This window comes from Homo sapiens, chromosome 9 (genome assembly GCF_000001405.40).
Source record: "Homo sapiens chromosome 9, GRCh38.p14 Primary Assembly".
NCBI classification, from domain to species: domain Eukaryota; kingdom Metazoa; phylum Chordata; class Mammalia; order Primates; family Hominidae; genus Homo; species Homo sapiens.
The window spans coordinates 80,340,020-80,484,198 of record NC_000009.12 but is presented as its reverse complement, the minus strand read 5'-3'; the positions used below and the strand labels follow the sequence as shown (position 1 = coordinate 80,484,198).

The 144,179-nt window shown below is 37.4% G+C and overlaps 1 long non-coding RNA gene and 1 pseudogene across 1 annotated transcript, besides 1 other annotated feature; one reads left to right on the top strand and one right to left on the bottom strand.

Moving 5' to 3' along the window:
• Nucleotides 1–32,726: 32,726 nt before the first annotated feature.
• Nucleotides 32,727–128,887, bottom strand: LOC105376103 (uncharacterized). The gene is made up of 3 exons (XR_929989.3): nucleotides 123,710–128,887; nucleotides 36,095–36,152; nucleotides 32,727–33,023 (listed from the first exon to the last, which is right to left on the bottom strand). It is a non-coding gene; the product is annotated as an uncharacterized LOC105376103 (long non-coding RNA).
• Nucleotides 82,765–83,371: an enhancer, noted in NCBI's record as "OCT4-NANOG hESC enhancer chr9:83015743-83016349 (GRCh37/hg19 assembly coordinates)". NCBI's record gives its function as "activates a minimal SCP1, AML or CMV promoter by ChIP-STARR-seq in primed H9 embryonic stem cells {active_cell/tissue: H9 hESC(primed)}" and the evidence as "EXISTENCE:reporter gene assay evidence [ECO:0000049][PMID:30033119]".
• On the top strand, nucleotides 123,981–127,093 carry NPAP1P4 (nuclear pore associated protein 1 pseudogene 4; annotated as a pseudogene).
• Nucleotides 128,888–144,179: the final 15,292 nt, after the last annotated feature.

The window sequence follows — 144,179 nt, the reverse complement described above, 5'->3', positions numbered from 1 at the left end:
TTTATCATAAGGGAAGAAGGTTTTATTATAGGCACAGTCCCCTAGAAGCAGGAGGCATGGCATGCCATATAGGGCTACTGAAGGAAGCACCAAGGTGAGATGAGTGGGCAGAGGTAGGTGCTGTGAGCAAGAACATTTATTGTGGTTTTTGAGGGAAGGAATGGATGAGGCGAGGTAAACAGGCTAAGCAGACTTAAGTTTGCATTGTTGGAATAATTTTGGTGGAATATGGACTATAGGAGCTGTTCCTAGTTGTCTAGTACCTGGTCCCGATGTGATTGGGCAGGAGGATAGTGTGAAGACTCAATAAAAAGAGCAGTTAAAGTCTTAGGCTCCAGATTTGTTGGTTTGCATATCAAAAGTGTGCTTGCAGGCAAGTTGTTTACTATTTCTAGGAATTAAGCTAACCCTGGAAGGGGCTGCCCTTTCAGGTCAGCAAGGTACAAGATATCAGAGTACCAAGAATACAGAAGTTAAGAAAATGTAGGTAACACACACAGGTACTGAATTCTGCTGTTGTAGCATGAAAACAGCTATAGACAATATGTATACCAATGAGCATGGCTGTGTTAAAATAAAATATAGCATGCTGACTTGTGTTTAATGCCTGCCAATAGCCACTTGACTTGAGTAAGTTTGGAGGTAGGTCTTCTCCAATTGAACCATCAGATGAGAACACAGTTCTGGCCCCAGCTTTCTTGCATTCTTGTAAGAGGCCTTGAGCCAGAACCCAGCAAAGCCATACCCAGATTCCCAACCCATAGAAACTATGAGATAATAAATATTTGTTATTTGTAGACAATATGTTTTGAGGCATTTGTTATGCAGCAATAGATGACTAATCTACATGAGTTGAGTAGAATTATTACAGAGGGTAAAGAAAATGACATCAGCAATACGGTGCAATAGGAGGTCTCCAACTCATAAGCCCCCACATTAACAATAATTTTGCAGCCATCCATGGACAAAAGTGACTTAGTGAAAGCTTTGGGATTCAGGTAGAAGGCTGTAAAATTCTGGTGGAGTCCAAGAGCTAGTGGGGCCGTTTTGAGAGGATAGACCCATGTTCAGGTGGCAGGCTTGCCAATGTGGTCCAGACTCTGGACCTGGAAATGGCCCCGTACCTCTGTGAACTTGTGTACAGCCCCATTTCACCTTGGTCTTGCTACCAGAACCATCCATCAAGGGACCTTGGAGGAGTCATGCCCACTTGTGCCTTAGAGGACAGGCTTACCAACGTTGGTCATAACAGTGGACCCTAAAATGGCCCTATCACTAAGATCTAGCCCCTCTCAGCACTGGTATGAGAACAATTGTGGCTGACTGCCATGGTTTCCACTTGAGACCATCATTACAACAGTTACTACTGTCACTACTTGAGACCGTCATTATGAGACTGAATGAAGGGGGACAAACGTAGAAATGAAAACTTAATACAAAAGAAACTGTTTTAAAGGAAGGGGTCAGGGGAAGAAGAAGAGAGCTCCCTGCTTCTAGTGAGCAAAGGCAGCCACGCTGAGCTTCTACAGCCCTTTAAATTTATTGGGTAGAAAGAACAGGAAGGAGGTAACAAATGGTCAGCCACTTGATTGATCACAGGTTCATGTTATTGCTAACAGGCTTCAGATTTGCCTAATCATAAGAATTACTTGTGTCTGGGTCGTGACAGCCCTCAGCATTCCTTCTGGGTGGCAGACACAGTTTGTCAGTTTGCCAACATCCTGCTTTCATGAGAACAGTTTGCTGTTTACTCATATAGCCTCCAGTGGTATACTGAGTTGATCATGACCCTCATTCTTTTGGCCTTCAACAAACAATCTTGCCTACACAGATACCCAGAGGAAGACATGTCTATCTTAGTCCCTGGAGCAGGTCTGCCTATGTCAGTTCCACAGCAGATCCTGAAGTGGCCCTATTCCTCAGCTGCAGTCCCTCACAGCTGTACTCTGAGACAGTTCTGCTTGCCTGGAGACACAGAGGGAAACAAAAATGTCCATGCAGGCCTCCTTATATCAGTTTCACTAAGGATCTTGAAATAGCTTTGTAACTTGGCTCTAGCCTCCCTCAGCTGCAGTCTCAGAGCAGTCTTGCCCACCCAAGGTCCTAGAGAGAGATACACCTGTCTGTATCTACAGAGGCAAGACTAGACCTGAAGCAACCCTGTGACTTGGTCCCAACTCTCTCAGCTGCAGTCCAGGGCCAGTACTGACTGCCCAGGGATGCACCCAGTGACCCAGTAAGAGTACTCCAAGAAACCTGGAGGAAACCACACCATTTGTGTACCTGGTAACAAGCCTACTATCTGTGGACTCTGAAGTGGCTACTCATTCCAGCACCAGCCCTACTGACCAAGGTCCTGGAGGCAATACAGTCCAGCTAGGGACCAGGCAGGATTCACATCTGCCTGAGCCCCTGGTAACAGACCTACTAACCACAGACCTTATTGTAAACTCAGCAAAACTCACATGACCTGGCTCCAACCACTCTTGACTACAATCTTGGAGGCAATCCTGTCAGCCTGGGAGCTCAACTTGAGAAGACTTTTATCTGCCAAAAACAGTCTGTAAAGACTGGAAGTAGTATTTGCTCCTTCGAATGCATAGATACCAATGCAAAGCTACATAGATAAAAAAGAATCAAGCAAATATGACATCACTCAAAGAAACTGATATAGCTAATAAAGTTACTAATAAGCTGTAGTAACCAACCCCAAGGAAATAGAGATCTATGGATTGTCTAAAAGAGAATTCAAAATAATTATCTTAAAGAAGCTCAATGAGATACAAGTGAACCCAGATAGTCAATGAAAGAAAATTAGAAAAACCATGGATTAACAAAATGAGAAATGTAATATAGAATAAGAAATAACAATGAACCAGAAATCCTAGAGCTGAAGAATACCATAATAGAACTGGAAGACTCAACTGAGATCATTAAGAGCAGAATCAATTATGCACGAGAAAGAATTAATGAACCTAAAGACAGGCCGTTTGAAATTAACCAATTAGATGAACAAAAAGAAAAAAATAATTAAAGCATAAAGAACTTATGGGACATCAAGCGTAAGAATTTTATAATTATAGGAGTTTCAGAAGGAAAAACAAGAGAGAAAGGGCAGAAAGTTTATTTAAAGAAGTGCTGGCTGAAAACCCCAAATCGTGTAGGGAATATGGATATCTATATTCATTTCCAAAGGAAATAAGATCAACATTTCAGAGATATCTGCACTACCATGCTCACTGTGGCATTACTCACAATATCCAAGATACAGAAACAATCTAAATGTTCATCTAAGGATGGATAGATAAGGAAAATGCGATGTATAATGGAACATTACTCAGCATGAAAAAAGATGGAAATCCTGCCATTTGCAACAACATGGATACACTTACCGGACATTATACTAAGTGAAGTAAGCTAGACTCCAAAGGACAAATATCATTTGATCTCACTTGCATGTAGAATCTAAAAAAGTTAAACTGATGGAAGCAGATAATAGAATGGTGGTTTTCAGGGGCTGGGGTAGAGGAAAAGAAGATATGTTGTTCAAAAGTTACAAGCTTTCAGTTACAAGATGAATAAGCTCTAATGTACAGTGTGGTGACTATAGTTAAAAATACTATATTGTTTACTTGAAATATGGTATGAGAGCAGATTTTAAGTGTCCTCACCACACACATGTACACACACGCACACACACACACGTAACTCTGAGTAGTGATATATTAATTTGACTGTGGTAATTATTACATTATGTGTGTGTGCATGTGTGTGTGTAGAACAATAATCATGTTGTACATCTTGAACGTATACAATTGTTGTTTCTTGATTAAATATTTTAAAATTTTAAAAAATCAGAGTCTTGGAAATAATCCTGAGTTTTTAATCATCCCTCTTTTTTGTTTTGTGTTTCATACTGGAGCCTCTTCCACAAAATTTGTAATAAGTAATTAGTGAGACTGCTTCACCATTTCCTCTGGAAAATTTTTAGCTGTCTGGCAGCCCATTTCATTTTTGGATAATTCCAATTGCTTAGAAAAGCATTTCTTTCAGTTGAAGTAGAGAAGCAAAGCTCTCCCTCTTAAAACTGTGTATCACTGCCCTCCCTGCAGTTCTGAGGCTTGGCCCACTAATCCAGTGACTTCAAAACTTGATTTGTGGACTAGTATACCTATCATATTTGACATCTTGTGAAGACTGTTTTTTTAATAAACAATCCCCTCCTCTATACAATCACATTATTTTCAGTAATAATAATGTGATAATCACTCACCATTACTTTCTAATTATTGTTTGTTTTTAAACAAATAATCTTAAAAGAATAAATTTTCATTTTAGATATATTATTGAAATTAATAATTTGTCCTATGAACTAAAATTTGCACTCACCAAACAGAAATAGTATACTTCATGGTTTGTAATTTGTATCAATCACTAGTTTATATTTTAAGCACAAACAAATCTCTAAGTGGTCACATAGAATAACAAAACTTCTCTAACTCAAGTTGTGTTTCTTCATTTTTGCAATCATTCTATTAATTTTTTTTATTTAAAATTTGTCTAACCACAAAAATATGTAATACCACAGAGACTGGGGACAAGGACTGTAGCCAAAGTAAGATTGAATGCTTCAGAACCATTAGAAACTTACTCCAGAAACTCGTTCCTATAACTAAGTCTAGTGTATTGGAAGCTGGGAGTTTTCCAAATTAACTTCCATGAAGAATATAGTATAAGTTATAATGGGCTATTATGAATCTTACATATATATTATTAAAACACCAGAGGAAAAGGCGAAAGAGTTATTTGATCTGAAGAGAAACCAGTGAATACTCAGGAAACCCATCTCATGTGCAGAGACACACATAGGCTCAAAATAAAGGGATGGAGGAAGATCTACCAAGCAAATGGAAAACAAAAAAAGGCAGGGGTTGCAATCCTAGTCTCTGATAAAACAGACTTTAAACCAACAAAGATCAAAAGAGACAAAGAAGGCCATTACATAATGGTAAAGGGATCAATTCAACAAGAAGAGCTAACTATCCTAAATCTATATGAACCCAATACAGGAGCACCCAGATTCATAAAGCAAGTCGTTAGAGACCTACAAAGAGACTTAGACTCCCACACAATAATAATGGGAGATTTTAACACCCCACTGCCAACATTAGACAGATCAACGAGACACAAAGTTAACAAGGATATCCAGGAATTGAACTTAGCTCTGCACCAAGCGGATCTAATAGACATCTACAGAACTCTCCACCCCAAATCAACAGAATATACATTCTTTTCAGCACCACACCACACCTACTCCAAAATTGACCACATAGTTGGAAGTGAAGCACTCCTCAGCATACGTAAAAGAACAGAAATTATAACAAACTGTCTCTCAGACCACAGTGCAATCAAACTAGAACTCAAGATTCAGAAACTCACTCAAAACCGCTCAACTACATGGAAACTGAACAACCTGCTCCTGAATGACTACTGGGTACATAATGAAATGAAGGCAGAAATAGAGATGTTCTTTGAAACCAATGAGAACAAAGACACAACATACCAGAATCTCTGGGACACATTCAAAGCAGTGTGTAGAGGGAAATTTATAGCACTAAATGCCCACAAGAGAAAGCAGGTAAGATCTAAAATTGACACCCCAACATCACAATTAAAAGAACTAGAGAAGCAAGAGCAAACACATTCAAAAGCTAGCAGAAGGCAAGAAATAACTAAGATCAGAGCAGAACTGAAGGAAATAGAGACACAAAAAACCCTTCAAAAATTAATGAATCCAGGAGCTGGTTTTTTGAAAAGATCAACAACATTGATGGACCGCTAGCAAGACTAATAAAGAAGAAAAGAGAAGAATCAAATAGATGCAATAAAAAAATGATAAAGGGGATATCAGTACCAATCCCACAGAAATACAAACTACCATCAGAGAATAATATAAACACCTCTATGCAAATAAACTAGAAAATCTAGAAGAAATGGATAAATTCCTCGACACATACACCCTCCCAAGACTAAACCAGGAGGAAGTTGAATCTCTGAATAGACCAATAACAGGATCTGAAATTGTGGCAATAATCAATAGCTTACCAACCAAAAAAAGTCCAGGACCAGATGGAGTCACAACCGAATTCTACCAGAGGTACAAGGAGGAGCTGGTACCATTCCTTCTGAAACCATTCCAATCAATAGAAAAAGAGGGAATCCTCCCTAACTCATTTTATGAGGCCAGCATCATCCTGATACCAAAGCCTGGCAGAGACACAACAAAAAAAGAGAATTTTAGACCAATATCCCTGATGAACATTGATGCAAAAATCCTCAATAAAATATTGGCAAACCGAATCCAGCAGCACATCAAAAAGCTTATCCACCATGATCAAGTGGGCTTCATCCCTGGCATGCAAGGCTGGTTCAACATACGCAAATAAATAAGCATAATCCAGTATATAAACAGAACCAATGACAAAAACCACATGATTATCTCAATAGATGCAGAAAAGGCCTTTGACAAAATTCAACAACGCTTCATGCTAAAAACTCTCAATAAATTAGGTATTGATGGGAGGTATCTCAAAATAACAAGAGCTATCTATGACAAACCCACAGCCAATATCATACTGAATGGGCAAAAACTGGAAGCATTCCCTTTGAAAACTGGCACAAGACAGGGATGCCCTCTCTCACCACTCCTATTCAACATAGTGTTGGAAGTTCTGGCCAGGGCAATCAGGCAGGAGAAGGAAATAAAGGGTATTCAATTAGGAAAAGAGGAAGTCAAATTGTCCCTGTTTGCAGATGACATGATTGTATATCTAGAAAACCCCATCGTCTCAGCCCAAAATCTCCTCAAGCTGATAGGCAACTTCAGCAAAGTCTCAAGATACAAAATCAATGTGCAACAATCACAAGCATTCTTATACACCAATAACAGACAAACAGAGAGTCAAATCATGAATGAACTCCCATTCACAATTGCTTCAAAGAGAATAAAATACCTAGGAATCCAACTTACAAGGGACATGAAGGACCTCTTCAAGGAGAACTACAAACCACTGCTCAATGAAATAAAAGAGGATACAAACAAATGGAAGAACATTCCATGCTCATGGGTAGGAAGAATCAATATCGTGAAAATGGCCATACTGCCCAAGGTAATTTATAGATTCAATGCCATCCCCATCAAGCTACCAATGACTTTCTTCACAGAATTGGAAAAAACTACTTTAAAGTTCATATGGAACCAAAAAAGAGCCCACATTGCCAAGAAAATCCTAAGCAAAAAGAACAAAGCTGGAGGAATCACGCTACCTGACTTCAAACTATACTACAAGGCTACAGTAACCAAAACAGCATGGTACTGGTACCAAAACAGAGATATAGACTAATGGAACAGAACAGAGCCTGCAGAAATAATGCCGCATGTCTACAACTATCTGATCTTTGAAAACCTGACAAAAACAAGCAATGGGGAAAGGATTCCCTATTCAATAAATGGTGCTGGGAAAACTGGCTAGCCATATGCAGAAAGATGAAACTGGATCCCTTCCTTACACCTTATATAAAAATTAATTCAAGATGGATTAAAGACTTAAATGTCAGACCTAAAACCATAAAAACCCTAGAAGAAAACCTAGGCAATACCATTCAGGACATAGGCATGGGCAAGGACTTCATGTCTAAAACACCAAAAGCAATGGCAACAAAAGCCAAAATTGACAAATGGGATCTAATTAAACTAAAGAGCTTCTGCACAGCAAAAGAAACTAACATCAGAGTGAACAGGCAACCTACAGAATGGGAGAAAATTTTTGCAATCTACTCATCTGACAAAGGGCTAATATCCAGAATCTATAATGAACTCCAACAAATTTACAAGAAAAAAACAAAAAAACCCCATCAAAAAGTGGGCAAAGGATATGAACAGACACTTCTCAAAAGAAGACACTTATGCATCCAAAAGACACAAGAAAAAGTGCTCATCACCACTGGCCATCAGAGAAATGCAAATCAAAACCACAATGAGACACCATCTCACACCAGTTAGAATGGCAGTCATTAAAAAGTCAGGAAACAACATGTGCTGGAGAGGATGTGGAGAAATAGGAACACTTATGTACTGTTGGTGGGACGGTAAACTAGTTCAACCCTTGTGGAAGTCAGTGTGGCGATTCCTCAGGGATCTAGAACTAGAAATACCATTTGACCCAGCCATCCCATTACTGGGTATATACCCAAAGGATTATAAATCATGCTGCTATAAAGAAATATGCACACGTATGTTTATTGCGGCACCATTCACAATAGCAAACACTTGGAACCAACCCAAATGTCCAACAATGATAGATTGGATTAAGAAAATGTGGCACATATACACCATGGAATACTATGCAGCCATAAAAAATGATGAGTTCATGTCCTTTGTAGGGACATGGATGAAGCTGGAAACCATCATTCTCAGCAAACTATCGCAAGGACAAAAAACCAAACACCGCATGTTCTCACTCATAGGTGGGAATTGAACAATGAGAACACATGGACACAGGAAGGGGAACATCACACACCAGGGCCTGTTTTGGGGTGGGGGGAGGGGGGAGGGATAGCATTAGGAAATATACCTAATGTTAAATGACGAGTTAATGGGTGCAGCACACCAACATGGCACATGTATACATATGTAACAAACCTGCACGTTGTGCACATGTACCCTAAAACTTAAAGTATAATTAAAAAAAGAGAAAACGAAAATGGAAAAATAATAACAAAAAATAAAAAAAATAAAACACCAGAGGAGCTACAACAGTTATTTTCAATGGAGTCTAACAAAAGTTTTCTGGTGAAGGAGTATTTTTTCACTGACATTGTTTAGAATTGCTGGTACATGGTGATAATAAAAAGCAGATCAGTTTTTAACTGTATTAATTATTATTTCTAAATCATCTTCAGACAATGCACCCCCTATTGCCTGCACCTAGGGCAGGTTTCCTTGGCTGCTCACCTTTGTCATCTCCTTGGATTTTGGAAGTCCACTCTATATGGCTGGAAAAAGCAGAGCTTCTCTAGTTAAAATTTGGACAGAGAACTCTACATCAGTTGTTCCATGCATGGAGGTAGAAGGTGGAGTAATCAAGATCTACCTGAGGCATTTCTGGAGAAATACTAGGGCTCCACAGAAGAAACTTACAAATCAAAGAGAAATCTACCCAGAAGCTCCACAGTGCATATGTGATCATGATAGGAGAAGGAGGCTTGAAATGTTCAGCACCAAAAGCTATTCTGTGGAAAAATTTCTAAACTATCAATAGTTAAAAACACCTTTCTATCAACTATGCTACAAGAAAGACTGAAGTGTCTCTCCATTTGCTCTATCTCTTATTCTCTTCTATATACAAACATAGAAATTAATATTACAACATTGTTGCTATAGGAAAAGTTGTTCGAGGAGTTCGCAGTCCAAAATGTAGGCTAAAATGTACCATAAAGTTGTGAGTTAGGCAATTAACTAACAAAAACATGGTTCTTTTTTTCTGGACTTCGGGATGTTTCTAGTATTTGTCAACACTTTAAAACTCTGAAATTCTAAATGAATATTAATTTACATATATAATGTTCTTTTCTTAAAAAGGGTCCCCAAATTACATAAGCTTTAGGTCTCACAAAATCTGGGCCGCCCCTGGTGAAAAGCATCAGTTTGGTCAAACTGTGTCTCTCCTCCTCCCTCTTCTTTCTCTCTTTTTCCTTCTCACCCTCCTCATTTTTTTTTTCTTAACAAATAATGAAATGAAACAAAAAGAGGTCAAGTCTATCCTCTGTCTGCATAAATGTCCTTAAAATAAATGATGGCCACTTTCACATCTCCCTAAATGCTTCTCTTTTTCGTTGACTAAACTTTGTTAGAATTGCTTTTGCTGTGTCTTCAGACTTTAGTCCAGTGCTAGCAATGTAATAGGGGCTCTTACTACCCTCCTGAATAAGTAAGTTCTTACTTCCTTTAATATCTTCTCATATTATTTGTTTCCAGATCTATAACATGTAAACCATCTTTTTCCTTTTCTGAGCACATCCTGGTTTGCTGATATCCCTCTCAAATTGCAGCACCCAAAACTATTCACATGACTTGACATGTTCTGTTTAATATTCACTAATTAAAATACTCAACCCTTCCCCATGCCACTGCTAGGAGAGATCTTGGACTCTTGCTTAACCTACAGTTAGAGGGGCTTCTATCTTTTCATTCTTGCCTTAAGATATGGCTTTGGGCCGGGCGCGGTGGCTCACGCCTGTAATCCCAGCACTTTGGGAGGCCGAGGCGGGCGGATCACGAGGTCAGGAGATCGAGACCATCCTGGCTAACACGGTGAAACCCCGTCTCTACTAAAAATACAAAAAATTAGCCGGGCGTGGTAGCGGGCGCCTGTAGTCCCAGCTACTCGGGAGGCTGAGGCAGGAGAATGGCGTGAACCCGGGAGGCGGAGCTTGCAGTGAGCCGAGATCGCGCCACTGCACTCCAGCCTGGGCGACAGAGCGAGACTCCGTCTCAAAAAAAAAAAAAAAAAAAAAAAGATATGGCTTTGTTCTGACCATTCAACAATCTCAGCATTCAACTATGAGTGAGATGAAGAAATTGGGTACAGACATTGCCTATAGCTCACATCTAATACATGGGTTTTGACCTGGGGAACGGGGATACAGAACGACAGAGTATGCAGTGACATTCCTAAATTCTTCAATTCACTAGGAAAAGGCAGCATTTATGGCGCCTGTCTAGAAATTCCTTAGATATAAATTATGAGTCTCCAGTTGACAATATCGCATTTCTAAAAGTGGACATAGGCAAAACTGTGCAACGCAAAGTTTGCCTATGAGACCCCGCCAGTCTTCTTTTTGCCAACTCTTCCCTGAAGGCTAAATCTCTCTGACTACTGGCCTGGCACTCTGCTGTTTTCATGTGGTTTTCTGGAAAACTTCTCTGCCCACCCCCTCTCATTTCTCCAGTTTCTTAGCCGGTTTTATGTTCCTCAGCTCTTTTTCAGTAATCACCACCTAGCAAATAATTGATCTTCAACGTCTGGTCAACTCATTCATATCTAGCTGTCATAAATATATAATGTTTATGCCATTAAGGAAATAAGCCTATTCCAAGTCATTTGGATAGTTACACCAAAGCCAGAAACTAGGGATTTCCCAGTAAGAATGTACCTGAGACACACTGCAATGCTTTCTATTTTATTCTACTTCATTCCCAATGCTGATCAACTCTCACTGATTTTACATTATTATCCACCATAGGGTCACATCCATCATTTTAAAATCACTGCTGTAGAGGAAGCCTCACAGCATCCTTTGTCATGGGCCACAGTATTGAATGCACCCTATAAGAAATTGTGTTGCAGCTGTGCATAGAACACAGTACAGGAGAGTTGAGGATTTGAGGGAACACAGAGTGCATTTGCCTCCCGCCTTAGTAGAGCAGGCTGCTCTTGGTACAGTTTTTTCTCTTGTATTCTCAGTAACAATGTGATAACACCATATGTATTATTTTGCACTTCTCTGGCCTGATTCCTCAAATATGCATAATAAGGAAAATGAATAGCACTAATGTCATTTTGTTAAATATGCCTATTATAGAGATGCTATGGTTCAGTGCTAATAGAGTTTTTTGGTCTTTTTGAGTTCCTAATGTTGCATGCTACAGTGATTTATGGAAGGCCAAAATGTTTTACCTCAATGAAGGTCTGTCATGTTAAACACCCACTGCTCCTTGCCTATTTTGTACCACAGCCCACATTAATTTCCCTGTGACTTAATCCATGCATTCAATCCACCATAAGTCCTATCTCCAAAATATATCACATATATAGATATATAGATATATATATATAGACACGACACCATCTCCCCAGCCCCCATCCTATTTCAAGCCACTACCATATCTTGCCTACCATAAGACAAAGGCTTCCTCACTGGTTTCTCTGCCTCTAGTGTTGCCGTCCTATAGTCCATTGTTCACCCTATAGTTGAGTTGTTAATTTCAGATGGAAACTAGGCACAGTCATGTCTCTGCTTCAAAAAATGTAAAGAAAGGTGGTATATGTGTATGTGTGTGTGTGTGTGTGTGTGTGTGTTTGCATGAAAACAGCTTCTCTCTCTCTCAACTAGCACGTTTTCTGCCTGAAATGTGCAGAAACTCTACCTGAAATGTGCAGCTTTCCCAGCAGTTACAATCTTTAATTGTAATATTAAAAGTATTGACAAAAACTGCAATTACTTTTGCAGTAACCTAATATTAATAGTTCTGCATGAATGCAAAAACAAAGGTGGTACAAAATGAAAAGCAATAATTCAGTTGTCCAGCTAAACTAACTCTCTTTCTTTCTCTCTCTCTCTCTCTCTCTCACACACACACACACACACACACACACACACACACAATAACAAGCAGCTTTTGAATCTTAAACCTGGCCATGGCTTCCAGTGCCTAGCTCATCTGGCCCTGCCTCCTTCTGTTATTAGGTGTCAGGTACTCTCCCTCTCCTCATTATGCATCAGCACCTTCTCATCCTCCAAACATGTTGAGCTTCTGTCCAGCTCATGGTATCCTTTACATAATGAGCACCTTTTCATTCTTCATGTCTCTGCTCAAAGGCACCTCAAAGAAGCCTTTCCTAAAGCAGCACTTCAATGCCAATGTTGGATATTTTCTTTGTCACATTCATCATAATTGTTTGTTCCTTTATTGCTTATTTTTTGTCTCCTTCTATCAGACTATAATACCTTAAGAGACATGTTCTCCATTGAATTGCAGTACTTAGAATAGTGCTTGTTACATAGTAGGCCCTCAACAGATATATGAAAATTAAGGCTTGCTTTAATATGATGTGTGTTATGTTAAAATGAAGGAAAGTGGTATTTAGGCATTTTTTTATATTAACAAGATAATGAAATCCTATTGTGCTCTGTACTTTTCACAACTGAAAGTTATTTTCAGAATATATGAAAATGCAATTTACCACTTAGTTGGATCATTAAAAAATGTTTATTCCTGAAATGATTGTGCTAATGAATGCTGATTAGAGAAAATGTACATTATATTTTCCCTATTTAAAAAAAGCTAGTGCTGGTTTAAGATTTCCAGTCTGCCCACACTAATATTCACAGATAGTTACTATTTCAGGGCAAATAGTAACAGATAAAAGCACTCCATTTAAGCTGACAATGTTCTTTATAGTTTTTCTTAGTGAGCAATCTCCATAACAGTTAAATAAAGAAGATTGTCCAACAAGAGTCTATTCAAATTTTTGTCTCCTATTTTTTGTTACAGGAATATTTGTTGAGGAGTTTTTCAGGATACTTTACAGCAGTGCTAGGTTAACAGATAGCCAAGATCTAAATTTCTTAAGCTCATTTTAGAACCATGAAACTCCTAAAAATTCTGTACATATTTAAGAAAAACTAGTTTGTTGTCTGGATATTTGTAACTCTTCAAAAGCATTATTTTTAATTTATTTAGGAATTTACATACTGTTTTCCATAATGCTGTACAAATCTATATGCCCACTAACAGTATACTAGGATTCCATTTTCTCCACACCCTCACCAACATTTGTAGCTTATCTTTTTGATAATAGCAGTTACACCAAGTATGAGGGTATATCTCACTGTGGTTTAATTTTGCATTTCCCTGATGACTAGTGTTGTAGAGCACCTTTTCATATACCTGTTGGTCTTTTTTATATCTTCTTTAGGAAGAACTCTGTTCAGGTCCTTTTCCCCTTTTTAAGTCAGGTGATTTATTTTCCTGAAATTGAGTTAAAAGAGCTCTTTGAAATTTTTAGATATTAACCTTTTATCAGATACATGGTTTGCAAATATTTTTTTCTAACCCAGAAGTTGCTTTTTTCATTTTGTTGATTGTATCCTTTGCTGTGCAGAAACTTTTTAGTTTCATGCAATCCCCTTTATTCATTTTTGCTTCTGTCACATGAGCTTTTGGTAAGGTAGCCAAAAATCATTGCCAAGGCCAATATCAAGGGGATTTTCTCTTACGTTCTCTTCTAGGTGTTTTATGGGATCAAGTCTTATATTTGAATCTTTTATCCACTTTGAGCTGATTTTTTTTGTATGATTTAAGATAAGGCTCCAATATAAATTTTATATATTCTTTCGCATGTGAAAACCCAGCTTTCCTATCATCATTTATTGAAGAGACTATCCTTTTCTGATTGTGTCCTCTTGGTGCCTGTGTCAAAATTATTTGAACATACATATTTGAATTTATTTCTGGGCTTTCTATGCTATTTCATTGGTCTATATTTCCACTTTTATGCTGGTTACATACTGTTTTGATTGTTATATCTTGGTAATATAAGTTTAAATTGGGAAGTATGATGTTTCCAACTTTGTTTTGCTTTCTTAGTATTATTGCTTTGGATATCCAGGGTATTTTGTGGTTCCAAACCAATTTTAGGAATGTTTCTTTTATTTCTATGAAGAATGTTATTGAAATTTTCATAGGAATTGTGTTTAATCTGTATGCAGTAGATACTTGAACAATGCAGGTTTTAGGAGTGCTGACCCCCCAAGCAGTAGAAAATCCACATATAACTTTTGACTTCCCAAAATTTAACTAAGAGCCTACTGTTGATAAGAAGCCTTGCAAATAACATATACAGTTGATTTGCTCATATTTTGTACGTTATATGTATTTATGCATTATAGTTTTAGAGTAAGAGAAAAAATGCCAATAAGAAAATAATAAAGAGAAAACATATTTACTATTTATTTACTGGAAGTGGATCATCATAAAAGTCTTCATCACCTTTGTCTTCACATTGAGTAGGCTGAAGAGGAGGAGTAAAAGGGGGTGTTAGTCTTGCTATCTAGAGGGGGCAGAGGCAGAATAGGTGGAGGAGGTGGAACAGGAGGCAGGAGAGGCAGGCACACTTTGTGCAACTTTTACTAAAAAAAAAAAAAATCATATATAAGTAGACCTATGCAGTTTACACCAATGTCATTCAAGGGTCAACTGTATTGCTTTGGGCAGTAAAAACATTTTAATTATGCAACACAATAATGCTTGTATATACACTCAATGGAGCTGAAATTACCATCTCATAAAGCTATAAGTACTCCCATGTTTATTGTAATGTTATTCATAATAGCCAAGATATGGAGCCAACATAAGCGATTATCAACAAGCAATTTGATAAAAAAAACCTCTCTCTATATATAGATAAATAGATGGATGGATGGATAAATAGATAGACATAATAAAATCCTATTCAGCCTTGAAAAAGAAGCCAATTTTGCCATTTGCCACAACATAGATGGGCCTAGGGGGCATTATGCTAAGTAAAATAAGCCAGAACAGAAAGAAATACATTGCATGATCTTACTTATATGTGGAATCTTGAAAAAAAAAAGAATAAAATACACAGAGATAGAAAATGAAGCAACAGTTACCAGGAGTGGGGTTACCAGGAGGAGGAAATGAGGAGATTTAGGTCAAAGAATGCAAAGTAGCAGGTATGTAGGATGAACAAGTCTAGAGATCTAATGAGCAATGACTATAGTAAATAAAATTATATTGTATTGGATATTTTTGTTAAATAAGTAGACATGAGCTGCTCTTTTCACAAAAAAAGCAACTGTATGAGATGATAGATATGTTAATTTGCTTCATTATAGTAACCATTTTACTATCTATGTGTATCTTATAACATTATGTTGTAAATTTCAAATGTACACAATAAGATTTAGTTTTTAAAAAATGGAGGTACTGGAACACTCTCTGCCTGCAAACAAAATAAAACAAACAAAAAACATTCTTTTCAGCTCAAGATAAGCTTTCCATTAGAAGCCAGTCCTCACTTGGTTAGGACTCTATGCAATCCACATTGAAAACCCTTCTTCATCAGTCAATTATTTCCCAGTAGGTATATTCCTAAATGTATTGAAACACTTGACCCATTCAAGCCAATTAGCCCAAACACTTGTGTTTCTTGGCAAATACTTTAAGTTATACTTCCTTATCACCATCAGAGTTGATTAGGACAGAAAACATTTTTCTCAGCTTTAGAATTTTGTTCCTTCTCAACGTTAACACTATCAGCAGCTGACTTCTCATGAGCACTTACTACTCTTTGTGCCTGTCATTCTTTATTATTTCATTTCATTATCCCTCAAAACCATTGAAATAGATACAATTACTATTCCCATGTTGCAGATGAGAAAAATGAGGGCCAGAGAACTTAGCTAGTTTTCCCTCGGTCATATCTCTGGGATTCAAGCCCAGCTAAGTGATTCATGCCATGTGCTCCTAGCTAGTCCATTCCTGTATTTCCACTGTGTGGAACCAGTGTGGGTGGTTTCTGTTTCCCCAGAGCAGATCCTTCTCATCGCTGGCCTCCCTACTTCCTAGTTTCTGTGCTCTAATTGTCTCTCACAGACAGAAGAGCCGTGCTGTTACTCATTGGGACATACTGAGAATTACAAAGAGACAGACATTCATCCCCCCAATGTCTCTGCTTGCTGTGTACTTTCTCCCAGCTTTCCCATGAACACAAGTCTAGAAACTACTCTGATTTCCTTCCTCTCTTATTCTTCTTCAGGAAGTGCGAAAACATAGGGACAACAGCGACTTTTATAAATACTGATAAGGAAAAACCACTCATATAGTGAAAAACAAAATGCCACCTTGCCACTTACACCATTTTCTTTCCATCACTTTTGTAAGACTGTTTTCTCCCAGGGAGTAGAGAAGTGGAATAATGTTTAAATGAGAAGCCTTCACACCTTTTCTCAATCTCACAGCTCAAGACAACTCCAAGGCCAATTTTCTTCCGGGCTTAACTTAATAACTACTTGGAATAAGGAGGGAAGAAAGGAACAATCTATTTTCTTCCACTCAGAGAAGCAAGTGTGCACGTTCATGACTGATTTAACATTTTGTATTTGGGTGCTGCTCTCAGCATAAAGGTGATATAGAAATGACTACAAATTTATGGGAGGACATAAATAGAGATGGCATTTTAAGGTGTGATGAGTAAAAAACCTTCAGCTTTTGACCAAAGTCATTTTTAATGAAATATTGACTAATATTTCCTTACTAAAATAAGTAAAAATGCACTGAATAGACAAGAAACTAGGCTTTGTCCAGCTTAAGCCATCCGGCTCCACAAGTATATTCTTCCCACAAAGAAATGTTTATCACAGTTTTGCAGTTACACACTTTGGCAGCTTATTAAGAATTCTGTTTGTTTTTCCTTTTTTTCCTATTATCCTATTTCTTTTATAAACACTTTTTTTAGTCATACACCTTTAGACTCCAATTTGTGAATTGTTTCTCACAAATAGATACAGAACCATTGCCACGAAAACTTAATTTATTAGTTTGAAAGTCTCCAAAATATAAAACAAATCAACAACATAAAGTAAATATGCTATAGGAAAGATTGCCTAACAAATGCTTTAGGTAAACCAGGTTATTCTGAGTTTAGGCAGGCAGTGCATCTTCCATTAAAACACACACACACACACACACACACACACACGCACATTTGTAATATATATGTAACTATATTGAAATATATGTACTTAATGTCTCATAGTTTTTTTCGCTTTGTTATCAGATGGCAATAAATTCAAGTTGGATTAAAAAGTTTTCCATGTCAACCCCTGAGGACAGCTGATTATAGATCCGACCTTTTGAGATTCTGTGTATTTCCCACTTAATCAGCGCTGGAATGAGCTTCTGCTAAGTGGGATATATAGGATTCCTACGGGAAAAGTGAAGCCATTTAAAAAATAATGAGTCTCCCTTCTGCCCCCTCTTCCTTTCCATTTTGAGCTCTATTAGGCCATGAAAACAGTCTTCATGAAGGCTCCACAAAAGCATAGCATAAGCTTATAATATTTACACTATACAGGGAAAGAGTGGGCTAGGAGATGTTTTGGGGAGCTCTGAATGTAAGACACCCTTTACAATGGGATCAAAAATCCTTTACTTGCCCTTTTACTGATGGAGAAAAATGTGTTTGGTTGCAAAGAGGTCCTGTGGGGCTTTTAAGTTCCAGCACCTCAGATTTTGACAGTGTAATTGGATCCCTGTGGCCTGGGCAATCACACGGAATTGGAACCGTCTCCATTTTGTCTTGTTACAGTAACATAACGTGATAGTTTAGAAATAATCTCACAAATACTCTAGTTTGGTCACCATTGCATTTCTTAAAACCTACAATATGAATGTGTGTGTGTATTTTTTTGTATGTGTGTTACACGCCCCCAATCTCATACCCTAATACCTCTAATTTTCTTCCCCAACCTTCTGTGAAACTGAACAGCATAATAGATGTAATTAGACCTTCAGTAATAGGACCGAACGGAGCAAGCAATGAGACTCCTTCTAGGGAAGCAATCAGTGCATTAGGTCCCCAGGACTGAAACCACTTTTAACAAGGTTTGGGGCCTAGGGAATGTCAGTCTAGGCTTCTATTGCTTCCCCAAGAGGAAGTTCTACCCAGAATGCAAATCTTCATTTACCATTTCTACAAAAGGGAGAAAAAGAACATTAGCAGTTTTATTACACACATAATGAAACAAACTTTGCTGTTAATATTTTTTCTCAGCAGTAAATCAGCTGCTCCCAAATGTTCTGAAGAATAAATGTATATTTTATCAGAATTTAAGAATCATTCCCTATGTTTTCATCATCAGCTTTTTGAAAAAGATAATACTGAACTGTGTCAAACAAAGGCAGCCTTTATGCTTTCAAGAGCATGCTGAACTGTCTCTATAAGGGAGCAAGCTTTAGTCAAATAATATTTCCGAGACATACATTTAAATAGTCAGTTTCAATAACTGTAGATATATTTGCAGACTGAATACAACCTATTGGTGCTATTCTATTCCATGATGTACTGAAGTAAACTCTTCTGAGGAAAAGTGTTATACTCCTATTTATGGAGTATAACAAACTCCCATTCTTTATGGTATACCTTGTATTTTGCAGTTCCTACTCCTTGGCATTAATATTCTACTAAGATGACTAGTTTGAGGCAATTTAAGGACAAAAATACTTCAGCTTTCTAAATGTACTTATGTAGAGACAAGTTGAAAGATAAAAGACAAATATGGCACCCAAAGCACATTATTTGTCTCTAATGATCCAATGTAATCTTTTCATACATTTAATCCTTATAATAAATATTCTTCCAACAAGAGGTAAAGGAATCACTTACAGGTAATGGAAGATTCATGAAATATGCATCATCAAGTCCTTTTGGTAAAATAATCAAAGATTAGGAGAGGGCAATCCCAAGATAATTTGTTTGTGAGCAGAAGAATTTTATTGGGAAGACAGCCATACATTTGTGTAAGGTGTGTTTGTGTGTGAAAAAACATACTCATGTCTGTGAAAGGCATGTGTGTGTGTTTGTGTGAAAGGCCCCAAATACCAGCCTAATCTAAAGAATAAAAGTTTTCATAACCAGTGATGAACCTTCAGCTTTGTTATATAAAATATATTTGGTATAATGTACATTGGTCAATAGAATGAATGTCAATTATGGTATTTTTAATTGTTTTGACTAATAAATTAGGTTAAATTTGGCTATGTTTTGACAAACTCTGCTGTTGAAAACTTCCAAAACATGTAGCTAAATCTATCAAAGTTACTTGAACAACATAGATGAAACTTACAAACCAGAAAAAAAGCTTTTAAAAGCCTGGCATTAAAGACCACATATTATATGGTTCTATTTACATGGAATATCCAGAATAAGAAAATCAATAGGAATTGAAAGTTGATTAGTAGTCACCTAGGGGTTGGGGACATGAAAGGATTGGGGGGTGATTGTGAAAGGGGGCAGAATTTCCTTTTGTGGTAATGAATATGTTCTATAACTGATTGCAGTGATAATCATGTAACTCTGACTATACTGAAAAATGAATTGTACATATTAAATGGGTAAATTTTAACATATATGAATTATAATTCAATAAAACTGTTACCAAAAATGTTTCTTGAGTTACTAGGAGGGTCCTGGCAAATCAGAATTCAATATTCTAATTCTTAATTCAGTTTTTTAATTCCATATTTCGATTCTTCCATTTAGCCCATTGCAAATTTGTTTAAAGGGGGGGTATCTTTTCATTAATGACATGAAATTAGGTGTGAGACATTATTAGGGCTGATTCTAAGTGTTTTGGTTTTTTTTTTGAGAAGTATGTAATGGAGAGCTTATTACTCTGCAGATTCTGTGATGACCTCGATGCATAAGGTAGACACAACTTTGCCTTTTCAAAGGTTATAATCAAATGCGGATATTGAGAAGGAAATTAGAAGCCTGTATACCATGTTAAGGAAAATTCAAGGTGACTTAGAAGGGATATTTAGCTTCAGTTTGTAGTGAGTAGAAATCTTCCTGGATGGTGTAATATCTAAGCTGAATTTCCAAGGAAAAAGCATAAACCAAGTGAAGAAAGAATGGCAAGGGAAGTATTGAAGCAATAGGAATATCAGATATTAAGATTGAAGACAATGCAAAGCATGGCTCTAGTGAAACTATGCAAAGTTTAGTATAACATGAGCCCAAAGGGCAAGAAAAACTGTGGTAAAATGAAATAACCCAAAAGATAAACAACAGCTAAATTATAAAGGCTCTTGGTAAGATAAAGAACTTAGAAATAGAAAACCAGTGAAAGGTTTTAAGCAGCAGAGTGACGTGATACATTTTGTATTAAAGAGAGATCATTTTGCCGATATTTTGAATAGTGGATTGGAAGATAGAAAGGTAGAAGGCAACAGTTAGGAAGTTAATGCAAAATCCAGGTAGAGGTAATGATGATCTCTGCTAGAAAATGGCAACAGAATGAAAAAGAAAAGCCAATAAATAGGAAAGTAATTAAGGACACCAAATCCTTGGGCTGGACTTGATTAAGAGGAGAGTGGTTTATTATAAAGAGAAAATGAGGTTTCACAGACAACTCCCACATTTTTGACTTATGATCTAACATTTTTAAATTAATAGATTGGAGTATTTAGGACAGTTTTAGATTTATAGAAAAATCAAACAGATGGCCCAGAGAGTTCCTATAGTCCCCCCGCCTCCTGGTTTCCTCAATTATTAACATATTAGCATGGTGCATTTGTAGTTCATGAAACAATATTGATTCATTATCATTAATTAAAGTGTATAATTTACATTAATATTCACTCTTCTTGTATTCTATGGAGATTGAAAAACACAGAATGTAATCTATACACAATTATGATTTAATATAGAATAGTTTCACTGCCCTAAAAACCCCTCTGACCACTATTCTGTTCCATTGAGCTGCCCATTCTTTGCCACACTATATTACTTATTGTAGCTGCATAGGAAGCCCTGAAGTTGGGGAGAGTCAGTCATCTAACTTTGTTCTTCCTCATTAGTACTGTGTTGGTGATTTTGAATCTTTTATCTTTCCACATAAGCTTTAAAATCAGTTTGTTGACATCCACATTGTAACTTTCTGAGCTTTTGATTGTGATTATGTTGAAACTATAGATCAAGTGAGAAAGAACTAATACCCTAACTATATTGGGTCTTTCTATTCATAATCATGGACTCTCTCTCCAATTATTTAAATTTTATTTGATTTCTTGCATCAGAGATTTGTAATTTCCCTTGTATAGATCACAGGCACATTTTATTAGCTTTTTATCAAATTATTTTATTATTTCTGGTGCTAATGTAAATGAGATTGTGCTTTGTAGTTTCAAATTCTAATTGTTCATTGTTGGTATGAGCAATTGACTATTGTACACTAACCATGTATTCTGCAACCTTGCTATAAATGTTTATTAGTTCCAAGAGGTTTTTCTTATTGTTGTTGATTCTTTGGGATCACTACATAGAAAATCTAACCATTTTTGAGCAAAGACTTCTAATTCATTTATTTTTTTTTTATTTTTATTTTTTGAGATGGAGTCTTGCTCTCTCACCCAGGCTGGAGCACAGTGGCGTGATCTCGGTTCACTGCGGCCTCCACCTCCTAGGTTCACACCATTCTCCTGCCTCAGCCTCCTGAGTAGCTGGGACTACAGGCGCCCGCCACCACGCCTGGCTAATTTTTTGTATTTTTAGTAGAGATGGGGTTTCACCATGTTAGCCAGGATGGTCTCAATCTCCTGACCTTGTGATCCATCCGCCTTGGCCTCACAAAGTGCTGGGATTACAGGCGTGAGCCACTATGCCCAGCCAAAGACTTCTAACTTATTTCTTCTAAATTTATATACCTTTATTTTCTCTTCTTGACTTATTGCATTAGCAACTATTTCTAATAAAATTTGAATAGGAATGTTGAGACAGGACTTCCTTGCCTCATTTCAGATTTTAGAAAGAAAGCACATAGTTTTCACCATAAAATATATGCTTTAACTTTAGGCTTTTTGTGGCTCTTATTTGTTAAGTTGTTGAAGTTCTCCTCTATTCCAAATTTGTCTTGTCTTTTTAACATAAATGAATTTCAAAGTTTGTCAAATGCCTTTTTTGGATCTATTGATATGACTGTATAATGGGATTTATTCCAGATATGTCAGGCTGGATCATATTTTGAAAATTGAGTAATTTAATCTATCATATAAACCCAAGGTTTAAATCACAAAAATCCAAGGTACAGGTATCAATTTTGACACGATAGATTAAATTGCTCAATTTTCAAATGATAATCCAGCCTGGCATATCTGGAATAAATCCCATTTGGCTATGTCATATAATTAGTTTTATAGATTTTTGGATTCATATTGTTAATATTTTATTGATAATTTTTGTATTTATGTTCATGAGAACTATTGGTTTTCCTCTCTTGTAATGTCTTTTTCTGATCTTGGTGCCCTCACTTTTTAATCTAGAAATGTAGAGTGCAGCTAGAAACATATGGAAAAAAAGTAGTGTATGTATGATTGCATGTGACTTCTCACTGATTTTCTGTATACTCTTTCCTCTTGGTATGAGATGTCTGCAGTTGGGTCCCACTTGCTAATTTTTCATCTTCTCTTTCTGAGTTAAAAAGATGGGACTTTGGAAGATTTGTTTTTCTAAAATGGATATGAAAATAAACAGAGATAGCTTTCTTACTTCAATTCTGTCCATGGATATTCATTATCACACACACACACACACACACACACATACACACACACACAGACACCACACCTTGCACAGACACATGTATGGCTGTCTTCCCAATAAAATTGCTTCTGCTCACAAAAAAATTATCTTTGGATTGCCCTCTCCTAATCTTTGATTATTTCACCAAAAGGACTTGATGCTGTATATTTCATGAATCTTCCATTACCTATAAGTAATTCCTTTACCTCTTGTTGGAAGAATATTTATTATAAGGGTTAAATATGTGAAAAGATGACATTGGATCATTAGAGACAAATAATGTGCTTTGGGTGCCATATTTGTCTTTTATCCCTTCAACTTATCTCTACATAAGTAAATTCAGAAAACTGAAGTATTTTTGTCCTTAAATTGCCTCAAACTAGTCATCTTAGTAGAATATTAATGCCAAGTAATAGAAACTGCACAATACAAGGTATAAAGAATGATAATTGTTCTGCTTCTGAGAATGAAATATTGTGTTACCAAATTACATGTGAAAGCAAGATTTAAGTGAATACCATTAGACTTCCCTTTGGTCAAGTTCATCAAAGATTTGTGGGGGGAGCCAACATTACAGAGCACACATTTCATATCCTCAACCCCATTTTTAATCAGATTTTAAAAACTGTAGAGTATCACAGAAATAAATCAAATCCAACACATACAAATAAATCGCAACTCATAAAACATGCACGGTAATAAAAAGAAAGCAACATTCACTGGGGAGAAGAAAAAGCAAATAAAGAGATCCAAATAAATCCCTTATTAAAGAAGATGATTAGTATTAACATCTCAATTCAAATCACATGAAAAGTTAACAATGATGCTTCTTTTATGCCCATTATGTATATTGTCTTTGTATTTGGTTATTGTTCACGTAGCCCGGAAAGATTTCAATCATGGCCAATTGTTAGAGCTTCTACAATGTGAAGAGGTGACTGGAGTAAGAAGAGACTTAAATAATCTCAATGCTTTTCCCAGAGAGCTTTAAGAATAGAAGTGCCCATCAAGAGGGTTAGGAGGCCTAGACAAAAAAGTGGGACAATAATAGCTCTGTGTCTTATCTATTACATTTTCTTTTAAGGGATTTTTTTTCCCTTTCCACTTTTCTCTGTCTTATTTTTAATAACCTCTTAGGATTTCAATAGAAATAGTTAAAATCTATTTCTTTTTTTCACACACAAAGGCTCATAGTTCATTGTTGAAGCATTGATTTATAATCCTAGTCTGCTATAACTAAGGACATTAGTGCATAGATAAAATATCATTTCTGGTTTTTAAAAGTATATGAAGATTTTCTTTCAAATGAACTTAAGAAAAACAGTACTGTCTGTTAATGAGCCATACTGCCCATATCTTCTATGGAAAGATAATATATATGCTCCTAGATTCAGAGACTATTATCAACTGAGGAAAATCCCAGCATTCCAATTCCAAATTTCAGGGACTGAGGTAATGATTGGTTGTTATGGCAGGTGCCAGCTCTAGCTTGGACTAGAGAAATGCTATTGTCCAGTAGGAAGATAGGTTCAAGGATCCTCCTTTGTGTACATGTCGTTGGGGTTATATGTATATGGATTGGATATTGAAGAAGTTGGTATGGAAAGACAAGGTTTTGGGTCTCCAAGAAGTTGCTGAAGGCTAAGGAGGTCCCAAAGTGTATCTACTCAAAAATATCAGTCATCTCACTAAAGTCCATCCCATCATATAATTTAAATGATAACATGAATCCTCTAGTAAACCACTTATTCTCCTCTGATTTTATGTACAAAGAGAGGGAAATAATACCATAGTTACAATTTGAGTTTTTATCATCCTTAGAAAATAATCAAATATAAACTATTTACCCAAACTGCCAACCAGCATAGATTCACTCACAAAGTACAATCTTGCCATAAGGTAAATTGAAATGAAATTTCTGGGAGAATACTGATTGTCTTCTCTCAGTATGGTACCAAAGAAATGTTGACAAGAGAGTCATTAAGGAAGCTTTCTTGTGAAGGTAAGCAGTATTTGCAGTCCTAGTATAAATTCATGACTCAGGGCATACTATCTAAGGGTTTTTGCTACTTATTCTAATTGTGTGCTAAAAATAGAGCAAGGTTTCATTAGGAATTTAGGAAACACATTCAATTTTTGAAAACATGTTTGGCTTCTGGATTCCTGTTAAAATGTGGAAAAAGAATCATTCCCACCCTTAGAATATAAACTGTTTGATAATCTGCAAAATTATAACCCTTATTGAAACCATTAGAAAGTGGAGTTTTAAGGCAAACAACTCACTTCCAATTCAAAAGAAGATAAGAATCTTCAGGAAAAAATAGGAAGCAAGCCTTGTTTAGATGGGGTAGTTGTCAGACACTTGACACCAAGCTAGTGAGCAGAATTCAGCTAAAAAAAAATAAAAACTAAGGATTTGCTAAAGGATGAATGTGGGCTAGTGTAAAAGTACAAAACGCAGGAGAACTTATACCAACACACAGGCTCATGTTCATGGACCTTACTAAGTGGCTCACAAGAAAGTTTGGCAGAAGGTGAGAGATATTCCTGAGGAAATGCTCCTCTTGTTGCAGACCTAGAGAAATAAACAGCAGCCATCGTGGTAAAGGCACAAATCTCACCCTGAATCCTCTTCCTTTATGTCCCCTACAGAACAAAAATCATAGAAAGCAAACCCTACCATCCTCAAGAAACAGGTGAAAAGCCACGGTAGCTGAGGAAAGGGATCAAGATGAAAAACCTTCTATGTTGATAAAGGGGCACAAAATGTACCAGGCCTGGACAGTAAAACCCTGTCCAGTTGTGAGAGTTGCAGGATTACTGAAAAGACCCCATTAATGAGACCCAAGGGCACAGTGCCTGTCTAAGCCTGAACAAGAACTACAAAGAACATGCTCTTCTAGCCCCAACCCCATCATCAGGCTGACAAGCACCCCTAATATATAACAGCATGATACTGCTGAGAGAAGTTCAAGAGCAGGGAGAAAAACCCAAGGTACAGGTACAAAGAAAACACCTAAAGCTGAGGGAGGAAGTAGGAAAAAACAAACAAACAAACAAACAAACAGTCTAGTAAACCAATTCACATCACACATACAGAACTATACTAGGGGAATTTGAGGAATGGGGTGCACTAAGGTACAGCAATAAGAAAATCCAAAAGTAACTCAACTCCTAACTAGATTGGTCTAACTCCTTGCAATAAAAATCAGCTGTGTAAAAAAAAAAAAAAAATTCCTGTGTCATTTATCAGGCATAAATATTAATTACCTCAGTGTTTACTCTCTTACAGTACATGTCTAGGTACCCACTAAATATTCCAAGACATATAAAGAATTTTAAAAATCACAATGTCAAGAGACAAAGCAATACATACAACTAGACTCAACTCTGACCCCTACGTTTGAACTATCAAACAAGGAATTTTAAAAACCTATGATTAACATGTTAAAGGATCTAGCTAAAAAGGGGAGGACAGCAAGCATGAATAGATGGGGAATTTCATATTAGAAGTAAAAACTATAAGATAGAAAGTAATGGAAATAATTGTGCTGAATCACATAGTAACAAAGCTAACAAATGTTATCATTAGATGCCATCAGTAGATTTGATAAAGCCAAGGAAATAGTTGAACTTGAAGATATGTCAATAGAAATTATCCACAATGAAACACAAAAAATAAAATGATGAAAGCAAAAATAAAATAAAATAAAAAACAGAATGGTGTATCTGAGAACCATGGGACAGGATTAAATGGGTACATCCATATTCTACCTTATGCCCACACTTGTCAGCAACACTTTGCTTCCTCAAGAGATAACATCCACACTGCACAAACGACTGGTCTCCTGACTTTTCATAGCCTGGCTGTGAATACCATAGGTCAAATGACCTGGGTCTGGGATACAACAGTCCATTGTGCAGATTCCACCTGTCAATGCAAGAGCTGCTGGACTATATTCAGACCATGATGCCACCTACACTTACTCAGGCTTTTCAATACTACAGGCATAACCAGCCTAGGTGGTACCATAGTTCCATTTCCACCATGACAGCAAAGTTTCTTATAAAAACTAAAGAAGCTCCCATTGGCTATTCTAAATTCACAGAAGATTTGCAAGATATAGAAGGTGGCACATATGCTAGCTGTATGCCCTGCTCTTCAGACATTTGAAGTAATGTTCCTAACTTCAGATTTTGCCTTTTAAAGTACATGTCAGACCATTACATAAGAGATAACTTAGAGCCTCATTTGGGGTTGAATGCATCAGGATCCTTTGAGGTATTATGTCTCCAATAGGATAGCAAGATAGCTAACTCTTTTCTCCTTGCTATTCAACCACATCAGTACATTTCTATGACTTCCTGATCAATAAGCCTTTATGCCTTAGGGTACCAAATTTGGTGCAAGATCATTGCAAACCTAGTGAAGTCCACAACCTCATCATGAGCCAACCTTGTGAGCCAACTCTATGACAGCCTAGTGGACCACCAGATGACCTCAGCCCATCTGACTAATAAAAACCAGACTTTGGCTCTGTTGCTGACCTCATTACTGCCAACGGCCAATGCTGCTCCTCCTTTGTTCTTGCTTTGCTTCAGATCCTGTTAACCTCACTGTCCTCTGCCAGCTGTCCTTCTATAGTCCTGCCCCACTATTCCACCCCTTCAGGCTATGGTACTCACACCAAATTGAAGCTTATCTCTAATTTTTTCCTGAAGCCATTGGAGAAACCATCACCTTGGCTTTCTCTTGACAGTATTCCCTTATCCACCCCTAATATGTAAGGCTCTGCTGCAACATATTCACCACACCACACAAATGCAATGACACCAGAGCTACACTCAATAATATTGAAAAGGAGATTGTCAATACTTACAAAACATTATTTATGCTATGGAAAACGCCAAGCTCAGACTCAATGGTGATTCATTATTTAGCTATATGTTTTCAGCAGCTGCCAATGGAGTATCTAAAGTTCTGTTTTGGGTCTAGGAGTACCCTCTGTCTATTTTGTTCTACTACCCCAGGCTACAACCTGACACATTCAACTTCTGCACTGTCCTAAATTTTCTCCCTAGATTTTATCATCTGGCACCGAGACTTAATTAATCATTGCCTAGAAGGTCACCACCATCCCATCACTCATGAACAATTCCATACCTTCCCTACCAGGCCCCACTTTCACACCCTTCATAGGCACCATTCATACTTCTAGCTAATTTCCCCTAGCCAGCCTCACTGAGTTTTCAGTACAGGGTTCACTGCCCTATCCCCATCTCTGCTTATGTTTTTTTGTTTTTCCTTCTCTGAGGCTCAGTTCATTCCATCACAGCAAGCCACCCCTAGTCTTGAAGAGTCTCTCCTATATGTATTTACAACTCATGGAGCATACAGTCCAGGTCCTTTGTTGCACTAATTTCTGGGCTTGCCACCAGTCCTTAGATGAGTCACCAGCTCTCATTACCCATATCCAGTTAACCTCATAGAAGGATTTACCTTGGCCAGCCCTCCTTTTCCTGTGTACCACTCCAAAAACCTAACGGGGTACCAAAATATTTATTCAAATTGCTCACTTGGCCTCTTCCTCTGATCTGATATGCTTTACAATTTCTAAGAAACACCCCTGCTTTGCTCATACCAACAAGCCTACTGACACTTCATGAACAGAATTTTCTCCTTATGTCAGCCAATATTCTTGTTGCTGAAGGGCTCTGATGTTATTTTAATAACACTTGTCTGTCCCTCCATTCTTACACTATCAAAACGTTCTTCTACTATCATATGCACTGTATGTACTCTGGGGGTTTGGAGGTCACATATTTTCTGGGCCTGCTGCTTCATGTTTTTCAGCCTTATTCACCACAAAAGGGCTACTATGCTATATATTGTGCTTGCCCTACTTACAGGCTTGAAGGTCACTGACACCACTCTAGGCACGCATAACCCAGTAAGCAAACACATCATTAATACTGGTCAGGAAATGGTATAGACTGATTGTATCCTTTCTCTAAATTCATATTCAAATCTGATTCTCAATGTGATGGTATTGGGAGGTAGGGCCTTTGGGAGATGAATAAATCATAAGGGCACCTCCCTTATAAATTGGATTAGTGACCCTATAAAAGAGGCCCCAGAGAGTTCTTTTTCCCCTTGTGCTATGTGAGGACACTGCCAAAACGCAGCAGTCTATGATTTAGGAGGCAGGTCCTCACCAGACACCAAATCTTCCAGCACCTTGATCCTGAACTACTCTGCCTCCAGAACTGTGAGAAATAAATTTCTGTTGTTTATAATCCATCATGCCAACCTGTGGTATTTTTGTGATAGTAGCCTAACCATGCTAAGACAGAAAATATCCAGAGTCCCTGTATTGGTTCATCATCACATTGCTATAAAGAACTACCTGAGACTGGGTAATTTATAAAGTAAAGAGGTTTAATTGGCTCACAGTTCTGCAGATGGCTGTACAGGAAGCCTGGCTGAGGAGGCCTCAGGAAACTTACAATCATGATGGAAAGCGAAGAGAAAGCAAGCATGTCTTACACGGCTGAATCAGGAGGAAGAGAGTGAAGGAAGAAGTGCTACAAACTTTTAAGCAACCAGATCTCAGGAGAACTCACGAAATTAAACTAGAAATCAATTACAGAGAATATCAAGAAAGATATTTAAATACTTGAAAAATAAACACCATATGTCTCAGTAAGCCATGTTTCAAAAGTCATAGGGAAGTTATAAAATGTTTTGAATTGAATGAAAATGAAAAGACAACATATCAAAAAAATTTTTCTTATTCTAAAAAAAGCAGGATACATGTGCAGAACGTGCATGTTTGACACATGGGTATATGTGTGCCATGGTGGTTTGCTGCACCTACTGACTCATCCTCTTTAAGTTCCCTCCCCTCACCACTCACCCCCAACAGGCCCTGGTATATGTTGTTCCCCTCTCTGTGTCCATGTTTTCTCATTGCTCAACTCCCATATATGAGTGAAAACTTGTTTGGTCATCTGTTCTTGTGTTAGTTTGCTGAGGATGATGGCTTTCAGTTTCATCCATGTCCCTCCAAAGGACACGATTGCATTCCTTTTTATGGCAGCATAGTATTCCATGGTGTGTATGTACTATATTTTCTTTATCCATTCTATCATTGATGGGCATTTGGGTTGGTTCCATGTCTTTGCTATTGTAAATGGTACTTCAGTAAACATATGTGTGCATGCATCTTTATAATAAAATAATTTATATTCCTTTGGGTATAAACCCAGTAATGGAATTGCTGGGTCAAATGGTATTTCTGGTTCTAGGTCCTTGAGGAATAGGCATACTGTCTTCCACAATGGTTGAACTGATTTACATTCCCACCAACAGTGTAAAAGAGTTCCTATTTCTCCACAGCCTCGCCAGCATCTATTGTTTCCTCACTTTTTAATAATTGCCATTCTGACTGGCGTGAGATGGTATCTTATTGTGGTTTTGATTTGCATTTCTCTGATGATCAGTCATGTCGAGCTTCTTTTCATATGTTTGTTGCCTGTGAAAATGTCTTATTTTTAGAAGTGTCTGTTCATATCCTTTGCCCACTTTTTGATGGATTTGTTTGTTTTTCTCTTGTAAATTTGTTTGAGTTGCTGACAGACTCTGGATATTAGACCTTTGTAAGATGGTTAGATTGCAAAAATTTTCCTCATTCTTTAGGCTGCCTGGTCACTCCGATGATAGTTTCCTTTGCTGTGCAGAAGCTCTTTAGTTTAGACTCCGTTTGTCAATTTGGGCTTTTGTTGCAATTGCTTTCTGCATTTTTGTGATGAAGTCTACCCATGCCTGTGTCCTGAATGGTAGTGCCTAGGGTTTTGATGGTTTTCTTCTAGGGTTTTTATGGTTTTTGGTTTTACACTTAAGTCTTTAATCCATCTTGAGTTAATTTTTGTGTAAGGTGTAAGGAAGGTGTAAGGAAGGGGTCCAGTTTCAGTTTTCTGCATATGGCTAGCCAGCTTTCCCAGCACCATTTATCCGATAGGAGATCCTTTCCCCATTGCTTCTTTTTGACAGGTTTGTCAAAGATCAGATGGTTGTAGATGTGCGGTGTTATTTCTCTGTTCTGTTCCATTGGCCTATATGTCTGTTTTGGTACCAGCACCATGCTGTTTTGGTTACTATAGCCTTGTAGTATAGTTTGAAGTCAGGTAGCGTGATGCCTCTAGCTTTGTTCTTTTTGCTTAGGATTGTCTTGGCTATACAGGGTGTTCCTTGATTCCACATAAAATTTAAAATAGATTTTTCTAATTCTGTGAAAACTGTCAGTGGCAGTTTGATGGGAATAGCATTGAATCTACAAATTACTTTGGGCAGTATGGCCATTTTTACAATACTGATTCTTCCTATCCATGAGAATGGAATGTTTTTCCATTTGTTTGTGTCCTCTCTTATTTCCTTGAGCAGTGGTTTGTAGTTCTCCTTGAAGAGGTCCTTTGCATCCCTTGTTAGCTCTATTCCTGGTTATTTTATTCTCTTTGTAGTGATTGTGAATGGGAGTTCATTCATGATTTGGCTCTCTGCTTATCTATTGTTGGTGTTAAGGAATGCTTGTGATTTTTGCACATTGATTTTGTATCCTGAGACTTTGCTGAAATTGCTTATCAGTTTCAGGAATTTTTGGGCTGAGATGATGTGGTTTTCTAAATATAGGATAATGTCATCTACAAACCGAGACAATTTGACTTCCTCTCTTCCTATTTAATATCCTTTATTTTTTTCTCTTGCTGATTGCCTTGGCCAGAATTTCCAATACTGTGTTGAATAGGAGAGGTGAGAGAGGGCATCCTTGTCTTGTACCAATTTTCAAAGGGAATGCTTACAACTTTTGCCCATTCAACATGATATTGACTGTGGGTTTGTCATAAATAGCTCTTATTATTTTCAAAATTTGACAATGTAGCTAAAGTGGTGCGTAGAGGGAGACTGATAGCTTTAAATGCTTATATTAGAAAAGAAAACAGAATTCACATGAATTATCTAACCTCCTTCTGAGAGAAAAATAGAAGAACAAATTAAACCAAAAGCAAATAGAAGAAAGGATAATGAAAATGAGAGCAGAAATCAATGAAATTTAGAACAGAAGAAAAAGAAAACTAATTTACCCAAAGGCTGATTGTTTAGAAATTTCAATAAAATTAATAAATTTCTAGTTAGAATGACCAAAAAAAAGAGAAAATGCAAATTACAAACAATAAGAACTAATAAAGAAACATCACTACAGACTGTACTGACATTTAAAGAACAAAGGGATGCTGTGAACAACTCTAAGCCCATAAATTAAACAACCTATATGAAATGGACATATTTTTAAAGACAAAACTACCGAAACTTACTCAAGGTAATATTCATATGATACTCAACGATCTATGCTATATAGAGGAAATTTCAGTAAAAGGAGAGTATTATATAACACAGGAGAGAGAAATCTCTTATTCAAAGCATATTTTAGTTTTTGCTATTATACTTTAGTAGCTAAATACATATTTCTTATAAATACAATTGTTGTTAAGTCAGAATGGTAATATTAAGAAGCTCACATTGACTTTTATTTAATAAAACTTGTATACCTTTTTAAAAAGTCATTTCTCTGTACTCCAGTAAAGTAAGGAAAACTGGGATATAATTATTATTATAAGCTACACATAATTTTTCCTCTTAAACATTCTGTTTTCATGTTGTTTGTAAAGTTGATTTTTTAAAAAGTAATTTAGTACTTTTTAAAATCTAGAAACTCATCGGACTTTTTTTTGTCATAGAAGTTTGAAAAATTCCACCAGGATTTCTCTAGATATGGACTTCTTTTGCATTCTGTTTGCCTGAAACATGAAAAAAAATTATTAAATTTCTCAGTGAAATTTTCATTAGATGAATTTTTAGACAATTCAGATAATTTTATTTTGTGATTTCAATATGGCTAGAACTTTGTGCAGTTTTATTTTCACCTATAAAAATTTTTATTAGCCATTGAATAGTGTTCTTGCGTGGTCTTTCAAGTTAATATTTTTCACTTACCCTCAGTCGAAAATGAGAAGGTAAAGTTGAGTTAGAAATTTTCTGTAGCATATATTCTCTACCCAATGATTGCATTGTATTTTAAATTCTTCATATTATACATCTGAATAATTTATAGAAAGCTCTCACAATGATTCTTCCTTCAGTGGGGACTGTTTGACATCCTGTGTATACAGTGTGAATAAAATGTTCATGTAATATACTCACACTGAATCAAAGGAAATAACACTTTGGCTGGCCTTGACTGAATCTTATTTTGCTTTCCTCTTTTAAGTTTTTGTTTTCAGTATTTCTTTCAGTTTTACATATCTTCAGGAGGTGTTAGAATCATTTACTATTTAAATGACAGACTATTAAATTGTTATCTTATAAATTAATTCTGGATTTTGGTATTTTGCATTGAAAGTTAAATGGTATTGAGACCCAAGACATATTCCAAACAGGTCATGAAGTCTAATTAACCTTTTATTACATTCAACTACTTTAAGTTACATGAACTTGGCTCTGTCCTCTAAATATAACAATACAGTTTTGGCATCTCATTAATAAACAGGACAGCATTTATTAACACTGCTATGTAACTAAAGTAAAACTTCATCAATTCAAATCTCAGGGAACCAGAAGTAATCAAGCTAGACCTAAACAGGAACAAATTATCTGACATCATATTTTAGCGGCAGGAGAGCTGAGAAGCTAAACAACTTGCTGTTTCTGTCAAACAATCTTGATTACTTGTCAGTGGAGAAGAAGTTGGTAGGGTATGGAATGAAAGGTTAATTTACTTGCACTCACATAACCTCTCCCTCTCTTCTTACAGAAAAATAATCAAGGTCATTAATTGAAGTTCTGCAAGTCAATTTCTATAAATTCATGACTCACAGGATCATATATTTTAAATTACAAATATAATAGTATTTGAGGTCATCCATGACAAAACATTCTATATAATACTGTTTATTATTATTTTTATCTGACCATATTTTCATTAAACGTTTCTAGACTAAAAACATATACACTTTTGTTAGTCTTGCACCAGAATTCTAATATGAAATATTTATTTGCTCTTCATGTATTCATTCATAAAATATCCTTCCTTTCCTTCTTATATTAACCGTGTCTATCTATATTTTGATGTTTTGACATCTGAGGCCCTGCTGACCCTAGAGGAAGTCAGCTCACTCCAGGATTAGCCAGTTACTAGAGAGAGTAAACAACTCACCTGCGAGCACAACTTTCATATGCAAATCAACCAATGCACAGCTTACACTCTGTACTCTAAGCCACTATCCATCTTCCCTTAGCATTCCAGGGCTAGGTCCTAGACAACTAGAGACAGCACCTATGACCCTGATCCTGCTGTAATTTCTCCCGAGGAAACCACAATAAAGGCTCTTGGCTCAAGATTTTCCCTCTCCCTTTGCCTCCTGACTGCACCTCCCCCACCGCATGCTGGCCTATGTGAGCCCCTGTGTCTCCATCTGTAAGTATAACACATTATCTTTTTGTTGTTTTTTAGAGATAGATTCTCACTCTGTCACCCAGGGTGGGGTGCAGTAGGGTGATTATAGCTCATGTCAACCTCAAACTCCTGAACTTAAATAATCCTCCTGCCTCAGCCTCCCAAGGAGCTTGAACTATAGGCATATGGCATCATACCCAGTTAATTCATTTATTTATTTGTAGAGAAAGGGATCTTGCTACGATTCCCTGGCTGGTTTTGAACTCCTGGCCTCAAGTAATCTTCCCACCTTGGCCTCCAAAGGATTATAGGTGTGAGCCACCATGCCTAGCCCACAAACTATCTTTTCAATGGCAATCATCTCCTGATCTGTTGGCCTTAACATAACTCAATAATAAAACCTATTAAAACTCTCTCTCTCTTTTTCCTTCCTTCCTTCCTTCCTTCCTTCCTTCCTTTCTTCCTTCCTTCCTTCCTTCCTTCCTTCCTTCCTTCCTTCCTTCCTTCTTTTCGTGTGTGGAAATATGTAGAAACCAGTGGCTATTTAAATGAGCCATTACTAATTAGCAAAATGTTGTACTGTCTTGGCTAGGCTATATAAAATAAATTTTAGCAAAATGAGTACTACGAATTTTGGATGGACATACGTCCTTTCATACTTAATAATCCTGAGTGTGAAGAAATACTTCTAAAATCTGCCTTGAGTTATCTAAACTTTAGATGAGTGGGTCAGTCTTCAAATATCAGTTATAGCTTTAGAAATAAGGGGAAATTATTCACCAGAGCACTTAAATAACAGCATATGTTCTTTTCTTTTTATTAACTATAAACAAATACCAAGTTTAAATGTAAACTTTGACTACTAAAACAAAATATGGGTACAGAGTTTTAAAATGGTGCCAACCTCACTTTACCCTTTACATTTTGGTTTTTGTAAGTACACTTACGCCATGGCAGAGAAGTTTAATCATGGATTTAGAAAATGTAATCATCAAAATTTGCTGAAATCAAAGAATAAAAGGGTGAATTAACATTAAAATTATTTTCTCAGCACCTTAAGAAAAGTCATCTCTAAATTAGATTTTTTTGTTACCAATTACAGAAAATATTTGTGAACTCCATTTTATTTGGATTGCATACCTTTTAAAATGTGTTCAGCTTTTTGGTTTTTCATTTCGTTTTGTTGACTTTATCTTTCCACTTAAGTTTTAGCCTAATTCCATTTTATTTTTGACTTTAAGCCTTCTATATTGTTCTCACTGATAACATCATTTATTTCTTAATTCCTCAATCTCCTACTTTCCTTGTTTGCTTGTGATCGATTTGCCCACTCTTTCCTTTTCTCTTGGGGAAGATACTCTCATACTCATTCATTCTCCCTTTTATTCACTTGTGAATTTTTTTCTGGGCACTTACCATCTGCCAGTAATAATAGGAGTCCCAAGGGACACAGAATGACAAGACAATTTCTGTTCTGGAAGAGATGAGAAAAAGAATGAAAAGCCACTAATCAATTAAGATGAAATGTGAAAATTGTTGTAATGAAAGTAAATAGTAAGTGCTATGTGCAAACAGTAGGCAAATTACCAAACTCAGAGGAATGAGATAAAGAAGATTTTCACAGAGGCGCGGATGTTAGTGAGGAGCACTGTAGGATAAATGAAAATTTTCAGGGAAAAAGGGGGAATAGAACATTTGTGACAAAGTTACCAGAATCGTCTAATTGAGTATTATAAAACACCAAGATAGAAGGTAAGCACAGAAAGGCTAGAATTCTGGTAATACTCAATTTATTCTCTTCTCATGTCTATTAGTCAACCTTATCTGACCTGTCCTGTTCCCCAGAAAGCTACCTCTTTGGCCTGCTTCTTCTTACCTCCTTACTATTTTGGCTTCTATTTGGGTTCAACCAAGGGTTGGCACTGGCAGGACACGAGGGTGGGAGGAGAGAATAAAGGTGCATTACTTCCTCACTCCCTTCCTAATTCCATGGAGATGTTCTGGTAGAAGCTCTGTCCCTCCATGACTGTAGCGTCCCCCTAGATGGCCCCTCCATCTAGGGCAAAGGAGCTATGGATTCCTTCCCCCTAGAATTGGCTCCTCCACGTTTCCAATTCTCACTGAGCTCCAGTAATGTCTTTCCTCCCTTGTCTCTTTGACCATTGAATTGGCAATGGCTTTCTACTGTTTCTACTTCTGGGGATCCTACCAATACTTTATTTGTTCAAATCCCAGCTGCAACTTTTCAATACCTCCAATCAACAATTTTCATTTTAGCCATCCGAGTTACATGTTGTACTTTGTAAGTATTCTTACTGCCATGACAGGAAGAAGTTTAATCGTGAATGACCTTTAAAATATCAACTATTTTAAAAATCTTGTTATAACCTGATTTAATATAATCTTGGGTTTCAGTATCTATTTGTATAAACAAAGAAATAAATGACAAACCAGAAAAAATAATGATGGAAAGCATGCAAACATTAAAGCCCCCAAAATCTTAAAAATCTCTGAATATCAAATAAGATTTCTGAGTCAAATTTGGTTATGAAACAAAAGGTAAAAGGGAGTCTTAATTTTTTTTCAGAACTAAATACAAAGTCTAGTAGAAACATTCACAAAGACACAAGATGATTGGGTCTCTAGGTAGATGGTATTATCAGCCCAGAAACAAAAATAGCAAGACATCATAAGCAGGGACTTTGTGGGAGAAGTTATTCTAGCTGTGCCCTTTTCTTTTCCTTTATTGACCTTGGGATAATAATCGTCTATCCTGTTGATGTAGAAGGTCAAGAAACAACAAAGCCATCCAGAATCAGCTGATAACAAAATAGTAAGATTAGGAGATGTCTAAAGAGTAGCTCAGATTAAAAATAATAATAATACATATATAAAAAGCAGGCTTTTGGTGCCCTGGATATGCAAATCCCATTTCATAAACTCCATTTCCTGGAGGAAAATATCTCCAGGTTAGGTTACAGAGTAGGAATAGTGGGTAAATGGAGCAGGATAAAGTGACCAGCCAGGATTGCAATACCATAAACTACACCTACTGTACTGCGCCTCCAATCTGCTCCCTAAAGTTACCTGCAAGAGTATGTGAGAATCCTGGGTTTTTGCCTGGCCCCAAATAAACAGCAGAGGCCAGGATAATTATAACTGATAATTGATAATGAATAAAAAATAAAAATATATGATAAGTGAAATTCCCAATGGTATATGAGCCTCTGTGTGTGTGATATATTTGTATAACGAACCATCAATGAAATTCAATCATTATGAAAGAAAAATAAGCTAAAGCATCTATACCAGAAAAAAAACAGAACTAATGAATGAGGTAGACTAATAATGTAACTTAAACATAATAATTACTGCGATGGTTAATATTAGGTGTCAACTTGATTGAATGGAAGGACGTCTAGATAGCTGGTAAAGTATTGGGTTTTTGCCTGGCCCCAAATAAATAGCAGAGGCCACGGTAATTATAACTGATGATAACTGATAATGAAAACAAAATAAAAATACCTGATAACTAAAATTCCCAATGGCATATGAGCCTCTGTGTGTGTGATATATTTGTATAATGAAACATCAAAGAAATTCAATCATTATGAAAGAAAAATAAGCTGAAGAGTCTACACCAGAAAAAAAAAAAAACAGAACTAGTGAATGAGGTAGACTCATAATGTAATTTAAACGTAATTACTGTGATGGTTAATATTAGGTGTCAGCTTGATTAGATGGAAGGATGTCTAGATAGCTGGTAAAGTATGAGGCTTGGGTGTGTCTGTGAGGGTGTTGCCAGAGGAGACTGACATTTGAGTCAGTGGACTGAGAGAGGAAGACCTACACTCAATCTGGGTGGGCTGCTAGAACAAAGCAGGTGGAAGAGTGTGGGCTAAGCTGGCTTGCTGAATCTTCTGGCTTTAATCATTCTCTGATGCTGGATGCTTCCTTCCATTCTTCATGCCCTTGGATATCAGACTCCAGGTTCTTTGGCCTTTGGACTCTTGGACTTACATCAGTGTTTTGACAGGGCTGTTGGGCCTTCAGCCACAGACTGAAGGCTACACTGTTGGCTTCCCTGCTTTCGAGGCTTTTGGGCTTGGACTGACCCACTATTGGCTTCTTTCTTCCCCAGCTTGCAGAAGGCCTATCATGGGACTTTGCCTTGAGATTGTGTGAGCCAATTCTGCCTAATAAACTCTCTTTCATATATACACATATCCTATTAGTTCTGTCCCTCTGGAGAACCCTGACTAATACATAGGCTGTAGGAGAAATAGATAGAAACCAGGAGTCCAGATGGAAACAAGCCAGATGAGAGGTGACAATCACCAATAACTTTTACAGAGATGAGAGAAGTTATTGAAAATATAAACCAAAAAAAAAAGAAGTTATATGTTTTAAAGAAAAGAATCAACTGGAACTGCTGAATATGAAAAATATATGTAATTGTTGAAATAACAAAGTCAGTTGAGGTACAGAATAGAAGAATGTTTCCAATTAGAAAATGCACTATTTAGTAACAAATCGTAGGAAAAAAAAATTATTCCAAACACATGGGAAAGAGATAGAAGAAATGAATGAGAAAGAAAAAGATAAATAGAGATGAAATAGCTATTGTTATACCGATTTAAATGACCTCCCAGAAGAAGTGGAAGAAGGGAATAAGATTTCAAAACTTCCTTATAAAAACATCTTAAAATGTAAAATAATGGCAGAGAATTTTTCAGAATTAAAGAAAGTTGTAAGATCTCGATTAAAAAGAGTTTATAAGTGCCAATAGGACAAGTTAAAACACATACACAAACACACAGGTAAACATAGTTCAGTAAAATTTTAAAAATATCAAATACAAGTAGAAAACTCTATATCCAGGAAGGATAAACATTTTACATACAAAAAGCACATCGTAGATGGAAAAAGGCATGAAATAATATTTGCAAACATCTGGCAATTTAAAAAAAAAAGAACTTTAAGCCCACAATTACATTCCCAATTACACTATTAGTTAAAGGAAAAGTGAAATAAATATATCATCAAATATATATTTGTATGATTATGAATAATAAAATTATTTTGAAATAACAACTTTCCTCTTTAAAGCACTTTCGGAAGAACTGCACCCACAAAAGGTGGCATAAATCTTTGAGGTTACTTCTTTATAGAATGTTTCATTGGGAAAAAAATAGTAAATATATGATTATATAAATAAGCAATGACTAAAAGTTATGTAAAATAGCACATCCACAAAAGTTCAAAACTAAAACTCCACATGAGAGGGAAAGACTAGAGTGAGACCAAAACAGACCAAGGCAGTCTCTAATTTTAAAGAAAGGCATATATTTTAATAAGTTTTAAAAACTGAGAGAAGGAAGTAAACATAACATGAGTCCTATTATTAGAGGCATAATTAATGACAGAATATAAATGTAACACAGTTGTTAGACCAGCAAAATAGCATTCAGTGCAAGCAAATAGAAAATGAGTAGAAATAAAAATTGATATTAAAAAAGATACATAAGATAGGAGAAATAAGCTCTAATATAAAAGTAGTGACAATAAATCTATATTAATTTAACTCATCAATAAAGAAGGCCCATACATTAGATAAAAATATTGAGGAATAATTTGCCTACAGGAGAAAAATTTAAATCAAGGAAATGCAGAAAGATTGAAAATAGAGGATGAAAAATATGTACTGGAAATAACAAGCTCATGTAAAACAAGAGTGGAATTTTACATTGGCAAAATAGAGATGAAAGCAGAAAAATTAACAAAAAATTTATAAGACATCAACAGAAAAGTTTTATAATGAAATTTATATTTAATAGTTACCCAAATATACAATCTCAGTGAGAGATAATTTCCTTACACCTCAGAGAAAATACACATTATTTTCTAGCACCTACCTTCACAAAGTCATTAACAGAATAATTCTCAGAGAAAGTATGAAAGAAAACACTCCAAAGATTCAGCATTGTAGAGACTCTGTTTTTTTCTACACTACTATGTAATTGTAAATTGACAACAAAAATACAACTATAAAAAAATCTATGTATATAGAAACTAAAATGTATATTAAATAGCTCTTGCCTTAAAAGAGAAATCATCTTTCGTATGGGGGTAGTCAAAGCATTTCTTGAAAGGAAGCTTATAACATTGAATACATTTATGAAAATTCTATAAACTGCATATTACCCAGAAACCCCACTAAAGGGCATAGAAAGAAAATCAAATTGATTACCAGCTCTAGTTCACAGACAAGAAACTTAACATTGGAAAACTGTCAATTATCTCCAAACTAATCTATAAATTCAATGAAATTCCAATAAATTACTAGAATAATGGGGAGGCTCTCATATAGGTCCATAAAGGAATCTGGTTTCAATAACTTGGAAATGACCAGATTGTTCATCTCTAGGGAAGATGTCTAGGAAAGAATACTGCGTGAGGATTAAAGGTTATGGTATGATATAGAGCAAAAAGTGGTTGAGTATGAAAAATAATACAATTATACCTAACATAAAATGTGATCAATTGATACACACAAAAAACACTATGTATTTTTTCAAAGCTATATGTATATGCAGCTGCTCTAGTAAATACATTTGAGTTATATATAGGAAGGGCAGAGTAGATGCAAAACAAAAAGAACACGAAAAGTTTGAGAAATGAATTGGAATAATAAAATTTTTTATGAAGATAGGTTTATGTAGATCGATGGTGGTGGCTTCATATAATTGAGGGGTAATGTCAATCTATGCACCAGAATTACAATAATAATAAAAAATTATTAATAAACATTTCACCCCTTGACAGTAAACTAAACGTTCACATATGTTGACAAATCCCTAGTTTCACTGCAGAGACCTCTGAGAGTTCCTGACAGCAAAGTATTCAGTATTCACAGAGACTATGCAGCCCTACCTCTACGACTGTTGCTTCTTCAGTGGGTCCCACTGCAGAGTTGGGGAGCACTGAACGGCCACTCTAGTCAATGCTGCTACCAGGACTGGAGCAAGAGGGGCTCACCTAGGTCCCAACCCTCTTTACATTAGCCCGATCCCACCAGACGTCTCCCTGTTCCAACTCTGTTTCACATTTGGCCATTAGGATTAAAAGCTTGTCTTTTGTTTGTTTTTCTGAAATGCTTTGTTATTTTCCTACATTGATTTTTTATCATTTTTACTTAAATGTGGACCTAAGGTTGAGTGTCGTGGCTTAGAGGAGGTCAAATATTGCCCAAAAGAATTTATTAAATTTTTTAAAAGTCTTGCCAAAATGAATTGCTGAGAAACACAAGTTTTGTTTAGGAGATCTACTTTGAAAATAAACTTTTCAGTAAGGTTTTCATTTAGTTTCTAATGAAAATCAAAAAGAAAAAAATCTTTACATTCTCTTATATTAAAAAAAAAGTCTTCGAGGAAATATTTTTTGTGAAACAGAGACTTACTCTGTCACCCAGGATGGAGTGCAGTGGCAAGATCTCAGCTTACTGCAAACTCCTCCTCCCAGGTTCAAGTAAGTGATCCTCCTGCCTCAGCCCCTACAGATGCATGCTACCATGCCCAGTTAACTTTTTGTATTTTTAGTAGAGACGGGGTTTCACCATGTTGACCAAGCTGATCTCAAACTCCTGACCTTTGAGGAAATATTTTGAGGCTACATCATGTAGAAAAGTAGTTACTCAGGGAAGCCTACAAACATACAAAGATATAAATATATGTATTAGATTTCATTTAGTATAAAAATAGAGAACTAAGAAGGGTTTATTCTGTTTTAGCACTGACTTTTGGGGTTATGGGACAATACTAAGTGAAAGATATATTAAATTTGGCACTATTAAAATTCGGTATGAAGATTAAAAATGGTTAAGAACTTTTAAAAGTTGAAATACATCTTATGATCATGGTTCTAAAACCTGAGTTTATGTGTGATTCGATGGGGGCTTAAAAAAAAATACTGTTTTCTAGACCCTAGCTAGACCAAGCTACTGGGATACCATGTGCAAATATTTAAAGGTAACTCAGTTGCAACATTTTATGAAAATTATCAAAAAGAGAAAAGTTGAAATAACAATTTTATGGGTAATATGCCCATCATCTAGATCCTACAATTAACATTTTAGCATACTTGCTTTATATACACATCTATCTAACCATCCACCTTATTTTCTATGCATTTCAAAGTTTCAGACATTGGTATACCTCCTCCTGCTCCCAAATACTTCAGCAGGTTCAATACTTCTTTACTTATCTTTTCAGTTAAAATTAATATTCAATGCAATATGCAAATCTTAGATGTACGACTCAATGAGTTTTGACACGGGTAATAGAAGGGTCATAATTCCAGAGATGCCAGTAGTTTATAACTCAATTTTCTGTTGAAATAGTCTGTTCATACAGCTCTATTTCAGGCACAAAAACAAAATCACCCATATCTTAATGAGTGGTAGAAAATGACTCCCCAAAATGTGTGTTTATTATCACCTAGAAATGGCTGTTAAAATTCAACTGTCTTTTTAAGCAGTTCGTGAATACAACTTCCTTCTTACAACTTTTCCTGAGCTTTTCTATCAGGAACTTTCCATTCTGCGCAACCGCAAACAAACATATGCAGAGATCATGCTATAGATGGATACGTAGGTGCATTGTATATCACACTATGCAATCTAATTTGGATTTTTGGTTAGTTGTGTTAATCCATTGCTCTCTGAATGCAGGAAGATTATGTCACGAAGTACAGTCCACGGTCTACATGAGGCCCTTAATACGTGAGAGCTGACTGGTTTGCATGTTAAAGTTAGGAATGGGGACCTGCTTTGTTTGTTCAGATGGTCTTTCAATACCTTTAGTAGATACTGAATCTAACAGATATTACTGCACTTGCCTCATGAATAACTCAACTGGAATCCACGTTTACAACAAATAAGTGATTTCTTGCTCATCCAACTTTAAAAAATACATGGAAATTGCATTTAGGAAAGGAGATTAATTCTTAATTTCAGTAATTTTTCTGGAAAACTTACTCTGTCAATAATACGATAGATTGGCCATGTTTAAAATGTTGCTTGTTGTAGTGCTTGAATTTCAGCCCTAGATGAATATTGTCAAGAAACCCAAAACAGTGATATGAGTAATTTAGCTGCCACGTAGAAAGTACAAAACAACTGGCCGGGCGCGGTGGCTCACGCCTGTAATCCCAGCACTTTGGGAGTCCGAGGAGGGCGGATCACGAGGTCAGGAGATCGAGACCATCCTGGCTAACACAGTGAAACCCCGTCTCTACTAAAAATACAAAAATTTAGCCGGGCATGGCTGCGGGCGCCTGTAGTCCCAGCTACTCGGGAGGCTGAGGCAGGAGAATGGTGTGAACCCAGGAGGCGGAGCTTGCAGTGACCCGAGATTGCGCCACTGCACTCCAGCCTGGGTAACAGAGCGAGACTCTGTCTCAAAAAACAAAAAAAGAAAAAGAAAGTACAAAACAACTACTTAGGGTTCCTGTTTCCATTGTCCTGCCCTTGGATCCTAACCTGGGTAACCAATAGTGACCGGTGTGTGCAATATTTTAATAAGTCAGTTTTCTCCTTACAGCTGTGTAATTTTCAGTGGTTATAATTGGATATGCCCACATCACATGTGTAGAGAAGCAAATATGCCTCCTCCAGTACAGAAATTTGATGATTATGCATTGCTGCGTCCCATATCGTAGCTCATCTGTGGTTAAATAGAGGCTTTCATTCAACAGAGCTATCAGTCTGGCAGCTTTCAAAAATACTACATTCATGGTAAGAAGAAAAATGTCCTAAAAAGAAATTGAGTAAAATATATTGGTTAAAATTTAAGAGTAGATAAATAGGCTTGACCATAATCAACTGTGAATTATTTGTGGTTATCCTCATATAAATGATAAAAATAAATTGTCTTATACTGTAAGTAAAAAATGCATTTGTTAAAACTATATAGATAAGAAATCTGTATATCTGTTATATTCCATTTTTGAATATGGCTCAAATTTTCCATCAAATTATATAACATTTCATATTCTGACATATTTTAATATTCATTTCTGGCAAAAAAAGAAGAGAAAATCATGGTAAACATTCTTTTTAGAAGGTTGCACTGAGTAAAATGTTCCAAAATAAGCTATAAATGAATTAACTCAAGGGTGGAAAATTCAATTTAAATAATAAATTAGAAACATATCAGAAATTAGATTCTTATGTTTTAGGGTAGCTTTAAAAACTTACTTCTGCCCAAGCCTGTTAATTCTAGCAATGTTATTATTAAATCATACTTAAGTTAAACTGCAAATTACTTACAAAGTATATATTTGATTTACATGCCTCCCATATTTGTCAATTCTCTGATAAAATTAATTGCTAAAATGTTTTATTGATAACCATGCTGGTAGATGAATCGGTTTAACCACTTTAATAGCTTAACCTCTGATTAAAACTCCCATAATCAATCCTTGACATAGAAATATTCCTTAATTAAATATTTCAAATAATGAGATGATAGGACCATGTAATTGATAAAGCTTTAGTTACATGGCATTTGCAACATAATAAAAGTTTATAAGAAAAGTCTTAAATAAGCTATGGATATAGCCTATGTTCTGTGTTTTATTGAAATTCTTTGAAATATTTTGAGGAGTGTTTATTATGTAAAGCTAACTATATGCTAGTAACTGTGATTTCTCACTTGCAAATGGGGATAACTAAATGTCAAAAATATAATGACCTTGAGTCTGCTTAAATAACTGTAGCCTAACAGTTCAAATCACTCCAAAGTTGGTCATTATATATATATATATACACACACATATATATACACCATGGGTATTCTTAAAACATATCATCCCTTGGTAATTTTAGCACAAATTTCCTTCAAAGAGTTTACAGTATTGTTTGTTGTACTTATATTTTAGTGGCTTTTATAATGAAGTTTTCAAGGATTTCCTTTTCTGTTTGCTTTTGAGAAAGAAAGATAATGAATGGAGATTGTAGCAGAAAGATAACTCTGCATTTCTGAAAATGTACCAAATTGGATATATTTTTAGGAAATTGCTACTAGGAAATTTACAAGAGAAAGATCATTGTTTCATATAATGAAAGTTGAATATCAACTTTATCATCTAAGCAAAGAGTTGCACCATTGGCAGGAAAACCCTACCCTTTATAACAAGATAGAAATGAGCATAGGCATGTAATGAGACATTTAATAGATTCTGAAATTGTGAATATAAAAGTTAAGAGTTCAAAAGCAATTGTGGAAAATACAAATAAGTAAAGAGAAGTAGCTAGATGCCCATACCTGATAATCCCAAAAGATTATTGCTCTAGTAGGACTGAGGAGTAGTTTAAGATGGCCTTTCCTATATGGGAAGATTAAAGTACAGCCCAGCTGAAGTCAATGTTCAAAGGTGGATTATGCCTCTGTGTGAATACCAGTGTTGTAGTAGGGGCCATGGTGGCTGTTGGTAAAGCTTGTACCAGGTGACCTTGCAGAGCTGGGTGATGTGGTGGGGGAAAAGGGCAGAAGCAGAGGCCATATGCCCAGGATATACCATATGGAAAGAAACGACAACAGAATGCAAAGTAGTTGTCTTTAACCAATTAGTGATGTTTTAATGATTTGTTATAGGGGATTAGCCTTTAATCCTTCCTCACAAAACAACTGGGAAAAATGAATGTGGTCTGTAACTCATGCATAATCCTCTGCTTTACTGGAATTTTTAATAAATTTCTTACATCTCCAGTAGTATCTCTTAAAAGGCACTGTTTTGACTTACGGTTTTGACTGTAGCACCAGAAACTTAAAATTAGAAAGTTGTGGCTTATGAGATACATATTTATAATCCAGGGCTACCAAATGTATTGCTGTGGTATCACTTTCATATTTCTGAATTTGAACCAAATATACTCCATGACCTATACTGGAAGCCTTTTATCATTTGTTGATTTTTCCTCTGAGTTCCACATCAGCAATGGTTTGAGCAGATGTGTATTTAAGCTTATCTTTGAGCTTCAGAAAAAAGCAGAGATTCTGCATTAAGTTGAAATTCTTTGAGACTGTTTGTGAGTTAGGACATATGTTTGTGGGCAGCTGTTTTTTTGTGGCCAAATTTGAAGCACTTACTTCAAACTGGTGTATTCCACCATATGGAGATATGATTTCCAGCCAAAACATTTAATTAACAATGAATTGAGATGACCCTGTCTTCGCTTATGCCACATGCAAGTGCTGAACACAGTGACAAAGCGAAGACAAGTGTACTTGCAAACTAGACCAGGTCCCTGCCCCTTCCCATCTGGTCATGATAACACCCAATCTTATTTTTACTATCCTCTCTCTGCTCCATTTTATTGTACTCCATATGGAGCCAAGCAACAGATAGAGGGAAAAATACATATATTTGGGAGCAAATAACACAATTTGGTTGGCAATACTTGCCTCTTCTAGAACTAACCTGAGGCAACTTATCAGAAAGCAGAAAACAGGAAAATATGAAAACCATAACCTCACTTTTAGAAGTATTTCAAGGCTATTAATATAAATGCTTTTTAAAGGTTGCATCTATTAGCTCTGAAAATTTCATTGACTTGTGAGGTAATAAAAGAGGAAGAGAATAAAGAGTATGTCCAAAAACCTATGACACAATTCCCCATTTCTTGACATTGTTCAAGTTTCTGAGCATAATCAAAAACATGATAAACAAAAATGCAGAAGTTATGGGGCATCAAAAAGAACAAACCATTATGATAAGAAGATCATATCATGGGGGGAAATTCCTAAAGTAATATGTATATTTTAAAAAAGACTATTACCACAGGTTACATATTCTCACAGAAAAGATCAGCTGTAACAGCTAATACCAAAGGCAGAACATGCCTCAGTAATGAATCCCATGATATTTCCACGAACAAAAAGGACCAGAAAGAACAAATTTTGCCAATGCTAATAAAGAAAAAAATTAGTTCAAACGTCTCTTTAAATTAGCAGTATCACCTTTTTTAGCACTCAAGGGCAACAAAAATTATTAATAAGATCTATATTAATATACTTCACATTTTGTTAACCTCTTTCTTCCCTTACTCCAAGTTTTGAAAATAATAATTTTGGTTATTATTATGATCAACGAATATTTATTGGGCCACAAAAGTTCTTCCTTTACAGCTTATTGTAAACTTTACCTAAATTTGTCATGACCCAGGAGAGGATAACAAGTGTGCAGTCTTTGAAACAAAGCATCAGGTCTTACATCAATTTCATCTGTTTAATATTTAAAAACAGTAGAAACATAATTTCTTCGATGCCATAATAAGCCCAGTTAAAAGGTATCTAAAACCATCAGTTGTTTTTGATTATAAAATGCCAAATAATGTTTGCTTGTCTTGCTTTTCTATTTTCACTAAAATGAGCTGTGCAATGGTGTTGAGTAGGTATACCTTGAGAAAACAATGACAATGTTTAAGTTATTTTTGGTACTCGCAAGCAAATAATCATTAAAGATGACTTTCGTAAGAAAATCATTGTGGTTAAACAAATATTAATTACATGAAAATACACTCATGGATTTTGTAAAAGGAACATTTTTAAAAGCACTGTTCTGAAACGTCTGTCTGCTTCAATCACCCCATTCACTGAGTGGGACTGGTGTTCCTCTCAGTGGGAGCTGCCATCATAATGACACTTCGCAGCAGGAACTCAGTTGGATGATGCAAACTAGAATAAAAAAGAATGTCTTTATGTTCACAAAGCATCCCAAATCAGAAAGATTCCAAGCTGCAGTGAGAGAGTCCCATGATTTATCTTCAGAGGGAAGCATTTTGTTAACTGAACAAGTTCTAACCAGATGTTAATTGAGCATAAAATTACAAAACTTGGCTGACACCATGGCAGATTGTAAATCCTCTGGGTAGAGGATAGGCTGACCTCTGTGTCCTACATTGGACCTAGCATGATTTGGGGTAACCTATAAATACTAAGTAAATGCATCTGGAAAATATTTGGAGCTCAAAAATTACTTCTGAAAAGAAAATGCCATGTCTAGGCATATTTTCTTACTAGTATTTTATTAGTAGTAATTGTTACAGTATTCTGCCGCTTGCAAAGCACTTTGAAGATGTATGAATACATTTAATCCTTGCTTTGACACCACAACTTGGGTACTATTTTTCCTAGGAATCTGAGATTCAGCATGCTTTTCCTAAAAAAACTGTGCTACAAATAGCAGGATGATTACGTGAACCATCTTTTTGCTTAGAAACTTAAGGAAAATCTCCCTAGGTTACCCCAATACACTTTAACCTAATTTGATCAATAAATTCATACATACTCAATTTTAATTAGACTAATATTAATGTCAATTAGCATGTTAATATCTTTATTTGATACTTGGGACAGTAGTACATGCTTCTAAAGGAAACAGGTCATTTTCATATCCATATCCACACATAAGGCCAGGAGAGTGAAAAAGTTTCTCTTAATACCCTTACTAAACCCTGTTCATCCTACTTGCCTCTTACCTCTTACTACACACATCAAGTGAGTATTCAGCATCATCCGCCTCCATTTTTATATTATCCACTCTCTTTCCAACTCTCTCCCTATTGACATTTCTACCATCATAATTCTGTTGAAATTCAGGAATCATCAGTGACCTTCAAATTAACACAATCAAACATGTTGTCTTGGTCCTTGTCTCTCTTGACCTTCCCATATCTTTTAACATTTTTGTTGATTCTTTCTCTTCGTTAATATTCTCTTTGACAAATCCTCTGTCTTTCTTCCATATGATTCTGCCCTCTAACTCATGCTCTTGTATTTTCACACTCAAAATTATAAACTTTCTACTGATGGTGGTGGAATGTTACTTTTGAACTAAGTAGCCAGCCTTAAACTCAGTGGTCTAGAAGCAAACTTGACCTCTACTGTACAGACCAGCTTTCCACTGACTTGCCCATTTCTGACAATGGGTTTATCATCATCCCATTCACCTGTAATTGAAGACTTTTTACCTTTTTACCCTTCTGGTTGCCAAGACCCACCAATTCTTCTGTAACAATCACTGTCTTTTCTTACACCATATTTCAGGAACATATCTTTCAGATTACTATGCCTGGAACACAACTTAGTGGTACACTCTTACTTAAAAGTGTTCAGTGTTCTCCTCTCCACCTCTCATTTCACCTACTATATGGAGTCCAGCCTGCTAACTTCTTCAGACAAATTCAAAGTTATTTCTCTTTATTCAAGGCAACATGATGTCAACAAGTAACTCATATATTTGATATTCTATACCTTTTGCATTTAGGGCTGAACTCATATCTTCCTCTCTCTGGAATGTGTTATTCCCACAGACTGTATTAATGAATTATCCTAAGAGGACCAGAAGAGATGCTAATTTTCCATTGTAGTCTTACTTGATTTTGTGAGTCAGAAGTACTTTCCTTCGCAATAAAGTCTTACATATTATTAGCTTTCTTCTTTTCTTTTTTTGAATTCTGTGTTGATATAATTACACATTTGCATATCTATCTCTTGGGGTATTTCTGTCTAGGTCAGTCTGTCTATCTTTATCTATCTATCTATCTATCATTTTATCAGTCTCTTTTTTATTAAAATATTGATTCTTGAATATTATACATTTCTTAATGTTAGAAGTACTTCCATTTGTCTTTATTTTGACACAGTGGCAATTGCATATAATAAATTCCTTATTTGATGAATAAATAATTGAATGAAAGATGACCAAATTGCATCAAGAGCAGGAGAAAAAATATTCGTAAAGAACATCAAGAGATGTAGAATTAAAGGATGCAGAAACATAAAAGGCTCATTAAGGAGATATGGAAATTGAGGACAGAAAATCTACAATAATTCACCTCTTAAACGTAAAGATGAATAACAAGTCTGGAGTTCAATGAGCCTAAAGGTGAGCAGAGAAGGATAGCCAGAAATATGTCACTGGAGGGATCCAACGACCAGATAGGAACCATGGCTTGGGACATATCCAAGAACTAGAAATGAGGAAGAAGCATGTCGAGATATTAAAGTCAGTCAAGGATCCAGTTCTCTGGACCACTACCATCTAGATTAAAACCTTTCTCTATGATTCTTCTTTCTACCTTGTGCTCTTGTATCTTGACAGCATCACAATCCAGAGTTTCAGAAAGCAAGGTTTTCCTTCTGGCATCTGTTTTCATATTTATTTTATTGGTAGGAACTGAGCTGATGTCAGGGTATATGCTGGGCTGGGCTGTAATGTGAATCTGTGAAGTGATAGCTACACATAAAGGACAAAAGGGACGGAAGACACTGTGACTATAGCCCAGAGCTGAGTATAGAATAACTTAAACAACACACATTATATAAAAATTTAAATCAATTGATCCACTGAATTATTTTTGAAAATAGATGAGCATCTATATATACCAAGCACTGAGCTGGACTCTATAGACAGTGCAAAACAAGTTAAGCATGGACCCCGTTCTCATGGAACATGCAGTGTATTGGGGGTACTCACCATAAACAGGCACACATAAAAATATATGTCTATAAATGCTGATGAGTGCAGTAGAAGAAAAAAATTGGGGTGCTGAAACGTCATATAGTTGGGTGAGGTATGCTATTGATTAATTAGAGAAGACTGCTTTGAGAAGGTGATATTTGAGTTGAGATAAAATATGAAAGGCTAATTATTTGACACAGAGGAAAAAGTGTTCTAGTTAGAGGAAATTATGTACAAAGGTAGGAGAACTGGTTTATTTAAGTCGTCTATTCAAAGCAACTCATCTGCAGAATGGTGAGCCAGAGGTGTAGTGGTTAAGATAAAGTTGGATAGATAAGAACACCCAGGTATCTGTAGCAATGAGACTGACAATCACAGAAACAATTAGACTGTGCAATAAAAGCCAAAATATAATTTACAATAATATACCAAATCGATGTGAGGCTAACCTTTTGGGAACTTAACTTGACAGAGTTGTAGGAGTTCAGACAAAGCATTCAATGGAATCCGTGACATAATGTATAAGCTCTAACTATATAATAGTCTATGCAAATATTGTATTTTTTATTTGGATAATGGCTTACGCTCTCCAAAACAAAACTTACGCACCCCTCATTCACCTACAAAACTTTCAAATTGGTCTAATTTGGTAGCCTTACTCAGTCACTTTTTGTATTCCAAATTTCACTCTCTGAGAATGACATCCAGTTGGCATCTTTGCTTCTGAAACAAATTCAGAATTCAGGGTCACAGAGATGTCATTTTTAACAACACACTGTACCTCAGCTGGAAATTCTGAATGTCTGTTGGGTTAATTGCTTTCAAAAGAGAGACAGACAAATGAGATGCTCCAATAATACCGAGTGGCTGTATATTCATTTTTGTGTTCAGCTTTTCCTGTTGGAGTTGCTTCTCTCAAAGAACAAGAAACGCATTCTCTCTTTGAGACCACAAGAATGACAGCCAGGCACAGAGGCCAAATGCACAGACTGACATCCCACTGACCTGCAAACTCTTCGGTCCTCCTCTTGTGGGGACATCATGCTAGTAATTAGCACAATGTCTTTCTTTTCCCCCTTTGCACTCCTGGAACCTGCCTGGAAGAAAGTCTAGAGCACTGTAGATCTCTCTGAGGGCTTGTTGAGCAATTGGCAAGCCTAGTTTTCTGGCCAAAGGTTCTCTTCTACTGAGGAATTAGTTTTCATACTGCATTGAGAGCTAGTGTCAAATACAGTAGGTGTTGAGGAAAAATTATACTCAAATTTCCATAAAGCTATTCATATTGCATCCTTCAGTAAGAGTAGAAACTCAAAAATTTCACCAAAGATTATAAATTATATAAGGTTCTCAACTCAAATTATTATGCAGCAGCCAACTATTAAGGGTCTCACTTTAAAACTCTTCTCAGTGTCAAAAATTCTCCCAAGAAAGAAATTGTTTACAGTGCAGTAACTTTGGCGAGATGACATCTGTTCTGGATTACAGTCTTGTGTTTTCAGTCTTTAGTGATAAGATTAAATAGGATTTTACTCACCTCATATATATACATTTTGCATCTCGCACAGGATGTACACTCGCATACACACACACATACATTCACATTCACACACATTAGGGTCACATTTCAATCCTAAACTTGCATGTAGGTTCGTTGTGTGGATATATTCATCCAACACAACAGTGGAACCACAGGAAGTATAATTAACTGAAGATTTTTGTTTGTTTGTTTGTTTAGCTGAAAAATATTTAGTTTCTTTATTTTTGGGATGCAAAGAAATTGTGAGGGGGAAAAATGCATGATACCAGTCCCTATGTGCAACCCAGGGGTGTCCTCTCTGGACCCTAAGGAGAGATCATAAGGAGAGAGAACCTTGTTTTCACCTGAGGCTGTCTGGGCCACAAGTACCAAGCTACATTGCTGTGGCATGCAAGAGACAATGGAGGACCCACAGGATTGGAAAGAGGGTATCCCCTGCTTCAATATGGTCACAGGGCAATGAGGCTTGCAGATAAGGCTCTGCCACTGCCTTGGCTCACCCCAAATGTCTTCTGTCAACATGATGGCTCCCTGCAAGAAGACCGGATCTCCCTCCCTGACGTCAAGATCTTTCTCCTGGAGGATGCTTCCTTGCCCTTATTTGGGCAATTCTGTGGTGTTTCAGATTTCAGAGGGCCCTCAGGGGGAGTGCACGCCATTTGCCCACTCATCACAGCATCCAGCTGTGTGACATACTCATGCACACTTCCTACACTAATGCCCCCTTAGTGGTGCATTTTGCCTCCCTTGCCTGTCTCACTTCTTCACTTTCCCATTGTACTTTCTGAGATTGGTTCCAAAATAAATTCTTTGCATTCATTTTTGTTTTCATGGATCTTTCAAAGGAATCCAATATAAAAGAGTTTGTTACCTTAGGATAACTCTTTAAAGCCTCAGAAGGCAGCTCCTGGCACATGGACAGGGCATGGTGGCAATGACAATGGTGGGCTGTGAGTATCTATGGGAGATGTACTGTTGGGGAACTTTTCAACTCAAGAGCACCTATGAACCCCTTTTTAGTTAGTTTCAGGAAACTAGGAAGGAAAATTAAAAGAAGACAAGGCCTACCTATGTTATGCAGTCAGAGTACCTCTCAGTGGAAATAATTCATTATTGTCAGAATAAAAGGACAATGAGAGCAGGGCTTGTTTTTTTGTTTTTTTTTGTTGTTGTTGTTGTTGTTGTTGATGTTCTACATATTCAGGCATCCAAAACAGTGTCTGGCATGTAAAAATTTTCCAATAAATATACATTGAATTAGTGAGTAAGTATGATTGCCTTAGGAGTAGAAGATAGATGAAGACTGCGAAAAGAGAAATATTGTATTCACACATTTGTACATTTACATATGCACAAACTCTATACATTATCTACACATATATGTACAAACACACACAGAGACATTATGGAATGCAGAAATTCAACTTTCATTAGTGAGTGGTATTTAAATGTAATATATTTTAAGCCTGTGGTCTCTCTTCACTTTTCCGGCTGATTCAATCTCAAATCTAGGCATACTTAACTACAATAATACAGTTCCTAATAAATGCACATATTATGTGCATTTCTCTCATGTAATTTGCAAGCCTTTCCTTAATGATTTTTAAATTTTATGTAATGTATAGTATGAGAAAGGCCCACAACAGAAGACTTTTTAATAATCTCCCACTTTTTTTCTAGCATATTCAGCTTTTACTTTTTACCTTTGCAGTTTTTAACTAGCTAGAATGTTTTGTGCTATAAGGGATAAGGCATGGATCCTCCTCTCCTAAGAAGTGTTCAGTGAGTTCCAACAATGTTTTGTGAATAATTCATACTTCATTACTGATTTCAAAGACTACCTTTTTATTGATTTGACTAAGCCCTCATTTGTATTTGGGTCTATTCCTGAGCTCTCTGTTCTGTTCCATTGGTTTTTCAATTAGTGTTAAAATAATTTGTATCACTTTTTTTTATTTTTCTTTTTGAGATAGGATTTCACTCTGTCATCCAGGCTGGAGGGCAGTGACACAATCACCACTCACTGCAGCCTCGATCTCCCAGGTCCAAGCAATCCTCTCACCTCAGCCTCCAGAGTAGCTGCACCACAGGTGCACGTCATCACACCCCACTAATTTATTTTCTTTTTATTTTTTGTTAGATACACAGTCTTCCTATGTTTCCCAGGCTGGTCTCAAACTCCTGGGCTCAAGAGATCCTTCCATCTTGGCCTCCCAAAGTGCTGGGATTATAGATGTCAGCCACTGTGCCCAGATGTCTTGCTTTCTTAGATCCCATAATATAGGAAAGCACTACATGTTGCTTCATATTTTTCAAATTAATTCTCAAGCTCTTAAGAGACTAAAGACAAAATGTTCTAGATTACAGCTGACTGAGAAGGAAGGCAGAACAATGGTTATTGGCATCTGTCCTGAAGCGTCAGTCTGAGCATGACAGCAACTCACAAATCTCATTGCCACTTATTCATAGGAAATAATTCCACCCAACCCGTAAGGTCCCTGAGAATTTTAAGGTGTTCCATGGAACTGAACTATCTAATTAAACCTCTCTCTGTAGTCGACAACTTTGATTTTTATGCTCCTTGCCACCAAAGCATCTGCAACTGCAAGACCTGTTCAGCTTCTGCCTAAAATCTTCATTGTGTATTAGCTGTGAAGTGTAAAATCAGACTTCTTTTACGACATCAGCTAGTTCTTCTTTTTTTCTGGTAAATTACTCAAATAAAACAAACATGCAAAAACTATATTTCCCTATCTTTTCAGCAAATACACAACGGCTTATTTATAATCATTCTGATAATATCATTTTACAGTAATTGTGCTGCAAATTGAACACATGACATATTTCTGTATTCAAATATTTTTTGAAATGTATATGAGCTCTGCTGCTAGTGACAAGAAACAAATATCACTTACAAATGAGAGATGTATTCAGCTACCTATGGCATATGAAGTCTGTACATTTTCTATATTGCTGTACAGTGATATGTTTATACACACGCACAATGTTAACATAAATGCACACATAACGTAATTTGTCTTGTCTTTTTAAAATCTCTTATTGAATAAGAACTAAGCTCTTAAATGACCTTGAAACCTATACATATTGGCATCAGAACTCCAAAATTTGCTAACAAGATTATTCTCTGCTACTTTTCCTCTTTTTACCCCCCTTCCTCATCTCCTTGACTCTCTCTACACAAGGTTCTCTTTCACCTGCTTTTCGAAATTCCAGTGCTGGAGAAAAAATGTGAAAGCCTCTATATGTTTGTCAAAATTATGGTGCAAAAATGTAAAGATGTAAACAAGATGGTAGGTGTTTCTGAGACTTAATATTTCCAGTGAATTCTGGAGCTCGGGCATTCTTGATTCCTCCTTTCCTGGCGTACCTTCATGAAGCAACTGCCAACTACTATGTAGAATGAAGACAGGAGTCTAACACTAGCGGCTCCTCACAGCTGCTTAGTGTATCACTGGGTCAAAGGCATATGGATTAACAAACAAAGAAATGTATAACTCTGTCTGATCACGAGAAGTCCCACTCAGAAAAATAAGCAGTAGCTTCAATTTAGAAAACAGTGAAAGCATTAGGATCAGCAGACCTTGTAACCTCTACTATCCCTATTGCCATCAGTTCCGTTTTGTTAGTCAGATGCTGTCTTCCAAAGAGAGTCATATTTCCTCTGAGTTAGAAAGATCATTTCATTATCATGCTTGTTCAGTCCTTCCTAGAGCAGGAAATGGTATAATATGTGTGCCCAAGCTTTAATATATTATTTTACTTTTTTTCCTTTTATGATTTCAACCTTGACCTCTGACTTCAGAGTCCACTGTTTTAACCATTAGTGCTTCTCTAGATCTTAAACCAGAAGCTAGCTACACGTCTAACACTTACAGAGAATGACCGTGGTAAAATACATATGCTGCCATATTAGCAATTATTTTTATTTGACATAGTATAACCACAACCAGCATCAAATCAGAACCCATAAGCCAATAAGTGGTTTTGCTACTTGGCTGTCAGCAGAATGCTAAGGATGCTAAGGCACATATCTAGTAAAACCAACCTGAAGCTGAAGTTGCATTTAAAGCAAGTTCTCTCAGTTAGAAAAAAAAATAAAAATAAAAGACACCAGATATATTAATGCCCTTCTTGGAAGATGAGTTCATCCTATCTAATATGCATTAGAAATAATCTACTCATTTGACAAAAGGTTTGCGAGGCATGAATAAAGGGCCAGGCTGCTTGTCTACAGCAGCAATTAACAGAATCACACAAAGCCCATTTCAGTGGCCTATTTTCTCAGGCCAGCCATCATTGTAATTATCCACATTAGAGGAATTTTCTGATCTGGAGGAGAGGTTCACAAGTCAAAGGGATCTGAAGTTCACTCTGAAGAATTTAACTAACTGTTTGGTTTTAATAATTCCTCATCAAATAATCTCTGAGGTATCAGAAGAAATCATTCCCTCTGCTCTTGATAAGGAATCGTCATTTTTGTGCTGCATTGGCATTGACACAAAGGTGATATCACAAAGTCGCTTCTGCGTTTTGAGGCAGCTTCTCTGAAGGGAATACATAAATCATATTCTCTTCTTTTTTTTTCATGAGATAAGAACTGTGTTGTCAAGTGAGTAAAAAAAATAGCAATAAGAAAATGCTGAATGATTTTCTTAAAGAATAAAACTATATAGATCCCATTCATGATAGTAACAGACATGTGATTTGTCTACAGCTTCCCATAATCACCTTCAAGAGATTCTTGACCTGGAATTATTCATTTGGATCAATAGAGAATTAAGAAATAATAGACTGAAAAATATTTACATATTTAGGTTTAAAAAGTGTAGAAAGAATAAAAAATTAGCTTTTACTTGAGCTCTGAAAGGAAATGGAGAGAAGCTTGGACTGAAGGGCCCAGAACGCTGTTCCAGCTGGTGGAAGTCTGTTTAGCAGACTGTGGTGATGGTGGTGGGACTTTTAAAACAAATATTGCCTAAGACAATTCCAGAAGACATGCAAATCATGATCTTGATAACGGAGGAATGATATTGTTCAAGTTACGAGTATGAGCAAGTGCCAAACAGTGAAGCTCTTTGCACATATTTTTCATCAAGAAGATATCTACTGACAAGGTATACACACTGATTCACAGGTGTGCAAGGGCAATGTTGCTAAAGTGGCCTTCTCTTTTTCTCTGACTTAAGGCCACTCTCTCACTATGAATCTCATTGCTGCCTCATAATATACTATACATACCTAAGGGTGGGAAAGTCTATTTCATGCAAAAATAATAAATATAGATGCATATAGGCCTACACACACACATTGTATGGCCTGACACACAGTAATTATAAAAAGATATATCAGCCATGATATCTATTTTTCTATCTAGCTGATTTGCTGAGATGCATATGCATTCGTACATGTGTGTGCCAGTGTATGCATTATGTGCAGCTTTCCTGTTGATATTGCCCCCCTCCTTTAGCATAATTATAGTGGCTCAGCACCAGTGAACACTGAAACTGCCCTTATTAAACTAGCAAAATGGACCAATCTTTTCTTAGATTAGATGGTTAGATTTAGATGGGTTTTTTCTCAGGTATTTTAGATCAGCCATAGAAAAGCCTAACAGGGAGAAAGATTTTTTCATTGTTCCTATTATATGTATAATGGAATGAAATATACTTGTGGACAATTTCAACAGGGCTTGATTGGTATTTATGTAGGAGACGCTGGCATGAAACTTTTCTGCTAACAATACACTAAGTGAGGTCTCAGCCCAACAGTTTAAAGTCCTTGAAGTCCTGTGAAAATCTGATTCCCCAGAGTAACTACATTTATGTTTATTATGGAGAAAGGACACCCCTGACTCTCAACCACACCCCCACCCCCAGCAGCATTTCAAGCACGATTGAGTTTCACAGTTTGAGAATTAACCAAAAATTGAGAAAGAGTTGCTCAAATCTTTTTCTCCTCTTCATATTAGCCCAAATGTGCCCTTTTTAAATGAAATGAGGATGAGTAAATGGTGATGAGGGAAAGAAAGATAATAATGGATATCCATACATTGCTGAAATTACGCTGCTTAACATATCTAAGAGATATGGAGCAAAATGTAAGCTTTTGTACACAACAAGTGGTTTATTTTGAGATAAAAATTGGTCTTCTCTTTGATTATCAATGATAATTTATGGTGAAAGATAATACAATTCAGTCACAGGCAAGGCAGTAAAAATTGTGTAGGTCTAGAGAGTTGATGTTTTTTCAAAATGCCCTTCCTAACATTGTTGTGTGTATCTGACAACAAACCAATATTACTGTCATGTTGACAAGGAAAAAGAATTCATGGAGAAACATGGAACTCACATCTACAGGCCACATGAGTGAAGAGAACCTAGATGGGCAGATAGACATATTCTTGACTTCCAAAACCCTCTATTTTACTAAACCCTCAAATAAATTTTTTTGTTGTTATAGTTCCTACAGTCAGATTTGCCCAGTTATATGAAAGCTAATGCAATCTTTCACCAACAGACTCTGCTTACTTGGCCATTAACATCTCTCCAATACACATCCACCCACCCACACACCTGAACACACAGAAGTTATTGGAATACCCTCTGATAATCTCAGATTCCCTGATGCCCAAGGCAGAGGACTTCAGGACTGATTCAATTATTATTATTATTCTTATTACTGGAAAGAGAGGAGCAATGAGCACATCAGCCTGCTGGAGTTCAACCAGGCATCACAGTTTCAATGAACATGTTTCAATCTTACAGTGCTTTTCAGATCTATGAAAATAAGGTTGCTTTGGGAAAATGTACTATGAATAATCATCTATTTTGGGATGTTGTGACTGTTTTTTGTCAATTTATTATTAAACAGTAATTCCTAGTAGGGTCATGTGATTTACAAAAACCAAAGGACCAAGCAATAATTATATATTTATTTATAACTGCATCATGTGACACCTCTTGAGAGATACATTACATGTGTCTGTAGGAACCGATAATACAGCTATAATGAAACAGACTAACAGAGGATGATTAGTTCAAAAAGTGATAGCACTAGAAAAGCAAGATAAAACATGGACCAAACTTTATATATCATGATGCAAAAAGAGTATTTACTTTTGCACCAAATTAATAGCACAGGCACTACTCTTAGGTGCCTTAACAATCAGAAGAAAAAACAACTATTGGAAAAAATAAGTTGAGTGGATATGCAAGCATGGTCAACAATTCTCTCATAAGGAAAGGGAACTTTCATTTCCCTGTAGGTTTGTTTGTCATTGCCTAGTTAAATCCATGGAAAGTAGATGCTGAGAAATATGAGTAGGAGAGGGAAAGAAATTACATCAGAGGAAAAGAGAAACCCCAAGAGTGGATGTGCTCACAGTTGATGCTGAGAGAATACCCATATCAACTTTCAAGTTCAGTGTGCTGGTCATGCTTGGTTTATCAAAGACACTTTTCTCTAGAAAAGATATGTAGGTTCTTGAATTGTATAGAGATTTAAGGCCCCAAACTACATTCCTGGGTGTCTAGGCTATATTATTGGTTTCTGAACAATACTAGTATAATGCAACAATGAACCGCAATGAGTAGCAATAACCCCTAAACCTCCCATCTTATCATATTTAACTGTCTTTATTTAAAATGTCAATGCCACAGATGATGCATTAATCTTGATAAAATGCATTAAGATGGAAGTACTATTCTTAAACTTAAACTTTGTTTTCCCAATTAATAGTTCTCTTAACTAGAAAGTATAGCTTTGATTACAGTAACCATCTGGGTGGTCACTTAAAATAATCTAATCTTAGTGTTAACCAGTAAATGTGTTTAGAAAACCTTGTATTTATCACCAGGAAGTTATCACTTGCACATGCTACCACTTTTGATCAAACTGTAAGATGTTTCTAGCTGGATATAGAAAATTAAACATTTTTCTAATTGTTTTTCTTTTATGTGTCTATAAACTGTTTGATCTATATTGGAAACAGTAATACACAAATTTCTGACTTGCCTGAAATTCACCAGATCTTTCATTTCTATAACGATCTGACTCCCCAGACAGCTTTTATTGTAAAAATAAAACAAATAAAAATGTTTCACCTCTTACCATTACAAGCATGACTATCACACCTGTGTACCTACCCTGCAAGGATGGCTGTTTGCTCTCTTAACACTTTACATGATTTATTTCATAGAACAAGCTTACTAAAATCTCTAAAAAATCGAATCAGTAAATCGCTACAAATATTATGGAAAATCAGTTGATAGTAAATCATTAGTCAACACATTCCTATCATTTGGTTCAGTAACCCCACTTCTGGAAATTTTTATTCATGCACACTTCAAATACTTACCATGCATCAAACATGTACAAGTCACTGTGCTCTTTGCTAGGTTTAACCAAATGAAGAAAACATGTTAGACAGGATTTTCACCCACATGTAGTTTGTTTTGAGGTAAAAAAAAAAAATCAAATAATCATACTAACAACTAAGTTAATTCCACCTATTATTGGTTCTATGAAAGTAGATGCACTGCTGCTATGAGAAAACAAAGTAAGGATTTGACTTAGTTCAAGATGTCAGAGGAGACATCCCTGAAAAAGTGGTACTTGAATAACTGTCTGAAGGACAGTGGTAAAGTAAGTGAAATGTCTGATGAAAAGGCCAGCAAGTTCAAAGGCCCAGAATGGGGAGAGGCATGCTGAGTACAAGACCCTGACAGAAGGCCAGAAGGACTGGATTAGAGAGTATGTAGGGAATGGGTATAAGATAGAGCAAGAGAAACAGGTCCAAAGGGTCAAAAGGAGGTATTGTTAAAGAGCTTGATTTTAGTCTAAGAGAGCTGAGAAGTCTTTGGAGGTTTCTAAGCAAGGTGGTGAGATGGTCATTTCTGTGTTTCTTACAGATCACTCTGAGTTTAGTAAGGAGAACAAATCAGAGTAACATGTGAGACTAAAATGTGAGGGGACAAGGACCTAAAACAGAATGTGTGCAGGGATAGAAAAGGCATAGATTTTAGAGATATTTAGGATATAGTGTCAGTAACATAGTCTCTATGTTATGAATGGTGGGCCATTATAAGGATACTATTATTCTAATTTTTTTTATCATCTAACTGGATGCATGGTAGTACCAGTTGCTGAGATACAAAATGCTTGTAAAGGCTAGAGTGTCTGTGCGTGAGTGTGTGTGTAGGGGGCCACTTATAAGTCATTTTGACTGGTGGGGATTGATTTACCTCTGAGTCATTGAAAAGCTGATATCAAATGGGCAGTTACTTATTCATAAAAGAGCCCTGACCTAGAAAGAGGAATGTGAGTTATCAGTATATAGCTGGTAATTGAAGGCATAAGTTTGAGTAAGATTTTATGAGAAAAGACTGAAAATGAGAGGAGGAAAAAGCCTAAACCTGAGCTCCTACATTTAATGTTTGGTCAGAAGAAGATAACTCTGCTCGTGGGACAGAGAGATTATAGTTACAGAGATGGGAGAAAAAGCAGAAGTGCATTTTCTGGGTGACAAAGGAAAAAAGGGGTTTGACAAAGGCATGAAGCAAATAAAAAGATTTAAAGACAACAACAAAAAAAACCCAGACATAGTAAAATACACATCAGTGGTCAGCTCCCCATTAGATATTCCAGTGGAATTCAGAAGATAGAGGGCAGAAGAGAGAGAGATAGTGCCAATCAGTAGCTGGAGATGCACTAGGGATTCAAGTGAGAATTTTCAGTTTTTGTTTTGTATTTATTTATTTATTTTTTATTATTTATTTTTTTTGAGGCGGAGTCTCGCTCTGTCACCCAGGCTGGAGTGCAGTGGCGCGATCTCTGCTCATTGCAAGCTCTGCCTCCTGGGTTCACATCATTCTTCTGCCTCAGCCTCCTGAGTAGCTGGGACTACAGGCCCCCGCCACCACGCGCAGCTAATTTGTTGTATTTTTAGTAGAGACGGGGTTTCACCATGTTAGCCAGGATGGTCTCCGTCTCCTGACCTCCTGATCCACCCGCCTCGGCCTCCCAAAGTGCTGGGATTACAGGCGTGAGCCACCGCGCCTGGCCTGTATTTATTTTTAATGGAGATATTTAAGCATATTTTTAAAATCACTGGGAAGAGTAATTCAAGAGAATTTGATCACTCAACTGAGAGCAAGGATAAGTAAGGAAAGGCAGGACGTAGAATCTGTGGCATAAGCCAGAGCCTTCAACAGGTGAAGCAGCAACTCCTCTGCTAACTAGAATGGTGAGTTGGGAGACATGTTTTATTTTGGTAAATGCAGGAGTTCCTGTCTATGGCATCTCTTTTCAAAATACATATGTGACTCAACAGTGACAATAAAATAATGTCCTGTGCAATATTATTTATAAAAAGTAAAAAATTTGAAAGTATGCAACAATCACAGAATGGTTCAATGTAATACAATTACCCATTGTGTCAAAAAGCTATATAGCTATGAATAGCTATGTTTTAAAAGTAGTATCACTAAAAATCACCAATAATTACTGAAATAAGCAAGATATAAATTAGTAATATTTCAGTGTGTCACTGTGCATGTTTCTGTATTTATAGAGACTATAGGGTTTTATGTCAAACAATATTCACAATCTAAGGACATTAGGGGAGTGGTAATTTTTCATTTTTTCCTCGTCATTTTCAATTTTGGGGCAATTAACATTTATTTATTTATTGGACAGGGTCTTGCTCTGTCACCCAGGCTGGAGTGCAGTGGTGCAATTACAGCTCACTGTAACCTCAAACTCGTGGATTCATGTGATCCTCTCACCTCAGCCTCCCTAAGTGCTGGGATTACAGGCATGAGCCACCGATTTTTTCTGGGTGTGGTGGTTTACACCTGTAATCTCAGCACTTTGAGGGGCTGAGGCAGAAGGATCACTTGAGACCAGGAATTCAAGACCAACTTGGGCAACATAGCAAGAATACACCTTTATTAAAAAAAAAAAAAAAAACAAAAACTAGCTGGTATAGTAGTATGTGCCTATAGCCCCAGCTATGAGGGAAGCTGAGGGGGAAAGATGACTTGAGCCCAAGAGGTCAAGGATGCATTCAGCCATGTTCACATAACTGTACTCCAGCCTCATTAACAGAGCAAGACTCTGTCTCTAAAGAAGAAAAAGAATTTTAATTCTTAAAAATGAAACTAGCTGCTGAGTCTTGAACATGAAATAAATCTAATGCATCATTTAAGTTTAGGTAAATATTTTTAAAAAGTAAAAGTTAAAAGGGGATCAGCAAATGTAATTTAATTTTTTTTCCCCAAGGAGTTGTTGTCCAGCTGATCTTTAAGATTCCTTATGAGGCTGGCCAAGATGGCTGACTAGAAGAAGCTAGTGTGTGCTCCTCTTATGGAGAGAAATAGAAAGGGCAAATAAATGCAGCACCTTGAACTGAAACATCCAGGTACATACACTGGGATTCATCAGGAAAAACTCGACCCATGGAGAACAGAAAAAAGCAAGGTAGGATGACTGTCCACCTGGGAGCAACAGCAGAGCCAGGGGGAGTGGTGAGTGAGTGACCCCAGGGATCCACACTTCTATGGATCTTTGCAACTCTTGGGTCAGGAGATCCCCTTGTGAATTTACTCCACCAGGGCCTTCAGTCTGACACACAGAGCTACGTGGAGTTTCAGCAGAGCATCCACTAAGGAACATGTAGGGCCTTGGGAGCCTTAGATACCCAGGCTCCCTGGCAAAAGCAGCTGCAACTCTGTCAAAGCAGGAGGTTAGATCCTCGTACATACCCCCCAGAAAGGGGTTGAAACCAGCAATGGTCTACAGGCCCTGCTCCCATAGCACCACACAGGATAAAACCAACTGGCTTGGGATCCCAGCCAGCAATCAGTAGCAGCATTATTCCTTCCTGAGATGGAGCTCCCAGAGGGAAGGGCGGGTTGCCATCTTTCCTGTCTTGCAGCCCTAACCTTTGCTGTCTCCAGGCTCCAGGCTGCAGAGGGTTCATGGGGACCAAGAACTGGTCCGGACCCCCAACATAGAGCACCCACCTCATGGAAAAGTGGTCAGGCTGTTCTTTACACAGGTTTCAGTCCATATTTCTTACTGGGGAGCGCTGCCTAATCTGGAACTCCAGCACAACCACTGTGCCCACAGGTGACCACTTCAATCAGAGGCAGCGCACCATTTCTCCAAGGAGGGAATCCCAGAGTCAACCTACATCCCTTCTGCCACTGCAGTTGCAGTAGTACCACCCTAACAACCCTAGGGTTGGGAAAGGAACAAAGGACCTAGTCACTACACTGGTCCTTCAGCACACTGCAGCCACCACACGGAAAGGAGTCCAACCCCTCTTCCCCCGGAACCCCAGCTCCCACTCCTCATTAAGCAGGGTCCCAGGCTCCTGACCACAGAACAGTCATCCCCACTCATGGCTGATTATAGCCACTGGTAGTGGCCCAGAGTCTCCCTAGGGAGAGGCTCCCAAAGACATCCAACAGCCCCTCTGCCATTGCCACAGGAGTGGTTCTATCCCTGCTGCCCTCAGTCAGGGGAAGAAACAAAGAGCCTGAGGGCTACACCCAAGCTTGCCGCATGCCACAGTTGCCACATGGAAAGGAGACCAGTCTCTCCCCGTCATGAACCCTCAATCCCCTGCTCTCCAGCAAGCAGAGCCCCAAGCTCATACCAGCAATGCAACTGTCCAACCACACTGGCTGAACACTCCAAGTAACCGCAACTCTGTGTTTGCTGGAAATGGAGCCCCCAGGAGCAAATGAAAGCCCTTCTGCCACCATCTTTGCAGCTTTGCTACCCCTGATACCCTCAGACTAATGAAGATTCAAAGACTCTAAGTGCCTTATCCATACTTCAAACAAGCTGGAATTGACAGAAGGAGAGAATGCTAGTCTGTCTCCCACAAGTCCCATCTTCCCACCTAACTCTTCACAATGCAGGGAAGCCCCAGCTTCCCTAGCTCTCCAACAAGTGTTCTTAACCAGGTTGAATTGGCTGAAATGGCAGAAATAGAATTCAGAATATAGATAGGAACAAAGATCACAGAGATTCAGGAGAATAGCAAAACCCAATGCAAGGAAACTAAGACTCATAATAAAATGATACAGGAGCTGAGAGACAAAATAGCCAGCCAGTGTATATATGGTTTTAGATCTGATAGATTGAAAAAATACACTAAAAAATGTGACAATGCAGTTGGAAGTATTAACAGTGGAATAGATCAAGCTGAAAACAGATTCTTGGAACTTGAAGACTGACTCTCTGAAATAAGACAGTTAGACAAAAATAAAGAAAAAAGAATGAAAAGGATCAAATGAAACCTCTAAGAAATATGGGATTATGTAAAGAGGCCAAATCTACAAATCACTTGTATCCCTGAGAAAGACAGAGAAAGCAAACAACTTGGAAAATATATTTCAGGTTGTCATCCATGAAAACTTCTCCAGCCTCACTAGAGAGGCCAACAATCAAATTCAGGAAATACAGAGAACACTTGCAAGATTCTATACAAGATTATCTCCAAGACATATAATCAACAGATTCTCTAAGGCTGAAATGAAAGAAAAAATGTTAAAGGCAGTCAGAGAGAAAGGTCAGGTCACCTACATAGAAAAGACCATCAAACTAAAAGCTGACTTCTCAGTAGAAACCCTACAAACCAGAAAAAAATCGGGGGCCAATATTCAACATTTTTAAGAAAAGAAATTGCAACCAACATTTTTATATCCAGCCCAACTAAACTTCATAAGCAAATGAGAATTAAGATATTTTTCAGACAAGTAAATGCTGAGAAAATTTGTAACCATGAGTCCTGCCTTACAAGAGCTCTTTACAAGCACTAAATATGAAAAGGAAAGAGTGTTACCAGTCAGTACAAAAACATGCTGAAGTACACAGACAGTGACACTATAAAGCAACCACACAAACAAGTATGCAGTGCCTAATAACCAGCTAACACCATGGTGACAGATCAAATCCACAGATATCACTACTAACATTGAATGTAAATGGGCTAAATACCCCAATTGAAAGACACAGAGTGGCAAGCTGGATAAAGAACCAAAACCCAATGCTATGCTGTCTTCAAGAGACCCATCACACATGCAATGACACTCATAGGCTCAAAATAAAGTGATGGAGAAAACTCTACCAAACAAAGATAAAACAGCAAAAAGTAGAGGTTGTATTCCTAATATCAAACAAAACAGACTTTAAACCAACAAAGATAAAAAAAAGACAAAGAAGAGCATTGCATAATGGTAAAGTGTTCAACAAGAAGACCTAATTATCCTAAATATATACGCACACAACACAGGAGCACCCAAATTCATAAACTAAATTCTTAGAGACCTTCAAAGGCACTTAGACTCCCACACAATAATAGTGGGAAACGTCAACACTTCATTGACAGTATTAGATCATCTAGGCAGAGAATTAACAAAGATACACAGGACCTGGACTCAGTACTGGATCGAATGGATCTGACAGACATCTACAGAACTCTCCACCCCTAAACAAAAGAATGTACATTCTTTTCAATGCCACATGGCACATACTCTAAAATAGGCCACACAATTGAACATAAAACAATCCTTAGCAACAAAGGAACTGAAATCACACCAATCACTTTCTTGAACCACAGCACAATAAAATTAGAAATCAAGACAAAGAAAATTGCTCAAAACCATATAATTTCATGTAAATTAAATAACCTGCCCCTGAATGACTTTTGGGTAAATAATAAAATTAAGGCATAAATCAAGAAGTTTTTTGAAACTAATGAGAAAAAAGATAAAAACCTACCAGAATCTCTGTGACACGACTAAGGCAGTGTTAAAAAGGAAACTTATAGCACTAAACACCCACAAAATATAACTAGAAAGATTTCAATTTACCAACCTAACATCACAACTAAAAGAACTAGAGAACCAAGAGCAAACCAACCCCAAACCTAGCAGAAGACAAGAAATAACCACAATCAGAGATGAACTGAAGGAAATTGAGACACCAAAAAACATTCAAAAGATCAACAAATGCAGAAGATGGTCTTTTGAAAAACTTAATATCATAGACAGACTGCTAGCTAGACTAATATAGAAGAAGAGCAGAGAATAAAAGACAGCAGATTCAAAGAAAAACAGTTAGAAATGATAAAGGAGATATTACTATTGACCCCACAAAAATACAAATAACTATCAGCAAACATTATGAACACCTCTATGCACACAAACTAGAAAATCTAGAAGAAATGCATAAATTCCTGTATGCAAACATCATCCCGAGACTGAACCAGGAAAAAATTAAATCCCTGAACAGACCAATAGTGAGCTCCAAAACTGAATCTGCAATATATAACCTACCAACTGAAAAAAAGCCCAGGATCAGAGCAATTCACAACCAAATTCTAACAGATGTACATAGAAGAGCTGGTACCTTTCCTGTTGAAGCTAGTCCTGAAAAAAATGAGGAGGAGGGACTCCTCCCTAACTCATTCTATGAGGCCAGCATCATCCTGATATCAAAACCTGGCAGAGATACAGACAAAAAAGAAAACTTCAGGCCAATATGTTTGATGAATATCAAGGTAAAATCCCCCAGTACAATACTGGTGAACCAAATCCAGCAGTACACCAAAAAGCTTATCCACCACAATCAAGTATGCTTTATTCCTGGTATGTAAGATTAGTTCAATATACACAATCAATAAACATGATTCATCATATAAACCCACAACTAATGATGAAGGCCACATGATTATTTCAATAGAGGCAGACAAAGCTTTCAATAACATTCAACATCCATTCACATTAAAAACTCTCAATAAACTAGTTATTGAAGGAACATACCTCAAAATAATAAGAGACATCTATGACAAACCCACAGCCAACATCTACTGAATGGGCAAAAACTAGATGCCTTCCTCTTGAAAACTGACACAAGGCAAGGATACTCTTTCTCACCACTCCCATTCAACATAATATTAGAAGTCCTGGGCCAGGCGTGGTGGCTCACACCTGCAATGCCAGCACTTTGGGAGGGTGAGGTGGGTGGATCATGAGGCCAGGACCAGCCTGACCAACATGGTGAAACCCTGTCTCTACTAAAAGTACAAAAATTAGCCAGGCGTGGTGGTATGTGCCTCTAATCCCAGCTACTCAGGAGACTGAGGCAGGAGAATCACTTCAATCTGGGAGATGGAGGTTGCAGTGAGCCGAGATCATGCCACTGCACTCCAGCCTGGGCAACAGAGCGAGACTCTATCTCAAAAAAAAAAAAAAAAAAATCAGACAATAGAAATAAATAAAGGGCATCCAAATAGTTAAACTGTTTGCAAACAACATGAAACTATACCTAGAAAACCCCATAGTCTCAGCCCAATAGCTCCTTCAGCTGACAAACAACTTCAGCAAAGTTTCAGGAAAGAAAATCAATATACAAAAATAACTAGCATTCCTATATATATACAACAGTCAAGCTGACAACCAAGTCGGAAATACAATCCCATTCAGAATTACCACAGAAAAATAAAATACCTAGGAATACAGCTAACTAGAGGTGAAAGACATCTACAATGAAAACTACAAAGAAATCAGAGATGACACAAACAAATGGAAAAATATTCCATGCTCATGGGTAGGAAGAATTAATATCATTAAAATGGCCATACTGCCCAAAGCAATTTATACATTCATTGCTATTCCCATCAAACTACCAATGACATTCCTCACAGAACTAGAAAAAAACTATTTTAAAATTCATATGGAACCAAAAAACAGTCTGAATAGCTGAGACAATTCTAATAAAAAAGAACAAAGCTAGAGGCATCATGCTACCTGACTTCAAACTGTACTACAGGGCTGCAGTAACCAAAACAGCATGGTACTGGTACAAAAACAGACACATAGACCAATGGAACAGAATACAGAGCCCTGAAATAAGGCCTCACACCGACAAGCATATGATTTTTGACACAGCTGAAAAAAACAAGCAAAGGGGAAAGTACTCCTTATTCAATAAATGGTGCTGAGATAACTGGCTAGTCATGTGCAGAAGATTAAAACTGGATCCCTTTCTTACACCATATACAAAACAAAATTCAAGATGGCTTAAAGACTTAAATGTAAAACTCAAAACTATAAAAACTCTGGAAGACAATCTAGGCAACACCATTCCAGACATAGGAATGGGCAAATATGTCATGACGATGATGCCAAAAGCAATTGCAACAAAAGCAAAAGTTGACAGATGCAATTTAACTAAAGAGCTTTTGCACAGCAAAAGAAACTTCTCAACAGAGTAAATAGACAACCTACAGAGTGAGAGAAAATATTTGCAAACTATGCCTTCAACAAAACTCTAATATCTAGCATTTATAAGAAACTTAAGCAAATTTACAAGAGAAAAAAACATTAAAAAATGGGCAAAGGACATGAACAAACACTTTGCAAAGGAAGACACACATGCAGCCAACAAGTATATGAAAAAAAGCTCAACATCACTGATAATTAGTGAAATGCAAATCAAAACTGCAATGAGATAACATACCAGTCAGAATGGCTACTATTAAAAAGTCAAAAAATAACTCACCACAATATTGTGGTGTTATAAAAAACTCAAAAAATAGCATTTGGTGAGGTTGTGGAGAAAATGAGAACACTTATATACTGTTGGTATGAGTGTAAATTAGTTTAACCATTGTTGAAAACAGTGTGGTGCTTCCTCAGAGAGCTAAAAACAATACTACCATCAACCCAGCAATCCCATTACTGGGTATATACCCAAAGAAATATAAATCTTTCTACTATAAAGACACATGCATGTGTATGTTCATTGCAGCACTATTCACAACAGCAAAGACATGGAATCAACCCAAATGCCCATCAATGGTAGACTGAATAAAGAAAATGTGGTATATATGCACCATGGAATACCATGAAGCCATAAAAAGATCGAGATCACATCCTTTGCAGGAGCATAGATGGAGCTGGAGGCCATTATCCTTAGCAAATGCAGGAACAAAAAACCAAATACCACATATTCTCACTTATAAGTGGGAACTAAATTATGAGAACACATGGACACATAGAGGGGAACAACAGACACTGGGACCTACCTGAGTGTGAAGAGTGGAAGGAGGGTGAGGATGAGGAAAAATAACTAATGCATATTAGGCTTAACATCTGGGTGCTGAAATAATCTGTCTAACAAACTCCTGTGACATGAGTTTACCTCTATAAAAAACCTACAAATGTCCCCATAAACTTAAAATAAAAGTTTAAAAACTTTTTTTAGCTCCAATCCTCTCATTCCTGAAGTATTTCAGGTGCAGCTTTTGCTAAATGAAAATTAATGTTCACCTGCATTTAAAATTATCATTTCAGATATTATTTCTACATATTTATGGTAGGACAACTTTTCAATTTGGCTCAAATAACTGTTGGCAAACAAGAACATGCATACTGTCTTGGTTGTCCTTATTGGACTTAGGATAATCAAACCCTCCAACACAACATCATTCTGTAAAATTATTATTTGAAAATATAAGTATTCCTTTTTATTTATGCTGACTTTCCTAGTGCTAGTATATACTCAGCTCAAATTTTGACCTTCTTTAAGCATCTGACTTTATTTCTGCTTAATCTCTCTGAGAACAAAAGTTTCAGAGATCAAGAATATTTGTAGAAAAAAAAAAGAGGAAGAGAGGAGAAATTACTAATGACACAAGAAATTCTAGATGAAATTAACGACAAGCAGCTTGTGGTTTTCTCAGAAGCTAAATGCATTTTATTATCTAATTAAGGCATCATCTAGGTAAGAGAATGACAGCAATATTCCATTTTACCACTAAGGGAATAAATTGAATTTGCATCAATATAAACATTAAAATGAGAATATGAAAAAAATAGTACAGTTTAAAAGAAAATCTTTACAGCTGGGATGCAGCAGTTCTAAATTCAAAAATTCATGAATCTGCAACAAATTAATAGTATGGCAATAAACATTTAATATGCAGAGGCCCTTTTTCTATCTTATGTAAAACAGAAACATAATCCCTGTTACATTTATTTTGCATTGCTCCCCAGAACTACTGTAATGTTAAAATAGTACATGTGAAAATAAATGGAAGAGGAGGTATTATTAAGTTAATGTACTGCATACTCTGTGAATCCATTTCTCTCTCTGTATCTCTCTCATTCTCTCTCTCTGTCTCTTTCTCTCTCTCTCACACACACATACACACACACACACACACACACACACACACACACAGAGGATCATGATACTTGCAATAAAGCATAACATTTCAATACTAACTCCCTGTGCATATTTTTGTTTATTTCATTTGCTAATTTTTCTACATCAAAGTTTCTAAAATTGTTCCATGTATCCTGTGAGATGATGTTGCTCAGCTTCTGAGGAGGCCTCAAAAAATTTACAATCATAGTGGAAGGCAAAGGGGGACAAGGCACAGCACATGGCCTGAGCAAGAGCAAGAGAGAGAGAGAGAGGGGAGGTGCCACACACTTTTAAACAACCAGATCTTGTGAGAACTCACTCACTATCACAAGAACGGCACCAAAGGGATAGTGTTAAACCATTCATGAGAATCTACTTCCATGATCCAATTACCTTTCACCAGGCTCCACCAACAACACTGGGGATTACAATTCAGCATGAGATTTGGTGGGGACACAAATCCAAACTATATCAAGGCTTTTGCTGAAAAGTTAATGAAAATAGTAGTAAACCATATATTTCTCTTAAAGCTTTATGAAGCATATTAGCATATTAAAGGCTTTACGGAGTCCTACAGCAGAGAAAGTGATTTAATTTTGCTTATCCTGGAATTTCCAAAGTTATTTGACTTTGCAACATATATTTTTCTATGTCTTTGCAACAAATATTTTTCTATTTTGCTATCTGGTAGAATTTCATGAGACATGAAAGTATTAGGGTTCCACAGAATAGTTTAGGAAACAATTCTCTACATTATTTCTATCATTCTCTCTTATTATTCTCTCTCTCTCTCTCTCTGTCACACAAACACACACACACACACACACACACACACGGTTATTTTTCCTGTAGAACTGCACTGTCCAATACAATGGCCACTGATCTCTAGAAATATGGCTATTCCAAATTGAAATGTACTGTTAGTATAAACTGTATATCAGATTTTGAAGAGCTGATAGCCAAAAATTGAAAATATCTCAATAATTTTATGTTGAAATAATATTTTAGATGTAGTAAATTATGTAATATATGTAATTAAAATTAACTTACCCTTTTTTCTTAAAAAAATTTACAATAACATAAGTGGGTACATTTGCTGCTCATTATCTTTTTATTTCTATTGGACAGCATTGATATAAATTGTTAGAAAGTTAGAAAATACCAACAAAATATAAAGAAGAAAACTATCACTTATAATACTATCACCTAACAACACTTGTTTTGAACCTTTCAGTGCATTTTCTGGTAGTTATTTTTCTATGCATATCTTATCAGAATTAGGATCACAATATGGATGGATAGATACATAGATAGTCAGATAATACAGATATAGACAGAAATCCACCAACACTATCTTTCTTTACTTCATTCTGAGGCTTTCTATGGTATTGGGCTACACAGTTTGACCTCTTTCTTCTTCCTGATGAACATAAAGCTTTGAATAAAATGAAGTGACTTTGGGACACTAAATCACCTAAAAAATGTATACTGTGAAATAAGCATTTGAGTCCAAGCATTTCATCCTGAGAGGTCTAAAGTGAGTCTGGTTTCAGAGGCTTCTCTGGTAACTTTGGGGGACAGGTGGAGAGGAAGGCAATCCAGGCTTTAATAAAAACAGGCTGGACCAAAAAGATTCTTAATTGGATGTTGCCTTTAAGCTAAAGAAGGAAAATGCATGTACACCAGACCTCAGCTTGCTGCTGCCATTTATTTAACGGAGTTTTACAAAAGCAGAAACTTCACTACAGTCAGTGATTTATCACCCAGGGGAATTCAAGGAAACTCCCTCATGTGAGCTATTCATTTTCTTGTTCTGAGCATCCCAAATCATCTCAGCAGGAGAGGATGTGTGTCCCTGACCTTGGCTGCTTTCTCTGGTTTGCATTTCCATTTGCTAAATAGGTCACTGCGCATTGTTTATTCTGGGCCCCAGCTCCAGCAACACTGTGGGATTCCCTCTCCTCCACATTGCCCTTCGCTTTCCTCTTTCTTCAACCCCCACCCTGTGGGACTTGCATAAGCGCTCAAGCAACTTAAATTGTGCTTGTGTCCACACGAACAACCAGTTCAGCTGTTTCAACTGAATGAGATGGCCTAGGATTCTATTCAGTCTACTAGGCAGGCAAATGAATGGAAAATAGTCACATTTGAAGCCAGCCCTGGCAAAGATGGAATGACTAGCTTGATTGAGTGGATTTTCACTTTCTAACTAAGTATGCATGTGTTTTAAGTGGCCATAGCTTTTATTCTTTCTAGCATTAGATTTTTATGACCTGCATTCTTTCAATGTTTTCCATTTTTCTCTCTCTGTTATACATCCTCCCCACCCCCACCCAGGGCCAGTAACTGTTTCAAAATAATAATGCTACTTTGCTTTCATAAGGTCTTTGATCAAAAGATCACAAAACACTCTGTGGATGATTGAGTCTTATACCCCATCCTGTGAGGCAAGGAAAGAATAAAAGAGGAATATGCTTATATCATAAAACCTAAAAGAGTCTCAAAGAAAAACATAAAAAAGGGAATGCATTTTTTAACTCTAATTCATCTGCTGTATTAGACTTGCTTTTTTCTTAAGACAATTTCTTTTTCCAATCTCTTTTGCACAATTGAAGTTTCTCCTGCTTTTTCTACCTTCTCTGAGCATTCTATACGATTCCATTTTATCTCTCTCTGAGTATGTCAGTTATACCTCTTTAAAGAAAAAGTTTTAGGGTGTGAGTTTGCAACATAATTTTTTACATAGTATCAAAATAGGTGGCTTTGAGTTCAAGTTTAAATAGCATCTTTAACTTAAACAAAGAAGAGTATTGGAGAGGCCAGTAATGGCAAGGTAACCAGGAAAAGCACAATAAACAAGAATACGGTTTGTTATGTAGACTTAAATCAGTGTCTTCTGCATCAGCAAAGGCTAACTTAGTCATCCTTCTCTGCCTGATACAAAGAGGGAGATACACTTAAGAATGGACATTCTCTTTATTGATATAAGTTTTCCTTACTGAAGGATAATCTCTCTGTTTTCAGAGCTTCTCCTGTGTCTGCAGTTTCTTAAAGTAATCAATTCAAAATATTCCTTTTGCCAAAAAGGCATGTTTTGAGGTAGCACATTTTAGTCTTCTATGTACCTTATAACAGAGTATGCCTGACTCTTTTTTATCACACAATACATTGTCACTAGTACCTGAAGAGTTATTTTTAAATCAATACAAGTAAGATATTTTACCTTCATTAATTTATTTTATAATGCTTTTCTTTTTATGTGGATCTTCATTTCTGACTTACATTATTTTCCTTCTCCCTGAAGAACTTCTTTTAACATTTCTTGCATAGCAGGTCTGCTAGCCATGAATGTCCTCAGTTTTTGTTTGAGAAAATCTTCATTTCTCCTACATTTTTGAAGGATAATTTCTCTGGATACAGAATTCAAGATTGGTGGTTTTTTTCTTCCAGAACTTTAAATATTTCACTCCATTCTCTTCATTGAAAAGTTTTTGACAACAAATCCCCTGTAATTTTTCTCCTTTTTAAAATATAGATAATTTGGTTCGTTTTCCCCCCAGCCTTCTTTAAAGATTGTCTTCTTGTCTTTAAATTTCAGCAGTTTGAACATGATATTCCTAGGTATGTGAAGTGTTTTTGTTTTTGTTGTTTGCATTTATCCTCCTTGGTGTTCTCTGAGCTGTGGATTGGTATCTTTCACTAATCCTCAGGTTTGGTGTCTTGATCATTTTAAATTTTTTTCAGCCATTATTACTTTAAATATTTCTTCTGCTTCTTTCTCTCTTTCTTCTCATTCTGGTATTCTATTACGAGTAGTGTAGGGGTGAAAGAAACTTTCCTTCCACCCTTTGAAGACAGAAAAATTTGAATTTCTAGAGTAAACTGACAGTCGACAGATTAAAAGGAGAAAAGGCATACAAATTATGTGCATATACACGAGAGCCTCACAAAATTAAGACTCAAAAGATAAGATGACTGGAGTTTTATACAACATAGAATGGAGTAGGGATCAGGGGGTTCCTGGAGGATGATGTGGACAAGCTACAGGAGGGTGAAGGGAGGAACTGCACTGCAAACAAAGTTGTCTTAATATGTAGATAAAGTATCTCAGGTAGCAGCCCTTAGAATAGATTGTAGCCTGTTGTGATCTCTGGGCAAGGTTTCAATATGACCTTTCCAAGATCTGTATTTAGGCTGATATGGGGCCTAAGAGAAAGCCTCTGCTTGCATCTGCTATTTACTTCACTGATGTAGATAGATGTAAAAGGACAGCTTTTTAATAAAGTTGTCTTTTGCAAAAAGCTATTTATGTGTCTGCAGTTTCTCTTAAAAGCCATCTTGAAATATGCCAAAGAAGTATATTTTGGGGTGGTATATATTTGGTGTCCAGCAGTGTGGTAGAGTAATATTATATTTCACTTTGGGAAATTGTAGGAGACTGGTCAGAGTGGTTGGAGAAGCTATAGGGAAACGAGCAGGCCTTCTGAAAGGTCAGAAGGCTCTGCATAGCTTCAGGGGAGAATAAGCTGAGGGCAACTGTTCTCTTACCTTGAGGCAGAGGGTGAAGAATAGGTACAAGAGAGTGTAGGATAATTTACCTTAAATAGACTTGTTTACTTATGTTGTCTGGAAACCCACCTTTGATCATCCACCCATGTAACTGCTCCCTGAAAGGATGAACAATAATATTAATTACCCACAGATTGTGTTTGCTCCAGGCTTTCAGCATTATGTCTGTACTGAATAACAGCAAGCAGCTCCAGCTGTTTGGGACTGCTCACTCTTCAGCCACTAGTGCCGGGCAGTTCCCTAGCTGCTCTTACACTGCATACCTGTGTCTGAGTACTCCTTTCATCTGTCACTCCGCCAGTGTCTGCAGGACAGACCTGGCGGGAGATACCTGTTGATGTACGTTCAAACTTACTGATTCTTTCCTTAGCCATGTTGAGTCTAATCGTGAGCCCATCAAAGACATTCATTCTTCCTTTCAGTTGCTGTGTTTTTTGTTTCTAGAATTTCCTTTGATTCCTTCTCAGGGTTTCCATCTATCTGCTTATCCATCAGTTCTTATGTGTTATCTACTTTTTCCATTAAACTCCTTACCACATTAATCATATTTATTTTAAGTTCCCTTTCAGAGAATTCTAATATTGTCATCATTCTCAAGTTTGTTTCTTATCTTTGCTTTGTCTTCCCATATTGTATTCTTCTTGCCTTTTGTCATGACTTGTAATTCTTTAATTGGAAGCTGGACGTACTATATCAGGTAATAGAAGCTGAGCTAAATAGGCATTTAGAGTGAGGATTTATGTTACTTTGCTGGAAGTTGAGCTGTGTTTAGTGTTTTCTGTAGCTACAGGTACCAGAGGCTTCAACTCTAGTGTTCTTGTTTTTATCTTTCCTGTTAGAAACTTTGGACTTCCTCAGAGAGAGTTCATTTTGGAGTTCTTTCAGCTATAATCTAATGTTATTATACTGGAGCCCAGTGGTTGTGGTGTTAAGATATGGGGAAGAAAGAGTGTTTTATGACCTTACAATTAAATCTCAGTTTTCTGGTGGGCCTGTGTCTCTCTGGGCTGCAGTGTTTCTAATCTATTTCCTTAAAGCTTTGGCGCATGTTGACTATGTCCCACTCCTCTTAGGTAAGATAAAAATAAAGGGGGCTGGAGAGGGAAGAAGGTCCTTATTCCAGCTGTGTTAAAGTTCTGGCAAAATCTTCCTCCTGAAGAGTGGGCCTTTTTTATGGAAAATTCTCTGCATATATTTCACAATGATTAAACTTCCCCTCTACTGACAAAGCCATGAGTGAATCTTCCTCTGATCTTCATGAGTGCATCTTCTCATCTTTATTCAGTGTGAGAACCTGGTATGATTCCTGGAGGTAAATTTCACAGAAGTACGAAGTCCCCAAAGGCTGCAGACACCAGAGTTTTTCACTCTCATGCTAGTCCACACTCAGCCTCCAGTTTTAGCAAAATTACCATTTAAGTGTGAAATCACCTTTGCAAAAATTACAACAGTGAGAAAATTGTGAGAGTGAAAGAGATCTGATCTATCTAACCAACCCCCTTCTTGCCTTTAACCTCTAAACTGCTCTTGGTCATTCCATGGCTTGGCCCAAGCTAACTTTGGGAGAAATTTAGTTTATACTTTAAATGATAATAGCCCTTCCCCAAAATTAAAGCACCTTTGTAAAACTAACGAAAAGACCACCAGATTAGAAGAATAAGAGGAGCCCAAATTCTGCTAAAATATAGGCATAGTTAAATGATTACGAGCCATTGTTCTGGAGGTCACAACATGTGTAACTTCCCCAATTACTCCTGTAATTAACATCACTATTGTAGAACCTAAGATCGGCCTTTTGAGATGTCTTTTCAGGTTTTTACATTTCTGACAATTTGATGGCCCCACCCAGATCCATGACTCAACCAGTCCTGTGGCCCCCACCCAGAAGTAAACTCAGTGCACAAGGACCATTTTCCAAATTCCTATGACTGCATTCCCAACCAATCAGCAGCACCCATACCATAGCCCCCTGCCCTCCAAACTATTTTTGAAAACTCTGGCCTCCAAATTTATGGGGAGATTGATGTGAGTAATAACTCTCTCCCACATAATGTGGCCAGCCTTGCATCAGTTAAACTCTTTCTTTACTGCAATGCCCTGGTCTCAGTGAATTGATTTGGTCTGTGTAATGGGCAGGAAGAACCCATCGGGCAATTACAATTGTACCTACCAGTTATTACTCTAGCCACTTCTGCTTCAGGTAAGCAGATCTGATTTCTACTGTGACTCTCTGGAATCACCTATCTCTCCACATTCTGGGCTGTGGCAGTTTACTGTGCAACCTCAGTTTTCTTATGGATCTAAGAAAAGTCATTGATTTTCAGTTTGTTTAGCTTTATCTCATAAAGATGGAGTGACAACTGCCAAGCATTTTATATATCAGAAATGAAACTGGAAGTCCTCCCATAATTGAATTTTTATTTCTTATTTATAGAAAGTTCGTTTCAGAAGAATACTTCACAGTGTTTGATCATAGCTGAGTTTGAGCATTATCACTCAGAAATGTCAATTACCTGTCAAATGTCTCTCCTGAACTATATATTCATTTTTTCCCCATTGAACAAATATTTACTGTGGGCCTATGGAAGATATCCCTGGGTCTATTCTCCTTGGTACATTATAAAATGCTCAGAAACGAAGCTTCCAAATCAGGCCACAACACCAGGATACATTAAGTTTCACCTTAACAGTTTTTTTAAAGCAATGATGTCTTCACTCAATGGTTGTCCAGTGGTTAATAAGTCAAATAAAACATTAGAGAACTGTAGTATTTCGATTTTCCTTTCTACAGAACAGGTAATGGCCTGTCATGAACTTTGGTGAGAAGCTGATCATGCTCAGATTTTGGACTGGTGGAAGAAATTCTTATTAAACCTTGAATCATCACTGAAAACATGAATTCAGCTGAATAAAAACATTTCTTGGCTCTGTCTACTGAGGTTATCAATTTCCATGTTAACAAAAGTGAACATTTCTCCTTTACATTTCTCAAGTAAAACCATTCTGTTCAGAATGCAATAATCTAGAGCCAGAAAAAAGATTAAAAATGAAGGCACTCTCGTTTTGCACCTGAACAATCAATTCACTCTGATATGAAATAAAATATTTGTTGTGATTCTGCTGTGACCTGATGCTTTATTGCATTTATAGGTCAAGCAACTGTTCAGTCTTGGTAGTTAAAGTGAAAGCAAAAGTTTATGACTGTGAATAGTGGCTTTTCAAGATAAAAATAAAACACTATTCAACAAAAATATACTAAGCAATTGGTGAAATGTTAGCTATTTGAAAATCCTAATTTTCATTGTCACTTATGAATGACTGACTATATTTACTCTTTGGAAAATGATTATAGGGAAATTAGGCCTCATTTACCTTTTATATAAGAATATGGAAACCAAATTCCCAACTTGGAGCAAATGTAGAAGTGTTTTGCTCTGAAGGTTTATGTTTGCCCGGCCTTAGAGTGGCAGACCAGGAAATCACGGTGGAATTCTTTTCCTCTAAGCTATGTTCATTGATGCCACACTAAAGAAAATTTGGAGGGAGTATTTTTTAATTAGTTCTATCTCAGTAACCCTCAAAAATGCTTTAGGGCATGGGAACACAACTGTCCAATGTTCAAGCAACTCCTGTTGATTTAAGTGTAATTGATCAGGAGCAATATACTAAAGAAAGCTTAGTACAAAAGACAAATAAAAAGCTGGAGGCTACTTCTTGTATTGTCTGTGGCTTATTGTACAAAGCAATGAAAGTCTCATCTACTCACCTATCCACAGCCCTGGCTGTTGACTCCTTCTAGTATTAAATAAAATATACCTAGTTTCTTCCTAGAAACATTCTATCCTTAAGCAGATACACATTGATATTCCAATTGTCTCTTGGAGTACAGAAATATTTGGTGGCAATTTTGACCTCCAATCATCAGGTTTCCTGTAACTAAAGAGTTTTGCATGGTCCAGGACTCTAATAATTGCTTTAATTTATATTAAGCGTCTCAGAATTGAAAACATCAGATTGACAGCAGAATGGTAAGTGATTTCATGAGGTATTGTAATGTGGCCAAAATTAATAAACTATAAAAATCACTAGTAAAGTCATTTCCTTTGGAGACATTTTATTTGGAAATTCAAGTAAGCCACGTATGGTATGCATGTGTATTTTGTCACCCATCATGTGTTTTACGTGTGTTTGTGCACATTCTTCTGCTAAAGAAAACATACAAAGAGATATCAGGTTTTTTTGCTATATGAAGTAATGGTTTCTTCCAGGAATTGTGTGCTTGCAGGGTTAATTCAGGAAGGTTATTGCCCAAGAACCACACAGCAGTCATATCTCATCACCTTCAGCAGGAATAATTTATAGTTTAATCTTACATGCAGGCGTATTAAATTAGTATTACTCATCAGAACCCGCTTATTAATAAAACAAGCCAAATTAGCCACTGGAGAATCATATTTGGAAATTCAGTGACAATTTTACATTTTTAATAAAGGCTCAGAAATATTATTGCAGTGCAGGTGGTACAGAGAACTGTGGTCAAATTTGACATTCATTAATAATTGAAGTGTGGAACGTGACAGAGGTGAAAATTGATATTGATTTCTTTCCTCTAATATTTAGAGGAGTTCTAAAAGGTAAATAAAATGAGATAACAAGACATATCAAGTCTCACTGACTTCTTTGATCGCCCCCTCCCCACATGAGAACACATATCACTCGTTTGCCTACCATGTTTTGAATAATTCAGTGCCCATAGTCTTTCCAGTTCAATGCATTATAAAACACACTCAAGCTGAGTTTCAATCATATTAGACTGAAAGCTGATTTTTTTATGAAGGATTATTTAAAACAAAATGCGTCTTGGGCCCAACAGCCTTTGAAGCCAAACAATCCTGAGAGTTCAGTAAGGAAATGTCAACACTGTGGAGAATTTTTCGATTCAGAAAATTAAAGGAATCCTGTTTGATGTATATTAACCATATCAATATTAACGACCTTCTGCTGGATTTCAGCACTGATTTGAGAGCTGAGGTATTATTGGTCTTGTATTTTAACTAGCTGTGAAAGCACTGAGAGAGTTGTTCTTGGGTTGAACTTGACCTGCGTCTGGGAATGCTTTCTGCTCCATCCATTTTGAAAAGCTTTATTCAAGTGGATTTCTCTGCCTTTCTTATCACTTGCACCCCTTCGGAAAATAAAAGATGCTCAAATATAGATGTTAACACTACAGATGCTTTGTTTGGTAATAGCGTCTTTCAGCTTCCTGTCTTTAAAAAATTATATTGCCAACCAGCCATTTGACATAAAAGTAACTCTTTTTACCAAAAGACACTTATATTGGGATGCCAGAAGAAAGAAGTCATTTCAAACTTCCTTTTGTCATAGATTCATACTGTAATACACTTGTTCAACAGATCATGGAGCTTCCTTTCTACTGACCAACTAATGAAGCAAAATGATCTTCAGTGGACAATATAAGTAGAAGCAAAATGTTACTAATTATCAGTCTTTTTCCTGAGCCATACAGAATCTTGTAATTTCAAGTAAGACAAACTCAAAGAGAAAGTGTTACAATAGTCTAGCATACCAGCATTACTCTTTTAACATTCAGCAGTTTTCACTTCCAACTAACCCTGAACCCTAGACTACTGAGAATGTCTTTATCATTAATTTTTAAATCTCTCCTCTATTCATTAAAATGGTCACAATTTCATAAGTAAAATTAAAGAAGAAGCATAATAGTGGCAGGACATCCAAGATATTCTAGATAGATGCTCTGAGATAAATGGCCATCTTCTATTTCAACTGAATATAGGTCTTATATACCAAAAAGTATCTGAGACAGAACTCAATCAATTTAGAAGTTTGTTTTGCTAAGGTTAAGGATCATGACCTGTGACACAGCCCCAGGAGGTCCTGAGAGAATATGTCCCAGGTTATTGAATTTCAGCTTTATTTTATACATTTCAGAGAGACAGAAGTTACAGGTAAAGACAAATTAATACAAGTAAGGTATACATTGGTTTGGTCCAGAGAGACAGGACATCTCGAAAGGTGGGCTTCCAGGTCATAGGTAGATTTAAAGATTTCCTGAATGGCAGTTGGTTGAAGGGGTTAAGCGCTGCCTGAGGAGTTGAAATAAGCTTGGGTTAATGTAAGGGGCGGGATGTGTGGTGGAGGCGGTTGTGAAAGGTAAGGTTCTTGTCTTATAGATGAAGCCTCCATATAGCTGGCTTCAGAGAGAATAGATGGGAATGCCTCTTATCAAATGTGTCAGACTCTAAGAGACCTAGTAAAGAAAAGAAATTCTCTACAGATTGCAAATTTCCCCCCACAAGAGACAGTTTTGCAGGGCCATTTCAAAATGTGTCAGAGAAATGTATTTTGGGGTGAAATACTTTGATTTCCTTTGAAGAACCTGTTATCTGTCTTGTGATGTTATTCAAGAGTCAGGCTGGCATTGGTATATTATGGCTACAAATTGTCTGTTCTTTCAGTCTTAGGAGATCTATTTTAATGTTAATACTGGTCAGTTGAGCCTGAACTCTGAAGAGAAAGGAGTATAATGAGGCATATTCTGATCCCCCCAACCCACCCCTTCTGTCATGGCCTGAACTAGTTTTTCAGGTTTGTTTGGTCACCTTTTGTTAAGAGGAGGGTCCATTCAGTCAGTTGGAGGACTCAGAATTTTATTTTTGGTTTACAGTCAGTTTTCTTAGAAATAAGAAACTCATCTCATAGTTGAAGTGAGAAGATAGGCTGATCACCCCTCTTGACTATATTTACAAGTAGCCTCTAAGGGTGTCTACATATTGGTCCCGCCAGCAATCCACTACTCCATCACTGTGGAGTCAGCTAAGTGAGGATCTTTTCGAGGCCATGCTAGAAACATAAAACATAGTAACTGAGGTGATTGGCAAACAAGAAGAAGGCGGAGGAGAAGATGAAAAGGAGAAGCAAGAGTAGTAGGGACCCCAAATTTCATTGTTTTCTATATTCTCTGCTTTACAAGGGAAAGACATCCGGGTCTGAATTCTTTTCATTCTTAGTCAATAATGTGAGTCCAGCATCTGAGGGAAAAAGCTTAAAAAAAGGAAATATCCAGTTTGGGATTAAACTATTTTGCATGCAAGATCACAATTTAAAAGGCCTTCCAAAATGAAGGGATAACCTTTGAAAGAATAACTCCCAACCCTCTCAACCTAAACAAATGAATACTAAAAATACATTTTAAAAAAACCAGCAAAGAAACACACTAACCACAGCCAAACAAAACAAAGGCCTACGTCATACCAATTGACAGTAGCTGTCCAGGAGAGAGAAAGAAGACTCCAAAATTCTATCTGATTTAGCAGAATCTAGTGTAGCTTCTATATTTTTTTCCCCAAAATCAAAGGATAAAGGATTTGAGTAAAAACTCCAAAAGCAGATTGAGAGAATGTACAGAAAACAGTACAAAAAAACCCAAACCTCCTTAATGAGAGAAGCTCCTTCTCATATCAGTGGAAACCCAGGTTTTATCTGGGTATAAAATAATAATAGGTCATTTCAGACAGCTTCTTTTTGTATTTATTTATTTAAATTTTAGTCAACATTTAAAAACTATCCAATCAGAATGAGAGGTAATTCTACATGCATTGGTTATTCAATTCTCACAGTTTCATTTGTATTAATCGTAGATTTGACTGCATTTGTGCATTTAGTTTTCTTTCTATACAACTGACAAAGAAGGAGATGAAAGAGATTGAGTAATATTTGCATATGCAACTAATCAAAGCAGAATTGCTTTAACACAAATGTCCTTTTGTGATCTCAGATTAATATCTTTATTCCTAAATAGAACATAAATAACATTTATTGGCTGAGATTATTTGCAATAGGCAAGCCTGCCTAGTGTTTACTGCCCGGCAGATAACTATTTATAAGTCTCACTGAGTATGCTAACAGAGAAAAAATGCTGATACTGAAATCCCACTTTACAAGAGTGAATTTAAATTACCTTCAGTAGCCAGTATTAATGAAACCAGGTAAAATGACACAAGGGTATTCCACAGGGTATTTTGTTTTAATTAGAGATAGAAACTATGAGCTTTTAAAAATATTACATTCTATTACTCTCTCATTTTAAAAATCTAGGAATATTAATGAAAACTGAAAAACATTACTTAGCTATTTTAGTCCAGTTTTTAATATACAGCAGCTCTGGATTAATATTAAGGGTAAATAGTTAAGAACTTGAGTAATGAATATAATTTGGAAGCATTCAGATACAAGTAATAAAACGTATTAGAAAGTGAGTATCCATTTACTCAGAGATAGCTGTATCATTTAGTTAAAAGTTACTACAATTAAAACATTATGGCAGTACTTCATGAATAAATACATATACAAATTAGGCAGAAAATACAAACAGATCTAAATCTAGAAAGTTTGATCATGATAAACTAAAATTATAATCTAAAGATTCAAGTTAATCATTCAAAATTGATGCTGAGAAAACCATATGCCAACTTAGAAAATAATAATGTTAGTTTTTTTTTAACCACAGGCTATATTAAAAAATAAATTACAGATGGATTAAAGTTGTAATTATAAAAACAGAAAAATATTTTCAGTAGACCCGAAAGCTGTAAAGATTCACATATTTAAATTATAAAGTGTAAAAGATTCTATGTGATAAAAGGTGATATATACAAAGTGAAAATAACATGATGGACTTGGAGATAATATTTGTACTATATATAACAGACAAAGGATGAATACTCCTAAATATAAAACATGTTTACAAATTAATAAGAAAAATATAAACATCACAGTGTAAAAATAGGCTCAAAATACGAACATAGAAGTCATAGAAAAAGGCAAATAATCCATAAACCTGTGAAAAGATGCAGAATAACACTAGCAGTCAGTGAAAGGCAAATTAAAGCAAGAAATGTCATTTTAACATGAAGATTAGCAACGAATGAAGGGGCTGTATATTCTAGTTGAGGTAAGAACGTAAGTGGTATTTTTAAACAATATTAACATCTTTTTATGATATTATCTGCATTGTCCTAATAATAGAGATTCAGTGATCAATGAGACACAAATTTCTAATATCAGGAATGAAAGAGGAAACACCACTACAGTGCTTACTGACTTTCAAAAAGGTAAGAAAAAAAGTTTGTGAATAACTTTGTCAACAAGTTCAATAACTTAGGCTAAATTTTAAAAGATAAAAATTATCAAAACTGACATCAGAAGTAATAGAATGTTAATAGCTTTATTCTCGTTATAGAAATTGCATTCTTACTTAAAATCTTCCCATAAAGAAGACCACAGGCCAAGATGACTTTACTCTTTTGGAAAAAAAGATGAAGCAAAAAAACATTTTAAACTCATTTTATGAGGTTAGCAATACTTCAAAACCAAATCCTGAGAAAGATCTTGCAAGAAAATAAAAAAATAAAACTACAAAGCAATAACCCTCATGAATATTGAGTCAAAATATCTTAGGACAAAATGTACAGTGTTTATGACCACATGGGAGTAAAGTTAGCTCCTAAAATGAAAAGTTCCTTTAACACTCAAAACTTTCACATCCAGAGTTTCAGAGGCATTTGAACTAGAGCAACTCCATCTTGATTAGGGGCTGGGTAAAATGAGGCTGAGACCCACTGGGCTGCATTTCCAGATGGTTAGGCATTCTAAGTCACAGGATGAGATAGGAGGTCAGCAGAAGATACAGGTCATAAAGACCTTGCTGATAAAACAGGCTGCAGTAAAGAAGCTGGCCAAACCCACCAAAACTGAGATGGTGTCGAGAGTAACCTCTGATGGTCCTCACTACTACACTCCCACCAGCCCCATGACAGTTTACAAATGCCATGGCAACATCAGGAAGTTACCCTATATAGTCTAAAAGGGGAGGCATGAATAATCCATCCCTTGTTTAGCATATAATCAATAAATAACCATTAAAATGGGCAGTCAGCAGCCCTCAGGGCTGCTCTGTCTATGGAGTAGCCATTCTTTATTCCTTTACTTTCCTAATAAACTTGCTTTTGCTTTGCACTCTGGACTCACCCTGAATTCTTTCTTGCATGAGATCCAATAATCCTCTCTTGAGGTCTGGATCGGAACCCCTTTCTGGAAACAAGGGAAAATGTCTAAGAAAACCCTTTCTGGAAAAATGTCTAAGAAAACCCTATACCTTAATGGTAAAAGAGTGAACATTTCCCTCCTAAAATCAGGAACTGAGCAAGTTAGACTGTTTCTACTACTCCTAATTACCATGGTACTCCAGGTCCTCACCAATGTGATAAGGCAAGAAAATAAATAAGAGGTGGATTATGACTATGTGCATAAAAAATCCTAAGAAATCTACCTCCCAAAATACTGAATATGAGTAAATTTAGCCATATCACAGCATATAAGTTTAAAGGACACAAATTAATTTTAGTTTTATATACAAGCATATAAAATTTTAAATTAGAAAATGAATGAATTGAAAAACAAACTGAAAAGATCAATACCACTTAAAATAGATCAAAATTATAAAATGCTAAGGGGTTAATTTGACAAAATAATTGCAAGCCCTGTTAAAATAAAATGATAAAACATTGCTTAGAAAAGTGAAAATATTTAAATAAATTGAGAAATATAACATTTTATAGTTTGGAAATTCAATATTGTAATTAGATTGATGTAAAAGTAATTGCAGGTTTTGCCATTAAAAGTAATGGCAAAACCAAAAACTTTTAATTTGCCATTAAAAGTATTAGTAATTACTTTTGTACCAATGTAACAAGCTATAAATTGCTCAAATGACTCTAAATTTATCTATAGACTCGATGTCATCCCCATCTCCAAAAAGTATTCTCTCAAGAGGTGACTAGATAAACAAATTGCAACATATCCATACAATGGAATACTATACAGAAATAAAAAGGAATGAACTATCTATACCTGAACAACATTGATAAATATAATAATTATACTAAGTAAAAGAGGCCAGAAAATAAAGAGTATACTATATCATTCTACAAAGTTATATAAAATATGAAAACATGCAAACTCATTTAAAGTGACCAAAGGCAGATTAGCAGCTCCCTTTGGGCAGGACAGGTGCAAGGAAGAAGTAGAGGGAGAAATTATAAAAGGACATGAGGAAATTTTGGGGGTTGATGGATATGTTCATCATCTTTATTTTTTTATTTTTTATTTTGAGACAGATCTTGCTCTGTCACCCAGGCTGGAGTGCAGTGGCATGATCTTGGCTCACTGCAACCTCAACCTCCTGGGTTCAAGCGATTCTTCCGCCTCAGCTTCCCATGTAGCTGGAAATATAGGTGTGCGCCACTATGCCCAGCTAATTTCTGTATTTTTAGTAGAAATGGGGTTTCATCATGTTGGCCAGGCTGATCTCAAACTCCTGACCTCAGGTGATCCTCCTGCCTTGGCTTCCCAAAGTGCATAATCTTTATTATGAACATGATAATGATTTTATGAGGAGCTACAAATGTTATAACACATCATATTGTTAATTTTAAATATTTGCAATTTAATATATCTCAATAATACCTTAATAAAATTATAAAATGAAATGAAATAAATTGTCTATAGCATTCATATCTTTCTGTTTTGAGATGAGTTTTAAATAAAGTGTAAGAGCCACCTCTGCATGATCCTGGCCAATAAAGGCGCTGTTGCCTATGTTGCCTATACAGAATCTCAGATTGGAGAACTCTTATATTAGGGTTCAATACACCATGCTACTGATGCCTCATCCATTCTTAGGTTTTGACTCATGAACAAAAAAATGACACAAATAGCCGATTGAGAAATAAAGTTTGGATTTATTAATTAGGAAAAGAATATAATACACTCCTAAATGCTAGGTTTCATGGCTAAAAGATACATTGGGGAACTCTGCTCATACTAAGTGATCTAGACAATGCCTTTTAATTGTTTCCTTTAAAATATCATTTTTTTAATTTTGTGCATAGACTTGAGGATAGTATTTAATTATTGTAAATTGGGAAAATATCAGTCCCTAGCTCACACACTGGTACCAGAACAAAGGGAAATAAGTTGACTTTTAATGACTGGAGCCTGAAGATGGCTAAAGCCACTAAGCCCATAGGTGGGAAAAGAGCCCCATCCAGCTACAAGGTAGACAAAGAAAAGAAAATATACGTTTACTCCCACTATCAGGTAGGAAAAAGATTCTTAAATTTTTGCCAACTGATGAAACTGGATATAGGAAATATAAGAGATGGTATAACACAATTTCATGAATGAACAATTCATAAAAATGAGTACTGGCTTTTAACCCAGTCATTTGGCCAATCAGATTATCACGGTTTGGACATTCATTTGAGCAAAGTCATCTGTTTGTTTTATATTACTTTGCGATATTCATTTATTCATGCCACTAACTTTTATTCAACACCCACTGTGGAAAATATGCCCCATGTGGGGAATAGGGGAAGAAAACCAGAGGGTATGGACATAACCAAGGGTGACTGATTATCCATACGCTTCTTACAGTCCAGAAATTGTGAAATCATTTCTTTCCCTTTGAACTTTTCAAAAAGTGAATTAAGTCATAACTCAAATGACTGCCACAGCATTTGATCTGAATTGCATTGCTAAGTTCATTGTTACTTTGTCCTTATTTTCCGCCAAAAACTTCACTGAAACTTTTACAGCTGAACATGACATCTGGCTTGCATGCCTTTTCCCAACTTTGTGCACAAATACTCTTAAAGTAGATAAAGATGAAAATTAGTGGTACTAAAACTTAAGACTGACAAACAATGTGGGACAGTGACAAGTTGGAAAAGCATTTATAACAAACTTTCAAGTGTTTCAAGGCATCAATATTTTGTACAGATGTTCCTTGACTTATGATAGCATTACATCCAAATAAATCCATCATTAAGTTGAAAATATTGTAAATTGAAAAATGCATTTAATATACCTTACCTACTAAACTTCATAGCATCACCTAACCTACCTTAAATGTGCTCAGAACACTTATGTTAGCTTAAAATTGGATAAAATCATCTAATTCAAATGCTATTTTATAATTGTGTTGAATAGCATTTGTAATTTATTGGATACTGTACATTATATTAAAAAATAGAGTTTTGCACCACTGTAAAGTAAAAAATTGTTAAGTATTGGTCTTTCTACTTGCTCTTAGTTTTACCTTTTTAAAAAAATCACAGATATTATTATAAGGATTTGTATTTATCCTTCTGCTTGCATTATTTAAAATCTCAAATACTATTTTTAAGGATAAGATGTATTTTTTCATTGATGAAATTATTGTATGAATTTTATGCAGTAAAATTCTGTCTTTTAGTGTACAGTTCTGAGTCTTGATGAACTATGCCTTCTTCTGAACTTCTTCTGAAGGCATAGTACACATTTTTTCCATCTTTTTACTTTCAAACTACTTGTGCTTTATACTTACAGTGGTTTATTTTACATAATATGTAGTGAGATCTTCCTCTTTTATCTAATTTGAAAACCTCCGCCTTTCAATGAGAATGTTAAACCTTAAGGTTTTTCACTCTTATTAGTGTCTATTCTTTCTTCTAATGCTTTAAGTGGTTCTTTCTCTGCCTTCGATTGTTTTCCTCATAGGCATGTGCTTATCAGTACTCAGCTGAGAATACAAATGGGACCTCTGTAAGCTTTAGAGGTCTCTCCCTCTGTGTAACTCTATCCTCTCTGGTATTGTACCCTGTGATCTCAAGGTGTCCATATTTCATATTGTATACTAGATATTTTAAGTTTTATATACATATATAACATATATATCATATATTAAACATTACATATGATATATATCATGTGTTACGCACTATATTTTTATGATATATTAACAATTAAAATATTGTATATTGTATTGTACATTAAGAAGTAGCAAGCTTAGACCCAACGGAAAAAAAAAAAAGTATAAGCTCACATCACTGAAGTAGTGCTCCTGAAGGGAAACATTCTATCGACAGAGTAACAAATCTTAATTTTATATCAAGCTTTGTTGTTAGTTTTCTGCACTCGATGCATCTAACTTGTCATGACAGTCTCCTTCTTGCATCTCTTTTTTGTTTGAAAAGTTAAGCAAATTTTTGTAATTTTTTTCTAAGTTGAATGGTTTGTACATTTGAAAATTTTGTTTTTTCCAAGTACAGTATGTAAGCACATTTCCATCATCGACAGTGGCCCCATCAGATTATAATGGAGTTGAAAAATTCCTATCACAAAGTGACAGTATAACCATCATAATTTCATAACTTAATGTGTTACTCAACTGTTTGTGGTGATGCTGGTGTCAACAAACCAACTAAGTTGCAGTCCTATGAAAGTCTAGCACATACAATTATGTATAATACATAACAATTGAAAATGATAATAAGAACTATGTTACTGGTTTATTTATTGACTATGCTATGCTTGTTATCTTATTTTAGAGTATACTCATAAAAAAATGTTAACTGTAAAACAGCCTCAGGCAGGTCCTTCAAGTGGTTTCCAGAAGAAGGCATTGTTATCACAGGAGATGGCAGCTCCCTGCATATTATTTACCCTAAAGACCTATCAGTGGGACAAGATGTGGAGGTGGAAGATAAAGATATTGATGATTCTGACCCTCTGTAGATCTAGGCTAATGTATGTAGTTGCTTTTAACAGAAAAGTTTTTTTTTTAAAGTTTTGTGAATAAAAAGGCTTATAGAATAAGAATTTAAAGAAAAATATTGTATAGCTACACATATATTTGTTTTAAGCTGTGTTATTACAACATTAAGAAAGTTAAAAAATTTAAAATTTTAATAAAGAAAACAGTAAGCTAAAGTTAATTTATTATTGAAAAAAATTTTAATGAATTTAGTGTAGTGATATGGTTTGGCTGTCTCCCCACCCAAATCTCATCTTGAATTGTAGTTCCCATAATCCCCAAATGTGGTGGGAGAAACCTGGTGTGAGCTACTTAAATTATGAGATGGTTTTCCCCATGCTATTCTCATGATAGTGAGTAAGTTCTCACAAGATCTGATGATTTTGTAAGGACTTTCCACTTCTTTTCGCTCATTCTCCTTCCTGCTGCCATGTGAAGAAGGACGTGTTTGCTTCCTCTTCCACCATGATTGTAAGTTTCCTAAGGCCTCCCCAGCCATGCTGAACTGTGAGTCAATTAAACCTCTTTCCTTTATACATTACTCAGTCTTGGGGATGTCTTTATTAGCAGCCTGAGAATGGACTAATACAAGTAGATAACTGTGCAATGTTTATAAAGTCTACAGTAGTGTACAGTAATGTCCTATACCTTCACATTCACTCACCACTCCTTCACTAACTCACCCAGAGCAACTTCAATTCCTGCAAGATACATTCATGGTAAGTGCCCCATACAGTTGTACTATTTTTATCTTTTATAACATATTTTTCTGTACCTTTTCTATTTATAGATGTATTTGTATGTACACACAAATATTTATTGTGTTACAAATGCCTACACTACTCAATGCAGAAACCTGTTGTACAGGTTTGTAGCCTGAGAGAAATAGGCTATATCATAGAGCCTAGGTGTGCGGTAGGCTATAACATCTGTTTGTGTAAGTGCACTCTATGATGTTCACACAATGATAAAATTGCCTAATGACAGATTTCTCAGAAAGTATCCTCATTGTTAAGCAACATGTGACTATTTCAGAATTTTTTTTTCAATTTTCTTTCTGAGTTGATGGGGTTGTATATTTTTTAATCCTTGGATGTGAAAAAAATTTAACTTTTCACATGTAAGTTATGATTTTGCTTCTTGTACAGTTTATATTCAAAATCACTTTTCCTTAAATTTGGAAGGATTTTTTTTATTTCCTTATAGTATCGAATACTACTGAGAAATTTAATTTTAATATTTTGTGTTGTTGCTTTGTATGCAATCTTTGTTTGTTTTATCTAGAAAGTTTTAAATTTTTGTATTTCCATTTCATCTTCTGAAGGTCAAAGCCAAATGAAGTCTTGATAAGTAATTCCCACCACTTAACCTTCTCTACAGTTAATACAACCTTGTAAACTAAAAAACATATTTACCTTCTGCTCTGAATAATTTTTAAAATCTTCCTTTGATTATATCTTTTTTATTATTATACTTTAAGTTCTGGGATACATGTGCAGAACGTGCAGGTTTGTTACACAGTTATACACGTGCCTTGGTGGTTTGCTGCACCCATTAACCCGTCATCCCCATTAGGTATTTCTCCTAATGCTATCCCTCTCCTAGGCCCCCACCCCCTGACAGGCCCTGGTATGTGATGTTCCCCTCCGTGTATCCATGTGTTCTCATTGTTCAACTCCCACTTATGAGTGAGAACATGCAGTGTTTGGTTTTCTGTTCCCGTGTTAGTTTGCTGAGAATGATGGTTTCCAGCTTCATCCATTTCCCTGCAATGGACATGAACTCATTCTTTTTTATGGCTAATAGTATTCCATGGTGTATATGTGCCACATTTTCTTTATCCAGTCTATCATTGATAGGCATTTGGGTGGGTTCCGAGTGTTTGCTATTGTGAACAATGCTGCAATAAACATATATGTGCATGTGTCTTTATAGTAGAATGACTTATGATCCTTTGGGTATATACCCAGTAATGGGATTGCTCGGTCAAATGGTATTTCTGGTTCTAGATCCTTGAGTAATCTCCACACTGTCTTCCACAATGGTTGAACAAATTTACACTCCCACCAACAGTGTAAAAGCATTCTTATTTCTCCACATCCTCTCCAGCATCTGTTGTTTCCTGATGTTTTCATCATCGCCATTCTAACTGGCATGACATGGTATCTCATTGTGGTTTTGATTTGCATTTCTCTAATGACCAGTGATGATGAGCTTTTTTTCATAAGTTTGTTGGCCACATAAATGTCTTCTTTTGAGAAGTGTCTGTTCATATCCTTCTACCACTTTTTGATGGGGTTAGTTTTTTCTTGTAAATTTGTTTAAGTTCTTTGTAGATTCTGGATCTACCTGTGGTAGTCTGAATAATAGCAGCCCCCGCTGCCCCACTCCCCACAAAAAAAGAGAGAGATAGCCTAATCCCTAGAAGATGTGAGAATGTTGTTACATGGCAAAGGGAAATTAAGATCCAAATGGAATTATGGTTGCTAATCAGCTGACCTTAAGATTAGAAGATTATCATGGATCACCCAAGTGGGCCTAATGTAATTGCAAAAATCCTTAAAAGACAGAGGCAGAAGAGTCAGTGAATAAAAGGTGACAATGGAAGCAAGGTCAATGATGTAGTGAAGGACTCAACCTGCCATTGATAGACTTGAAGATAAAGAGATTGAGTAGAATAACAAGTGCAGTCTGTAGAAGACTTTTTCAAGTCAAGGAAATAGATTTTCCTCTAGAACCTCCAAAAGGGAATGCAGCCCTGTTGACACCTGGATTTCAGTCCAGTGAGACACACGTTGGACTTCTAATTTACAGAATTGTAAGACAGATAATAAATTGGTGTCATTTTAAGTCACTAAGTTTGAGTTAACTTGATAATACAGCAACAGGAAGCTAATACAATACACTTACTCTCTCCTCTATTTCTGGAATGCCTTTATAACAATATTATATTTCCTGTATTATCCATCCTCCATATATATATATGTATATTTATATATATATGTGTATATATTTATATTTAAATATTAGTGTGTATATTTGAAATACATACATTTTGTATGCTTACACACACACACACATATATATACACACACACCTATATATTTTAAGTTAGCATTTCTCTGCCATAAGTATACGAGAAAAACCAATAAGATGTTCCCCTATAATTTCCTATTAATTCTAATTAAGGCCTTTGCTTTATTCTGGTTTTGACCTAATTATATTTGGTCTTCTGAATTATTCCTGTTTTTTTTTGGAATTTGCTTTTCTGTTTGTATACTTGGTTGTTTTGATATAATTTTTCTGTTTTTTTTCTCAGTTTTATTGATTCTTCTTATCTACCTATTAAGTCATTTATTTATTCATTGAATTAGGTTTAATGGAACTGGTATGTACTATAGGTTTTTCTCTGCCTGTGTGAGGATGTTTTTCTCCCAACAAGCCAGTATTGTGAATGAGAGCTTTGTCTGCCTATTTATAAAAGGGGATTTGGGGTGGTCTTTTAGTTGTACTCCCATTCTCTCCATGTATATGTGTATTTGTGTACAAGTCTAGTGTCTTGGTTAACCTTTTCAAGGACCATGAAGCTATTTCAATTTCTTAGGATATATGATTCACATGACAATGACATTTTTAAAGACATATTTTTCATTGGAAGAAAATATCTTTTAACAGATGTTACTCCATTTTGTTTCTGTGGCTTTCTTTGGCAAGGATTACAAATAACTAGATTTAATTTAATTATTCATTTTCCTTTTCAACTTTTATTTGAGGTTCAGGTGTACACGTGCAGGTTTCTTTCATGGGTAGTGTTTCATGGGGATTTGGTGTACAGATTATTTTGTCACCCAGGTAATGAACATAGTACCTGACAGGGAATTTTTCAGTCCTTACCCTGCTCCCACTCCTCCATCCTCAAGTAGGCCCCAGTGTCTATTGTTCCCTTCTTTGTGTCTACGTCTACTCAGTGTTTAGCTCCCACTTGTAAGTGAGAACATGCGGTATTTGGCTTTCTGTTCCTGCGAATAACTGGATTTTAATGAGAAAAGAAAATCACTTTATTTTATAAACAACTGTCATGTTTTCAAAATATGTCTTAAAACTTCAGTCCAGAGATATTTGCAGAAATATTCTCCCTGAATAACAGAAAGGACTTTGTCCTGTAGAACAATCAATAACGATGGCTCAATGACTTTGGCAACTGAAGTTCTAAATGAGAGAATAAGAGTGCTCTTCCCAGGGTTTGAGAAGTCTATGCCTCTGCATTTCTCTATCTGTTTTTTTGCTACAGTCAACAAAACCAAAAACTTAACAGATTTAGTTTATGTTTGTATCTACTAACTTACTCATTGTCTGAGGACTGCTTTGAGCATGCAATTGCCCATGTTGTCGGAGCTACTCCTTTCTTCTTCTGTTAGTGCCACGCTTGTTTGATGGACCCAGCTCATAGAGGGCATCTATCACTCTACTTTGTCTACCAAATCTAGAGACCCATTAAAGTGCTTGGGGCATTAGCGTGAAGAGGGCTTCCTTTTGTGTGTTGTGCATGCGTGTGTGTTTATTTAATACTGTGGTCAGGTTACAGTAGCACTACACTGGGCTTCATTTTTGGCAAACTTTTCATTTCTTTTTGTTTACAAGGTGGACTTTTTGTTTACCAAGAAGCATTTTTACTGGTTTCATGCCAAGTGAGTATTTGCCTGTCCCCTTGTATCCATATATTTAACTATTTCCCTAGCATTTACTGTCACAAACTTGGTCAATATTTATTAACTTTGCTCTTCAATTTGTTTGCACACTTATAAACACAGTAAACTCTCACCACACTGATGGTAGACTCCATCAGAGCATGCTCAAAGGGGCACAGGGGGGAAGATGCTGGGGGAAGGTGCTGTCAGAGGCTGATTGACAGTATCAATGTTGTAGATGGATCTAATGACAAACATGCGTAGTTCTTACTTATGCCTTCCTGCTGCCTAATAATAGGCAATGACAGCTCTGAATCAGAACATTTGAACCTAGAAGAGGTAATTTTCCACTATATGTGGCACTACTGTACCTATGGAAATATATCTTATTAAGGGCTTTTCTTTTATGCTACACAAATATGAGGATTTCGCTTTCTGGAACAATAAACATTCTCTTGCCATGACAGAGCCAAAGCAGATGCCGCCAGTCAGAAACATTTCTGAATTATGTGACTTGGGTTCCTTAACAAGGCTAAAAAAACTGTTTATTCTTTTTGTTTTATGATTAAACAAGATGAGTTTACCTAATCTATGTAGCCAACAAATAGAACTACTGAAATAACAGGCCCATATTATTATTTTCAGATAATTTGATAAATACTATAGGAATATTATTTTACTAATACTAATAATTGCTATCATTTAAAAATTATTTTATAAGCCAAGCATTGATTGCTTTAAGCTTAAAAATATTACTAACTTATTCATTCCTTACAGTCACTCTATGATATTGGTACTATTATTCATCACCATTGTGCAGATGAAGAAATTGAGGCACAGAGAGGTTAAGTAACTTGCCCATGATCACACAGCTATAAATGGTAGAAATGAAATTCAGACTCTGACTGCCCAGCTCCAGAGCACATGAACTTAACCTCTATGCTACTTTGCTTCATCAACCACTATCATATTAATTTAATTGGATTCTAAATTCAGATGAGCAATTTTTTCTTGGTTGCAAGGAAATCATTTAATAAGCCCAAATTGCAATGTTTGAGATGCAAGTCTGAGTCCAAATCTGAAAACTCTAAACCACGTGATTTCCAAAAACACACTGGGTATTTGTTCTGAAGCTTGACATATTATAAGTTTGCATTTAAAATAACAGGTCCTATTATAAATAAGTATAAGAATGTCATTCTAAAGAGTAGTGTATCCAACAAGTGCTACAATTTCTTTAATGGTAATGAAAGGAAGAGATGTTTCCTGAAACACTAAATGAGTTGATTTGCTTTTAGTGAGTGAACACTAAAGTCTGTTGACAAGACCTAACCTGAAAGGACTATGTAAATATGCTATCACTCTATTCAGAGACAGCCTTGTTTTTTTTCTTTAGCAAACAGGAATGGTAAGATATAGTTTCAGTTGGTATGAACGAATGCATCATTTTTGGTTTTGGTTAAATCTGTACTCTAATAAATGTCTTCAACTTGGAGGAGACATGGGTTCATAGTTCCCTTTCTTTATGCCTATTATCACCATATAAAACAATTCCAAGAAGGTAAATCTGTGCTTATGTATGTATGTCCAATCAGAGTGTGATGCAGCTATTCAAGCATACTTTATAGCCTAAAATACTGGTAAAGTGAGGGCAGCCAGTAACCGGTGAATTGTCCTACCATTGATTCATCTGTGAGGTCCTTCATTCTTCCCTTCTTTTGGAATTAAGAACTGTACATAAGGTCCTATTCCAAGTTTCACTCTTTATTCTCCTCTTGTATGACTGAGCACTTTCCCTATTCAATGCCACAAGCTGCCAAAAACAAGGCTTAGTACTTTCGGGCCATGACATAGGTGTCTGTATAGAGATTAACTTCTGTCCAAAAATCACTAATTCTAAAATAAACATAGGGGAAAACTAATTGGGGAAATGACTGGGATGAATTAAATATGTAGGGGGCGGGGAGGAGGACAGATATATATGTTGAGTATGTCTTTTAAAAACATGTTCTATTGGCCGGGCATGGTGGCCCACACCTGTAATCCCATCACTTTGGGAGACCGAGATGGGTAGATCATGAGGTCAGGAGATGGAGACCAGCCTTGCTAACACGGTGAAACCCCGTCTCTACTAAAAAGACAAAAAATTAGCCAGTTGTGGTAGCATGCGACTGTAGTCCCGGCTACTCGGGAGGCTGAAGCAGGAGAATCGCTTGAACCTGGGAGGCGGAGGTTGCAGTGAGCCGAGATCACGCCATTGCACTCTCCAGTCTGGGTGACAGAGCGAGACTCCATTTCAAAAAAAAAAAAAAAAAAAAAAACACAACAACAAAAACTATACAAAAACTATATTCTCTACTGACCTCATATTTAATCCAGTCACTATCTCTGAATACATTTTGAGACCATATGTGTATATGTGTATGTCCATAATGATGGCATTGTATATTATTTGTGTTATGTTCTCTTGTGCACAGGAATATGTTGCCTTTAGCGTTTAACCTTTAATGGTGCTTTTGTATATGGTTGAAGTTTCATATAGTAAGGGAAAAAATGTTCAAGGATTTCTTTCCCATCAGTGTTGATATGAGTTCCCATTATTTTATTTCTTTTTGATGACTGCCAGTGGAAAACACAGGATGGCCAAATACGGGTAAGACCCTGGAACACTTGCAGTGAGTTTTCACGGTCTGCATCAGAATTCTACAGAAGGCTTTCTGCAGAATTGGCAGTGAAATGAGAATGGAAAGTTGGAATTAGTTTGTTATTTACTTTCTGTTTGGTATCTTTTTCTTGTCTACAATGTATAAAAGTTACACAAAAGTCAGGAGAATAGCAGTTATGAAAAAAATAATCTGTCACATTAAAGATATTCAACACTTACTTAGGCTCACAGATGCACAGAATGTTAGAACTGGGTTGAGAGAACTAATCTAATTCCAACTCCCTCCCATAATGATGAGGGAAAGTTGGAGGCTTAACAAGAGAAGTGACCGTCTCAGCATCAGTGAGTTTGCAGTTGAGAAGAGATCCTTGGCTTCTGTAGAGTGATGCCTCTGTGGGCAGGGTATTAATAGAGCATTAAGTATCCCTTTACCTAAGAATGTTGAGCTTAATCAAAACATTTGGGATTCTTGTCTTCTCCTTTGTTTTGGTTTCTTTTTACATACTCATGGACCGCATTCTTTTAATTACTTTCTAGAATGAGATCTCCAAGAAATTTGCTTGCTTTAACCCTTCTGTTTTGGATTGTAGCTTGAATTTTTAAGTTGGGGAAGAATACTGAACTGCAGAAAGTTAACAGATTGCTGGTAAAGAAAATCAAAATAATTATAATGCCAGTTTCTCTGGGTATTCCCTATGTACTTTGGGAGTAAAAAATAATATTTGCAAAGCTATTTCAAATTGTACTAATATTACCTATAGTTTACAACCCACTGGTTAAGAGCACTGACTCTAAGTTAGAGAGCCTAGGGCTTTTTCCTAGCTCTGTCACTTACTACTGGTGGGACCTCAGGAAGCTTACTTCATGTCTTTCTGTTTCATTTCCTCATTTGAAAAATAAGGGTTATAACTCTACCCATCTTATAGGGTTGTGGTGTGTAAAGAGTTAATATATGTAACGTCCTTAGAACTTTGTGCCATTCTAAGCCTTTTATAATGGGTCTTATTATTGTTGTTGTTACTATTGTTACCCAGTTGTCCTTGAAAAAGTTTCCCAGCTGCTCTGACTTGCCTTTCTTTTTTGTTATATATTTTCTACATCCCACTTGAGAGTTCTATCAAATCCTGCAAGGCTATTTTGCAGATGTTTGATACCTTTGTACCTATTTGTCACAGCAAACGTGAAAGAAGTTCTGGCTTACCATAATCTACAAGGGGTTTTGATTTTTCTCCCATTTATACACAGTGGTGAACAGATATATGAAAATGACTCCATGGGGCTTTCACTGGGGCCCAAATATCCATGCTTTGTGTGACTCTAAACTGCTATGTACAAATGATGGACCTTTAAACATGCACCCCCCGGCAAATGTCAACTAAATCATCATTATTTCTGGAATATGAGGTATGCTTTTTGTTAATTAATTGTGCATACAAAGAAACAAGAAAAGGAGAGATGCTTTGTATCACAATGTTTTGAGAAATACTCTGAGGTCTAAGACATAGTTGAAGCTTTTCCCATCATAGAGGGGTTCCAGAGTTACCATATCTTTTACCATATATACATTTTTTAAGCAATGGCAATAATGTTGTGACTATACTGTTCAATTCCTCATAGCATCAGCATTAGATACATTAAAGGGGATAAATTCAAATACCAATCTGATCCTTCTGACATAACCCCTAAATCTCTTCTACTTCTATACTTTCTCAAATATAACATAGAACCTGAAGACAAATTATTTCTAAATACTATCAAGAAATACAGTAATACATAGCAGACAATCCCGCTGAATCTTTCTGTAACAGTGCACTAAATTTGTTACAAGCAGGCATGTAAACCTAAAAGATATAATTTAGAGGAGAAACTCCGTCCTGTCTGTTCTCCAGGAGCTAGAGAAAGAACAACAGCTGAAAGGACTGAGTGAAAAGATCCTGGATAATCAGTTTTCTCAGTTATAGCTGTGTAACAGGAAACAAATTCCCATGGAAGGCTGTGATCAGTTTGAAACAGCTAAGAGAGTGCCAATGGCTAGAGTCTTTCATATACAGTTATTCAAGCACAGACTAATTGATTATGCAATAGGGATGCAACAGAAGGGAATCTTGCCCTAGCTATGAGGATGTGACAAGATCGCTTCCAGCTCTTATACCTACACTTGAAATCTAATCATTAACCCCGAGCCATCATTAAGAGTGACCTCAAATCATTCCAAATCCATTTGTCTACTCATATATTTTTATACACTCAATCAGCAAACCTTGAGTGACTACACTAAGCCAGACACTGTTCCAAGGCTGGCATAGACAGGGAATAAAAAGGAAATTCAATTTCTGCCATCATGGAGTTTGCGTTCTTTGAGAAGAAGTCTATCTAAATACAAATAAATGAAGATAGTCATTATTTTTATGATTATTCTGTTACTGTTCCTGAAACATTGGTAAGTGGTTCAAAGAAAATGAATTAAGGTAATACAATTGTGACTAAGCTGAGATACTGGATCATCAAGAAAATGACTTTTTAGGAGGTGACATTTAAGTCACATGCCAAGGAATAGAAAGGAATAATTTATAGAGATTTTTCTGGAAATATTATTCTAGAAAACAATTATTCTAAAATGTTATTCTAGAAAAAGAATAACAATATTATTTTTACACAGTAAGTGCAAAGGCCCTGAGACAATATCAAGCTTAGCCACAATACAAGAACAAAAAGTAGCTAAAAAGTCAGGTCATGAGATAACATACAAATTTACACCAGCTGGTTCCTAACTTCAACTATACACGGATGTTTTCTTGCAGTGAGTCAGACATGCACATCATCCAAAAGAAATATCTGGTTTGAAATTACATTGGAAATTCTGCCTGAGAGTCTTGACAAGGGCACAACCCTATTAAAGATCACAGCCATCATTTTCAAAAGCTTAATTCTGGCAATCACTGGCAGACATTTAACAGGGGTGTTTAATATCCTCCCTAAAATATCAGGCAGGAAAGAACAAACATTCTCGCATGTCTGCAATGTGAACTTAGTGTCTCACAACTGAAAATGGGCTGGAGCTTACCCTGCTGAGGATTTTGCCAGCAGTCCAGCATTTAAAGCCTTGAATTCCTGTCCGTTCATCTGTACTTGTGTTTATGTCTCTCACTTAAGCAGTTTTCAACACACTTCTGTGGTTCTTTTGATATAGTGAACGTGCAGGTGTATGTCTGACTGTGCCAGGGACTGTGTCCAGATCTGGTCTCTATTGCTAAAACAGACATCTTTGAATATTTGAATCACTACACATGCCATATTTACTCTTGTGTAGGTAGGCCAACTTTCCTCCAGCTAAAGATATTTTAAAATTATTTCTCCTCGCTTACTCCTCCACTTTCCACCATTGCTTATGCTAAATAATTCAGTGCACTACTCCAAAAGTGGATGTGAGTCACCCAACCCATCTATATTCTTTCAGGGTTAGAGAGAAGGTCAAAAAATGCAGGAAAAGGAGTCTATACCCAACAGACTTAGAGAAAAACTCTGGCTGTCTATCTCAACAGGTCAAAATAATTGCTTCAACTGGACCAAGATTTTATTTATATCTCATTTTCTGGAAAAGAGACACAATTTGGGGAGACTAGGCAAAAGGGTGAAAAATTCATTGGTGCTAGCCTGTTTCTAAAGTCTCCTCTGGAGCTGTTTTGAAACCTTTGCAATTATGAATGAGAAATCCCTGTGTTATATAATGCATTTCTGGAAAAATGCTCAAGTCACATATGTGCTCTATGCAGCTCTAATAGTAACATTAATCTAATGAATGGTATATTAGAAACATGATTTGTGTACATTCCAATGGAAAGCATGTTTTATGAAGGAAGCTTTTGGATGGAAATGCAAAAAATAACCATCCCCTAAACATGGCTTGCAGCTACCGTATCAACCAATAAGATAAGTTAGTGCACCTTTGCAGAAGATTGAGTGATTACTCTGCCTTTGTTGCTCAGGGGAAAGCATTTTCCAAATCTCATGCAGGTGTCTGAGACAGATGACCTCAAAGGAGAGGAACTGCATTCTCAATTTTGAGCCCCGGATACCTCTTTTTCATATACAAGCTTTTTTTTTTTTTTCATAATAGTTCATTTTTCAAGTGCAACAAAAACTAAGCCCCTGTTTATCCCACAGGTTAATTTGGTTAAACTTGATACATCACACTGTGACTGGCTTAATATTTTACTCCAAAAGCTGTATCACCTCTATCTTTTATTTATAATGATCTTTATATTCATTTCTCAACTGAGGCAGGTATTTCAGGGATAGCAGGCATTGATCTCTAATTTTTTTCTTTTTTCTTTTTTTTTGTAATGCATACTTTTTGATCCTTAAGAAACAGCACTGACAGTTTTTTGGTTTTTTTTGTTTTTTTTTTTTTTTTTAGAAAAAGTAAGAGTTTGAGATTGGGGATCTTTCTAACCTACTAAAGGCAGAATCAGCCTCTGTCACTCAGTAGATGATTTGGTTTTAAATAAAATTGTCATCCTCTTTTTTTTTTTTTTTTTTGAGACGGAGTTTTGCTCTTGTTGCCCAGGTGGAGTGCAATGGCACACTCTCGGCTCACCGCAACCTCCACCTCCCAGGTTCAAACAATTCTGCCTCAGCCTCCCTAGTAGCTGGAATTACAGGCATGTGCCACCATGCCCGGCTAACTTTTTTATATTTTTAGTAGAGACGGGGTTTCTCTGTGTTGGTCAGGCTGGTCTCGAACTCCCGACCTCAGGTGATCTGCCTGCCTCGGCCTCCCAAAGTGCTGGGATTACAGGTGTGAGCCACTGCGGCTGGCCAATCCTCTTATTTTTTTTTTAACTGCATTTTTCTTCAGAGGAGATGGAACCCAAATTGAACGTTTCATGTAGCTGACTTCCGATTATTAACAGGTAAGAGTGAGGAGAGGCTCTAAAGAGAGGTTTAAATGACATAACAAATGAGAAATTAAGTCGTCTTTGCCAAGTACAAATGAATTCATGGGTAGAAATAGAGTTGAGGCCAATAGATTCATAACTGCATTTTAAGGAATCTAAATCTCCACCAGTTGTCCTGAGAAGCAGCCAAAAAAAATTGCAAATCAAGGTATGTACAGAACTCAGCTGTCTGGCAATTATAACAGCCCTGTTTCCCATATCTCGAGATGCCCAGCAGGGACAGAGTGGAACTTGAAACTGGGAATTCAGAGGAGCCGCTTTGGGGTTCAGAGCTGCTTTGGGATTGAGCCACCCAAATTAACCCAGGCACATGGTGCACCAGAGCCAAAAACTGAATTTAGACTTTTCAAGATTCGAACAAAATTAACCTGTGACTCTTCAACTTCAGCTTTCAGCTTCCATTCTGATGTCAAATTGCTGCCCCTCAAGGCCTTATCTTTTCCACAACTAGTGTTCTCCTATTACCTCTGGTATTTTTTCTTTTTCTTCCTCCAATTCCCTCTTGGGCTCTGCATATGTTCTTGAGTCTGATCATCTGTTTCATTTCTTAAGCCCCAGGAGAAACATGGATAACGTCCCCTGCGATGCTCAGAAACAAATGTGCTTTGTAAATGATATCTGTCAAACATTTATTATATGCCACAGATAGATATTTGGTCTTGAGTACATATTAAGAAATACCGCCATCTTTTACTGCTTCTGGCATGATTACAAATTAGCGCTTTTCTTAGGATAGCCCTAGAGAGCATTAAAATGAGAGTTTATTAAGAGCCTTTGTGATAGGAGGTGGCTTGATAAAAAAAAATAAAGATTGAACATTAGAACGGAGGCCAATTAGCAGGTCTGTCACCAGCTAGCTGCAAAAACTTGAGCAAACCACTTAATTCTCTGGTCTGCAGTTTTCTCATGTTAAATGAGTTGACTGGAATAAATAATTTCTGTAATCCCTTCAAGTCCAAAAACTCTACATAGAAAAGAGAAGGGACACTATTTCATTAATGTTCCTTTTTCTCTATCAAGTATATAAAGAAACCCATATCACATTACAGCATGATCTCTCTCAAACTCGATTTCCAGAAAGGTGGTAGTAGGCCCTTACAGGGTTAATTTGCTTAGATTTTGGTTTGGATTCCTCCAGCACATTGTGTCCAGCCTTAATATTTTACACTATAAGCCATATCATCTTTTATCTTTTATTTATAGTGATCTTCATATTAATTTCTCAATAGCAGGTGGTGCGGCAGGAGGGACAAGTCATTGATCTTCCAATTTATCCGCTACTCTTACATATCCTGAGGTCGAGGCAGCCTGGAGAGATTGATGGAGTGCTGGCGCCTGCCCAGCAGCCGTGTGTTCCTCATGCATGAAAATCAACCACAGGAAACCGAAATTCGACAATTGGCAGCAATATCAGCCACCTCTGTAATAAATATAACAGGGCGTTCTTTAATAATTGAATGGGGTGTCTGGGATTCGGTAATGAAAAAGCTCCTGTATGAGAGTGCCAGTGGAGCTCTGGACTGGCTGGAGGTGGTATATGTTGGGATGTGGGTGGAAGAGGGAGAGGCTGTTGCTGATGTTAGCTTCTCACACAGCAAAATTCTTATTTCTTGATTCTCAAGCAAGTCATGATACAGAGTAAGCAACACTTCCTTCACTTTCTGTAAAGCCAAATGCTTTCTGTGAAATTTTTTTTTTGAGTTTTGCAAGAAAAACAACGGATCCTCAGATTATGTTATTGCACAACAATATAAAAGAAAATGTTCCTTTAGGCTACATTAGTCACAGATACCAGGTGAACAGTTGTGCCCAGAGCTTTGAATCACCTACATGTTCTCACAGGGACAAACCACTAATTGATTCTTAAAGGAAGGTCTTCACTCCTTGTCATGGCTGAGCAGTGGCCTTCAACAGGCCTAGCTGTGGTCTCAGGGGACTTGAGCCCCTGACAGCAGTTTAACCCTGAGCTAGATACCTCTTCCCCTGCCTGCTCCTCAGCTAACTGGTCTTGCTTGAATTCAGTTGTTATAGGCTTATTTGATCATCAGCCTTGTTTCTGTCTGGATTGAGACCCACCTGCTGAGGCTTGACTCTCTCTTTTACCCTCTGTGGCTGGGGAAACAAATGCTATGTGCAGAATCAGTTTTCCCTCTAGGCCACATATATGATGCTACAGTGTCAGGACAGCTATAGGTGTGGCTGATGTGGAACTACAAGGAAGCAAAGCTTCCCCATTACCAGCCTGTGGAAATATTCTCTCGCCTTGGTCATTACTCAGCATGCAAACTATAGAGACACATATATTATCTCTGCACTTCTTTTTATAATGGAGTCACTAATAATGCCCTTCAGGGATAAACTAGAATATCAAGCTGCTCAGAAATTTCAGGTACAGAATTCCAGAAAGCTGGTGTTAAGTTATTTACTTCTAACAAAAAATGTTAGCAGAGATTTTGAGTGTCCACGGGGTTTGAGCCATGTTATGATTCTCACAGATAAAGCCTCACAAAGGGTTCTAACCAGCATGTACTTCATCTTCCTCTAACGAACAGTCAATCCCTTTGAGTTTTGAAACCACAATAAATATATCAAATGACTTAATCTCTTACAATACTGTAGTCTGATATAAATAGAGAATCTAAATGTATAATTTCTCCAGCAGGAATACACAATTTATGCATTTTAAAAATTTTGTTTCTTTGTCCATTTGAAATATTTTCCTCTTTCATTCTCTAATGAGGCTTTATTCCATAGTTATTTCTGGGTATTAATAAATATTCAACTGGAAGCTGCCCTCAAAACAGAAAATAGATATATAAACTATTGTGCAACATGGATCAGACTCACTGACAATGATGAGAATTTACTGGATAGTAGCTCATCCAGTGTTATTATTCACAATGTGGTAGAAATAGGAATAAAAACAATAGTAATAAATAGTAGTACTGATGCTGTGTATTCATATAGCACATGACAATTTTCAAGATGTTTAAGTTTTATACTGAAAGGAAGGCACCAGGTTCAAGAGGCGGAGGAGGAGACCCAGAGCCAGCAACCAAGACACAGAATTTTATCAGGGGTTTACATACAGGGAGAGAGTCCAGAGGTGTGAGCTGGACAAGATAACTGCACAGCCCAGTGACAGCAAGCTGGGCAGAAAAACCGCAACTGCTAGCAAACAGCATGCAGTTTTTATAGCATTTTCAGTTAACATCCTCCCCTTAATGACCTCCACCTGGCAACCTTCATTTAACCCAAAACACACTCTCATGTACAGCGTGTGTTCATGGGACTGGACAGGATAGGACAGGACAGGAGCTTAGACATTCCTCATAGGAAAGGAACATATCTCTGGATTGGCCTCTCCGGATTGGCCAATCTCAAATTCCCTAGCTCAGAATACACATTCAGGTGCATCTGCCAAGCAGGGTCATTCTAAGGCTATGCTTAATTTATCGCTATCAGGTGCATTTACCCTACAGTAAATGCATTGTTTCATTTGACTTTCAAAACAATCCTATGTAGTAGGCAGGCCTGATATCCTTATCTCATTTTATAAATGAGAAAACTAAATTCCAGAAACATGTAGTGATTCACACAGCTAAGAAGACAGAGAATCAGGTTCTCTAACTGCTACTCTAAGCTCCTCCCTATGCACTGGTGAAAACGATTATAAACAACACTAATAAAGAAGCCAAGAACAACAGATTCCCAGGACTCTCATGGTAAGCTATTTGCAGGTAAGCTATTGTTGCATGAGGATTATTACAGACGAAACAGTAATTTTAAGGCCTAGTAAAACGTGTCAATGGCAGGGGCAGGGGACTGAGTGTAAGTAATTTCAAAAATTGAATCTGTAAGATATCATGCAATTTGGCATTTGCCTAAAAATAATTCAAATTTAAGTAAAAGCCTCATATTCCTTGAGCCAGTTTGAAAACATATTCTGTAAAGAAGTGTCCAGCAGTTCCTTACCCATATTTTAAAGCCTTAGCTGCAGGTTTCATGTCAACTATTTATTTGCCTGTCCCCATTTAATATTATTTTCTAGGAGATGACACCACTACTATATATGCTTACTTTACAAGAGTCCTGGAAGATTTGGGGCCTATCCACAGGCAAATCACTTAACACATGAATGAGGAATCGTGTGGTGTGAATGGTCGGAATAACTGATATCTGACACTGAACATTAAGACATGCTTCAGTGAGGAGCATAGTACTTTGCAGCCACAACACTCCCTGCCACCCCATCGCTCACTGGGAATCTATGCATCTCTTTCTCAGGTGCCTGCTCAACACTGGCTTCATGCAGTAGAGTTTGGAGGCTCTCAGGCAGGTGGGGTCAACCTGGTGTTGGGCCTCTAAGTACCTTCACTACATTGACTAGAATCAGGATTATCAGGTGAATGATTTAGGCAGCCAGCCATCCTACTCAGTGAAAGTTAATCATGTTAGCAAATCTTTGAAGAGTCACCAATAAAAATATGTAAAATGATTGGATGCAAGTGTCTAACTAGCCGAAGCTTATTGTACACATAATTGCCCTTAGTTTAATTATATGCACTTCCTTAAGATGCAGTCTGATATTACCAAATGAACATATCTTAAATATGGAAAGTGAATCCAGTGTTATTGTGGAATCAAAAAAGAGGAAAGGGGTAATCTCCAAGTTCTAATGACTAAAAATAAGCTTGATTTGTCTTACAGTTGGTCAGGTATTCCCCAAAGAAGGAAAAAAAAAAAAAGTGAAATGAGGAATGCTAAACCAGAACAGCAAGAAAGAGTATTTGCCACCACTAAGAATATTAATAAAAACTGGCATCACTGGTTATTTAGGAATTCAGTCTGTTTTATTTGCTTTATCTGCAAAGCTAACTAACATATATCCCAGAATTGCAGAGAAACATGCCTGTCAAACCTTTGCAACAGCTTGGGACTCTGTTATATAAACTTTGGGAGACTATTAAACTTGAAATAGAAAGCCCTTTCAAAACAGATGTTCTTATCTGTTTTGGCATATTCGTCCCCTGTAGGAGCACTGTGATTCAAAGAAGATTAAATAACAATAATTTATTTTAAAAGCAATTGAGAAAACATTCCACTTCAAAAGGCTTAAATCTGGAAGCACTTCAAATATGAGGTTTAGGATTACCAGTATGGTTTCCTAATCTCCTAATTATTTGAGAATGAAGGCACTTTTACATTTCTCTTTTTGGAATAACTGGAAATATCAATTAAACATAACAAATTAAGAAAATGTCTCTTGAGAAATAAAAATATGAGAGCACATTATACCTGTTGCCCTTCTGCTAGTGGTTAATAATTCATCTTCACTCAATCCAGTGAAGTGCCACATGTCCAAGAAATTTGGGGGCAATCATTTAGGGCTCATTTAAGCACTTTATATCCTACAATCACTAGAAATGCATTTATCTGTGAAAATGATGATTTATGTGTATAAACCATGTTTACTAAAGTAATACCAACAAAATTCTCTCCATTTCCATGGGAACTTCTGGTTTTCTTGCTCCTCTTCTCCAGGTATGGTTGCACAGTCTCCATATGCACAAAGCTATAAGACATCTCACCAGTCATCAGCAGGTACAGTCAAATCATTTACCATCATATGCCACCACTGCCACTGGGTATCACTGCTCCTAGAGACATGCACTAGAGCACGGGTGTTCAATCTTTTGGCTTCCCTGGGCCACACTATAAGAAGAATTGTCTTGGGCTGCACATAAAATACACTAACACCAATGATAGCTGATGAGCTTAAAAAAAAAAATTGTGAAAAAAATCCAAAATGTTTTAAGAAAGTTTACAAATTTGTATTAAGCCACATTCAAAATCATCCTGGGCCACATGTGGCCCATGGGCTGTGAGGTGGACAAGCTTGCACTAGAGCCTTTAATGGGCCACAGTAGAGCTATGATCTTCAAGTGCTCAATGAAATGAAGCTGTAAGATGTACTGAGTAGATGTAGAATGCATTTAATTTTCCCATTTTTGGGTGACATGTTGTTAGAGGGTCATAAAAAACTGTTGCTGAGATACCATTAATGAATATTGCTTTATTCCACTTTATTAACAGCCCCATCTCTCAGAAGAATCTGGGTATATATTTGTAGCGAAATAAAGTACAGGAAAATTCAACTAACGGACACCATACTGGACTTGACTTTTCTACTCTCAACTGGTATGTTTTTGTTGAAACACACTTCTATGCCCAACTTAAAAATATACATTTTATTAAAATATAATTGACATACAATAAATCACACACATTTAAAGTCTACAATTTGATAACTTTTGACATATGTATATACCCATGAAACCATTAACACAATCAAGAAAATGTACAATCTGTCACCCACAAAAGTTTTCTTATGCCCTTCATAGGTCTTCTCTTGTACTTTTCCCCATTCTGTCCCTCCACATACCAAGGTCAGGGCTGATCTTTCCATCACTATGGACGTGTTGTCCTTTCCCAGAAATGTATATAAATACATTCATACAGTACAGACTCTGTCTGGCTATTTTCACAAAGCATAATTATTTTGAGAATAATGTATATTTTTTTTGTGCATCAATAGTCTATTCCTTTTTGTTGTTCAGTAGTATTCCATTGTATGGGTCCACCACAATTTGCTTGATTTTCCTGTTGATGAATGTTTGGGTTATAGTTTTCAGCGATTAAAAACAAAGCTGCTATGCACATTCATGTACAAGGCTTTGTATAAACATAAAAGGAATAATAGAAAGGCGAGATCATATGATAGATATATATTCAACTTTTAAATAAACTGCCAAACTGTTTTCTGAAGTGATTGTACCACTAGCAGTGTAGAAGAGTTCCAGTTACTGTTCTTCCTTACCAATACTTGGTACAGCCAGACTTTTTAAGTGTAGCTCTTCAATGCGTATATGGTGGTATCTCCTTATGGTTTTCATCTTCATTTAATTAATGATTATGATGAGCAAATTTTCATGTGCTTATCTGCCATTTACATGTCTTTCCTGGGAAAGTCTCTTCAAATTTTTTTCCTACTTTTTTTTTTAATTTTTACATTATTGAGTTTTGAGAGGTCTTTATATGGTATAGATAAAATTTTTTTCAGATATATGATTTGCAAATATTTTCTCCCAATCTGTGCCTTGTTTTTTCATTCTTTCACTAATGTCTTTCAAAGAGCAGTCATTTAAAAATTTTTTATGAAATCTAACATTTTTTTTTCCTTTATAGATCTTGTTTTTGGTGTTGCCTCTTGGAAATATTTGGCTAACTCAAGATCACAAAGAGTTTCTATACGTGTTCATCTAGAAATTTTATAGATTTGGCCAGGCATGGTGGCTCATGACTGTAATCCCAGCACTTGTGGAGGCCGAGGCAGGCAGATCACTTGAGGCCAGGAGTTCAAGGCCAGCCTGGCCAACATGATGAAACCCCATCTCTACTAAAAATACACACACACAAAAATTAGCCAGATGTGGTAGCACACACCTGTAGTCGCAGCTACTTGGGAAGCTGAGGCAGAAGAATTGCTTGAACCTAGGAGGCAAAGGTTTCAGTGAGCTAAGATCATGTCACTGGACTCCAGCCTAGATGATAGAGCAAGACTCTGTCTGAAAAACAACAACAACAACAAAAAACAGATTTTATAGATTTATGTTTTACATTTTGGTCTTTGATCTATTTTGAGTTAAGCTTTATATAGTAACAGGTAGTGATCAAAATTCATTCTTTTTTTTGCAATGGCTATTTATGCACTTTATCCATACACTACATGTGTCCAGCAAGATTTGTCAAAAGACTACTTTTACTCTACTGAATTGTTTTTGTACCTTTGGTGAAAGTCAGTTGTTCCTATACGTGTGGGTGTTGTGGGAAGTCAGGGACCCCAAACGGAAGAACCGGCTGAAGCCATGACAGAAGAACGTGGATTATGAAGATTTTATGGACATTTATTCGTTCCCCAAATTAATACTTTTGTAATTTCTTATGCCTGTCTTTACTGCAATCTCTAAACATAAATTGTAAAGATTTCATGGACACTTATCACTTCCCCAATCAATACCCTTGTGATTTCCTATGCCTGTCTTTACTTTAATCTCTTAATCCTGTCAGCCGAGAAGGATGACAGGGTCATCTTCGGACCCTGTAATAATTGTGTTAAGTACACAAATTGTACAGCATGTGTGTTTGAGCAATATGAAATGTGGGCACCCTGAAAAAAGAACAGGATAACAGCAATTGTTCAGGGAATAAGAGAGATAACCTTAAACTCTGACCGCTGGTGAGCTGGGCAGAACAGAGCCATATTTCTCTTCTTTCAAAAGTAAATGGGAGAAATATCGCTGAATTGTTTTTCTCAGCATGGAACGTCCCTGAGAAAGAGAATGCGCACCTAGGGGTAGGTCTCTGAACTGGCCCCCCCGGGGCGTACCTGTCTCTTATGGTCGAGATTGCAGAGGTGAAATAAACTCCAGTCTCCCATAGCGCTCCCAGGCTTATTAGGAAGAGGAAATTCCCGCCTAATAAATTTTGGTCAGACCGGTTGATCTCAAAACCCTGTCTCCTGATAAGATGTTATCAATGACAATGGTGCCCAAAACTTCATTAGCAATTTTAATTTCGCTTCGGTCCTGTGGTCCTGTGATCTCGCCCTGCCTCCACTTGCCTTGTGATATTCTATCACCCTGTTAAGTACTTGATGTCTGTCACCCACACCTATTCGTATACTCCCTCCCCTTTTGAAACTCCCTAAAAAAACTTGCTGGTTTTTGTGGTTTGTGGGGCATCACAGATCCTACCAACGTGTGATGTCTCCCCCGGATGCCCAGCTTTAAAATTTCTCTCTTTTGTACTCTGGCCTTTTATTTCTGAAGCCAGCCGACGCTTAGGAAAATAGAAAAGAACCTACGTGATTATTGGGGCAGGTCCCCCATATGTGGGTCTATTTATAGGATCTCTATTCTGTTACATTGATCGATTGTGTCCAACTGTGTTATAATAAATTATTTCCCTGATTGATTTCCAGTTGTCCATGTAAATAGACTCCCAGTAATATGACCTCCCTATTTTATCGCGCATACCAAAAGGCATATTTGAAATTCATTTTATAGCTAATGGCACTTGGGCTCAAACTAGGATAACTTCCAAAAAGCATGTTAAAAATATTGAAGTGTAAAAGCTATATATTTTATAGCCTTTCAAGCTCAACCAAATTCATGTTAATCTGTCACCAAAAAACTGTTTGGCATATGTGTGGGCATGTAGAGTGTAGCAAGTATGTAGGTGGGAGGAGTGGGAGGTTATCCTAAAAGATCACTATAGGGCAATGAAAAAAATAGAGAAAACAGATAGGAATACTCAAATACCAAATGTTAAAATAAAATATTTCTCCAAGTGTCTCAAAATGACTTTGTATTATGAGATTATCAACCAAATCATAAAATAGAAAAATTTAAAGAATATTTCCAGATGCTCTTATTTGCCAAATACACTGAGATACTAGGTATAATACAGAAGTTTCCAGAACCAACGTGTCTTATTTTTCATCTCTATAGGGTGATTTGTTATATTTTATTCACTGTCTTGTACATGTAGGTGTGAATAGGATGAAATTTTTCTAAAAAAGAGAAATGAACAAAGAATATATGTTGTCAACTTGTCTAAAACATTTTTCATGTTCTGACTCATTTTTCTTTGTGTTAGCATTTCAAGAGATTTTTAAAATTTGAATATAATAAAAACCTTAATAACTTGAATAAAATCCAATAAAAATAATATAAACAACTCTAATGGAAAGTGAAAAGATGATAATAGCAATCAGCACTGCGATGTTTCTCATCAATATTCTTTATAATATATAATAGTCATAAATCCAGCATTAATTTGACTTTTTGACTTTTAGTCTTTATTTGGTGAAAGTTCTTTTGATCAGCAATTTCTTTTGGTCATTATTTCTCTGCACTTTAAAACAATTAATGACCATTGATGGAACTATCTTAGAGTATATTGCATTGAGAGGAAAGGTATGCTAACTATTTATAGATCTTTAGGTTCAGGGAATATAAGGGCTTTATGTTTGAATGTTGTGGAATTTATCCTCCTTTCCCAGAGAGAAATGAGAACATGCATGTACTTATGTTATTTAAAATTATATTGACAGGACAGGCACGGTGGCTCACGCCTGTAATCCAAGCATTTTGGGAGGCCGAGGCAGGTGGATCATGAGGTCAGGAGTTTGAGACCAGCCTGGCCAATATGGTGAAACCCCATCTCTACTAAAAATACAAAAATTAGCTGGGTGTGGTAGCACTTGCCTGTAGTCCCACTACTCGGGAGGCGGAGACAGAAAAATCACTTGAACCAGGGAGGCGGAGGTCGCTGTGAGCCGAGATTGCGCCACTGCACTCCAGCCTGGGTGACAGAGCGAAACTCCGTGTCAAAAAAAAAAAAAAATCGACAAATGTTCATAGAAGGCATCTTCTATTCTGGGTATAGTTAGGTATTAAGAGAAAAACAACTATAAAACCTGACTACAAGAAGTTTATAATTTAGTTGGGGCAGGGCATTCAATGGCTCAAGGAGGATGAGACTGATGCAGCCACCTGCATTAGTCTAAACTTTGTTTTAGAACAGACTAGATTACTCCTCTATTAAAATCCTTAATTGCAGCATCTAAAACCCTTAACTGTAGTAAATCTAAGGCTCAAAATCCCCTGTAGAAAATTTTTCAGAGGAGCTAAGGGTCAACCAGTCATCTATGACTAAGTGAAGGTGTTGACAGCTCCAAGAAGCCACATTCTCCATCATATTCTTTCTTACTCATGTTGTTTTCCAGTATTAGCCAACCACTTATTCTGAAATTGACGACAGAAAGGGGAAGAGACAGCAACCCATCGTTGCTTTTCCTTTTAGTCCTTCTTTACTCATCAGTAAGCTGAGGTAGACAGTTTTGGTAGAATGTGTAGATATCAAGAAACAAGATGAAAACAGTTGAGTTAGTTTGTAGAGCATTTTCACTGCTTGGTTAAAAATAAAAGAAACTTGTATACATATACAAGCAACAAAATAGGGATCCTGTGATTTCTTGGTAATTTTGCACATCAGATAACTATTCTTATATTTACATGTAAAACTAGCATTGCTTGATATAAAGAGGAATGGTAAAATCCGCACTAATAATTTTAAATTTTAATTTGTATTTACTTAGAAACATATTAAATACCAAATAAAAAAGCCCATGGAAGTTAGAAGACCACAGAAGAAAGGAAAAAGCTTTATTTATTTATTATATTTAATTTATTTATTTATTTATTTATTTATTTATTTATTTATTTATTTTAGAGACAGCTTATCGCTCTGTCAACCAGGCTGGAGTGCAGTGGCATGATCATGGCTCACTGCAGTCTCAAATTCCTGGGCTCAAGCAATTCCCTCTCATCAGACTCCTGAGTAGCTAGGACTGCAGGCACATGCCATGACATCTGGCTAATTTTTTTAAAGGCTTTTTAGATATGGAGTCTCACTATGTCACCCAGGCTGGTCTAGAACTCCTGGGTTCAAGCAATCCTCCTGCCTTAGCTTTCCAAGTACCTGAGATTACAGGTGCAAGCCACTATGCCTGGCCCTTTATCTTTTAATGCTATATTACCTTTCTAGGTCTGCCATAGCAAAACTCAGTTGCCTTTCTATATCTGTGGGAAATTGGTTCCAGCACCCCTACAAATACCAAAATGCAGGGATACTCAAGTCTCTTGTATAAGTGGCATAGTATCTATGTAACCAACACACATTTTCCCTTATACTTTAACTCATCTCAATTAATTGTAATACCTAATACAATGTAAATGTAATGTAAATAGCTGTTATACTGTATTGTTTTCTGATTTGAATTATTTTTTATTGTTGTATTGTTATTTTAGATTTGATGTTGGTTGAATCCCCAGATGCAGAATCTGCGGATACAGAGGGGTGATCGTACCACATACTGTGTGACTTAAAACAACAGAAAATTATTATTTTAAAGCTCTGGAGGTGAGAAGTCTAAAAACCAAGGTATTGGCAGGGTCATGTTCTCTTCAAAGTCTCTAAGGAATAATCGTCCCTTGCCTGTTTTACTTTCTGGTGGTTGTCAACAATCCCTGCCCTTCCTTGGTAGCCTATCTGTGTTACTTCAGTCTCTGCCTTCATCACCACATGACCATCTTCTCTCTCTGTTTGTTTGTGTGTTTCTAAATATTTTTTCTTATAAGAATACTGGTCATTGGCTTTGAAGTACCCTAATCCAGTATGACCTCATCGTAAGCTGATTACATCTGAAAAAAATACCCTCTCTATTTCCAAATAAAGTTACACTCCAGTTCCAGGTGAATATGAATTTGGGGGGACACTATTCCACCCAGGAAAAATACCTTTTACAGTACTTTTTCCTTGCCTTTTGTACAAGGTACCTGCATTTTCATTTTTCACTAGGCCCCAAACATTATAACTAGCCCTGCTGTCACCTTATCGATAAAGCTCATGTTGGAAACATGGTTTAATGAGCCAGCCAAATGAATCGGCTAACTGAACTCCAGAATTGTACCGACTTTCCCATTCTTGCAGCTAGTTGGTTCTAGGCAAGCCCATGTGAGAGAAGCATGCCTATATAAGACTTATGTCTATGTGGCATGACAGATAAATGCTTATGGCATTTGTGTCTATGGGCAGGCTGCCTCCCAAGATTAAGAAAAGAAAGGGCTAAACAAAGCATGGCCAGTTATTCTTTCCAAGTATCCAGTTAGACAGGGCATTTCACCAACCACCAGTGGTCAGAAGTATACTAATCAAATTCCCTTCTCATGGAAACAACATTAGGAATAAAAATAAAAAGTTGTCACTAATTCTCTACTGCTCTTAATTCTTTTAATCCATTGAACTATGCCTTTAAGCTCATAGTCAATAGAGCATGGCTAACCCCTTCAGAAGAAAGGATCAGAGGTTCATCAGAATATCCCTGCTCCCATTTTCATGAGGCTACTCATGTGAGTAACTCCCTGGGACTTCTGGTAGGCAACCTAGATTTTTGTCCCAGAAGTCTCTGAAATGGGTGAAAAAAATGCATTAATTAAATCAACTCCAAGGCTATTAATATCCAATGATTAAAATCAACTTTCTATTCTATCACCCATCCTAACATACATCTAGCTACAGAAATATGACAAAGAGGTTAAATGACAAATTAAGATGAAATATATATAAAGTTATTTAAATAATGTTATTTAAGGGTGATATCGATGTCCATATTTAAAAGTAAGCCCTTCCCATTATCAAACTCTTCAGGGAGAAATTAAAGGGCATATATTAAACCATCTTACAAATTAAGGTCCTAAAGTGTTAAAGTCCAAGTCTGAAATCAAATTTCCTTGTCATTGTGGGTTAAAAGTCAAAAATTTGAAAGGTCCATAAATAAGCCTCCCAAGTGTCTTATTTGGTTCATTCTCAGTGGCAGGGTTGTCTGTACCTCAGTGGGACTGAGGTCTCCTTTAATACTTGCTACTTGGCTGTCTCTCACTGATGTGAGTGTAGGTCTTCCAGGGCCTCAGATGTCTTATCAGTTTAATGCAAGTCTCTCATAAATCATGTTTTTAAAGAGTCCAAATAGTTAATAATATTTAACAGCATTAGCCCCAGTACCAAGAAATTTAGAAAGTGAGCCAACTCCCAGCCCTTGGAGCAATTAAACTAGGCAAGATTTTGTTCCAAGAATCCAGTATAGAATGTGGTCAAAGAACGTAGCAGGAACTCAATGGCATTTGAGAGAAAGATAAAGTCCGTTTGGTTTTGGCCTCACTAGGAGGTCCATCAGTTTATGTCACTTACTTGAAATTTTTGACCTGTGAACTTAGAAGTTGGAAGATTCTTTGAGCATGAGGTTAATTTAACACCATGAATTTGTCTTTCAGTCTTCAATTATACTTCCTTTTTGATCACTCTCTTGCTTACACTTTAGTACTGAACTGATTATGGGTTCTACCTAATAATATTGCATCTGCAGCCTCTGGTGTGTCAAGTTTATAGTCCTATGCCAAAATAGATGTTTTCACTGCCTCCTGCTATTGACTCATATGGAACAAATAAAGCTGCTTTTTAGAGAACATTTTTCTCTCATGTAATGAACAGGTTCAAGATTAGCTTGAGTCTACTTGGTAAAGGGAGTCACTCAAGCCTACAGCAAGCCACACGTGTCAATGCCAACAAGTCCTGATTTCCCTACAACTGAGTCTGTCTCTCAGTCAAGCCTTCTTAGGAAAAGCTTTGCCTGAAAAGTAAGCTAAGGCAGGCAGCTGCCCAAGATTTTCTTGCCCAACAGACTCTTAAACCCCTAAAGCCCAGTGCCAAGTCTCTGTGTAATAAGGATCCTCCTGGTCTCTTCTTCATTCTGCTTCACTCATTCTCTCAGCTACCTGCACTTCTTCAGAAACAGCCACTCTCCTATGCTGTAGACTGCAGTCATCAGCCAAAATCAAAGTTATCTTATGGCTGGTGAAATGAGTTGAATGGTGGTCCACCAAGAATATGTCCATGTCCTAATTCCTAGAACCTGTGAATGTGACTTCATTTGGAAAAAAAAAAAATGTTTTCATAGATACAATTGAGGATCTTGAGATGAGTTTTCCATCCTGTATTATCTGGAAGGGCCCTACATGACAAATGTCCTTATAAGAGACGCAGAGAAGAAAATTTGAGATAGACTGAGAGAAGAAGTTATGAACATACAAAGGGAAAGGTGATATGAAGACAGAGGTGGAAGTAATGTGGCAACAAGCCAAGGACACCACAACTACCAGAAGCTAAAAGAGGCAAGGAATGGATTCTCTCCTACAGCATCTGTAGAGAATATGGCCCCGCTGACACTTTGATTTCCGTCTTTGGGCCTTCAGAACAGTAAGATAACAAATTTCGGTTGTTTTATGTCATGAAGTTTGTGGTAATTTGCTACAACCTGCACAGGAAACGAATACAGCAAGTATTAAACCTTTCCCCAGGCTTCATCAGTTTATTGCACAAACCTGCCTGGCCTAATCTATTTTCAAACCATCAAGGTCAAAACACTCCATCACACTTTAAAGACCAAGGCACAAAACAAATTTCCATGGCAGTATCTAAACACTTTTCACATGGACAGTTGATTCTTGAAAATTATGTAAGAGCACCATGCTATTTTGGTTATTGTAGCCTTGTAGTATAGTTTGAAGTCAGGGTTGTGTGACGCCTCCAGCTTTGTTCTTTTTGCTTAGGATTACCTTGGTTATTCAAGCTCTTTTTTGGTTCTACATGAATTTTAAAATAGTTTTTCCTAGTTCTGTGAAGAATCTCAATGATAGTTTAATAGTAATAGCATTGAATCTATGAATTGCTTTGGGCGTATGGCCATTGTAAGGATATTGATTCTTCCTATCTATGAGCATGGAACGTTTTTCCACTTGCTTGTGTCATCTCTGATTTCTTTGAACAGTGGTTTGTAGTTTTCCTTGTAGAGATCTTTCACCTCCCTAGTTAGCTGTATTCCTAGGTATTTTATTCTTGTTGGGGCAACTGTTAATGGAAATTCATTCCCGATTGGGCTCTCGGCTTGACTGTTATTGGTGTATAGGAATGCTAGTCATTTTTGCACATGATTTTGTATCCTGAGACTTTGCGAAGTTGTTTATTAGCTGAAGGAGCTTTTGGGTTGAGACTATGGAGTTTTGTAGATATGGGATCATGTTTTCTGCAAACAGGGATAGTCTGACTTCCTCTCTTCCTATTTGGATGCCTTTATTTCTATCTCTTGCCTGATTGCTCTGACTAGGACTTCTAATACTATTTTGAAGAGAAGTGGTGAGAGAGGGCATCCTTATCTTGTGCCAGTTTTCAAGGGGAATGCTTCCAGCTTTTGCCCCTTCAGTATGATGTTGGCTGTGGGTTTGTCATAGATGGCTCTTATTACTTTAAGGTATGTAACTTCAATACCTAGTTTATTGAGAGTTTTTAACGTGAATGTTGAATTTTATTGAAAGCTTTTTCTGCTTCTATTGAGATAATCATGTGGTTTTTGTCTTTAGTTATGGGTGTATGTGATGAATCATGTTTATCGATTTGTGTATGTAGAACCAACCTTGCATCCCAGAGATAAAGCCTACTTGATCATGGTGGATAAAGCTTTTTGATGTGCTGCTGGATTCAGTTTGCCAATATTTTATTAAGGATTTTTGCATCAATGTTCTTCAAGGATATTGGCCTGAAGTTTTATTTTTTGTGTTATACCTCTGCCAGTTTTTGATATCAGCATGATGAAGACCTCATAGAATAAGAGAGGAAGGAGTCCCTCTGCTACAACTTTTTTGAACAAAAACAAACAATGGAAAAAGGACTGCCCATACAATAAATGGTGCTAGGATAACTGGCTAGCCATATGAAGAAGATTGAAACTTGACCCCTTCCTTACACCATATACAAAAATTAACTCAAGATGGATTAAAGATGTAAATGTAAAGCCCAAAACTATAAAAACCCTATAAAACAACCTAGACAATACCATTCAGGATATAGGGACGAGCAAAGATTTCATGACAAAGATTCCAAAAACAATGGCAACAAAAGCAAAAATTGACAAATGGGATCTAATTAAACTAAAGAGCTTCTGCCCAGCATAAGAAACGATCAGCAGAATAAGCAGACAACCTACAGAATGGGAGGAAACTTTTGCAAACTATGCATCCAACAAAGGTCTAATATCCAGCATCTATAATGAAGTGAAAGTTACAAGAAAAAAAAAAACTAAAAAGTGGGCAAAGGATATGAACAGATACTTTTCAAAAGAAGACATATGTGCAGCCAACAAGCATATGAAAGAAAGCTCAACATCACTGATCATTAGAGAAGTGCAAATCAAAACCACAATGAGATACCAGCTCACACCAGTCAGAATGCATAGTATTAAACAGTCAAACAACAACAACAATGACAAAAACCAAACAGATGGTGATGAGGTTGTGGAGAGAAAGGAATGCTTATACACTGTTAGTGGGAGTGTAAATTAGTTCAACCGTTGTTGAAGACAGTGTGGTGATTCCTCAAAGACCTAAAGACAGAAATATCATTCGACCCAGCAATCCCATCACTAGGTATATACCCAAAGGAATATAAATTGTTCTGTTATAAAGACACATGTACGTGTATGTTCATTGCAGCACTATTCACAATAGCAAAGTAATGAAATCAACCTAGGTGTTGATGAATGGTGAACTGGATAATGAAAATACATTACATATACACCATGGAATACTACAAAGCCATAAAAAAGAACAAAATCTTGTCCTTTGCAGCAACATGGGTGCAGCTGGATGTCATAATCTTAAGCAAATTAACACAGGAACAGTAAACCAAATACTGCATATTCTCACTTTTAAGTGGGAGCCAAACATCGGGTACTCATGGATATAAAGATGGCAGCAGATAGACACTGGAGACTCCTAGAAGGGAGAGGGAGGGGGGAGGGTTGAAAATCTAACTCTTGGGTACCATGATCAGTACTTTGGTGATGGGGTCATTTGTGCCCTAAGCTTCAACATCTCACAATACACCCAGATGACAAACCTGCATTTGTACCTCCTGAATCTAAAATTAAAATTGGAAGAAAAAAAACTGAAGTTCTTCCTTTGTTTTATACTCCTTCATTTTACACCAGAGGCTGCAGTTCTCAAACTATTCACTGGAATAAAGTCTCTTTCCTTCAAATTCCTTTTTCAGATTACTTTTGTTCTCAGGAGAGTAATGCGTAGTGACTGAAGGCAAGGAGACAAAAGGGATTTTAGGGAAAAAAAGTTCATTTAATGCACTCTGTGGATCAGTAGAGTCCAGAGGACTCTATGTTCCCATATTAACTTTCTATAACTTAGAATACATTTTCCGTGATCAAGACAAGAAAAGAGAGAGTGAGAGTGTTCAAACTCAGGTTGCCAGCTATGGTTTATTGTCATTATCATAGTGTCATCCAAAGCTGGCCACAGGTTCATTTGATGTGACTGGAGATGGGTGCTTTAAAAATTGTCAAATTAAAGGTAATCTCACTTGGCAACTATAAATTGCTGTTATTATTAAAATATTTCTATTAATTATTAATTTTTTTAGAAAATATATCACTGACAAATTTTATCTCAACATGTTTGCTTCTGCAAACTCAATGATCTCAGAATAACAACTTGCCATCTATCTAATGCTATTTAACCTCACAAGGACAAGTAAGAGAATATTCTATATCTCAAAAAATATATGTTGTGCCTCTACTCACTGGACAAGAAAAATAAAGAGGTAATTTTTTTGTAGAATATCTTTGCCCAAATTTATTTGTATTGTCCTGAAGCCCCAATATGCATTATATGTTTGATGAATTTTTCCTCTTTGGGAAAAAATGGAAATAACATGACTGTCATTTATAGTTTTCAAATGAGTCTGACTTATAATCATCATTTTTTCAGAGTTCCTGTGAAATCTTTGTCCAAAATTTGTACGAGCTTGTAATTTTTGTTCGAACAAAGGAAATCAATTGATTTGAACTCTCCCCAAATGATTACAAGAAATTATGGTTAAATGCCATATCTGTAAATGATTTCTGCCCTGGAAATGTTAGAAAGGGCTTATAGTATTTCTCCTTTTTTTTTTTCAAACAGAATTCGGATCTTAGCAAAGCTTTTTGTGCTCCACTGACCTTAGCCTTTTTTGGGGATGTAATTCCAAATTTGCTCTGACATGCTATAAAAGGAATCTTATGAGCAGAGGGCTAAAACCAATTTTGTAGTATGTTAGTTATGTCCGATGTTATTTTAAGTAAATATTTTAAAATGAAAAAATATATAAAAATAGTTTTACAGATCATTGTTCTTGGTTCTGAAACTTCTGCATGTCATATGTCTGATATACGTCAGCCCCAAGAAAGAAAAACATGCCAACGAAATAAGCCTGAGAAACAAGGTTCAAACTAGAGAAGGTCGTGTAGGATTTTCCAAATCTTTCTTGTCATGCTGAACCTTCCAGATTCTAGGACAGTAACACACATTTCGTGTGTCCTGTCAATAAAAAGCATGTATCTTCTCTTGGTCATAAGAAGGTCTAGAGTGATATTTACGTGACAATAATGTGTGGTGAAGAGTGGGCCCAGCAGGCATGTTCACAATGATCAAATTGTATTGATCACATTTTAATCCAATACATTGTTCCAGTATTAACTGGCAAATAAATGATGTATTTGCTTTCTAGAGATATTCCAGGAAGGCCAGAGAAACTGGATTTCTTATCCATGTGGAATATCCACTGGTGAATTTCTTTCAGGGTAGACCAAAATGGATCTAGAATATAATCTTTACATATTAGATCCTTCACACAAGACCAAAAAGAACATCTGGGCTGCAAGTCTCCATTAGAAGAGAAATGTGACATGACACTGTGTGACAATTGATGGTCCCTGCCCTACATCTTCTTAGAGGACTGGAGCCCTGTGTGGGCCACAGACAACTTGCGAGTTAAGGTAAAGACCTCCTCCTAGGTGCGCATGTGTTTATTACACATATGCCACCGTGCTAAGTACCCTACGGGCTACAGGAAAGAATGAGAAAACACGATGTCTCCACGATAAGGAGGCACACAGGCCAGAGCGTGAGCTGTGGAATCAGCCTGAGTTTAAAGCCTGGCTGGGGCACTGCCACCTGAATCACCTGAGGAACGGTCACAGACTTAAATGTTGTTTTAGGGAATTTGTAAAAAGAAATTACAACACCCTGCCAGGAAGGGAGGTGGTAGGGACAGCATCCAGTCAGGTCAGGGCACCACGGCCTCTCCTTGGAAACCTGCGCAGGGGAGCTGGTGGCCCTAGCGGCCAGGGCGGCCATGGAGAAGGCAGGCCTGGCTCCAGGCAGCACAGAGAGACTGGAGAGGCCCCGTGGGGAGCCTGGCAGGATCTGGATGGCCCTGTGTTTGGCTTCCAGCAAGCTCTGCCCCTGTGACCCAGAGGACAGGGCCGGCCAAGACAGGGCCACTGAGTATCAAGCCAGCGCCCAGGCCAGGTGCCAGGCGAGAAGGGCTCTGGCAGATCAGGCCCCGCTTCCCCCAGAGTCCCCACAGAGGGGCCCACTCACCCTCTGCAGCAGCAGGACAACCCCGGGTCCCCGGGGCTAGAGAGTCTCGCTGGGCCCCGCAGGGGGCCTTGCCCTTTCTCGCTGATCTTGTTTAGGAGCCTTCGCTGGGCCCGCGCTCCCTGGCGTCCTCCTCTGTCAGGATCCGCATGGGGATGTCATGAGTCTCAGCTACCAGGGGATGCCCGGCCACCAAAGAGCGGATGACAGAGGAGCGTCACTTCCGCTTCTGTCCCTCTTCTCAGTATCACAGGCGCACAACTCACTGGAGACTGGCAATTTACTTCACATGTTTCTTCCCTGGTCTCGCTGCAGGCTCCCAGGCCAGGGCCCACCCCTCACCCTCAAGGCCTCCGCGCCTGCCCGGGACACCCAGGCCTTTTCTGATTCCTGTTCAACCCACGGCGGCCTCCTAGGCCCTCATCTCCAGGCAGCTTGTGTGGCACCCCTTGTCCTCTCCCACACTACAAGGGCGACCCTCTTGGGTTCCTGCAGGCTATGGCCTCCGAGCCGCCTGTTGGGAACTCCCGGAGGCTGCCGCACCCAGGGTCCCTGAGGACCCTCCTCCTGGCTGCAAGGTCGCCCACCCACTGCCTTCACCACTTGAGCAGGTCGCAGCCAGGCTTCTGAAGGAGACAGAGGGGAGGGCCAAAGAAGAGCCCAGAACAGTGACGCAGATGCATCACGGAGAGACCCAGGAGCAGGATGACAAGAAAAGGGCCCCTGTAGCCAGAAGGAAGTGTCATCCACATCCAGGGCCCTGGAGACCCAGGGAGGCCTCACCTCCTTTGGGTGCAGGCCCAGGCCTCTGCAGGGAAATGTCCACCCCTACTTGTCGGAAAAACTCTTTACAGAGAGAAGGCCCAGTCAGTGAGTAGCTCCTTCTGGGAGGGCCATGAGGCCCCCAGCTCATACAGCCCTGCTGGAGTGGCCTTCCCCTTGGGAAGGCTGACCCGGCTTCTGCAGTGGTCCCGGCCCCGGCCCCGGCCCCAGCCCCGGCTGCTCCCTGCTGCCAGAGAAGGCGGCCCGGAAGGTGCTGGATGAAGACCACCCGCCCAGCTCTCCAAGCTTGCTGATGTCCAGGAAGGAGATGCAGATGTCAGGAAAGAAGAAGCCTTCAGCTCTTCCAACATGGAGCTCTTCTCCCCCAAGAGCTGCCAGCAACAGGCGCTGTGAAAGGAAAATGTGGATTCCACCGCTGCTGCCGCTGGCCCCACGCTGCGATTGATGTGGGATAGAGGTGAGCTCTCTCCACTTGCTAAGCTTCTCTACCTGCCTATTGAGGGATACCTGGGGAACTTGGAGAAGAGCATGGGGTGTAAACAGAAGAGAAAACTTCTTCAAGGAGAAAATGGAGGCTTTGGAGGATAAAACGGAGGCCAAGGTAAACTGCAGCACCACTCATCCTGCCCTTGCTGTCTCCGCACCTGCAGAGACTTCAGACTCCCTGTCCCTGGCCACCTACACTTCGCAGGTCCCAGCTCCTCTGTTCGTCCTTGACTTGGCCGAGTTGGCTGCCAGACCCCCCTGCCTGTCTGTCCACCTGACCCCTCACCAAAAATATCCAAAATCCCTAACTCCCCACTGTCTTTTTTTTCCACTGACTTTGTCCCTATATTGGAGGTTCTACCTAATGAGAAAGGAGGTTCTTCTCATTCTGGAGTAGCTTCAGCACTTCTCACTTCTGACCCCCAACACTTTCTAGCCCCACACCTGTCTCCTTCCAGCCTCCTTTCAGAAGAGAGCCAGCCCTGTGTGCTTTCCCCTCCTCCTCTTTCCTCTCCCACCCTTCTTCCAGGACCTTCCACAGATCTCTGTTACCACCAGCAAGCAGATGAATTCCACAGCAGTCATTTCCACCATCACAGCAAACACATCTGCCCACCAGATCTTGGAGCCTCCTTAAGACCATCAGGCCATCAACAAGGACGCCACTTCCCCTCCTAAGGCTGTTACTTTCAGAACTTCCTCAACCTCCAGGATGAGAGCTCTCCCAATTTCTCAAGTAGATAGCCATGCACAGCAGGGGCTCCCTGGTAAGATTCAGTCTACATCCACCCAGCTACATTTATATTCCCCAGCCCCACCCCTCAGCCCAAATTTGGAGCCCCTGATTTGGCCAACCCAAACTGCAGCACCCCCCAGCCTGCCCCTGCTACCTCCCCACCTGCAGAGACTTCATACTCCCTGTGCCTGGCCACCTGCACTTCCCAGGTCCCAGCTCCTCCTCCCACCCCTGACTTGGGCATTGCCTCAGCCCACATCTCCACCAGTTTGCCTGCACAGCCAGTCACGAGACCAATGGCAACTTCTAACCACACTATAAATCTGGGAGCCACTGCTCCACTCACATTCGGGGTCCCCAGCAGGAAGCAGGAAAAGCCTGTGTCCCTAATACCCCTGTTATTCTGAGCCATCCCATTATGATGCCTCCAGACACCTCCACTTTAGGGAGCAGCACCTCTGCAACATCATCATCTTTTCCTACCATTGATAGCAGTGCTGTGGATACTACCCTTATTCAAAAGCTGTCATCTCCCAGTCTGCCACTATCTCATGGAAGAAGTGCACTGTGCCTTACCTGGGGCTCCTTGGTTCTGGGTATTCACAACCAACCCAGTGGCAACATTACTTCAGCCCATGTCTCCACCAGTTTGCCTGCAGTCAGTCACGGGATCGATGGCAACTTCTCCACATGCTGTAAGTCCAGGAGCCACCTCCCAGCTCATATCTGGGGCTTCTCATGGGCAGGATAAGTCAGACGATTCTCTCATTCTGGGAAACCCAGCAACCCCAGCACCAGTCATAAGCCTAAGGTCTCCTGCAGCCCAGCCACCCAGTGAGTGGCAGCATCATGGCAGCAGATCTCACTGGTGTGACATCACCATATTCCACATTTGGCCTGCCTGTCAATGTGCAGCCACGTATGCTTAACAACTCAAGTGCTTTCCTCATTACTACAGCCAAGTCTTCTGTATTTAAAGTTGCCACTAGCATGCCTGGCAGTGGCGACAGTACTGCATTGGTTGGCAATTCTACTCTAGTCCCACTGGGGATTATGAGACCTGGAACCCCTACAGATTGTGAGAACATAGGGGTTAGCATGTCTGCCTCAGGCCCCAGTTCAACATCAGGAACATTGAAAGCTGTACCAGGATGGAGGAGAACAACCAACACCAGTCTGTTCCCCCATTTAGTCAGGTAGCCTGGGGTTCACCTGCTCATACCACATTGGTTGTGGCTACAAACACCAGCAACATCTCTGCTTGTTCTACCTTCATGCCAAGTATCTGGCATGCACCGCTCCAGAACCCAGGTGTTGCACCAAGAGGAGGCACACTCATTTCCATTGTCGGAGGCCCTTGTGCTTCCTTTTTCCATCAGTCCATGGTTGGCCCATCTGGACACAGGTGGTGCATCTACAATGAATGCCACCATAGCTATAATGAGAGGCCTTCATGTGCCGGCATGGCAGCCAAACACCCAAGGCCACCTGCACAATGAACAAATGGTGTGATGGGGTTCAGCACCACAAATGCTGTGAGTGGCCACACTTATGGTCCCCATTCACCAAGAGCACATGAGGTCCACCTGGTACACACAGATGGTGCAATGCAGGACAAATAAGAGACAAATAAGACCTGCTCTTATTTGAACTTTGCCCCTTGAGGAAGGGGGTCAGTCTCTTTAAGTTAAATTTAAGCTGCTCTCTCCCTTTAGAAGCTGGAGGCCCCAAACCTGTGTGTTTGTATGTGTGTTGGAGGACATGAGGAGGCTGATAAGCCCAGTTGGAACCACAGTGTATTTGAGATATTCCCCTATGGAAGGTAGAGGAAACCAGCATGTGTCGGCTGTGCTCTCCCTGGCTTGACTGTTAACCTGGCTGCCCCAAGCCCCCAACCAGTTCTCTAATACTTGAACTGACAGGATGCCCGCTACTATTTACAGGTGTTACTTTTCCCCTTGCCTATATTCCTCAATGAGTCCTTATCTTTCCCAATTGTGTGTATTAAAACCTTGCTCTTACTAATATGCCTCTGCTCATGTGTTTTTGCTCTTTGATTCAACTGTGGAGGAAGAATTGACATGAGGGGTGATGTGTTGAGGCAGACTTTATGCAAAACTTTGTGTTCCAGGGAAGAGGATGTGGAAGAAGCCACTTTTTCTGACTTCACAGGCTGAGTCCTGAAGCCTCCGTGTGAAGTCTGAGCATCAAGGATGACAACCTAGTGAGACATGAGGTTCAGACAAGGGAGAGACCAGGTGGCCCATCCTTGCCTCTTCCGTCTGTTCTTCTCTCCAACCACTCTTACCTCATTGGAGGCAATATATTCCCTGATGTGTGTTAGGAAATTGTACTTTTTTCATTTTTAAAAATGTATAAATGTATTTTGTGTGTGTCTTTTTGTCTGATTTAGACTTAGGTACGTCATCCTTACAGATTCCCACTTCATCCAGAGGTTGGGCTTGGCATCCAGTTTCTTGCATGTAGAGGAACAAAGAAAGGAAGAGCTCATGCCCACTCTGTAATTATTCAAAATTTATGTTTACTTAGAATTTATCATGCTGCTTAAAATGATCAGAAAAGATTCTCTTTAAAAACTGCTCTGGCTCTAGTCTAAATTACCAAGATATCAAATCACGAGAGTTACAATTATACCCAGATCTGGCTGACCCTAGCATTCTGCTACGTCTCCACTAGACTAAATTGCTGAAAATACAATCTTTTCTAAGGTATTTCACAACCCAGAAGAACCATCTCAAGATGGGGAAAAGAGAAAAGTACAAGCATTTCCCTCAGCTTCTAGCATATTAAACATTTATTCAGTGAGGTTGGGATTGGCATCCAGTTTCTTGGATGTAGAGGAACAAAGAAAGGAAGAGCTAATGCCCACTCTGTAATTATTGAAAATTTATGTTTACTTAGAATTTATCATACTGCTTAAAATAATCAGAAAAGATTATCTTTAATAACTGCTTTGGCTCTAGTCTAAATCGCCAAGATCTGGCTGACCCTAGCATTCTGCTAGGTCTCCACTAGACTGAATTGCTGAAAATATAACCTTTTCTAAGGTATTTCACAACCCAGAAGAACCATCTCAATATGGGGAAAAGAGAAAAGTACAAGTATTCCTCCTCAGCTCTACTCTAAACCCTGTGCTAGGCCATGGAGATATAGAGTTGAAGACGTCTCTTGCCACAGAAAATTTACAATGTAGTCGGGGACAGAGACGACCAGACCAAACATTTAACTGGATAGGTAGGTGCTGAGATAATGGGGAGCAAGTAAGAAGAACATTAACTACTTCTGGGGGAAATGAAACATGAACTGCACATTCAAGGAGGAGAAGGGGACAGTCAAGTGGAAAAGAACTACTTCCGGGTCAAAGCAATAGGACAGAAGTTAGGGAAGGGATGGAGAAGACCGGTCAGTAGAACACCAGTGAGGTGGTCAGCTGTGGGTAAAGAGTGAAACCAAAGCCGGGAGGTGCACCTGCAGGGTTCAACAAGGGTTGTATGAACACAAACTTAAACACCACAATGGGGCACCTGTCATTTATTCTGAAAATCATGAAAGGATTGCAAGCAAAACAATGACAAGATTATATGTAGATTATAGAAACCTCCCTGTGACTGTGTGAGAAAAGAAGTAAATAACGCCAGGGCAGAGGCAAGGAAGTTTAGTGACACTGTAGTGAGCCAAGCAAAGATGAAGCAATGAGCTCCTGGTCTAAAGGACCTGACGGCAGGGATGGTGCGAAGGTCAGAAAAGCGGGAAGTGAAATGGGTGACAGCAACAAGCCCAGGCCTATCCTCATCATCTGGTTTGAGTAAACGAACATGAGTTTTTAGCAAAAATATAAGTTCTACTTTTCATAGTGTGAGATGCTGATGGAAAATCCAGATTCTATTTGGAAAGTGGTTCATTCACTCTATCAGTTTAAGGTATCTGTTGAGCATCTGGGATGTGCTGTGGACTATTGTAGGTAGTAGCGTCAATTGCAAGAAAAGAAAAATTCCTCATTTTGTGGACCCTACATTCTTGTTGAAGGGGAGAAAGAATATCAATGAGCATGCAAATTATCTGGTAGGTTAGTCAATAACAAATGCTATGGAGAATAAAGAAGTACGTGGAGGATTGTGATTGTGGATAGAAAGAAGCGGGGTTTTTATTTAAACTGTGGACAAGACAAACCTCACTGGGAAAGTGAAATGTGAACATCAGAGGCAAATGGGCCAGATATCTGAGCAAAGAACATCCCAGATAATAGGAATAGTCACTGCAGAGGCTCAGGGGAAGGATGGCTGGGGTCTTAAAGGAGCAGCTATTGAGGTAATGTGGATGGAATGGAGTCAGCATGTGGGAGGGAGAAAGGCAGGGAGAGAGGGAAGGGAAGAGGACAGAGAAGATGTGGGGTGAATTCCTTGCACCACCATTTATTGGTTGTATAATAACAGTGGACTCAACCTTCAAGAATCTCAATGAAGTCAGTTCTTCTACTGTGGACTGTTTACCTGACAAAGTTTCTAAAAGGATAAAATGCAATAAAATAAAGAAGTGACTTATAAGCTATTGTTGTTATTGTTCTATACATACGAATCGATAAATGAATAGATGGATAGATAGATGATAGATAGATTAGAGAGATAAATAGATAATAGATATATAGATAAGAGTTATAGACTGAAATTTTGTGTCCCCTCAAAAATTCGTATTTTGAAACCCTAAACCTCAATGTGATGTTATTAGGAGGTTGGGCCTCTGGGAGGGGCCTAGGTTTTGATGAAGTCATGAGGATGGAACCCCTATGATGGGATTTGTGCCTATATAAGAAGAGCAAGAAACACCAGAGCTGCTTCTCACAGCCACACAAGGACATACCAAGAAGGTGGCCATCCTTAAGCCATCTTAAAGATAGATAGGTAGATAGATAGATAGATAGATAGATAGATAATCAATAGATAGGTAGGCAGGTAGATAGATAATGATAGATAGAGATAGAGCATATACTTATATATGTATGCTCCGTGAGTGAATTCCTTAGGCAGTGGTCCTCTGATTGCCTTTACTAGGCAATTCTAATAGAAGAATCCTATTTTAAAGGGAGCATAAAAATGTTACTTTTATGAAGTAAATACCTATAAAAATATGATAACTGGGACAAAAAATGCACAGCATTGTGCCTAGTGAAATATTTATTAAATGAGTCCTGTAAAAACAAAACCATCACAAAGACACTAGTGGACTCCTCCTGGTGCCCTGCTGCCTGATTCATTTACTCTCAGTTGCTTAGCACAATTCCAGAGGGTCAAAGTTCCTGCTCACTGGCTGCAGAGAATCACCTGCCCTTTGTAGTCAGAACTACCTCTCAGAAGCAGGGTTAAAATCCATTTGCTTTTAATAGTCCTGCACCATCTCTACCATGACTGGCAATATTACCAGAAACAATTTTAAAAATTCATATTTATGACTTTTTCTTTTTTTTTTTGAGACAGAGTATCGCTCTGTCGCCAAGCTGGAGTGCAGTGGCACGATCTTGGCTCACTGCAGCCTCCGCCTCCCGGGTTCAAGCAATTCTCCTGCCTCAGCCTCCCGAGTAGCTGGGACTACGGGTGTGTGCCACCACACCCAGTCATGAGGAGGGTTCCATCCTCATGACTTCATCAAAACCTAGACCCCTCCCAGAGGCCCAGCCTCCTAATAACATCACATTGAGGGTTAGGGTTTCAAAATATGAATTTTTGAGGTGACACAAAATTTCTTTTTAGTAGAGATGTGGTTTCACCATATTGGACAGGATGATCTTGATCTCCTGATCTCGTGATCTGCCCGCCTCTGCCACCCAAAGTGCTGGGATTACAGGCGTGAGCCACTGTGCCTGGCCTTGTGACATTTTTTTAAAAAGGCCTTCAATTATGATTCTGATAAGACAAACTTTTAAAAAATATGTGAGAGATATAAAGATGAATTTGATTTTTCTGTTTTAATGCACTTACACAGCTGAAACTATTTCTAAACAAATATAATTCTGTTTATTAAAATAATATATGAGCATATCAATTTGAATAATACTGAAATTCAACCCTTCTTACTCCAGTTCCCCTCTCCAAAGACAGTTTTTAGCTACTTTGCTGTTACTCCCATAAACTTTATGCTTATTCTGCTGTATCGTGACATATTCATTTTAGAAAATATTTCTACCACCCTAACATAAGGCAGGACGATAAACTCCCTCTCCCACTCATATTCCTCATCTCTTCCTTTCCAATATGTCATGTTCATTTCATTATTTTTGCTGCTTTTTTTTTATAACTTCATAAAATTTTACTAGTTTATCGATGAGGGAAAGTGGTTAAAAGCATTGGTTCTAGAAATAGACCACTGGGTTTGGAAACTTTGCTCTTCAGCTCTGCAACCCTGAGTAATTTATAGAGCCTTCCTTTGCCTCTGTTTCTTTATCTGTAACTCAGGGAAAAGGTTAATACCTACCATATGGGGTTGCTCATGTTATTTAAGTGGAACAATGTATTTTCAGTCTTTAGTGTCCAACACACAGATGTTCTCAGGAAGTATTTTCGACTATTATCAGTTTCTTGTTTTATCAATGTTCACTCTAATCTCATGACTTTCTGTATGCACAGAACTGTTTTCCTACAGCTCCTCTGTCTTTCCTTTCCCCTTGCACAACTCACCTCTGTCAGTGACCTTTGCTTTTGTTTGTGCTGTGAACATTTCCATTTTTCATGCACTGGCAGCAAACAAAGTATCCCATGTTTTATCCAAAGGTTGCCCCCAAGGGTTGAAAACTAATAAATTGTATTAACTAAGTATTGCTCAGTCCTGGGGAAAAGAGTGGAATAGGAATATATTTTCTTCTCTGGAGGTAGAAGACCCCATCTTGTGTCTTTTCCATCAATTGTTTAAAATTGGGCTATATTTTAGTTTGCTTTTTACTTCAACCACTATTTTGTCATACAGATTTCATTGCTTTTCTTACCACTTGAATTGCCCTCTCCTTTTTTCTCCTTGCATTCTTTGCACATAAAAATGTATCTTGAATTTTCAAACTCAATATTGTTAATGTGACTGGAACCCTTTCTTTTTCTGAAATCTTGTGCCTCCCCAACTCCATTGGAAACTTTACAACCAAAGTAAGAACATAATCTCAGAAGAAAGAGGGCCAAAGGGACTGCTAAAATTGCTTTTAGGTGAGGCCAAACATGCTCACTATCCACAAATTATTTTTTTAAAAAAGTCTAATTCTGAATTCATCATCCTAAGTTCCCAGATCTGTGGTAGAGACAGGAATCTGGAATTCAACCACCACTCCAGGTAAGTATAATGCAGACAGTCCACATTTCGTATTCCTCCAAATGCTGCTTTAGGCCTTAGATGAAGGCTTACCAAAGGCCTATTCATCTCATCAGATAAATAATTGTACATAGGAAGTGGAGCTAAAACCCTAGTTACTAATAAGCAGAGTATTCACCCTAAATCTATTTCTCAGGAACTAGAAAGTGGCTTGTGGGAAATTTTAGAATTTCAGAGATGTGGATACATGTCTTTCTGGCTCTAGATATTTTCATTTTAGAGATCTAGAAACTGCTCCTGGCTGTAAAGAGCGTTCCCAGGCCTTCCCTGAAGCAGTCACTGCTGTGACCCCAGGGCAGTGTGATGCAGTGAGGGCCTCCTGAACAACAGCTCATTCTTTTCCTGAGATACAGTGAGGAATGACTCTCCCAGAAGTCCCAGGACAGAAGTGTCATCTTCAGGTGTGCCTTCTGGATAGGGAAACTGAGGCTCCCAGAATCAAACAGCTGCTAAGTGTTAGAGCCGCAATCTAGATCCTGGATTTATCTAAGGCAGACAGCAGGATGTGAAAGGGACCAGAAAAACAAAACCAAACAAAAGCTCTGATAAGTAATGTTCTGTCTTAGGTAAATAGCACCTTTTCTTTAAATCCATACTATTTTGTTAATGACTGGTATCAGAGACTTTCTTGGAAGTAGGTTTCATAGAATGGAATGCAAATGAAAATTTATGGGCAAATAGATTGGGGTTTCTGGGGAGAGTACATTGAAGTTAAGGGTTCAAAACACAACCTAGGTCAGTTTATAATTTGCCATCTAACTAGCTGAAGCTGTTGTATAGAAATTGAGAAGTACTGATTGGTGAAATATCAAAGTTAGCCATATTAGCAATCACTACCAAGTATTTTTCTGTTTCCCTTAAGGTTTTTTTGATTTCACCAAATATATGTCTCATATATGCACTGAAAATGTTAAGCCCTGAAAATGCTAAAATATTTGTGAGCCTAACCTTGATGGACATCAAAACTTATGACAGAAAGTTGAGTAAGTTATAAGCTTGGAATTTGCGTTTATTAACAAACACGTTTGTTTACCCTATGACAAGCACTATTCTAAACAATTTACAAATACAAGCTCATTTATTCTTTCAAATAACCACACTATTGGTAGGTATCATTCATAATTCCACTTTCTTTTAGGAAACTGAGAGTCAAACCAGTTAAATACCTTGTTCGATTTCACGCAATTAATAGGTGGTAAAACCCAGATTTAAAACCAGACTATCTGAACTTTTGTCACTTGGCTGTACCACCTCATTATAAACCATGTGTAGGGAAAGGCCTAAATTGACAAGATTCTGAACGAAAAGCAGAAGAGGGAAATGAGAAAGTGAGTGATCCTGGAATGTGGGAAGAATTTAAGTTCAGAAGTTCTCAGGGATGAGACTTGGGATGGAGCATGAGACGCGGCTAGAATATTAACTTCAGGTAGCACCTAAATCCCCTGCGATAGGACTCTGTTCTCCTTAAAGTTCAGAAAGACAGGTTAGATGAAATGTAATGAAAAACAAGGTAGAAAGAAAAAGAATAATGTGACTTCAGTGATGAGCAGTAACATTTTTCCTTTTAATAATAGAAGAGAGGGTCTCTGGGGAAGGAAAGACCTCTTGCTGCCAGGTGTCTAGGCATTTATTCCCCGGATGAACATGGGGAAAAGTGGCGGTCATTGTATTGGTTTCAGAAATCCCTTAAAACCAAAGCTTCAGTTCCCCAGAACAGAGTTAATGGCTGTGTGTCAGGCTCTCCACTGTGTCTGCCGTCACAAGTTTTCACTGGAGTAACAGTTCCTGATAGGTATGCATCAGTCTCCTATGGCCACTATAACTAATTACCCCAAACTTGGTGGCATGAAAATAATACATGTATTCTCTTACAGTTTTGGAGGTCAGAAGTCTGAAGCCACTTTCACTGGGCTGAACTCCACAGTTGGCAGGACGGTGCTCCGTCTGGAGACTCGAGAACAGAATCCACCTCCTTACCTTTCCAGCATTCCTTGGCTTTTGGCTTCATCAACCCAATTCCTGCTTTACTACATTCTTTCTGTCTATAGCAAAATCTCCTTCTGCCTCCCTTTTATAAGGGCACTTGTGAGCACATTTCTGACCCACCCAGATAATCCAGGATAATCTCTCCATCTGAAGATCCATAAATTAATCCCATCTGCAAGATCCATTTTGACATGTAAGATAACATTCACAAGTTCTGGGAATCAGGATGTGGACATCTTGGAGCAGTGGCATTATTCAGCCTACCACAGGTAGGCTATTATTAGTTATTATTTTTCTCAGGTGCAGAAAATAAAGCTTGTGGAAGTAATTTGTTTCAATGTTTCAGAGTAGAGATTTAAATTCTGGCATTCTGACTTTAGGACACACTCTGAACCACTGTTAACTTGTATTCTTAACCACTGCACATTCTTAGTTAACAGTTTCACTGAAGTACAAAGACTTTGGCGGGGCGTGATGGCTCATGCCTGTAATCCCAGCACTTTGGGATGCCGAGGTGGGTGGATCACTTGATGTCAGGAGTTCGAGACCAGCCTGGCCAACATGCTGAAACCCCGTCTCTACTAAAAATACAAAAATTAGCCAGGCGTGGTGGTACATGCCTGTAATGCCAGCTATTCTGGAGGCTGAGGCAGGAGAATCGCTTGAACCCAGGAGGTGGAGGTTGCAGCGAGCTGAGAACATGCCAGTGCACTCTAGCCTGGGCAACAGAATGAGACTCTGTTAAAAAAAAAAAGGACCAAGACTTCATTGGATAAAATGCTGTGTACTGACTCCTCTTTCACTTTGGTGTGTTTATCAACCTTGTCAGAGTACAAGAGTTCAGAAAACTGTTATGCAGGATTGCTAAGTGGAAGCATTTACTGTTTGGTTTGCTCTTAGTAATAGAGAGTTTTCTAATAGAATATGCTGGCAAGTAGTGTTACCACCACTTCATATATTTAAACACAAAATAAAAAACTATAGACGTAAAGGTGTCAAGTGCTTGTCTAAAGCATCCTAGAGGGCAGAGAAAAAGCTGGTCCCAGATGCCAGATGCCCAGGTCTGGATTCATCCTATCCAGGCCTGATTAAGCACCCATTTAGAGGGACTGTGGCTGATCAGCCAACACCTCAGACCTTACACCTTGGATTGAAGATGGAAACTAGCTGAGGGGTCACATATATTTGTATTAATCACTAATCCATAATCTGCTATTCCCATCCTTTGTGAGTGACAACTTGGCACTTTTAAAATTATTTTCTGCTTCAGAAAGAGCAGAGCAGCCTATGCCCCACTACCTGTGACCTACTGCACTTTTCAAAGGTGATTTGCCAAGTGGAGCTGCAAACTTGTCTCCAACATCACACATCTATGGAAAATTCTGGTCAGGTTTTAGGCCCAGTCACAGTACATTTTGCTGAGGATCAGTAATGATTTGCTGAGGATCAGTAATGCTCTCCATATGCTGGCTGACAAGGGCACGATCTCTGCACTTATTATACAACATTTGTCAGTTCCTTTCAGACACGGTGGTCTTTGGGATTCCTTAGGAATATACGAAGTATTTAGGTACTATTTCAAAAGCTGTTCCTCCCTGCATCCTCTCATTTTCTTTTTCTAAAAAAACTGTTGGTACATAGTAGGTGTAGATATATTTATGGGGTACATGAGATATTTTGATACAGGCATACAATGCATAATAATTACATCAGGGTAAATGGGGTATCCAGCACCTTAAGCATTTATCATTTTTTGTGTGTGTTACAAACAGTCCAATTATACTCTTAGTTATTTTTAAATGTACAATAAATTATTGTTGACCATAGTAACAGTGTTGTGCTGTCAAATCCTAGAGCTTGTTCATTCTATCTAACTATATTTTGGTACCTATTCCCCCACCCCGCTCCCCGCCCACCACCACTACCCTTCCTAACCTCTGGTAAACATCGTTCCACTCTTTTTCTCCATAAATTCAATTGTTTTAATTTTTAGCTCCCAAAAATAAATGACAACATGCCAAGTTTGTCTTTCTGTGCCTGAGTTATTTCACTCAACATACTGTCTTTTTTATGGCTAAATAGTGCTCCATTGTGTATACGCACCATATTTTATCCATTAGTCTGTTGACAGATACTTAGATTTCTTCCAAATCTTGGCTATTGTGAATATTGCTGCAATAAACATGGGAGTGCAGAAATCTCTTTGATATACTGATTTTTTTCTTTTGGGTACATACCTAGCAGTGGAATTGCTGGATCATATTGTAGTTCAATTTTTATTTTTTTGAGGAACTCCAAACTGTTCTTCATAGTGATTGTATTAATTTACATTTGCAGTAATAATGTACGAGGATTTCCTTTTCTTCACATCCTCACCAGTGTTTATTATTGCCTTTTAGATAAAACCCATTTTAACTGAGGTGGGATGTTAGCTCATTGTAGGTTTGCTTTGCATTGCTCTGATAACCAATGATGTTCAGTATATTTTCATATGCCTGTTTGCCATTTATATTTTTTCTTTTGAGAAATGTCTATTCAAATCTTTTGCTCATTTAATTTGATTATTCGATTTTTTCCTATAGAGTTGTTTGAACTCCTTATATATTCTGGTTATTAATCCCTTGTCAGATGCGTAGTTTGCAAGTATTTTCTCAATTTCTATGAGCTGTCTTTTCACTTTGTTGATTGTTTCCTTTGATGTACAGAAGTTTTTAAAATGGATACAATCTCATTTTTCCATTTTTGCTTTGGTTGCCTGTGCTTATGGTGTATTACTCAAGAAATCTTTGCCAACTCCAATATCCTGGAGTGTTTCCCCAAAGTTTTATTGGAGTAGTTTTAGAGATTGATTTTTTTTTTTTTATTATTATACTTTAAGTTTTAGTCTACATGTGCACATTATGCAGGTTAGTTACATATGTATACATGTGCCATGCTGGTGTGCTGCACCCATTAACTCGTCATTTAACATTAGGTATATCTCCTAATGCTATCCCTCCCTCCTCCCTCCACCCCACAACAGTCCCCAGAGTGTGATGTTCCCCTTCCTGTGTCCATGTGTTCTCTTTGTTCAGTTCCCACCTATGAGTGAGAACATGCGGTGTTTGGTTTTTTGTCCTTGCGATAGTTTACTGAGAATGATGATTTCCAATTTCATCCATGTCCCAACAAAGGACATGAACTCATCATTTTTTATGGCTGCATAGTATTCCATGGTGTATATGTGCCACATTTTCTTAATCTAGTCTATCATTGTTGGACATTTGGGTTGGTTCCAAGTCTTTGCTATTGTGAATAGTGCCGCAATAAACATACATGTGCATGTGTCTTTATAGCAGCATGATTTATAATCCTTTGCTAGAGGTCCACTCCAGACCCTGTTTGCCTGGGTATCAGCAGCGGTGGCTGCAGAACAGCGGATTCTCGTGAACCACGAATGCTGCTGTCTGATCGTTCCTCTGGAAGTTTTGTCTCAGAGGAGTAACTGGCCATGTGAGGTGTCAGTCTGCCCCTACTGGGGGGTGCCTCCCAGTTAGGCTGCTCGGGGATTAGGGGTCAGGGACCCACTTGAGGAGGCAGTCTGCCTGTTCTCAGATCTCCAGCTGCGTGCTGGGAGAATCACTGCTCTCTTCAAAGCTGTCAGACAGGGACATTTAAGTCTGCAGAGGTTACTGCTGTCTTTTTGTCTGTGCCCTGCCCCCAGAGGTGGAGCCTACAGAGGCCGGCAGGCTTCCTTGAGCTGTGGTGGGCTCCACCCAGTTTGAGCTTCCCGGCTGCTTTGTTTACCTAAGCAAGCTTGGACAATGGTGGGCGCCCCTCCCCCAGCCTCACTGCCGCCTTGCAGTTTGATCTCAGCCTGCCGTGCTAGCAATCAGCGAGACTCCATGGGCGTAGGACCCTCCGAGCCAGGTGCGGGATATAATCTCCGGGTGCGCCGTTTTTTAAGCCCGTCGGAAAAGCGCAGTATTAGGGTGGGAGTGACCCAATTTTCCAGGTGCCATCTGTCACCCCTTTCTTTGACTAGGAAAGGGAACTCCCTGACCCCTTGCGCTTCCTGAGTGAGGCAATGCCTCGCCCTGCTTCGGCTCATGCATGGTGCACTGCACCCACTGTCCTGCGCCCACTGTCTGGCACTCCCTAGTGAGATGAACCCAGTACCTCAGATGGACATGCAGAAATCACCCATCTTCTGCGTCACTCACACTGGGAGCTATAGACCGGAGCTGTTCCTATTTGGCCATGTTGGCTGCCCCCCACCCCCCCAAGATTGAGGTCTTTGATTCAAATTTTTAATCCATTTTGATTTGATATGTTTATATGGTGAGAGATAGGGGTCTAGTTTCATTCTTTTGCCTATGGATATCCAGTTTTCCCGGCACTATTTATTGAAGAGACTGTGTTTTTCCCAATGTATGTCTTCAGCCTCTTTGTCAAAAATGAGTTTGCTGAAGATGTGTGGATCTGTTTCTGGGTTCTCTATTCTGTTCCACTGGTTTATGTGTCTGTTTTTATGCCAGTACTATCCCGTTTTGATTACTATAGCTGTTTAGTATTATTTGAAGTTAGGTAATGTGATCTCTCCAGTTTTGTTCATTTTGCTCAAGATAGCTTTGGCTATTCTGTGTCTTTTCTATCCTAATATAAATTTTAGGATAGTTTTTTTTTAAATTTATGTGAAGAATATCATTGATATTTTGATAGGGATTGCACTGAATTTGTAGTTTGCTTTGGGTAATGTGGACATTTTAACAATATTGATTCTTCCAATCCATGAACATGGAATATCTTTCCAATTTTTGCATCCTCTTCAATTTCTTATATCAATTTTCTTACATCAATGTTTTACAGTTTTCCTTGTAGCAATTTTTCACTTCTTTGGTAAATTCCTGGGTATTCTACTTTATTTATAGCATTGTAAATAGGACTATTTATTTCTTTTTCAGATTGTTTGCTGTTGGCATATAGAAATGCTACTGATTTTTGCATGGCAATTTTGTATCCTGAAAATTTACTGAGTTTATCAGTCCTATAGTGTTATGGGGGAGTCATTATTTTTCCAAATATAAAACCGTACTATCTCCAAACAAGGATAATTTTACTTCTTCCTTTCCAGTTTGGATGCCCTTTATTTCTTTCTCTTCTCTAATTGCTCTATCTAGAACTCCAGTACTATGCTGAATGATAGTGGTGAAAGTGGGCATCTTTGTTGTGTTTCAGGTCTTAGAGGAAAGGCTTTAAGTTATTCCCCATTCAGTATGATATTAGCTGTGATTCTGTCATATAGTTTTACTGTGTTGAGGTATTCCTTCTATACCCAGGTTTTTGAGAGTTGTTATTACGAAGGGATGTTGAATTTTATCACATGCTTTTTCAGCATCAATTGAAATAATTATATAGTTTTTGTCCTCCATCCTGTTATATGATGTATCGCATTGATTGATTTGCATATGTTGAACCCTCTTTGCATCCTTGGGATAAATTCTACTTGGTCTTGACAATTATTTTTTAATGTGTTGTTGAATTCCGTTTGCTGGTATTTTGTTGATGATTTTTGCATCAGTGTTCATTAGGGATACTGGCCTGTGGTATACTTTTTCTGATGTCTGTGTCTGGCTTTGGTATCAGGGTAATATTGACCTTGAATGAATTTAGATGTATTGCCTGCTCCTCTATTTTTTGGAATAGTTTTAGTAGGACTGACATTAGTTCCTCTTTAAATGATTGGTAAAATTCAGCGTTAAACCCTCGGGTACTGGGCTTTTCATTGATGGAATTCTTTATTACAGTTTCTATCTCATTACTTGTTATTGGTCTGAATGTTCAGGTTTTGGATTTCATCATGGTTAAATCTTGGTAGGGTGTATGTGTCTAGAAATTTATCCATTTCTTCTGGATTTTCCCATTTATTGGCATATAGTTGCTTAGAGTAGCCTCTAATGATTCTTTGAATTTCTGTAGTATCAGTTTTATTGTATCCTTTTTCATATCTGATTTTATTTATTTGGGTCTTCTCTCTTCCTTTAGTCTGACTAAAGGTTTGTTGATTTTGTTTATCTTTACAAAAAAGCTTTTTGTTTTCTTGATCTTTTTTATATTTTTGTTTCATTTTTCCCTGATCTTTTTTATTTATTTGCTCCTACTAATTTTTGGTTTGGTTTACTCTTGCTTTCCTAATTATTTAAGATCCAATAGAAGTTTTTCTATTTTTTTGGTATAGACATTTGTTGCTATAAACTTTCCTCTTAGTACTGTTTTCACTGTATCCTATAGCTTTTTATTCATTTTATTTTCATTTGCTATAAGAAATTATGTAATTTCCTTCTTAATTTCTCCATTGACCCACTGGTCATTGAGGAGCACACTGTTTAATTTCTACATCTTCATATAGTTTTCAAAATTCCTCCTGTTATTCATCTCTAGTTTTATTTTGTTGTGGTTAGAGAAGATACTTACTATGAATTCATTTAAAAAAATTTTTAAACTCTTATTTTGTGACCTTACATATGAACTGTCCTTGAGAATGAACCATGTGCTGAGGAGAAGAATGGGTATTCTGCAGCTGTTGAATAAAATATTTTGTAAATATTCATTAGATCCATTTGTTTTAAAGCGCAGACTAAGTATGCTGTTTCTTTGTTGATTTTATGTCTGGAAAATCTGTCCAATGCTGAGAGTAGGTCTCTAGCTGTTACTTTATTGTTGTCTATCTCTCTAACTGTAATGATATTTGCTTTATATATCTCATTGCTCCAGTGTTAGGTGCATATATATATTTACAATTGTTATATCCTCTTGCTGAATTGGCCTGTTTATCACCACATAATAACCTTCTTTGTCTGTTTATATAGTTTTTGTCTTAAAATCTATTTTGTCTGATATAAGTATAGCTACTCCTGCTCTTTTCTGGTTTCAATTTGCATGGAATATCTTTTTTGATGCTTTTTTGTTTTTAGTCTATGCATGTCCTTATAGGTGAAGGATGTTTCTTGTAAGCAACAGATTATTAAGTCTTTCTTAAAACAAAATCCATACAGCCACTCTATGTCTTTTAATTGGAGAGTTTAATCCATTTACATTTAATGTTATTATTGATAACTAAAGATTTACTCTTGCCATTTTGTTATTTGTTTTCTGGTTGTTTTGTGATCTTCTACTCCTTCTTTCCTTCCTTCTTGTCTTCCTTTTAGTGAAGGTGATTTTCTATGGTGACATATTTCAATTTCTTGCTTTTTATTTTTTTATATCTGTTGTATTTCTTTATTTGAGGTTACTATGAGTCTTTCAAATAATTTCTTATAACCAATTATTTTAAACCAATAACACTGAATGCATAAACAAACAAGCAAAGAGAAAATGAAAAGAAACTCAACCCTTCAACTTCATTCCCCTGCTTTTAGAATTTTTGTTGTTTCTATTTATATCTTATCATACTGTCTATGTTTGGAAAAGTTGTTGTTGTAGTTATTATTTTTGATAGGCTTATCCTTTAGTCTTTCTGCTCAATATAAGAGTAGTTTATATACCACAGTTAAAGTGCTATAATAGTCTGTGTTTTTCTGTGTGCTTACTATTACCAGTGAGCTTTATCCCTTCAGATGACTTCTTATTGCTCATTAACATTATTTTTCAGATTGAAGACTCTCTTTATTATTTTTTGTAGGACAAGTTTGATGTTGATGAAATCCTCCAGCTTTTGTTTGTCTGGAAAAATGTTCACTTTCTTTAATGTTTGAAGAATATTTTCACTGGATATACTATTCAAGGATAAAAGCTTTTTTTCCTTTAACATTTTAAATATGTCATGCCATTCTCTCCTGGCCTGTAATCTTGTCACTGAAAAGCCTTATTTCAGATGAATTGGAGCTCTTTGGTATGTTATTTTTATCTTTTTTCTTGCTGCTTTTATTTTATTTAATTTATTCATTTATTCATTTTGAGATGGGGTCTCACTCTTTCACCAGGTTGGAGTGCAGTGGTACCATTTCAGCTCACTACAACCACTGCCTCCCAGGCTCAAGCAATCTTCCCACCTCAGCCTCCCAAGTAGCTGGGACCACGCACATTTGCCACTATGCCCAACTAATTTTTTGTATTTTTGGTAGGGACAGGGTTTCACCATGTTGTCCAGGGTGGTCTCAAACTCCTGAATTCAGGTGACCCACCCGCCTTGGCCTCCCAAAGTGTTGGGATTACAGGCATAGCCATTTCTCCCAGCCTCTTACTGCTTTTAGGGTCCTTTCTTTATATTTGGCTTTTGGGAGTTTAATTATTAAACATTTTGAGGTAGTCTTATTTGGGTTAAATCTGCTTGATGTTCTATAACCTTCTTTTACTTGAATATTGATATCTTCCTCTAGGTTTCGAAGTTCTCTGTTATTATCCCTTTGAATAAACGTTCTATCCCAATCTCTCTCTATATCTTCTCTTTAAGGCCAATAACTTTTAGATTTGCCCTTTTGAGGGTATTTTCTAGATCTTGTAGGTGCACTTAATACTTTTTTCTGCTTTTCTCCTTTGTTTCCTCTGACTGTGTATTTCCAATTAGCCTGTCTTCAAGCTAACTAATTCTTTCTTCTGTTTGGTCAATTCTGCTGTTAAGAGACTCTAATGTATTCTCAATATGTCAATTGCATTTTTCAAGTCCAGAATCTCTGCTTGATTATTTTTTAGTATTTCAGCCTCTGTTAAATTTATCTAACAAGACTCTGAATATTTTCTCTGCGTTATCTTGAATTTTCTTGAGCTTTCTCAAAATAGCTACTTTGAATTATCTGTCTGAAAAGTCACATATTTCTGTCTCTCTGGGATTGGTCATTGGTACCTAATTTAGTTCATTTGGCGATGTCATGTTTTCCTGGATGGTCTTAATGCTTGTCAATGTGCATTTATGTCTGGACATTGAAAAAGAATTGAGTATTTATTGTAGCCTTTGCAGTCTGGGCATGTTTGTACCCATCCTTCTTGGGAAGGCTTTCCAAGTATTCAAAGGGACTTGGGTGCTGTGATCTAAGTCTTTGGTCACTGTAGCCATATCTTCATTAGGAAGCTCCCCAAGCTCAGTAACGCTATGACTCTTGCAGACTCATAAATGTACCGCTTTGGTCACCTTAGGTA